Source organism: Triticum aestivum, chromosome 6D (assembly GCF_018294505.1).
Source record: "Triticum aestivum cultivar Chinese Spring chromosome 6D, IWGSC CS RefSeq v2.1, whole genome shotgun sequence".
Lineage (NCBI taxonomy): Eukaryota > Viridiplantae > Streptophyta > Magnoliopsida > Poales > Poaceae > Triticum > Triticum aestivum.
In genome coordinates, this window is record NC_057811.1 from 191,115,144 (window position 1) to 191,259,322 (window position 144,179).

At 46.8% G+C, this 144,179-nt stretch overlaps 1 long non-coding RNA gene across 1 annotated transcript; it reads left to right on the forward strand.

Moving 5' to 3' along the window:
* Positions 1 to 100,282: 100,282 nt before the first annotated feature.
* On the forward strand, positions 100,283 to 102,463 carry LOC123141583 (uncharacterized). The gene is made up of 3 exons (XR_006470356.1): positions 100,283 to 100,491; positions 100,584 to 100,743; positions 102,402 to 102,463. It is a non-coding gene; the product is annotated as an uncharacterized lncRNA (long non-coding RNA).
* Positions 102,464 to 144,179: the final 41,716 nt, after the last annotated feature.

Consider the following 144,179-nt stretch of genomic DNA (forward strand, 5'->3'; position numbering starts at 1 on the left):
CCCTATGCAAGCACGAAAGTCAATAGTTATGCAATGAAATTACATCCTACTTGTGGTGCATTATTCGGTTGTTAGTTGTGCTTAATGCTTGCTTATGAGATCTTTTGTTTCTTGGTTGGATGCTTCTCAATCTTTTGCTAGCCTTCATTTGCACTAAGTATGATCACTACTTGTGCATCCAAAATCCTTTAAACCAGTTTTGCCACATGAGTCCACTATACCTACCTATATGCGGAATTCTTTTGCCGTTCTAAGCAAATTTGTATGTTCCATCTCTAATTTTCAAAATAAATTTCTCTTTTGTGTGTTCGTACGGCTCGCGAGGCGGTGAGTGATACATCTCCAACGTATCTATAATTTATGAAGTATTCATGCCATGTTTACAATAGTTTTATATGATTCCGGTATGATTTGATTAGAACTAACCCGGACTGACGCTGTTTTCAGCAGAACTACCGTGGTGTTGTTTTTGTGCAGAAATAAAAGTTCTCGGAATGCGATGAAAATCAACGGAGAATTTTTCTGGAAAATATACAAAATACTGGAACGAAGAGTTACCGAAAGGGAGGCCCGTGGGCCCCACGAGGGTGGAGGGCGCGCCCACCCCCCTAGGGCATGCCCCTCCGCCTCGTGGATTTCCCGTGGGGCCCCCTGACTTGTTCTTGATGCCAACCTCTCCTATAAATACGCAAACCTCCATAAAATAACCTAGATCGGAAGTTCCGCCACCGCAAGCCTCTGTAGCCACGAGAAATCAATCTAGGCCCTCTCTGGCACCCTGCCGGGGAGGGTCATCATCACCAGAGGCCAGGAAGGAGGATCCAAGAGGGGCCATCATCGCCATGAAGACCAAGGACCAGAGGGAGAACCTGTCCCCATCCAGGGGGAGGCCATGGAGGAGGAAGCACAAGGGGGAGAACCTCTCCTCCTCTCTCTCGGTGGCGCCAGAGTGCCATCGGGAGGGGAATCATCGCCGCGGTGATCGTCTTCATCAACATCACCATCCTCATCTCTTTTCCGCGGTCCACTCTCCCGCACCCCGCTGTAATCCCTACTTGAACATGGTGCTTTATGCCACATATTATGATCCAATGATGTGTGCCATCCTATGATGTTTTGAGTAGATATCCTTTGTCTTTGGGTTGATTGATGATCTAGATTGGTATGAGTTGTATGTTTTATTTTGGTGCTGTCCTATTGTGCCCTCCGTGTCGCACAAGCGTGAGGGATTCCCGCGGTAGGGTGTTGCAATATGTTCATGATTCGCTTATAGTGGGTTGCTTGAGTGACAGAAGCATAAACCTGAGTAAGAGGGTTGTTGCGTATGGGATAAAGGGGACTTGATGATTTAATGCTATGGTTGGGTTTTACCTTAATGATCTTTAGTAGTTGCGGATGCTTGAAAGAGTTCCAATCATAAGTGCATATGATCCAAGAAGAGAAAGTATGTTAGCTTATGCCTCTCCCTCATATGAAATTGCAATGACGACGACCGTCTTGTTAACGATTGCCTAGGATAATTCCGCACACCGACCCATCATTATTCCACACTCGCTATTTATAATATTTAGTAATATATTCTAAATTTATGATAACAGCACCTACTTTTATATTTTAGCTCCCCGATACCATGCAAAGTTATCCTCTTCATACCCACAACGTAGTTTTATTTCTCGTTTCTAGTTGGAAGCAAACGTTCGGTGTACATAGAGTCATATCAGTGGCAGATAGGACTTGAGAGAATATTGATCTTACCTTTAGCTCCTTGTGGGTTCGACACTCCATACTTATCACTTTCACCATTGGGAATTGCTACGATGATTCCCTGCACTTGGGCATTATCAAGCTCTTTTCTGGCGCCGTTGCCGGGGAGCAACAGCGTGGGGTTGATACTTTCGTGTATGCTTGTTTGCTTTCTTCACTAAGTAGTTTTTGTTTTCCCTTTTTAGTTTTTCTTAGTTGTGGGTGAAACATACAATTTTTTTTAAAGAATGAAAATACAGAAAAAAATTACTTGCCTCTCATGCCTAAAAAGTGTTTCAATAAGAGAAGTGATTGGAAGGTTATGCATGGGAGAAGTGAGTGTCGACCTTGAACACTTGTGTTCATGCTCATGGAAAAAATGTAAAAAAATTCATGGAAGATTCTCTGAAAATAATTATCCCCTTGTATATATCCATTGTATTATAAAAATAATGTGCCAAGCTTTGGTTTTAGGATGATTAGATTGCTTGTTACCATGTGCAGTACAAAAACAGAAACTTTGGCTGTAGTGCGTGAATTTATGTTTTTTACTGGAAAGTCAAATGGGTCTGAAACTTTTTGCACATTAGTTCTGTAAAAAATTAATTAATTTTCATATTTGTTAAGAATTTTTTGGAGTTACAGAAGTTTACTAAACTTCCAGATTACTACAGACAGTCCTGTTTTTGACAGATTCTGTTTTCTATGTGTTGTTCGCTTTTTTTGATGAATCTATGGGTAGTATAGGGGGGTATGAACCATGGTGAAGTTGGAATACAGTATATATAGTTCTAATATGAAATTGGAATAAGTTTGCAACAGTACCTAAAGGTAATGATTTGCTTTATTATACTAACAGATCTCACAAAGTTTTTGTTAAAGTTTTGTGTGGATGAAGTGTTCAAAGATCGAGGAGCTATCAATATGAGAAGAATAAAGAGAGGCAAGAGTTGAGTCTTGGGGATGCCCAAGGCACCGCAAGTAAATATTTCAAGGATACTCAAGCATCTAAGCTTGGGGATGCCCCGGTTGGCATCCCATCTTTGTTCTTCAACAATTAACGGTATACCTCGGTTTTTGTTTTGTTCACATGATTTGTGTCCTTTGTGTTTTTGTTTTTGCTTTCAGAACCATGCTAGTATGAGATAGCCCTTCATAGATTTATAGAATGCTTCATGTGCTTCACTTATATCTTTTAAGTATGATCTTATAGAATTTCTCTTTGTGCTTCACTTAAATCTTCTTCACTTATATATTTTGAGCTTGGATATTGGTTAGTCTATATTAACTGTAGAATGCTCCATGAACTTCAATTATATATTTTGGAGTATGAATAATACTATAATCTAAAGTGGGGTTGGAAGAGTGTCAACTTTAGGAATTAGTGATCCCACTATTTTGGAGGGTGTTGAATCTTAGTGTGATATTTATGAAAGTGGATCTGGAAGAGTGTCAACTTTAGTTAGTAATGATTCCACTATTTCGGAAGAGGTTCCAATTGATTATGAGAACAAAGTTGCTATATATGATGATTATTGTGATGACATGTATGCTATAAAGAATAATGTTAACCATGAAATTTGTCATCATGATTTCAATTTTCAATTGGATTATGCCTCACATGACAGTTATTTTGTTGAGTTTGCTCCCACTATTCCGAATGAGAAGAATTTTGCTTATGTGGAGAGTAGAAAATTTTCTATGCTTGTAGATCATGAAAAGAATGCTTTATGTGATGGTTATATTGTTGAATTCATTCATGATGCTACTGAAAATTATTATGAGGGAGGAATATATGCTTGTAGGAGTTGCAATAATATCAAGTTTCCTCTCTATGTGCTTAAGGTTTTGAAGTCATACTTGTTTTGCCTTCCTATGCTAGTTGATACTTGTTCCTACAAATTGTGTGCTCACAAAATCCCTAGGCATAGGAAGTGTGTTAGGTTTAAATGTGCTAGTCATATTCTTCATGATGCTCTCTTTATGTTTCAATTCTTATCTTTTATGTGAGCATCATTGAAATCATCATGCTTAGCTAAAAGGCATTAAAGAAAAGTGCTTGTTGGGAGACAACCCAATATTTAACCTTACTGTTTTTGTGTGTTCATATGATTAATATACTGTAGTAATCATGTTTTATAGCTTTTGTTTCAGTAAATTGCCAAGTAAGACCTTTGGGAAGACTTGGGTGAAAGTTAATGTGATCTTGCTGTAAAAGCCAGAAACTTTGCGCTCACGAGATTAGCTGTAATTTTTTACAGAAGAGTGCTTTTGAGTTGATTCTTTTTGCAGAACATTAATAGGCAAATTCCTCAAGTCCACCAATTTATTTCATAATTTTTGGAGTAGCAGAAGTATGGTTTATGTTCAGATCATTACATACTGTTCTGTTTCTGACAGATTCTGTTTTCATTGCATAGTTTGCTTGTTTTCTAGTTTCTACAGCTTATATTTCTCAATATAAATTGTAGAAATGGTATGGTACAGTAGGAATTGTGTGAGAAAAATTATGAAATTTTCTTTGACATTACCAAAGTGAATGGTTTACTCTTTATCATAGTAACCTATCTCACGAAGTTCCGTTAAGTTTTGCGTGATTGAAGTTTTCAAGCTTTGGGTGAGATATCGATATGAGGAGAATAAGGAGTGGAAAGACCCTAAGTTTGGGGATGCCCAAGGCACCCCAAGGTAATATTCAAGGAAGACTCAAGCGCCTAAGCTTGGGGATGCCCCGGAAGGCATCCCCTCTTTCGTCTTCAAAACTATCGGTATACCTTACCCGGAGCTATATTTTTATTCGTCACATGATATGTGTTTTGCTTGGAGCGTATTCTCAATTGTACTTGCTTTTTTAGTAAAATCATTGGATCTTAAATCTTGAATGAAAAAGAATCCTCCCATGGCTAGTTAATTATTTGACTACTCAGTGTTCTTCACTTATATCTTTTGGAGTAGTTTGTCATTTACTCACATGCTTCACGTATATCCTATGAGTAAATGGTTGAATGAATTGAATATCATAAATCTGAATTTATATATGTTTCAGATGCTTATACCATGGGGAGTAATGACTTCACACAGAATAAGTATAGGTAGTAAACTTATTGAAAGTTAGCAAACGCAGAATTGGTCACTTGAACAATTCATGAAAGAATATTGAAGGAAGAGAGATTTCACATATAAATATACTATCTTGGACATCTTTTGTAATTGTGAGCACTCATTAAAATATGACATGCTAAAAGGTTGATGTTGGACAAGGAAGACAACTTAGTGGGTTATGTTTTCCTATATCCGAAACGTTATATTGTCTTGGATCATCCAACATGTTGAGCTTGCCTTTCCCTCTGATGCTAGCCAAATTCTTTGTACCAAGTAGAAATACTACTTGTGCTTCCAAACATCTCTTAAACCAGTTTTGCCATGAGTGTCCACCATACCTACTATGGATTGAGTAAGATCCTTCAAGTAAGTTGTCATCGGTGCATGCAATAAAAATTGCTCTCTAAATATGTATGATCTATTAGTGCGAAGAAAATAAGCTTTATACGAACTTGTGATAGGGAAGAAATAAAAGCGACGGACTGCAGAATAAAGGTCTTTATCACAAGCGGCAATATAAAGTGACGTTCTTTTGCATTAAGATTTTGTGCATCCAACCATAAAAGCGCATGACAACCTATCCTTCCCTCTGCGAAGGGCCTATCTTTTACTTTTATCTTCTACCCTTATACAAGAGTCATGGTGATCATCACCTTTCCTTTTTACACTTTTTCCTTTGGCAAGCACTTTGTGTTGGAGCGATCCGGATATATATATCCACTTAGATGTAGGTTTTCATAAATTATTATTGTTGACATTACCCTTGTGGTAAAAGGTTGGGAGGCGAAACTATAAGCCCCTATCTTTCTCTGTGTCCGATTAAAACTTTGAACCCATAAATATCACATGAGTGTTAACAATTGTGAAAGATTAAATGATAGTTGAGTATGTGGAGTTTCTGAATCAAAGCTCTTACATAGACCCATCCCGAAAATAAGATGAATTGTAATTGTTTGATGACTAAGAGCACGGTTTGTTAGTTTTCAAGAAAGTTTATGATCTATACTTTCACACGTGAATAGCTTGTTACTTGATCATGAGAAGTTTTATGAGTTGAGCTACTGTTATGATATATAATGATGCTAGAAAAAGTGATTGGAACTACCATTGGTCAAACTTATGCACTTGCTAGCATTCACACTTCATAAATTATTTCTTTTATCATTTACCTACTCGAGGACGAGCAGGAATTAAGCTTGGGGATGCGCATACGTCTCCAACGTATCTATAATTTATGAAGTATTCATGCCATGTTTACAATAGTTTATATGATTTCGGTATGATTTGATTAGAACTAACCCGGACTGACGCTGTTTTCAGCAGAACTACCGTGGTGTTGTTTTTGTGCAGAAATAAAAGTTCTCGGAATGCGATGAAAATCAATAGAGAATTTTTCTAGAAAATATAAAAAATACTGGAATGAAGAGTTACCAGAGGGGAGGCCCGTGGGCCCCATGAGGGTGGAGGGAGCACCCACCCCCTAGGGCGCGCCCCTGTGCCTCCTGGACTTCCCGTGGGGCACCCTGACTTGCTCTCGACGCCAACCTCTCCTATAAATACCCAAACCTCCAGAAAATAACCTAGATCAGAAGTTCTGCCACCGCAAGCCTCTGTAGCCACGAGAAATCAATCTAGGCCCTCTCTGGCACCCTGCCGGGGGGCATCATCACCGGAGGCCATGGAGGAGGATCCCAGAGGGGCCATCATCGCCATGAAGGCCAAGGACCAGAGGGACAACCTCTCCCCATCCAGGGGGGAGGCCATGGAGGAGGAAGCACAAGGGGGAGAACCTCTCCTCCTCTCTCTCGGTGGCGCCGGAGTGCCATCGGGAGGGGAATCATTGCCGCGGTGATCGTCTTCATCAACATCACCATCATCATCATCACCATCATCATCTCTTTTACGCGGTCCACTCTACCGCACCCCGCTGTAATCCCTACTTGAACATGGTGCTTTATGCCACATATTATGATCCAATGATGTGTTGCCATCCTATGATGTTTTGAGTAGATATCCTTTGTCTTTGGGTTGATTGATGATCTAGATTGGTATGAGTTGTATGTTTTATTTTGGTGCTGTCCTATTGTGCCCTCCGTTTCGCGCAAGCGTGAGGGATTCCCACTGTAGGGTGTTGCAATACATTCATGATTCGCTTATAGTGGGTTGCTTGACAGAAGCATAAACCCGAGTAAGGGGGTTGTTGCGTATGGGATAAAGGGGACTTGATGCTTTAATGCTATGGTTGGGTTTTACCTTAATGATCTTTAGTAGTTGCGGATGCTTGCTAGAGTTCCAATCATAAGTGCATATGATCCACAAAGAGAAAGTATGTTAGCTTATGCCTCTCCCTCATATGAAATTGCAATGACGACTACCGGTCTTTTTAATGATTGTCTAGGATAATTCCGCACACCGACCCATCATTATTCCACACTCGCTATTTATAATATTTAGTAATATATTCTAACTTTATGATAACAACACCTACTTTTATATTTTAGCTCTCCGATACCATGCAAAGTTATCCTCTTCATACCCACAACGTAGTTTTATTTCTCGTTTCTAGTTGGAAGCAAACGTTCGGTGTACATAGAGTCGTATCAGTGGCAGATAGGACTTGAGAGAATATCGATCTTACCTTTAGCTCCTTGTGGGTTCGACACTCCATACTTATCACTTCCACCATTAGGAATTGCTACGATGATTCCGTGCACTTGGGGATTATCAGTGAGGGGTGGCTAATATTTTCCATGCTAGATGTGTTATTCTCATGATGAGTGTTTATTCACTTGTCATTGCACGAGAGTAAGGCAAAGGTATTAGGGATGCCCAGTCCCGAAATGAAAAATGAATTTACTTTATGTTGTGAAATAATAAATTCCTTGGAAAGTGTTAGTATGGAGGGCACCCATGGATACGGTTAGCTAGGGAAAGTGAAAGTATGGTGGAAAGAGGAATAAACTTTATTTTCTGTTTGGGAACCGCCTATGATATATCTAGCATGGAATGTGTTGGGAACTACTCGATTGTTCTCGTTCATAGGAAAACCATGCCACCCAAAATGTTTTTATATCTACTTTTTCGCTTTCAGCTCTGGCACCTCTACAAATGCCAACTTCCCTCCGCGACGGGCATTTATTTTACTTTATGCAATTTTTATTTTTACTTGAGTCTCCATCTTCTCTTATAAAGCACCAACTAAGGGGCACTATGATTGTACTTGAGCATTGGGTATAGCTAATATGCGAGTGTGGTTCATGAATGGATAATTGATTGAGCATAATGGGCTAGGGATAACTTGCTTTAGTGTTGATATTTTGAAAGACATGGTTGCTTGTTGATATGCTTGAGTATTGAAACCTTCATTCAAAACTAGACTATTCCTTTGAATCATATAAAAGTCCAAATGTGCATGCTACAAAGAAAAGAATATGTGATGAACATCTTAGGCAGCATTCCACATAAAAAAATCTGTTTTTATCATTTACCTACTCGAGGACGAGCAGGAATTAATCTTGGGGATGCTGATACGTCTCCAACGTAACTATAATTTTTTATTGTTCCATGCTGTTATATTATCATTCTTGGATGTTTTGCAATCATCTTATAGCAACTTTATATCATTTTTTAGGACTAACCTATTGACATAGTGCCCGGTGCCAGTTGCTGTTTTTTGCTTGTTTTTTTACTTCGCAGAAAATCAATACCAAACGAAGTCCAAACGCATCGAAATTTTTTGGATATTTTTTCTGGACGAGAAGACACAAGATGGGCTGAAGAAGTACCATAGGGGTGCCCCGAGGGGCACAACCCACCAGGGTGCGCCTGGGGGCCCAGGCCCGCCCAAGTGGGTTATGCCCACCTCAGTGGCCTCCCGCGCCGCCTCTTTGCTCTATAAATACACCAATATTCCAGAAACCCTAGGAGAGTAGACAAAAATCAATTCCAGCCGCCGCAAGTTCCATAAACCACAGATCCAATCTAGACACCATCACGGAGGGGTTCATCATCCTCATTGGTGCCTCTCCGATGATGCTTGAGTAGTTCATTGTAGACCTAACGGTCCGTAGTTAGTAGCTAGGTGGCTTCCTCTCTCTCTTTTGATTCTCAATACAATGGTCTCTTGTAGATCTATTTGATGTAACTCTTTTTGCGTTGTGTTTGTTGGCATCCGATGAACTTTGAGTTTATGATCAGATCTATGTTTTATCCATGAAAGTTATTTGAGTCTTTTGATCTCTTATATGCATGATTACTTATAGCCTCGTAGTTCTTCTTTGAATCCTTGGTTTAGTTAGGCCAACTAGATCGATTTTTCTTGCCATGGGAAGAGGTGCTTTGTGATGGGTTCAATCTTACGGTGCTTGATCCCAGTGACAGAAGGGGAACCGTCACGTATGTATCATTGCTATTAAGGATAACAAGATGGGGTCTATATCTACATAAACAGATCTTGTCTACATCATGTCATTGTTCTTATTGCATGACTCCATTTATCCATGAACTTAATACACTAGATGCATCACTAGTACATCGAGGTGTTATACAAATTATTTTTAACCCCATTCCGTGACGGCATTTGAAACCATCGCCTAGTGAGTGACTGTGATTGGGGGGTCCTTCCCACATGACCCAGAAACCAGCGGGGATATGCCCTCCTGGCACACATGCTCGGCAAAATGAGGTCGTGTGCGACCGGCGAGTGATCAAATACGGTTATACTTACAGTAGTGCTAAAAAATACAATTATACATGTGAAATCATTTCCGGTCGTAAGTACATCCCACACAGTCAGTCCCGCTAAACATTTACATTCGTATATACATCCCACACAGTCGCTCCAAGGAAAACATTTCCCTTCGCAGGTACATCACAGACAAATTTTCCCGTTAAATCTTTTGTGATAGCGTTGCCATTGCACACGATATTAACAATTTTATCGTTTGCGTTATTGAATGCATCACACACGGTGCATAGAAGAAACTGTGTGGCAAAGTCTATCTATCACACACAGTTTTTATGTGGCAAACGTTTTGTGCAAGGTGGCCTAACGCAAACAGTTTTTAGGAGTGTCAGCGCTCTGGGACCGGGGGTGCCCAGACTTGCCTGCCTGCGGCCCGCGGCATGGCTCCATCAATAGCCCAGTACAGCCCAGCTTCAGCAGCAAGAACTCAAGACCCTCACGAGGGGCCAAGCCTTGCGGGGCGGACGACACCAAGACCTCCTTGGGGGCAGTCTCACTAGGATGGCTCCCGAGGAGCGGATATATCTATGCAAGGGGCACCTCGCGAGGTTCGCGTGACGTGAACCGTGACGACCAAGGCCAGGCGGGCGCCAGCGGGCGCAGTGTACCAGTTTCCTCTTTGGTGCTAAGGAGGCTAGTGCAGGCGCGAGGTCCCGAGGCATCAGGCAAAGGTTTCCATATCGGTGCAACAAGACCAAGACCAGCAGGATGGCATGACGGAGGTCATCGCGGAGCCCACAGCAGCGTCACTACTAGAGCCTTTGGAACGCGAAGACTACTTTTGTCAGGATAGCTTGTACTAGTTGTCCCCCTTCAAGCTTGGCCGTGGTGGGATCCCTTCCCGCCTAAACATTTGGGAAGAGGACCAAGGCCACTATAAATAGGACATAGCCACCACCGTAGCAGGGGACAAATCATTCAGACCATCCTCGCACCCACCAGCTCGTCGAGCTCAAGAACAACTCACCTTCTGAGGCTCTTCATCCACTATACTAGTTCATCCTCAGCCCCTCGAGGCAATCCACCACACACTGGAGTAGGGTATTACACCGCAAGGTGGCCTGAACCAGTATAAACCCCAGCATCTTTTGTTCTTTGGGTTTGTCTAGCTGGGCCGTGGAATCATTGAGCGAGCGAGTTGGGGAGAGAGTGTTCTTCGTGCGCACCCCAGAGTTCGAACCTCTCAAGGGTTTGGCAGAACCCGTAATCCGCCATTTGGCGAGCCAGGTAGGGGTGTGCTGAAACCTCTCTTCCGTTGATCGACGTTCCACTGCTCCACCGCTTCCGTGGCTGACGCTCGTCGAGCCCGTGCTGAACGCCGAGCCGCTCTCAATGCTCGCGTCACTCAGACGGCGCCCGTCGGCGAGCCTCCCCGTTGATCTCCATCACCCGCTGCCAACGCCACCACCGGCCCGGCGGGGAACGAGCAGCAAGCCTCGTAACTGCACCGCTCTGTGCGGCGAGTGGAACGCATCGCCACCCCGTCGCTGACTCCAGCCGGCTCGTTGTCCCACGCTCATCGTGCACCCGCGGAGGCGCAGGCTGCGCTGCTCATGGCGCGCGAGCTCCTGCGTTTTCGCCCCGTCGACGACCTCTATGAAGACTAGCTGGACCGCATCACCGAGCTCGTCAGCGCCTCTGGGGGCTCTCCCGCACCGTCCCTCTCGCTGCCTCGTCCGCCCACTGCAGCGGGCGACATAGCCCATGGAGCACCTCCGCCACCTCCACATCAAGACGTCGCCCTCACACCAAGACGCGTGGCCCCGCGGCGCGACCCACCGCGCAGGGCGCCCACGCGTGAAGAAGGAAGTTGCCAAGAGATCCCGCGGCCGCAAGAAGATGCTCCTGCACTCCTAGCAACACCGCATCAAGATCACGCAACGCCTGCGGTGGCGGCGCGTGGGTACCAACACCAGGCTCCACCTCCACGACGGGCTCCAGTGACCACGGCGGGCTGCCGCGCCTTCACCCCCGAGCTACGCAGCGTTGTCTGGCCTAGCAAGTTCAAGCCCGACCTACCTCCGCGCTATGACGGCACCCCCGACCCTGTTGAGTTCTGGCAGCTCAACGAGCTAAGCATTGAGGCGGCCAACAGCGACGAGAAGGTCATGGCGAACTGGTTTCCCATGGCTCTCAAAGACGGCGCGCGCTCGTGGCTCCTGAACCTGCCCGCGGGATCGATCTCCTCCTGGGGCGAAATGCGAGAGTGCTTCGTCACCAACTTCCAAGGCACTCGCGACCGCCCACCTGCCGCTGGTGACGTGCGGAGATCAAGTAGCAGCCGGGGGAAACCCTGCAGAAGTACATCCAGCATTTCAACAGCGTTCACCTCAAGATTCCCAAGGTGACGGACGAGGCCATTATCTCAGCATTCTCTGATGGCGTTCGTGATGTAAAGATGAAGGAGGAGCTCGGCATACATGAGGACCTATGCACGGCTCTGGAGATGTTCAACATGGCGACCAAGTGCGTGAGAGCTGAGGAGGGACGCCTCTCCCTCCTCAAGCTTCCAGCTACCGACCCGGAAGACAAGAAGACCAAGACCATGGACGTGAAGCGCAAGGGGGCCACCGTGCTCGCGGCGGAACCCGAGATGAAGCGCGACTGCAACCACCCAGAGTCATCCAAGGCCAAGCGCCCGTTCTGCGCCTTCCACAACGTGCACAACCACAATACCCATGACTATCAGGAGCTCAGGGCCATTCGCGACGGGCGCTTCGGTCGACGCCCCGAGCGCAACGACCGAGGCTACGGCCGCGGAGGAGGCAGAAGTGGAGGACGCTGGGACGACCACGGCCCCCGCCAGGAGTGGCGTGACCGACCTCGTGAGGATCGCTGGCAGGACCAACCTCTTGAGGGTGCCTGGAGGGACCAGCCTCATGAGGACCGCCCTCAGGGCTATGCTGGACTCCCTCCGCTGCCGCCACCGCCAAGGAGGAACGACGACCACCACCAGGATGAGGGGGCTGGGGGCTTCTAGGAGCCTTGCACCGTCGCCTGCATCTTGGGTGGCCCTTAGGCCCCAGCCTCCCAGTGCATCTTCAAGCAGTTTGCTCGTGAGGTGAACGCGGCCCTCCCCAGGCTCGAAGCCACGCGCCCACTCAGGTGGTCCAAGTACACCATCACCTTCAGCTCGTCCGATAAGCTCAAATGCGTGGCAAGTACCGGCGCCCTCCCGATGCTTTGCTCGCCCATCATCAGCAATGTCCTTGTCACCAAGACCCTCATCTATGGCGGCGCAGGGCTCAATGTTCTCTATGTCAAGACATTCGATCGCCTCCAAGTGCCATATGATCAGTTATAGCCAACCAAGCCCTTCTCAGGAGTGACCGACGGCTCCACCACCCCGATAGGGCAAATCTGCCTCCCTGTCACCTTCAGCAAGCGCGACAACTACTGCACTTAGCTCATCGACTTCAACGTCGCCCACATACGCCTTCCGTACAACACCGTCCTCGGGTATCCGGCCCTGGCCAAGTTCATGGCGGTGACCCATCCTGGTTACAATGTTCTCAAGATGCCAGGGAGCTGCGGCGTCATCACGGTCGCTTGCGAGGAGAAGGATGTGGTGTGCTCTCTCGAGCACGCTTACCAGGCTGCGGCGGCCGAAGACCCGAACAACGAAGGTGCCACCTACCCTCTTGAGGTTGTCCCCAAGAAGAATAAGCAGTTGTGCTGCCAAGAGAGTCGGGAGAGTGGTGTCTCCAGCGGCACCACCTCAGGACCTGCGCCCACGGCTGGGGCGCCTCCCTCTATCGCATAGGAAGGCGCGCTCGGCGCCCTCGTCAGGCTGGGCTCAGGGGCTCTCTTTTGGAGGGCCTCTGACTTAGCCAACGTCACGAGGGACGCGCTCAGGAACCACGTGGAGGCATGCTCCACCGCATGCTTCCCTCATGAGGGCACAAGGCATGGAGTGCCTGGTGCTCAGGAGTTCATCACCAAGGCGACCGAGGAGCTTCAAGAGGCGAGAACCATATGCGGCGACCGCCGCCCACCACCTGGCGCAGCTCCTTGTCCTGGCGAGGACGACAAGCTGCGCGTCTGCGTCGACATCCCAGGGCTCAACAGGGCCGCATCCCAGGAGCGTTTCTGGCCTTCGTGCATTGGTCGGTGTGAGGGTCCACCTCACAGCTATGTTCGCATGCCATTCGGCCTGCCGAAAGCGGTTGTCACCTTCCAGCGCCACCTGCGGAGCGTTCTGGCGGCTCAGGAGGATAGGCATCACGCAGTCATGGCGGAGATGGCGACGGTTCTTCATGAGCCTCCCGGGCCCCCAAAGCCTCCCGAGGCTCTGGACCCAGGCGGCTCGTGAGGAGCAACTTCTTCAACATGCGTCTTTAGCTGCTTCAACACCCCTCCAGCAACGGTTCCAGGTGACTCTTTCCGATTCATTCAGTTGGGGCGCCCCTCGGGCAGCATTATCCCCAAGTCGCACGGGCCTGTCCCTGCGACGTGTATCCTTTTGTGTCTTTAACTCACTTTGTTGAGGGCGCCCCTCGGGCTACATCATCCCCAGGCCGCGTGGGTCCGTCCCTGCGGCATGTATCGTTCCTGCATTTTTCCAAGCTAGCTTGCCTCCTCCCATGAATTACTTTATGATTGTTATCACCTGCCAGTCCGGCACTTTGATGCCATGAACGTCATGCGCCCTTGTGAACCCACCCACGACCGCCTCATGATTAAGGGACGGCACAACGTCTGTGCTCGAGTCCGTCCTTGCAGCTTAGCTAAATCCAGGATGGTGTCGGTGTCGCTTAGCCATTGAACCTTATCTGGGTGCGGGTGCTTCATCTTGACCAATTGGAGCTTGGAGCATAGTTATTCACTTGCAAGGTTATGGCAACTAGAGAGGCTGAGCTCTGGCTCACGGGCAAGCTCCCGTGTACGTCACCTCCCACGGTACTTGGTGCTTGGTTCTCGCATGAGCTAATCGCGGGCGGATGAGCTAGGGCGCGCGACCCGGTGCCTCGCCACCACGAGAGCCGCGCGCGGGTTGTCTTTCTTTAGGATTTTTCGCATGAGAAGACTGGGCACGGCGTCTAAGCTCGGGTCCATCCCTGAAGCATCGATAAACCCAATGGCTGAGCTCTGTCTGGCGGGCTGGCCCCATTCACGTCACGTCCTGGGGTCATTGGTGTTTGGCCTTCTCATGTGATCACCTCAGGAGATTCATTCGGCGCAAGTTGTCTAACCATCTCTCAGGGCCACCTCAGTTCTCAAGAATCAAAATCAGGCGCAACCCGCCTTGGGGTAGGGCCTTGTGAGTCCTGCGCCGGCTCACGGGTGCCTAGACACACCTCGTCTAGCCCTGCCTTGCAATCCACATGTCAGGGCGGGGCTGTACACGCCCCCGGGGTTCCACTCAGAGGAGGGCCCCACCCACGCACCAGTGGAAGCACCATGCTCCGCGCTCGCAGTCGACACGGTCGAGGAGCGGCTATGCCCGTGCAAGTGCGGAAGCGCTATGCTCCGCGCTAGTGATAAACAACTGAGGGTGGCCCCATGGCAACACCAACCTTAGGGAGCCACCAGGCTCAGTTTCCAGCCTCACCGCAACACTTTCCCCTCGGGAGAGTCGCGCGACGGGGCTGGGCACTGGGGGCTACACTCAGGTCATGCCTGGTGTAAGCCACCCTGCCAGGTCCCCCGGACTTGGTAGTCGCGCCCCCCTCCCGAGCGGGACCTCGGCGAGGAGAGGTATGAAGGTCCGTTCGTACATCAAGGGGGACTCCTGAGCATCGTGACTCAGGAGCCTAACTGGTCACGTAGCCCCTCACCCCTTGGTCTCGTCCTGGTGATCCGGACGACCCAACGGCGGCTGAGGCATGCGCGGGGCTGGGCCCTGCCGACGCAGAACACTAAGGCCTACTCACGCATTCCCTTCCCGATGGCTGTTTGTACGTCAAGGGGGACTCCTGAGCATCACGCCTCAGGAGCCAAACTGGTCACGTAGCCCTTCACCCCTTGGTCTCGTCCTGGTGATCCGGACGACCCAATGGCGACTGAGGTACACACGGGCCGGGCTCTGCCGACGCAGAACACTAAATCAACAGGAAGGAAATCGCGGAATGGTAGCAAATTATTACAAGACATATTGTTCATCCAAATACAAAACACAAGTTTTAACGCCTCCACGAGGCACGTTGCATGTTGCAGGAAAAAAAAGTGGAGGGAAGCGCCGCCAGCAAGCCTTCTCTTCAGCCTTGGGCGCTGCCATCGCCCGCGAGGAGTGCCCCTTCGTCGACAACGTTGCCATCACCCGTGCCGTCCGCCGGGGCCGCAGGGTCGGCGGCACCATCAGCCGGGGGCGCGGGGTCGATTGTGAGGAATTTCTCCAGCAGGGCCTCCACCTGGTCCTTCATGGCTTTGGCAGCAGCCTCGCAGTGCTCCTCGTCCACGGGCTCAAGCAGGGCGTCGAGGTCAACGCTGGGGTCATGAAGATGAAGATGACTGAAGACACGCGTCAGAGCTGAAGCAGAGAGCGTGCGGGCTTCCCCCTCCACCATGGGGTTGATCCCATCAACGACTCCCTCGAATGTCGTGACAAGTTGAGGGAGTAGCTCAGCGGGGCCTTCCTCGTCAGTCACCAACGGCTTCTTCAAGCCCTTCCCGTAGAGCTCCCACAGCGCCTCATGGGACTTCAGCACAAGGGATTTGAAGGCCGCACGATCTTCAACAAGAACCTTCGCCTTGGCTTCCAGCTGGGCCTTCTCCGCCTCCATCGTCTTCTCCAGTTCCTCCAGGCGGCTGCACTCCGCGGCCTGCGCCCGTGCTGACTGCTCTAGCTCGCTGTCATGACCGGTGACCGCATCCTCTCGAGCCTTCATCTTCTCCTCCCACGCCTCGCACTGACGAGCCTCGACTGTGCCCTCGTTGCGCATGGTCTCCAGCTCGGCCTCCGCCAACCGGCAGCGCTCTTGGGCAGCCTCAGCATCGTTCGGCGCCACGTCACGAGCAACAACGGCCAGGCCAGCGGCCCGCTCGCCTTCCTCGGAGGCTGCTATGGCCTGGCTCAATGCCGCCCTAACAGACGCGTCGGAGCGCAGCCACCCCGAGATCAACTCCAGGCGCCCTGCCGCCACGCGACGGTTGGCGCCTTGAAGGTCGTCCCGAAGCTGGGTCAGCATGGAAAGAGCTTCCCCCGGAGCATGAGGCGAGGCGGAAGGATCACGGCCCAGCGGCGTGATGGGAAGAGGAGGAGGCAGCATCGACGCCAAGGCCTGCAGGTTGATCGCATCAGAAGAGGCCGGGGGCTCCTGAGCCTTCGGAGCCTCGGCAGGCAGGCTGGGGGCAGGCGCCTCCGGAGCCGGCTTGGCCATAGAGATCGCCTTCTCCTGAGGTCGGGCCCCTGAATCTTGCGAGGACGACCCGGCCGCTGAGGCGCGGGAACCGTCACCGCTCTTCCGTGCCAGAGGTTGCGCGACCGGGGCAAGCTGCTGGGTCCCGGGGGTCGTGGTCGTCTCCTTCTTCTTCTTCACCGCCGGCTTTGGCCTAACGGTACAAGGGGGAGGCATCATGAAACTACGGCAAGAACAGGGACGAAAGATCAAGACGAAGCACTTACTGGTCCACAATGGCGTACTCCCTCGCCCTCTTCTGGAGCACCAAGCCCGAATCCTTCGTGGGCTGGGGCGTCGGCGCGCGAGCACCAGGGGCCGATGAGGGGACGGCGGCTGGGACTGCAGCAACGCCGGCCGGCAACGAAGCGGAGGCATCGTGTCACACCCTAATTTTCATGCCACAACACTTAATCTAATAAACATGATAAAATGTGGTTTGACAAAAACTCTTGAGTGTTTGGTCCTTGCTTGATTTGATTTTTGTCTGCTGTTAGCAAGTGCTCTAAAAATCAAATAAATCCTCCAACTCTTATACTCCTTCTCCTTGATCCCAAAACCTTGCCCAATGATCATGCCATGTGTATAGGGCATAAAAATAATTTCTTACAAAAATAATTTGGCCAAATAAGTATTTTCAAAAATTAGTTTCCCAAAAACCCCTGAATTGAGATTTGCACTGCAAGTACTTAATTAAGGGCAGTAAAAATCTTTCCAAAAATATATTTAACTCCTATTAGATATAGGACACCCAGAAACCACAAAAATATAATTTTAAAAGTTATTTTCCTATTTTATTTAAAGGCTTTTTCTTAAGACCAGAAATGGTCTTTAATACGTTAAAATTATTTTAAAGCTTCAAAAATATTTGGGAAAAACCTAGGGAAACTCAGTGGACATATATTGTCCATATATAAGAGTTTCAACACATGGTCATGTTTAAATTATTGGTCAAACCCCTCAAAAGCCCTTTCTGGATAGTTCAAGATTTTCAAATATTTACAAAGGAAATATTCCCCAAAAATTCCAAAAAAATTCTAGCATGTCACATATGACATGTTTGATGATCTTGCCAAGTCTCATGTCATGGAGAATAGTATAACCCCATGAAATCCTCTCAAAACCACTTCTGTCCTTTTTCAAGTTTGAACAACTTTGCACTGTCAAACATGTCCAAATGCTCTCAGACTTGGTGCACATGCTCAAATGGTGTAATAATGCATCTAGATAAAATGGCACAATTTGGAGAGAATGTTATCTTGATCAAAGTGCCCCAAAACCCTCTCTGTCCAGAACCAAATTTGAACAACTTTACATTGGCAACTTTCTCCTTTTGATCTCAACTTTTGTGGACATGTTCAGAGCCTCAAATGATGACACTACACTAAGTGGTGCATTAAGGAGAATAGCTTTGCATGACTAAATCTTGAAAAGTCCATTTCTGTTGATTTCTAGGGTTTACAAAAGTTGCACTGGCAACTTTGCCCAAATGAAATCAATCTTGGTGGAACCTCTTATTTTCTCATGCCATTTGACCCTGTCAAGCCTCATGACAAGGGAAGTCCATTTGCTTGCCCAAACCTACATCAAACACCTTCTGGCAGAAATTTCAAATGCATGTTTTGTCCATTTCCACTAATCTCCATGAGCTCAACTTTTTCCCACAGCCTCATCTGGCCCTCCTCTACCTCCTGCATCTTTCCCAGCCCGAGGAGCCATGATTAAGGAGGGTAGAACCCCATTTTTCTTCTCTGGGCAGGAGTATTCTCCCTCTCTCTCAGCCTCTCTCTCCCTCCTTGACATTCCAGAGCATCCAAGGCTCTCCTCAGCTTTTGCCCATACCCCCTGCAGACGCCACACACAAGTGGGCGCGCGGGTGCGCGCAAAAAGCCGCGGATGCCGGCCGTTTGCATGCTCTGGAGCGCGTGGCAGAGCGCCCGAGCGTTGACACCGCGTCCCCCGACCGCCTCGAGCCCCCCCTCACGCCAGTCGAGCTGCCTCGACATCCGCAACACGCCACCGTGCAGGTCCCCTCGTCTCTCCCTCTCTCTCACCTCCTGCGGCGCGTGCCCAGAGCCGCCCGGCTCGGCCATTGCTCGCGCAGCTCCTGTGGCCGCGTGCAGCTCGCCCCGCTCCTCCTCTCTCTTCCTGGTGCCCCACCCAACTCCCACGAACGCCGTAGACAGCCCCTCGCTCGCTCCCCTTGCTGCCCGAGCCGTTTCCACGGCCACGCGTGCGCCACGTCCACGGTGAGCCGCGGGTCGGCTACTTAAGGCCACCCCGAGCCCCCTCTCTACTCCTTTGGCCCTCTCTCCCTCCCGTGCATTCCCTGGACCAACCCACTGCTCTTCCCGTGCTCTCCTTGCACCTCCATGGCCGGAGCAGTGCCGCCGGCCGCCGCTTAAATTCATGGGCCTCGACCCCTCTCTCGTCCCCATGAACACTCCCGCACCCTCTCATCACCACCGCCAACTTCCCCCGTACTCCATCCCCTCCTCCTCGTGCCTTTCTCGCCTTGCCGAACCCCGCCGTCAGCCTCATCTGCCGCGGCCAACGCCCTGCTCAACCCGGTGCCCCTAAGCGACCCTGCCACCCATGGTTGGACGCGGCCGGGTCCCCTGAGCACGTCGGTGGTCAGCTCACCGGAAATGGTGGCCTGTGGCACCGGCAAGCCGCCGTCGACACCGCCCCTGCCCCTGCTCTGTTCGAGCGGGAGGTTGGGGATGAACCCGACAGATGGGTCCCGCGTGTCGGGAACCCTGAGGGCCGGGCCCGCAGGTTAAGTGGACACGGCTTCTTCGGGAGCCGTCTCCCCGAGGCCAAGGCGTATTCTAGGCGGGCGCCTTCGACGTCATCGTTGTCGCCCCGTGCGGTCGCGCTGCTGGGCCAGGCCCAGTGCGCTGCCCTGCTATGTCTCGCCCAGTGCACGCGGTTGCCGCCCAAATCCAGCCCGTTTGGGTAAAAAGCTTTTCCTTTTTCCTTTCTGCACAATTTGTAAAATCCATAAATAATTCAAATTAACTCCAAACTTGATGATTCAAATTTCTAGTAGTTTTTAAATTCATGACCTATCTCATGGTGCTAGTTGCACATTTTTCCAGAAATTTTTCTTTCACAAATAATTATCAAAATACCATTTTTCCATTTCTGTCATAAACTTTAGAAAATCACAAAGGGCTCAGATTTGATCCAAATGCCATGATTCAAATTCCTAGATGCTTCTAAGTTCATAACTTAGTTTATGAACATTTTTATTAATACTTTCTATGCCACACAATATAATGAGCCATTTCTTCATATTTGTCAACTTTGCAAATTCATAGGAAATTCATTTGAACTCCAAATCCAGTGAAACCAACACCTAGATGCTTCTAAAATTATGGTTTGTTCAATGGGTGCCTCTGCTCATTTTTCAAAAATATGTTTCTGTACACTTCTTGCAAATTCATAAACCCCTTAATTCCATCATATCAAAATGTTTAGAAATATTCACTGACCCAATTCCAACGAAACCACTCTGGTTAATTTTCATATAACCAGAGATGTCCTAGAAAAGTCAAATTAAAATTTTTAGAGCACTTTTGTTTCCTGCCTTGTTGTGTTGCTTCTTATGGTTGCTTTCAACGATAGTTGACGAAGTAGACGAAATGCTTGAGATATTTGAAGACCTCCAAGACTTTGTTAAAGCAAGCAAGCAGCCCTTTAACCATGTCCATGAAACCCTTTTTATGCATGTCATATAGCACTTTACTATTGTTGCATCGGAATCGTGATGAGATGGTAACCACTTCGGTGGGTTGCCTTTGTTGCTTCCTTGTTGATACTTGCATTGTGCATGACCCTACCTTCCTACAAGGGTTATGCGGGTGGGAGTAGATAGGATGCTAAAGTAGATGCTACGCAAATGGGACGGGTATATGCATGGTGATGGAGGCAAGTATGCTCCCAAAGACTTTTTGAAAACCCCGTTGGGTGCCACTAATACCCGAGGGAGATGTTAAGCTAGGTAACCACTTGACAAGGAAGTGGTGTACCGGAGAAGGATATGTGAGTGTGGTTTAAAAAAACGGATTGGTTTAGGTTGCAACCGTTATTCCAACCTGACATGCGCAACCACTCTACCCTTATATGGGAAAGGGCATTATTGATTACCTAGGCCGATACTAGCTTGGAGCCCGCATTACTAGTGACGGGAGAGTTGTTGTTGCGCTCTCTCGGGACGGGGTCGTGCCAGGTAGGGCGGCCAAGAACATTTTTATGGGGCACCGGACACACAGTTGGTACCCCGTGCCAATGGTATGTGATAAATATGGGAGCAAGGCTCCACAATTTAAGATGTGAAATGTTGGGCACGGGGGTTACTACCAATCGAGTGGACTCCATGTTAGTGTCGTCTAGGGAAAGATACTGATCGGGTGCTTACCCCGGGTACTTGAGGCACCGCGGGTCGTGGATGACACGGAAGTTCCCCGGATCTTGTGGGTAAAGTGTGCAACCTCTGCAGAGTGTAAAACTATTCAAAGAGCCGTGTCCACGGTCAAGGACAGTTGGGTAACCGCTCTTGGGCTACGTCCACATGTTTACAAACCAATGTATGTGTTTGGATAAGTGGGAAGAACTACTGGTCAAGTCAAAGGACTTGAAATGATTGAGTTGGGTTGATGCCCACTCTATTTATGTTGATATCTGTAACCTGTCCCCATGGTTACTTGAATTCTCCTGATGCACGTCTTACAAGTTGTTGAACATGACATTGCACTCAAAACTAGCTTTCTTCAAAAAAATTCCTATATCATGCATTGTTGTATCTTGAACCAAAACATGGGTTGCTTGCGAGTACATTCAAAGTACTCATTGGCTTGCCACTGGTTATTTAATTGGCCAGGCATGAAATAACAGGATATGAAGAAGAATACTTCGGTGACGAACATGCGAGCTAGGACGCTTCCCAGTCAGAATTCCTGTAGGGTTAAGGAAGATGGCATGGGTCCAAGTTATCGACGAAGATTTCCGCTGCAAAGTTATACTCAAGACTTGACCATAATGGTCATAATTTATGTAACACGGTATGAATGGATGTAAGACTCTTGTTATACAGCTTCTGTGTGTTCAGTGAGCATTGATCTCTAGGATCACTGTACACGCGCATTCGGTGATCACAACTTATGAGTCGGGGTCCCCACAGAGCTGGTATCAGAGCCATCCTGACTGTAGGAAGCCTTAGTTAGCATGGTCGATAGTTAGGGTTAAACTATTTTCAAAACTAGTACTAATTTCCAAAACTATCTATACTTCTCTTCCCCTCTGAGTTTTTCTGAAAGACTAAGATATATTTTCCGTATCGGCCTCTTCCCCTTCAAAACTTTTGGTCGCTAGAACCCTTATGCCCCTGACCACTGGATTCCTTGAAATCATTGTGGATAGTCTAGAAGGAGGATGCCTTCTCAGACATTCACCCACCTCTTCTGAACACAAGATTGGCGACACCACAACAAGACGATACCAACAGAAGGTACATCCTCGAGGAATGAGGACATGAAGACCCAGAAGATGGTGACACCCTTGACACTGCCCCAAGATGATGTGACCTTAACCTATGATGATCAGGGCATAGGAAGTGCAAGATCATGATATACATCGCTAATAGAGCAACCATGTTCTTATCGTTGTTGCATCGGCAACCACCGGTGGATGAGAACCTAGCCATTTGGTCCGCCTCACTATAGTGAGCAGGAAAACGGTTCTCTTCATCCCCCGCTCTTGGTGTCGATGTTGTCATCAACGTAACCGACATGTTGGACCTCTACTATGCCTTGTTAATGTCATTGCATAAAGGATTACCTACTTGGTACCATCGACGCCTTAGAAGACAAAAAGGGATCGTCATGATTAAGAAGACAACAGAAGACCGAGTCAATGCCTGCTACGAGAAGCCACCTTCACCCCACCACTTCAACAGGCGAGAAGTTGTTGAAGAATCTTCAGGCTCAACCCAGATTGTTTCATTGAACAATTACAAGAAACGTAGCGACACCTGAGGAGAATCCAAAGGACTGCACGAGACACGGAGCAAACCACAACTACTGAATCCGAGAACCCCTAGGGTAGGATGAGTCGTGTACCCCCTATGCGTAGTCGAGTCCATATGATGGTTCGAATAGAACCATGATTGTGTGTTGCTTGTTTTTATTTGTTTGTGTTTTGATATAAGTCGCACTTTTGCCCTAGGCAACAAGTACGCGACTATATCACCTTCCTTACGTTATTTCTTTTGTTTGGCCCTTTTTGAACCCTGTTTGTCTGCACTTGCACTATAGAACCCCCTTTAGGCACTCCCCTCCTCTATGCTACTTCCCCCTCTCATCTCTCTCATCAGCTGAAGGCTAGCAAGACAAGATGCGCCAAGGACTCCACCTCAGCGACCAACTAGCACTGAAGACTTTTGCTATAGCCTCCTTGACCAAGTACAACCCCGTAGAGTTATGGTTGCCCCTCAAGATTAGAAACCCATTCCTAGACCCTTCGAGACTTCACAAGATACCCCAGCTCGAATCCTTAACCATGAGCTTAACCTACAGAATCACAAGAGAACAAGTTAAGCTACAGTAAGCCTTGCTTATCACTGGGTTCATTATGGAACTAGTGGGCATAGTGAGCGAGCACATTATCATCCTAGGGTAGCACCAGAACTGACGATGCCATAGGAAAGACCAATTTGGGGATATATGAACAGAGGACTAATGACTTGATGAGTTTATATCAGTGACCTTGAGGAATTATCTGAGACTCTTTGGTGGATTATAAGGCTTTCATATTGGTAGAAGAACTTGGTGGGATCGTGTTAATAAGATAGCATGACTTTCATTACCCCTGAGTAAATTGGATTTAGTAGGACAATTATGATCGCAAGCTGGGATTCTTGAAGGTATAGGGATTTGTCTTAACCAGGGGATATTGATAGGAGATAGTTGACATTACAATTATGACTTGGGGTAAACATGTAGGAATTCTCGTTGGACATGAGATTTGGATTTAAGTAGGTGATTCTAGTTGAGTATAGATGCTGAGTATATCTACATGGTTCGGAGTAAATTGGATTTAGACTGATGATCTCGATCATGATACCATGTTTCTCGGTGGACAATAAACTAGGAGAGTGGATTAATTGTCGAAGTTGATCTAGGATTCTATATAAGCTTGACCTTGGAGTTTATCAAATCACAATAACGGGAATTGGTGGACTGACTATAGTAGAGATAGCCTTTTCAAGTATTTGGGGATTATAGGACATTAGAAGATCATGTGGAACACCATAGACATTGGATTTGTAGAATTAATGAATTATGTAGTTAATGGGCTTTTGGAGTCGATTCATAGGAAAGGAAGCTAGATCTTGGAGTGGCATACGACGTGTTTCCTTAGGATAAAGATGCACTACCTTGGACCCTGGAAGAATAGGATGAGCACTTGGATTGTCATGTTTTATTCCAGCTTGGAAGCTTGTATGCTCTACCCATGGATTGTTAGGGGTAGCCATACATATGAGTTTGGGGATCGTAGACATATATGATTTTGCTAGACCTCCTCTCAGGAGTCATGATAATATGAATAGCATGAGTGATGATTGGAGTTGACCTATAGGATATGATGTTATCGGTGATATGGTGTGATTCGTTTAAAGGACTAGATAGAACAATTGGCATCTCAGAAACTGTGCTCAAGGATAAGATGATAAACGATCACTCGCACCCTAGAATCCTTAAAACCCTTAATCCCTACAAAGCCACAACATGGTCAGATCATGACCACATGCTTTGGCTCTAGGTCAAAAAGACCTTGGCCAATACACAACCATGACCACCACCTGTATGCTAACCCACTTTATGTACCTCGTGAACAAGTCATCACGGAGTACTTGGACAATTTGGGTGTCTTCATTATATGATGACATACTTTTCCACTCAAAGACAGAAGAAGAGCCATTCAGTTGGTTAAGGAACATCTGAAGACCGCCATGTCGAGGAGGAAGAACTAAACCAACCACCATCGTGAAGAAGTAAACTCTTGCGTCAAAGACCATGTGTACCAACGGGTCACTCCTCTCAGAAGAACCAAGCATTTCCATGTCAAGTAGAAGCTCACTCCAAGATTTAACAACCCCCTTTGAGATTGCTACGAGATGAAGAGAAGACAGTTACCAGCTGGAGTTACCACCTGAGTTACCCACTGTGCACAACATTTTTCCACGCGACACACCCCGGAAGTGTTTCCAGCTTCCTAACTAGCCCGATCTCTATGAGGGCATCGACGCCAAGGCCTGCAGGTTGACCGCAGCAGAAGAGGCCGGGGGCTCCTGAGCCTTCGGAGCCTCGGCAGGCAGGCTGGGGGCAGGCGCCTCCGGAGCCGGCTTGGCCATAGAGATCGCCTTCTCCTGAGGTCGGGCCCCTGAATCTTGCGAGGACGACCTAGCCGCTGAGGCGCAGGAACCGTCACCTCTCTTCCGCACCAGAGGTTGCGCGATCGGGGCAGGCTGCCAGGTCCCGGGGGTCGTGGTTGTCTACTTCTTCTTCTTCACCGCAGGCTTTGGCCTAACGGTACAAGGGGGAGGCATCATGAAACTATGGCAAGAACGGGGACGAAAGATCAAGACGAAGCACTTACTGGTCCACAACGGCATACTCCCTCGCCCTCTTCTGGAGCACCAAGCCCGAATCCTTCGTGGGCTGGGGCACCGGCGCGCGAGCCCCAGGGGCCGATGAGGGGACGGCGGCTGGGACCGCAGCAACGCCGGCCGGCAACGAAGCGGAGGCATCGTGTCACACCCTGATTTTCATGCCACAACACTTAATCTAATAAACATGATAAAATGTGGTTTGACAAAAACTCTTGAGTGTTTGGTCCTTGCTTGATTTGATTTTTGTCTGCTGTTAGCAAGTGCTCTAAAAATCAAATAAATCCTCCAACTCTTATACTCCTTCTCCTTGATCCCAAAACCTTGCCCAATGATCATGCCATGTGTATAGGGTATAAAAATAATTTCTTACAAAAATAATTCGGCCAAATAAGTATTTTCAAAAATTAGTTTCCCAAAAACCCCTGAATTGAGATTTGCACTGCAAGTACTTAAATAAGGGCAGTAAAAATATTTCCAAAAATATATTTAACTCCTATTAGATATAGGACACCCAGAAACCACAAAAATATAATTTTAAAAGTTATTTTCCTATTTTATTTACAGGCTTTTTCTTAAGACGAGAAATGGTCTTTAATAGGTTAAAATTATTTTAAAGCTTCAAAAATATTTGGGAAAAACCTAGGGAAACTCAGTGGACATATATTGTCCATATATAAGAGTTTCAACACATGGTCATGTTCAAATTATTGGTCAAACCCCTCAAAAACCCTTTCTGGATATTTCAAGCTTTTGAAATATTTACAAAGGAAATATTCCCCAAAAATTCCAAGAAAATTCTAGCATGTCACATATGACATGTTTGATGATCTTGCCAAGTCTCAAGTCATGGAAAATAGTAGAACCCCATGAAATCCTCTCAAAACCACTTCTGTCCTTTTTCAAGTTTGAACAACTTTTCACTGTCAAACATGTCCAAATGCTCTCAGACTTGGTGCACATGCTCAAATGGTGTAATAATGCATCTAGACAAAATGGCACAATTTGGAGAGAATGTTATCTTGATCAAAGTGCCCCAAAACCCTCTCTGTCCAGAACCAAATTTGAACAACTTTACATTGGCAACTTTCTCCTTTTGATCTCAACTTTTCTGGACATGTTCAGAACCTCAAATGATGACACTACACTAAGTGGTGCATCAAGGAGAATAGCTTTGCATGAGTAAATCTTGAAAAGTCCATTTCTGTTGATTTCTAGGGTTTACAAAAGTTGCAATGGCAACTTTACCCAAATGAACTCAATCTTGGTGGAACCTCTTATTTTCTCATGCCATTTGACCCTGTCAGGCCTCATGATAAGGGAAGTCCATTTGCTTGCCCAAACCTACATCAAACACCTTCTGGCAGAAATTTCAAATGCATGTTTTGTCCATTTCCACTAATCTCCATGAGCTCAACTTTTTCCCACAGCCTCATCTGGCCCTCCTCTACCTCCTACATCTTTCCCTGCCCGAGGAGCCATGATTAAGGGGGGTAGAACCCCATTTTTCTTCTCTGGGCAGCAGCATTCTCCCTCTCTCCCAGCCTCTCTCTCCCACCTTGACATTCCAGAGCATCCAAGGCTCTCCTCAGCTTTTGCCCATACCCCCTGCATACACCAGACACAAGTGGGTGCACGGGTGCGCGCAAAAAGCCGCGGATGCCGGCCGTTTGCATGCTCTGGAGCGCGTGGCAGAGCGCCCGAGCGTTGACACCGCGTCCCCCGACCGCCTCGAGCCCCCCCTCGAGCCAGTCGAGGTGCCTCGACGTCTGCAACACGCCACCGTGCAGGCCCCCTCGTCTCTCCCTCTCTCTCACCTCCTGCGGCGCGTGCCCAGAGCCGCCCGGCTCGGCCAATGCTTGCGCAGCTCCTGTGGCTGCGTGCAGCACGCCCCGCTCCACCTCTCTCTTCCTGGTGCCCCACCCAACTCCCACGAACGACGTAGACAGCCCCTTGCTCGCTCCCCTTGCCGCCCGAGCCGTTTCCACGGCCACCTGTGCGCCGCGTCCACGGTGAGCCGCGGGTCGGCTACTTAAGGCCACCCCGAGCCCCCTCTCTACTCCTTTGGCCTTCTCTCCTCCCGTGCAATCCCTGGACCAACCCACTGCTCTTCCCGTGCTCTCCTTGCACCTCCATGGCCGGAGCAGTGCCGCCGGCCGCCGCTTAAATTCATGGGCCTCGACCCCTCTCTCGTCCCCATGAACACTCCCGCACCCTCTCATCACCACCGCCAACTCCCCCCGTACTCCATCCCCTCCTCCTCCTGCCTTCCTCTTCTTGCCGAACCCTGCCGTCAGCCTCGTCTGCCGCGGCCGACGCCCTGCTCAACCCGGTGCCCCTGGGCGACCGTGCCACCCATGGTTGGACGCGGCCGGGTCCCCTGAGCACGTCGGTGGTCAGCTTACCGGAAACGGTGGCCTGTGGCACTGGCAAGCCGCCGTCGACACCGCCCCTGCCCCTGCTCTGTTCGAGCGGGAGGTTGGGGATGAACCCGACAGATGGGTCCCGCGTGTCGGGGACCCTGAGGGCCGGGCCCGCAGGTTAAGTGGACATGGCCTCTTCGGGAGCCGTCTCCCCGAGGCCAAGGCGTACTCCAGGCGGGCGCCTTCTACGTCATCGCTGTCGCCCCGTGCGGCCGTGCGGCTGGGCCAGGCCCAGTGCGTTGCCCCGCTATGTCTCGCCCAGTGCACGCGGTTGCCGCCGAGATCCAGCCCGTTTGGGTAAAAAGCTTTTCCTTTTTCCTTTCTGCACAATTTGTAAAATCCATAAATAATTCAAATTAACTCCAAACTTGATGATTCAAATTTCTAGTAGTTTTTAAATTCATGACCTATCTCATGGTGCTAGTTACACATTTTTCCAGAAATTTTTCTTTCACAAATAATTATCAAAATACCATTTTTCCATTTATGTCATAAACTTTGGAAAATCACAGAGGGCTCAGATTTGATCCAAATGCCATGATTCAAATTCCTAGATGCTTCTAAGTTCATAACTTAGTTTATCAACATTTTTATTAATACTTTCTATGCCACACAATATAATGAGCCATTTCTTCATATTTGTCAACTTTGCAAATTCATAGGAAATTCATTTGAACTCCAAATCCAGTGAAACCAACACCTAGGTGCTTCTAAAATTTTGGTTTGTGAAATGGGTGCCTCTGCTCATTTTTCAAAAATATGTTTCTGTACACTTCTTGCAAATCCATAAACCCCTTAATTCCATCATATCAAAATGTTTAGAAATATTCACTGACCCAATTCCAACGAAACCACTCTGGTTAATTTTCATATAACCAGAGATGTCCTAGAAAAGTCAAATTGATATTTTTAGAGCACTTTTATTTCCTGCCTTGTTGTGTTGCTTCTTATGGTTGCTTTCAACGATAGTTGACGAAGTAGACGAAATGCTTGGAGTTGGACCAGAGATATTTGAATACCTCGAAGACTTTGTTAAAGCAGGCAAGCAGCCCTTTGAACATGTCCATGAAACCCTTTTTATGCATGTCATATAGCACTTTACTATTGTTGCATCGGAATCATGATGAGATGGTAACCACTTCGGTGGGTTGCCTTTGTTGCTTCCTTGTTGATACTTGCATTGTGCATGACCCTACCTTCCTACGAGGGTTATGCGGGTGGGAGTAGATAGGATGCTAAAGTAGATGCTACGCAAATGGGACGGGTATATGCATGGTGATGGAGGCAAGTATGCTCCCAAAGACTTTTTGAAAACCCTGTCGGGTGCCACTAATACCCGAGGGAGATGTTGAGCTAGGTAACCACTTGACAAGGAAGTGGTGTACCGGAGAAGGATATGTGAGTGTGGTTTCAAAAAAAACGGATTGGTTTAGGTTGCGACCGTTATTCCAACCTTACATGCGCAACCACTCTACCCTTATATGGGAAAGGGCATTATTGATTACCTAGGCCGATACTAGCTTGGAGCCCGCATTACTAGTGATGGGAGAGTTGTTGTTGCGCTCTCTCGGGACGGGGTCGTGCCAGGTAGGGCGGCCAAGAACATTTTTATGGGGCACCGCACACACCGTTGGTACCCCGTGCCAGTGGTATGTGATAAATATGGGAGCGAGGCTGCACAATTTAAGATGTGAAATGTTGGGCATGGGTGTTACTACCAATCAAGTGGACTCCATGTTAGTGTCGTCTATGGAAAGATAGTGATCGGGTGCTTACCCCGGGTACTTGAGGTACCGCGGGTCATGGATGACACGGAAGTTCCCCGGATCTTGTGGGTAAAGTGTGCAACCTCTGCAGAGTGTAAAACTATTCGAATAGCCGTGCCCACGGTCAAGGACAGTTGGGTAACGCTCTTGGGCTACGTCCACATGTTTACAAACCAGTGTATGTGTTTGGATAAGTGGGAAGAACTACTTGGGTCAAGTCAAAGGACTTGACATGATTGAGTTGGGTTGATGCCCACTCTATTTATGTTGATATCTGTAACCTGTCCCCATGGTTACTTGAATTCTCCTGATGCACGTCTTATAAGTTGTTGAACATGACATTGCACTCAAAACTAGCTTTCTGCAAAAATTTACCTATATCATGCATTGTTGTATCTTGAACCAAAACATGGGTTGCTTGCGAGTACATTCAAAGTACTCATTGGCTTGCCACTGGTTATTTTATTGGCCAGGCATGAAATAACAGGATATGAAGAAGAATACTTCGGTGACGAACATGCAAGCTAGGACGCTTCCAAGTCAGAATGCTTGTAGGGTTAAGGCAGATGGCATGGGTCCAAGTTATCGACGAAGATTTCCGCTGCAAAGTTATACTCAAGACTTGACCATAATGGTCATAATTTATGTAAGACGGTATGAATGGATGTAAGACTCTTGTTATACAGCTTCTGTGTGTTCAGTGAGCATTGATCTCTGGGATCACTGTACACATGCATTCGGTGATCACGACTTATGAGTCGGGGTCCCCACACATCGCCTCAGGAGATCGACGCCGACCCGCTCTTCTTCGAGACCCCGGCCTGCGGCTTCTTCGGAGGGGTGCCCCTGGAACTCGTCATGACCCCTGCGGGGTTCGGCGACTCCTCACCGGATGCTCGCCGGCCACGTCGTCGTCCGGGAATATGCGGAGGAGGTCTGCCACGCGCGGAGGAGAAGTCTCCCCCGCCACCTCTCGGTTCACCTTTGAGCCAGACCTCTCCTCCTCGTCGGACTCGCCGGAGGACAACACCACCGGGGCCCCGCTGGGCACCGGTGGGACGAGCCCGCGCTCGTTGAAGACGGGCATGGCGGCGGCAACCTCCGGTCCGTTTGGGCGGTGGTACAACAGAAGATGGGTATCTGGCGGGTACCCCTGGTCCTCCCCGACCACGAGATGGAGGGCCTTGTCCAACTCCTCGTCGGACAAGGCGTCCGGGTGCAGGTGGAGGTCGCCTCCCTCTTTCATGAGCGTCCACGAGGGGCGCGAGCACGCCTGGAGCGGAGCCAAGCACTGCGACATGAATTCCTTGACGATCATGGGCCCCATCAGCCTCTCCGCCTTCGGGGCGTCTAGCTTCATGTCAGCCGCCATCTTCTCCAGCACCTGCTTCGCCCGGGGGTCAGCGAGCTTCGCGCTAAGGCATCCCCGTTGGCAGCGCCAGCCAAGGGTAGGAGCTCTTGGCGTCCATGAGGGCCCACTTTTCCTGAAGCCCTCGACTTTCTTCCCAGCTCTTGAGATTGCATTGGTCCCGTTGGCCGTGACGAAGTTGGCGCACCCTGAGCACTGGCCCTCCTTGTTCCGGAGGTAGAAGAAATGGCGAGCAGCACCACAGACGGCATCACCCCCACAAATGCCTCACAGTAGCAGGCAAAGATCGACAGGAGGAGGACGGAGTTGGGATGAAGATGGAGGGCATAGAGGTTATAATGGCTAAGGACAGCATAGAAGAAATCAGAGAAAGGGGGGACCAGCCCCGTGAAGACGTTGTGCCAGAAGAAGGGATAAAAAGTACTGCCCGAGGCCACCGGTTTGGCGGAGCCGACCCAAAGCGCAGTCTCTTCCTCCTCATTGATGTCGCCCGCCGTCACCAGGAGCATGGCGGCAAGGTTCTTCTCCAAGACCGTGGGCGCGCTCAAGGCAGGCTCGTATCAGGAGGGCGAGCGCGCGGCCTTCACCTTGTCGGACGCCATCGGCTGCAAGCTTGGGGAGGAGTTCTGGTGGATCTGGAGTCTCTTGGGGCGAGAAGAAGGGGATCTGGAGCAAGCCGAAGGGAGGCAATGAAGCCTCTGTAGCATGAGCCAGCCTTTTGTCAGGCGAGAACGGTTGCCGAGGCAGCGTGGGGAAGCGGAGGCGCCCACGTCTGCACTTGCCCTTTGGCTTCGCCTCAAAGCCAAGCTCGAGCACGCCTTGGGCCCGGGGGCTACTGTCGGTGTTCTGGGACAGGGGGTGCCCAGACTTTCCTGCCTGCGGCCCGTGGCGTGGCTCCATCAACGGCCCAGCTTCAGAAGTAAGAACTCAAGACCCTCATGAGGGGCCAAGCCTCGCGGGGCGGACGACACCAGGACCTCCTTGGGGGCAGTCTCACTAGGCTATCTCCCGAGGAGCGGAGATATCTATGCAAGGGGCACCTCGCGAGGTTCGCATGACGTGAGCCATGACACCAAGGCTAGGCGGGCGCCAGCGAGCGCAGTGTACCAGTTTCCTCTTTGGTGCTAAGGAGGCAAGCGCAGGCGCGGGGTCCCGAGGCATCATGCAAAGGTTTCCATATCGGTATAACAAGACCAAGACCAGCAGGACGGCAGGACGGAGGTCATCACGGAGCCCACAACAGCATCACTACCAGAGCCTTTGGCAGGCGAAGACTACTTTTGTCAGGATAGCTTGTACTAGTTTTCCCCCTTCAAACTTGGTCGTTGTGGTATCCCTTCCCGCCTAAACATTTGGGAAGAGGACCAAGGCCACTATAAATAGGACCCAGCTACCACCGTAGCAGGGGACGGATCATTCAGACCATCCTCGCACCCACCAGCTCGTCGAGCTCAAGAACACCTCACCTCATGAGGTTGTTCATCCACTATACTAGTTCATCCTCAGCCCATCTAGGCAATCCACCACACACTTGAGTAGGGTATTACACCGCAAGGTGGCCCGAACCAATATAAACCCCGCGTCTCTTGTTCTTTGGGTTCATCTAGCTAGCCCGTCGAATCGTTGAGCGAGCGAGCTGGGGAGTAAGTGTTCTTCGTGCACACCCCAGAGTTCGAACCTCTCAAGGGTTTGCTGGAACCCGTAATCAGACAAGGAGGATGTCGTGTGTGATTGTTCATTGATCCAACACAGTTTATTCCTAGAAAGTGTGTGCGTTGCCTGAGGTCATCACCGACGGTGTTTTCTCAATAACCATTTCCAATAGAAAAAACCCAATTAGCGGGATAATTGTCCATTAGCAGGCTAATTGCCCTATTATTAATAATCCATTTATTAATCTAATTGACATTCATATTAAGCACATAATATATTTCATTTCCATATTAAGGAAGAAGGATTTCATAATTGAAATAAATCAGAGTACAACATCATATAGCTTCAGCACTCAGCTACCCCATTACACAACTGCACCAGTACCAAGTTTCACATGCAACGTCTAGAACCTCTCGAAATTAGCATCATAGATGATACATAGACAGATGCATCTCATCTAGAAAACTGCTAAAGCGGAAGGCGAATATTGAGCCTTAATTGATGTTGAAGGTCTTTGCAACTTTAGCCAGTGCCTGTGGAAGATTGGCCGTCCATCCTTCGTCCTCCTCAAGAACACTTCAATATTGAACCGTGGGTGTTGTATGAAAACCTTCCTCGCCTCCTGACCATAGAGGTGGTTTGAGAGGTAATCATCAGTGAACTGCTTTGGAAAGGCCTGAAAACAAGGATGTGCATAAATATCTTCTCTATATTGGAAATGGGGCAAAGGAATAAAAAAAGGCAAGGTATAATAGTTAGTACCATCTAGTAGTGAACTGATGTCTTATTCATTGTGCAGACAAAGATCTTGTTGTTTTTTGTCGCTAATTTCTTTATCCTAACAATCTTTCTGAGTTTCTTGACTTGATTGATATTCATGGACAACTCATTTCCCGATATGCAAAAAGGATTGAATAGTGGGTCAAAACCTCTGACGGCAGGACCTACATGTGCAAGACCAAATTTTTAAAAACCTAAATATTAGAATGGTTCCTGCAAGTGCATAATAATGTGCTATTAGACAAAGGACCATGCACGTGGTAACCTCGATTGTAATCCTCAGTGCTTCCCATTGTTTCCCTGCAACACATATAAGGTACTTAGTCATCAGGTTAAGTGAGGGTTTGCATGCTATTTGTAAAATATGTTGATGAAAAATAAGCACATTGCAGATTCATCAGATTAATTCAAGCCACATGGAAAACGCATTTATCCAAACCAAGCATGATTAAGAAATAGGAAATATAGCACTTGTATAAGTTTCTCATGTATTAAGTGCAGCCAAATTCGATTTATTCCTCACATGCACAACAATACAAAATTCTACCCACGACAATTGGACATCGTAGTGTAGAATTGAACCAAGCAGTTAGCTAAACACCACAACAAATGAACCAAACATTAACTGAGAACCACATTGCACAATATAACATACTCCTAATAGAAGATCAGGCAGTTAACCAAACCAAGCATACTTAACAACTTGGAAATATAGCGATTGTTTTTGTTTCTCATGTATTTAGTATAGCCAAATTTGATTTACTTCTCACATGGTATACAGTAACAGAATGCACCCACAACTATTGAACATCGCATTGTAGAATTGAACCAAACAGTTAACTAAACACCACAACAGATGAACCAAATGTTAACTGAGCACCACATTGCACAATGTATAACATACTAGAAGATCAGACAGTTAACCAAACCAAGCATGCTTGACAACTTGGAAATATAGCAATTGTATTCGGATCACATGTATTTTGTAAAGATAAATTCGATTTATTTCTCACATGGAAGACAATACAAAATTGTAGCCTGAAGAATTTAACATCACATTTGCAGAATTGAACCAAATACTTAACTAAAGACAACAACTAATTAACCAAACAGTTAATAAGTGAGCACCACACTACATGACATGTAGAACATATACACTAGATCAATAGATTGCATGGTAAAATTAGATAGCACAATTCACTAGAATTTGTTAAGGAAAGGCAGGAGCAGCACACGCAACGGGTAAACCGAGCATGCTTAACCAGTGTAGCTAGCAAATGGCAAGGTGCTCCTCCAAGATCTGGGGGTCGACACGAACGGAAGCCATTGCGACCTCACCCGCGCGTGCAACCGCGATTTGCTTCTCCGCTTCTAAATGCTCCTTGAGCTCCTGGCTATACTGCATGCACCATGGCTTAGGGCGGCGCTTATTTGGTGGAGGGTCGGTGATTTGGGTGGAAGGTGCCGCGCCGGCGGTCGGGGCATGTGGGATGTGGAAGGAGGAGGAGTATGGGAGTCAGGTGTGGATTACCTGCCAGGATAGACGAGGACGAGCAGAGTGAAGGAGGGTCGCCGGTGAGGAGGCGGCGCTGCAAGGAATGAGCGAAGGTTTCAACATGGAAAGGAAGGCAGAAACATGGGAAATGTGGCTTTTGGTGAGGGGGAGGGGGCGGGGAGGTAGATATTTCCGCAGAAGCCGAAAATTTTGAATCTGTTCAGCGAAAAAACTGCCGCGCAATGTGTCATCAGGCACGGTCCCTTATTCAGAACTATGTACGATATGTGAAAATCACAAACGATTCTGATAGCTTAACCCGTGTGTGATGAGTTTGAACGTAAAAAAATTTGGTTCGGATTTCCCTGGTTACAGTGGTCATCCACGTCATTGCATAATTTGGGTACACAAAGGAGACTACAGCACACCCACACTTCTTAATCGAGCAAGTTCAACAATTAAACAGAGCTAGCTAACCTAAACATTACTCTAAAAAATTAAAGACCGGCGCTCTTAATTAAACAAAACAAAGAGTACTACTACGGCTAGTGCTCTTCGATCTCTACCGCCTCCTCCATGTCCAGCTCGCGCCCGACGGTCTCCTGGGGAAGGGGCTCCATGGCATCCATCACTCCATACTAGGCAAGCATCTCGCCACCCTCGTCTGCCGTCTCTTTGGAAAAGGCCGCCACGAGCTGGGCGTGGGCGGCCACGATCTGGGCCTGTACGGGCTCCGTCGTGGCAAGGTATGCGGCGGAGGAATGGGCGGCTTCTCGAACACTCTCGGCGATTGCCAACTCTTCGTCCGTGGGTTGCCGACCGTTGTCGGAGAAGCTTCGTTCGATTTGTGCGGTGACCACCACGAGCTAGGCGTGGGCGTCCTCGACATGGTCGTGGGCGGCCTCCATCTCGGCTAAGGCCGCCACTACGGAACGGACAACTGCTGTGCCGCTCTTGCCAATTGCTATTCCCGAGGCATATGTTGCTTCCACCACGTGACAAGCAACAACGGCCGTTTGAGCTGCCTTGCCCGTCCGGTCGCAGATTGCGGCTGCGCCCTTGCACCTTGTTAGCACACGCATGGTGGCTGTGGCCGCGCTCTCGCCGGAGTGGGCCGCCGAAGTTGCCCTCACAACGCGGGTCCACGTCAACATCTTTCACCAGCGACGATTGAACAGTGAAATGATATATGGGGAGCGAGCTAGCATGCTTGATACGCCGGCTGTGGACTGTAGCTCATGCACCTTCTCGTGTAAGCCATAGGCGTATTATACACCAACGGTGCTCCAAGATATTTTGTACTTCATCTCACATGGTTGGTGATAATAAACTATGTGGGATCTACTTGATTTTTCATCTTCATTCGAATTACATAATGGGGTCACAGTGGCAATGGAGGGCGTTTGAATTGCTAGAACTTTTATCTGCAGTGAACATGCAACTATATGTGTGTCGTAAAATAATTGGAATTATTCAGGTTTCGTTTGGACATTTTATACATTAAATTGGTTTTCTAGCCATTTCTGGTGCACAATTCAGAATTAAACTACATGCACATGCTCCGGTGCACGAACATGGGTTGTAAAATCATATATGTGTCCATAGGTTTATGCTTAAGTCCCATGCAACCAATGGGGATGAATTTCAAACACCACGACACCGTGGCTCTCCGGCAAACGAGGTACTTGCGTTTGTAATTCTAGTAAATCCAAAACCCGTCTGAAATTCATGAACCATGGCATGCTATCATGGAATGGCATCAACATGCTGGGGTAAAAATTATTTTCCCATTTGGGGCAGGTTACGGTATAAGCTTCTCGCAAACCAGTGCTTCTAACAAGAAGCCTCATTGATATAGACCGAACCTCGATGGCGAGATCCGATCTGTTGTCGCGGCCCGACTTTCACGACAGTCCACCTTTAGTAGCAGCAACCTCTCGCACGCGCACGCCATGTACACGAAGTAGAGGGTTTGAACCTTGTGGACCAGTACGAGAAAACCAATCTCGACGAAGGTAATCACGTGCAAAACAATTTCTACGAAAAGAAATCGCAACACAGTGGTTTTCTAAAGATCCCTCCAAAACTTGTTACAGGTGTCTATCCTGAAAAACACATCATGTCTATTTCATAAAAAATAACCTCAATTTTACAAAGGACTAAATAGGCTTTATATAATAGCCGTACCCTGACTTGATCCAAAGACCTCACGGACGCACACCATAAGTAGCTTGGAAAGCAAGCATTTGCTACATATTGAAAATAGAAGATAACTTTTATGTATATGCTAAACAGACTTGATCTATCTAAGAAAACAAAAACTGCTAGTTCTGATGTGGCTTCTTCCCTGTCTGTGGTGTACCCCAGCCGATGTCCTTTAAGCTGAATAATTCCCAAATAAATAGAATCCTCATGTTTATCTTTTCCGTGCAGGGAAGAAAAATAAACGTAAATATTCTTCTTGTTTTAATTCTGGCGTAGTAAATAATTCTGCCAAGGAAACAATCACGATGGCTCGTGGACTCCTTCATGCCATCTTCTAATCATGGCTTACCAAAATAATTAGGATGCTCTTTTCCTTGGTTTCCTCCACATGCACGTCTAATCCTGTGGCATTTAATCTCAAACTGAACGCCCTTCTTTTCCTCATCTATGCACATGGTCTCCAACACATCAGTTTGCATGACCATACCATTTACCAGTGCATGTTCATCTTCGTGACTTGGCCGTATGTAATCAGGTGTACATGTAGTGTATTTTTGAACATTACCGGCTTCATGCGAAACATCAAAGACCTCGGAATTCATATTACACACGGTCGCATCATCCTCTCTCCCTTGAACGGATTGAATGGTGGTCATAGAAATTTCAGTTGCTTCGACCATATTCTTTTTGCAGCTTCCTCTTCTTTTATCTTCTTCTGATGTTCTCTTCTCCAAGCAATAAAATCATCCTGACCCATGGGCACAAGGTCGTACTTCTTACCCTTCTTGATGGTATATACGTGTGTTTGACAATCATAAGCAACATCGTGCTCTTTGTACCGTGGCTTGCCCAACAATAAGTGACATGAAACCATCGGTACCGGAATCACGTCACACAAAACCGTGCAAAGAAAATTTCCCAACAAAAACAGTACCTTTGTTTGGTGTGTGACACTGAGCTCTTCATGACCCCAACAAAACAAGTATGGTTGTGCTCGTGGTGTCATTGGTAGATCTAGCTTCTCCGCCATCTCGATGCTTGCAGCGTTGATCAAACTCATGTGGTCGATTGTCATGGCGCATGATCTCTCTTGTACCACAACACGAGTATGAAAAAATCCATCCCATCGACCTTCCTCCTCCAATTGAAATCCATAGCTTAGCTTCCATGACAATCTAGTCATCTCTTGCACAGTGTCGTGAACAACCTTGCTCTGATACCACCTGATATAGACCGAACCTCGATGGCAAGATCCGATCTGTTGTTGTGGCCCGACCTTTCATGGCACTCCACCACCAATAGCAGCAACCTCTCGCCCGCGCACGCGATGTACACGAAGTAGAGGGTTTGAACCTTGCGGCCCAGTATGATAAAACCAATCTCGACGAAGGTACTCACGTGCAAAACAATTTCCACGAAGAGAAATCGCAGCATAGAGGTTTTCTAAAGATCTCTCCAAAACATGATACGGGTGTCTACCCTCAAAAACACATTGTGTCTATTTCATCAAAAGTAACCTCAATTTTACAAAGGACTAGATAGGATTTATATAATAGCCGCACCCTGACTTGGTCCAAAGACCTCACGCACGCACACCATAAGTAGCTTGGAAAGCAAGCATTTGTTACATATCTATTTATATATAAAAAGTACTTTACGGGTTAACCAGAAAAAAGAGAATTAGCTAGAAATTACCACAAAAATTAGGAACATCTAGCCATTCATTTGATCGACTAACAATTTACATCGTTCGATCTAACTAAGGGAAAATTAATTACCCACCTTTGCCATTACGTATCCTACTGGTAGTTATTTTCCTTTGCCATATATTTTGTGTAGGCCCATGATATTAAAGACTCAAAGCAAAACGTTTCAAAAAGAAAAAAAAATACTCATCCTGAAAAAAAACTCAAAGCTAAAGCTCAAAGGAAAAAAATAGACCAAATAATGAACACACGATCAGGTCCTCCCTCATCGCTTGATGTTTCTGTTGGGGAACGTAGCAGAAATTCAAAATTTTCTACGCATCACCAAGATCAATCTATGGAGTTTACTAGCAACGAGAGGGAAGGAGTGCATCTACATACCCTTGTAGATCGTGAGCGGAAGCGTTCAAGAGAACGGGGTTGATGGAGTCGTACTCGTCGTGATCCAAATCACCGATGATCCTAGCACCGAACGGACGGCACCTCCGCGTTCAACACACGTACGGAGCAGCGACGTCTCCTCCTTCTTGATCCAGCAAGGGGGAGGAGAGGTTGATGGAGGTCCAGCAGCACGACGGCGTGGTGGTGGAAGTAGCGGGATTCCAACAGGGCTTCGCCAAGCGCTGCGGGAGGAGGGAGATGTGTCACGGGAGGGAGAGGGAGGCGCCAGGGCTTAGGTTTTGCTGCCCTCTCTTCCCCCCACTATATATAGGGCCAAGGGAGAGGGGGGCGCAGCCTTGGCCCTTCCTCCAAGGAAGGGTGCGGCCAGGGAGGAGTCCATCCTCCCCAAGGCACCTAGGTGGTGCCTTCCCACTTTAGGACTCTCCCTTTATCTTATCTCTTGGCGCATGGGCCTCTTGGGGCTGGTTCCCTTGACCCATATAGGCCAAGGCGCACACCCCACAGCCCATGTGCCCCCCGGGGCTGGTGGACCCCTTGGTGGACCCCCGGAACCCTTTCGACACTCCCGGTACAATACCGATAATGCGCGAAACTTTTCCGGCGACCAAAACAAGACTTCCCATATATAAATCTTTACCTCCGGACCATTCCGGAACTCCTCGTGACGTCCGGGATCTCATCCGGGACTCCGAACAACTTTCGGGTTACCGCATACTAATATCTCTACAAACCTAGTGTCACCGAACCTTAAGTGTGTAGACCCTAGGGGTTCGGGAGACACGCAGACATGACCGAGACGACTCTCCGGTCAATAACCAACAGCGGGATCTGGATACCCATGTTGGCTCCCACATGCTCCTCGATGATCTCATCGGATGAACCACGATGTCGAGGATTCGATCAATCCCGTATACAATTCCCTTTGTCTACCGGTATAGTACTTGCCCGAGATTCGATCATCGGTATCCCGATACCTTGTTCAATCTCGTTACCGGCAAGTCTCTTTACTCGTTCCGTAACACATCATCCCGTGATCAACTCCTTGGTCACATTGTGCACATTATGATGATGTCCTACCGAGTGGGCCCAGAGATACCTCTCCGTTTACACGGAGTGACAAATCCCAGTCTCGATTCGTGCCAACCCAACAGACACTTTCAGAGATACCTGTAATGCACCTTTATAGCCACCCAGTTACGTTGTGATGTTTGGTACACCCAAAGCATTCCTACGGTATCCGGGAGTTGCACAATCTCATGGTCTAAGGAAATGATACTTGACATTAGAAAAGCTCTTAGCAAACGAACTACACGATCTTGTGCTAGGCTTAGGATTGGGTCTTGTCCATCACATCATTCTCCTAATGATGTGATCCCGTTATCAACGACATCCAATGTCCATGGTCAGGAAACCGTAACCATCTATTGATCAACTAGCTAGTCAACTAGAGGCTTACTAGGGACATGGTGTTGCCTATGTATCCACACATGTATCTGAGTTTCCTATCAATACAATTCTAGCATGGATAATAAACGATTATCATGAACAAGGAAATATAATAATAACCAATTTATTATTGCCTCTAGGGCATATTTCCAACAGTCTCCCACTTGCACTAGAGTCAATAATCTAGTTCACATCACCATGTGATTAACACTCACAGGTCACATCACCATGTGACCAACATCCAAAGAGTTTACTAGAGTCAACAATCTAGTTCACATCACTATGTGATTAACACTCAATGAGTTCTGGTTTGATCATGTTATGCTTGTGAGAGAGGTTATCAGTCAACGGGTCTGAACCTTTCAGATCCGTGTGTGCTTTACGAATATCTATGTCATCTTGTGGATGCTACCACGCGCTACTTGGAGCCATTTCAAATAACTGCTCTACTATACGAATCCGGTTTACTACTCAGAGTCATCCGGATTAGTGTCAAAGTTCGCATCGACGTAACCCTTTACGACGAACTCCTTTTCACCTCCATAATCGAGAAAATTCCTTAGTCCACTAGATACTAAGGATAAGTTCGACCGCTGTCATGTGATCCATTCCCGGATCACTATTGTACCCCTTGACCAACTCATGGCAAGGCACACTTCATGTGCGGTACACAGCATAGCATACTATAGAGCCTACATCTAAAGCATAGGGGACGACCTTCGTCCTTTCTCTCTCTTCTGCTGTGGTCAGGTCTTGAGTCTTACTCAATACTCACACCTTGTAACACAGCCAAGAACTCCTTCTTTGCTGATCTATTTTGAACTCTTTCAAAATCATGTCACGGTATGTATTAATTTGAAAGTATTATCAGGCGTCTTGATCTATCTCTATAGATCTTGATGCCCAATATGTAAGCAGCTTTATCCAGGTCTTCCTTTGAAAAACTCCTTTCAAACAACCCTTTATGCTTTCCAGAAATTCTACATCATTTCGGATCAACAATATGTCATTCACATATACTTATCAGAAATGTTGTAGCGCTCCCACTCACTTTATTGTAAATACAAGTTTCTAACAAACTTTGTATAAACCCAAAAACTTTGATCACTCCATCAAAGCGTATATTCTGACTCCGAGATGCTTGCTCTAGTCCATGGAAGGATCGTTGGAGCTAGCATACCTTTTAGCATTCTTAGGATCGACATAACCTTTCTGATTGTATCACATACAACCTTTCCTTACGAAAACTGGTAAGGAAACTTGTTTTGACATCCATCTGCCAGATATCATAAATGTAGCTAATGCTAACATGATTCCGACGGACTAAAGCATCGCTACGGATGAGAAAATCTCATCGTAGTCAACTCCTTGAACTTGTGAAAATTCTCTTTGCCACAAGTCGAGCTTCATAGACGGTAACATTACCGTCCATGTCTGTCTTCTTCTTAAAGATCCATTTATCTCAATGGCTTGCCGATCATCGGGCAAGTTCACCAAAGTCCATGCTTTGTTCTGATACATGGATCCTATCTCGGATTTCATGGCTTCTAACCATTTGTCGGAATATGGGCCCACCATCGCTTCTCCATAGCTCGTAGGTTCATTGTTGTCTAGCAACATGACTTCCAAGACAGGATCACGTACCACTCTGAAGTAGCACGCATCCTCGTTGTCCTACGAGGTTTGGTAGTGACTTGATCCGAAGTTTCATGATCACTATCATAAGCTTCCACTTCAATTGGTGTAGGTGCCACAGGAACAACTTCGTGTGCCCTGCTACACACTAGTTGAAGTCATGGTTCAATAACCTCATCAAGTCTCCACCATCCTCCCACTCAATTCTTTTGAGAGAAACCTTTCCTCGAGAAAGGACCCGTTTCTAGAAGCAATTACTTTTGCTTCCAGATCTGAAATAGGAGGTATACCCAACTGTTTTGGGTATTCTTATGAAGATGCATTTATCCGCTTTGGGTTCGAGCTTATCAGCCTGAAACTTTTTCACATAAGCATCGCAGCCCCAAACTTTTAATAAACGACAACTTAGGTTTCTCTAAACGGTGTCGTCTCAACGGAATTGCGTGGTGCCCTTTTTAAAGTGAATCCGGTTTGTCTCTAATGCCTAACCCATAAACGATAGTGGTAATTCGATAAGAGACATCATGGTATGCACCATATCCAATAGGGTGCAGTCATGATGTTCGGACACACCATCACACTGTGGTGTTCCAGGCGGTATTAATTGTGAAACACTTTCCAATATGTCTTAATTGTGTGCCAAATTCGTAACTCAGATATCTCTATGATCATATCATAGACATTTTATCCTCTTGTCACGACGATCTTCAACTTCACTCTAAAATTACTTGAACCTTTCAATAATTCAGACTTGTGTTTCATCAAGTAAATATTCTCAGCATCTACTCAAATCATCTGTGAAGTAAGAACATATCGATATCCACTGCGTGCCTCAGCACTCATTGGACTGCACACATCAAATGTATTACTTCCAACAAGTTGCTCTCTTGTTCCATCTTACTGAAAACGAGGCCTTTCAGTCATCTTGCCCATGTGGTATGATTTGCATGTCTCATGTGATTCAAAATCAAGTGAGTCCAAACGATCCATTTGCATGGAGTTTCTTCATGCATATATACCAATAGACATGGTTCGCATGTCTCAATCTTTTCAAAAACGAGTGAGTCCAAAGATCCATCTACATGGATCTTCTTCATGCGTTCTATACCAATATGACTCAAGTGGCAGTGCCACAAGTATGCGGTACTATCATTACTATCTTATATCTTTTGGCACGAACATGTGTATCACTGCGATCGAGATTCATTTTAGGTGCAAGACCATTGAAGGTATTATTCAAATAAACAGAGTAACCATTATTCTCCTTAAAAGAATAACCGTATTGCGATAAACATAATCCAATCATGTTTATGCTCAACGCAAACACCAAATAACAATTATTTAGGTTTAACACCAATCTCGATGGTAGAGGGAGCATGCGACGCTTGATCACATCAACCTTGGAAACACTTCCAACACATATCGTCACCTCACCTTTAGCTAGTCTCCGTTTATTCCGCAGCTTTTATTTTGAGTTACTAACACTTAGCAACCGAACCGGTATCTAATACCCTGGTGCTGCTAGTTGTACTAGTAAAGTACACATTCATATAATGTATATCCAATATACATCTGTCGACCTTGCCTGCCTTCTCATCTACCAAGTATCTAGGGTAGTTCTGCTTTAGTGACCGTTCCCCTCATTACAGAAGCACTTAGTCTCGGGTTTGGGTTCAACCTTGGGATTCTTCACTAGAGCAGCAAATGATTTGCTGTTTCATATAGTATCCCTTTTGCCCTTGCCCTTCTAGAAACTAGTGGTTTTACTAACCATCAACAATTGATGCTCCTTCTTGATTTCTACTTTCGCGGTGTCAAACATCGCGAGTTACTCACGGATCATCATGTCTATCCCTGATATGTTATAGTTCATCACGAAGCTCTAATAGCTTGGTGGCAGTGACTATGGAGAACCATCACTGTCTCATCTGGAAGATTAACTCCCACTCGATTCAAGCGATTGTGGTACTCAGACAATCTGAGCACATGCTCAACGATTGAGCTTTTCTCCCTTAGTTTGTAGGCTTAAGGAACTTGTCAGAGGTCTCATACCTCTTGACATGGGCACTAGTCTGAAAATCCAATTTCAGCCTTCGGAACATCTCATATGTTCTGCGACGTTTCAAAAACGTCTTTGTCGCCACAATTTTAAACCGTTAGCATCACACACTGAACTATCACGTAGTCATCAAAACGTGTATGTCAGATGTTTCGCAACATCTACAGACAACGCTGAGGTTCAGCACACCGAGCGGTGCATTAAGGACATAAGCCTTCTGTGCAGCAATGAGGACAATCCTCAGTTTACGGACCCAGTCCGCATAATTGCTACTATCAACTTTGAACTAAATTTTCTCTAGGAACATATCTTAAATAGTAGAACTAAAGCGCAAGCTATGACATAATTTGCAAAGACCTTTTGACTATGTTCATGATAATTAAGTTCATTTGATTATTCAATGAATTCCCACTCAGATAGACATCCCTCTAGTCATCTAAGTGATACATGATCCGAGTCAAACTAGGCTGTGTCCGATCATCACGTGAGACGGACTAGTCATCATCGGTGAACATCTCCATGTTGATCGCATCTACTATACGACGCATGTTCGACCTTTCGATCCCTTGTGTTCCGAGGCCATGTCTGTACATGCTAGGCTCGTCAAGTCAACCTAAGTGTTTCGCATGTGTTCCGAGGCCATGTCTGTACATACTAGGCTCGTCAACACCCGTTGTATTCGAACGTTAGAATCTATCACACCCGATCATCACGTGGTGCTTCGAAACAACGAACCTTCGCAACGGTGCACAGTTAGGGGGAACACGTCTCTTGAAATTTTAGTGAGGGATCATCTTATTTATGCTACCGTCGTTCTAAGCAAATAAGATGTAAACATGACAAACATCACATGCAAATCATAAAGTGACGTGATATGGCCAATATCATCTTCCGCCTTTGATCTCCATCGTCGAGGCGCGGCATGATCACCTTCGTCACCGGCATGACACCATCATCTCCATCATCGTGTCTTCATGAAGTTGTCTCGCCAACTATTACTTCTACTACTATGGCTAACGTTTAGCAATAAAGTAAAGTAATTACATGGCGTTTTCATTGACACGCAGGTCATACAATAAATCAAGACAACTCCTATGGCTCCTGCCGGTTGTCATACTCATCGACATGCAAGTCGTAATTCCTATTACAAGAACATGATCAATCTCATACATCACACATATCATTCATCACATCCTTTTGGCCATATCACATCACATAGCATACCCTGCAAAAACAAGTTAGACGTCCTCTAATTGTTGTTGCATGTTTTACGTGGCTGCTATGGGATTCTAGCAAGAACGTTTCTTACCTACGCAAAAGACACAACGTGATATGCCAATTTCTATTTACCCTTCATAAGGACCCTTTTCATCGAATCCGATCCGACTAAAGTGGGAGAGACAGACACCCGCTAGCCACCTTATGCAACTAGTGCATGTCAGTCGGTGGAACCTGTCTCACGTAAGAGTACGTGTAAGGTCGGTCCGGGACGCTTCATCCCACGATGCCGCCGAATCAAGATAAGACTAGTAACGGCAAGTAAATTGACAAAATCGACGCCCACAACTACTTTGTGTTCTACTCGTGCATTGAAACTATGCATAGACCTAGCTCACGATGCCACTGTTGGGGAACGTAGCAGAAATTCAAAATTTTCTACGCATCACCAAGATCAATCTATGGAGTTTACTAGCAACGAGAGGGAAGGAGTGCATCCACATACCCTTGTAGATCGCGAGCGAAAGCATTCAAGAGAACGGGGTTGATGGAGTCGTACTCGTCGTGATCCAAATCACCGATGATCCTAGTGCCGAACGAACGGCACCTCCGCGTTCAACACACGTACGGAGCAGCGACGTCTCCTCCTTCTTGATCCAGCAAGGGGGGAGGAGAGGTTGATGGAGATCCAGCAGCACGACGGCGTGGTGGTGGAAGTAGCGGGATTCCAACAGGGCTTCGCCAAGCGCTGCGGGAGGAGGGAGATGTGTCACGGGAGGGGGAGGGAGGCGCCAGGGCTTAGGTTTTGCTGCCCTCTCTTCCCCCCACTATATATAGGGCCAAGGGAGAGGGGGGGCGCAGCCTTGGCCCTTCCTCCAAGGAAGGGTGCGGCCAGGGAGGAGTCCATCCTCCCCAAGGCACCTAGGTGGTGCCTTCCCCCTTTAGGACTCTCCCTTTATCTTATCTCTTGGCGCATGGGCCTCTTGGGGCTGGTTCCCTTGGCCCATATAGGCCAAGGCGCACACCCCACAGCCCGTGTGGGCCCCCCCGGGGCTGGTGGACCCCCGGAACCCTTTCGGCACTCCCGGTACAATACCGATAATGCGCGTAACTTTTCCGGCGACCAAAACAAGACTTCCCATATATAAATCTTTACCTCCGGACCATTCCGGAACTCCTTGTGACGTCCGGGATCTCATCCGGAACTCCGAACAACTTTTGGGTTACCGCATACTAATATCTCTACAACCCTAGCGTCACCGAACCTTAAGTGTGTAGACCCTACGGGTTCGGGAGACACGCAGACATGAGCGAGACGACTCTCCGGTCAATAACCAACAGCGGGATCTGGATACCCATGTTGGCTCCCACATGCTCCTCGATGATCTCATCGGATGAACCACGATGTCGAGGATTCAATCAATCCCGTATACAATTCCCTTTGTCTACCGGTATAGTACTTGCCCGAGATTCGATCGTCGGTATCCCGATACCTTGTTCAATCTCGTTACCGGCAAGTCTCTTTACTCGTTCCGTAACACATCATCCCGTGATCAACTCCTTGGTCACATTGTGCACATTATGATGATGTCCTACCGAGTGGGCCCAGAGATACCTCTCCGTTTACACGGAGTGACAAATCCCAGTCTCGATTCGTGCCAACCCAACAGACACTTTCGGAGATACCTGTAATGCACCTTTATAGCCACCCAGTTACGTTGTGACGTTTGGTGCACCCAAAGCATTCCTGCGGTATCCGGGAGTTGCACAATCTCATGGTCTAAGGAAATGATACTTGACATTAGAAAAGCTCTTAGCAAACGAACTACACGATCTTGTGCTAGGCTTAGGATTGGGTCTTGTCCATCACATCATTCTCCTAATGATGTGATCCCGTTATCAACGACGAAACCGTAACCATCTATTGATCAACGAGCTAGTCAACTAGAGGCTTACTAGGGACATGGTGTTGTCTATGTATCCACACATGTATCTGAGTTTCCTATCAATACAATTCTAGCATGGATAATAAACGATTATCATGAACAAGGAAATATAATAATAACCAATTTATTATTGCCTCTAGGGCATATTTCCAATAGTTTCCTTCCTTCCCAGCAAGGTTCCCATCCCATCCTTTCAACTAGCCGCCACCACAACCTTTGGCCTTGCCCTCCAGCAGATCGTCGACGCGCACATGCCTCCGTCTTCTTCCCTTCTTTATTCCTTCGTCCGCGGAGTGCAAGCAGTAATCGGTGATCTGGTCCTGCAGATGGCTTCCATCGAAACCATGCTTCAGAAATAGCACCGGCAGCCACGTTCAAGCGCGTACTCAGCGATCTGTCATGAGAGATAGTAGATGCAGTCAAGTTGCGGCGATGTTAGGCTGGACTCACAAGATTGCGCTGTCATGAGAGATAGTAGATGCATTCAAGTTGGCGGCGATGTTAGGCTGGACTCACAAGATTGCCGAAGGGCAGTGCTTGCACCAGCGGATGCACAAATTGCTATCCATACAAAGGAGCCCATCAATTTCTAGGTATCCTTGCTTTCTGGCACTTAATCTCACCAAGTATCTTTTCTATTTTTTTTGGCATTTGTTCAATCGAGTTCCTAATAGGTGGAGCACACAGACTAGGACCTTCGCCTGAAGGTTGTCCGTGGATGCTGCCACGCTCTCCATTGTTTATTGTGCAGTTTCTGTTAAAAAAATTCTAACCATATCTTGGTATCTTCGCCTGCCATTCTTACTAATATTTAGTCTAATTAGGTTTTCTTTGCTACTGGTGATGATTTTGCAGTAACTGATCCATGCATTACTTTGTGTTCTTTGTTGTTAGTTTGAAATAGTTGATCTGTAGCAGATTGAAAACAATTGATTTCCTATGAGATGCTGAACTGAGGGTTCCTTTTATGAAAAGTGTGCCTTATTGTGCAATTACAACTGGAGATATATATAACACGGTACACCTCCGTTTTAGAGTATCTACCTATTATATATAAAAAGTACCCCCTCAGTCCCATAATATAAAATGTATTTTGACATTATATTAGTGTTAAAAAATGTCTTATTATGAGACGGAGGGAGACTTGACAGGGTAATCAGAATAAAGGTAATTAGCTTAGAAAATCTCACAATAATTAGAAATATGTGACCTTTAATTCAGTGTGCCTATTTCCAATCAACAAGCTACAACCATTAGATGTTCGTAAACCAGATGGGAACTTTAAATCTCACAATCCCATCAAGTCTGAAACCCATGAGCTATCAAACCATCCCACGATTGATGTAAAAAAAACATCCCACGATTGATGTAAGAAACATCCCACGATCAATCCAGAAAAAAAATCCCACGATCAGTTAAAAAAACATCCCACAATTATAATCTCACGGCCCCAATAGGTTGAGCGACTAGACCATCCCACAATTTATGATCTCATGACCCCAACAGGTTGAGCGATTAGACCATCCCACAATAGAAACCTCATGATCCCAACAGGTTTGACCATCCATGAGCCATCAGACCATCCCACAATAAAAAGAACAGGCACAAAAAAGTTCAGAGATGCAATATCTCCAAACTCTCACAGTAATGTACAGAGATTTGATTGCCCAAACCAGAGCAATTACGCCTCAAGGGTTAATTGTCCTCTAGACTAGATGATATACCTTGTACATCATCTTCCTCCCGCGAACGACACTTCAAAGTCAACTCCTCCAACCAGTGGCACTTTGGCATTGTCTTCCTCCAGTGGACACTAGCTGGCTCCATCGAGCAATCAGACCATCTCAAGTAAGTACCAATAACAACAACAACAACAACAACAACAACAACAAAGCCTTTAATCCCAAACAAGTTGGGGTAGGCTAGAGGTGAAACCTATAAGATCTCGCAACCAACTCATGGCTCTGGCACATGGATAGCAAGCTTCCACGCACCCCTGTCCATAGTTAGCTCTTTGGTGATACTCCAATCCTTCAGGTCTCTCTTAACGGACTCCTCCCATGTCAAATTCGGTCTACCCCGCCCTCTCTTGACATTCTCCGCACGCTTTAGCCGTCCGCTATGCACTGGAGCTTCTGGAGGCCTGCGCTGAATATGCCCAAACCATCTCAGACGATGTTGGACAAGCTTCTCATCAATTGGTGCTACCCCAACTCTATCTCGTATATCATCATTCCGGACTCGATCCTTCCTCGTGTGGCCACACATCCATCTCAACATACGCATCTCCGCCACACCTAACTGTTGAACATGTCGCCTTTTAGTCGGCCAACACTCCGCGCCATACAACATTGCGGGTCGAACCGCCGTCCTGTAGAACTTGCCTTTTAGCTTTTGTGGCACTCTCTTGTCACAGAGAATGCCAGAAGCTTGGCGCCACTTCATCCATCCGGCTTTGATTCAATGGTTCACATCTTCATCAATACCCCCATCCTCCTGCAACATTGACCCCAAATACCGAAAGGTGTCCTTCCGAGGTACCACCTGGCCATCAAGGCTAACCTCCTCCTCCTCACACCTAGTAGTACTGAAACCGCACATCATGTACTCGGTTTTAGTTCTACTAAGCCTAAACCCTTTCGATTCCAAGGTTTGTCTCCATAACTCTAACTTCCTATTTACCCCGTCCGACTATCGTCAAATAGCACCACATCATCCGCAAAGAGCATACACCATGGGATATCTCCTTGTATATCCCTTGTGACCTCATCCATCACCAATGCAAAAAGATAAGGGCTCAAAGCTGACCCCTGATGCAGTCCTATCTTAATCGGGAAGTCATCGGTGTCGACATCACTTGTTCGAACACTTGTCACAACATTATCGTACATGTCCTTGATGAGGGTAATGTACTTTGCTGGGACTTTGTGTTTCTCCAAGGCCCACCACATGACATTCCGCGGTATCTTATCATAGGCCTTCTCCAAGTCAATGAACACCATATGCAAGTCCTTCTTTTGCTCCCTATATCTCTCCATAAGTTGTCGTACCAAGAAAATGGCTTCCATGGTCGACCTCCCAGGCATGAAACCAAACTGATTTTTGGTCACGCTTGTCATTCTTCTTAAGCGGTGCTCAATGACTCTCTCCCATAGCTTCATTGTACGGCTCATCAGCTTAATTCCACGATAATTAGTACAACTCTGAACATCCCCTTGTTCTTGAAGATTGGTACTAATATACTCCGTCTCCATTCTTCTGGCATCTTGTTTGCCCGAAAAATGAGGTTGAAAAGCTTGGTTAGCCATACTATCGCTATGTCCCCGAGACCTTTCCACACCTCAATGGGGATACAATCAGGGCCCATCGCCTTGCCTCCTTTCATCCTTTTTAAAGCCTCCTTCACCTCAGACTCCTGGATGCGCCGCACAAAACGCATGCTGGTCTCATCAAAGGAGTCGTCCAGTTCAATGGTAGAACTCTCATTCTCCCCATTGAACAGCTTGTCGAAGTACTCCCGCCATCTATGCTTAATCTCCTCGTCCTTCACCAAGAGTTGGCCTGCTCCGTCCTTGATGCATTTGACTTGGCCAATATCCCTCGTCTTCCTCTCCTCGGATCTTAGCCATCTTATAGATGTCCCTTTCACCTTCCTTCGTGCCTAACCGTTGGTAGAGGTCCTCATATGCCCGACCCCTTGCTTCACCAACAGCTCGCTTTGCGGCCTTCTTCGCCATCTTGTACTTCTCTATGTTGTCTGCACTCCTATCCAGGTATAGGCGTCTGAAGCAATCTTTCTTCTCTTTAATCGCCTTCTGGACGTCATCATTCCACCACCAGGTATCCTTATCTTTGCTTCTCCTTCCCCTGGACACTCCAAACTCCTCCGAGGCCACCTTTCGAATGCAAGCCGCCATCTTCATCCACACATTGTCCGCATCCCCTCCTTCCTCCCAAGGGCCCTCCTTAATGACCCTCTCCTTGAACACCTGAGCTACCTCCCCCTTGAGCTTCCACCACTTCGTTCTAGCGACTTTGGCACACTTATCCCGCTGGACACGAATCCGAAAGCGGAAGTCAGCAACCACAAGCTTATGCTGGGGTACAACACTCTCTCCAGGTATCACCTTACAGCCTAGGCACGCACGCCTATCTTCTCTTCTCGAGAGGATGAAATCAATCTGGCTAGAGTGTTGGCCACTACTAAAAGTCACTAGATGTGATTCTCTCTTTCTAAAGAGGGTGTTAGCTACAATCATATTGTAGGCTAGAGCAAAGCTTAAGACATCTTCTCCTTCTTGATTCTTGATGCCATAGCCAAAGCCCCCATGCGCCCCTTCAAAACCTGTGTTAGATGTACCCACGTGGCCATTGAGGTCTCCTCCTATGAAGAGCTTCTCATCAATCGGTACACTCCTAACCATGTCTTCCAGGCCTTCCCAGAACTCCCTCTTGGTGTTCTGATTGTGGCCTACTTGCGGGGCATACGCGCTGATAACATTGAGAACCAAGTCCTCAACTACCAGCTTGACCAGGATAATCCGGTCCCCACGTCTCTTGATGTCTACCACTCCATACTTGAGGCTCTTGTTGATCAAGATGCCTACGCCATTTCTGTTTGCAGTCGTCCCCGTGTACCACAGCTTGAAGCCGGTATCCTCCACCTCCTTCGCCTTCTGTCCTCTCAATTTGGTTTCTTGGACGCAAAGGATATCAACACCTCTCCTCACCGCTGCATCAACTAGGTCCCGAAGCTTCCCTGTCAGAGACCCTACGTTCCAGCTACCTAAGCAAATCCTCCTAGGCTCGGCTAGCTTCCTTACCCTTCGCACTCGTCGAGTCAAATGCGAAGACCCTTGCTCATTTTCCACTACACCCGGGCGCCGATGTAGCGCGCCACTAAGGATGCGACGACCCGATCCTCGCTCACTTGCCACCGTATCCGGATCAAGATACGGCGCGCCACTTGGGGGGTGACGGCCCGACCCTTGCCCATTTTCCACCACACCCGGGTTCCGATGTGGCGCGTCGCTGAGAGGGTTACGCCCCAACGAAAACCTTTTGGGTTTCATCTCCATCAGAGTGGCTGAGTTTTTACGTTGGCTCGCCAAGCCTATCACAACCCTCCTCCTTTACCCGGGCTTGGGACCGGCTATGTTGAGACAACATAGGCAGAGTTACCTCAAGTAAGTACCAACTGCACGAAATTAATCAGGCCTATTAAGGATCAATAATACTTCAATTATACTCTAGGAAGTGCTCATCTAACAACATCTGACATGTTAGATCGGAATGTTAATTATATTGAAATAGAAAAACTATCATGTGTATTCTAGATTAAGTAATGCAATTCTATAGGTGTGGGTTCATGTCTTAATGGTGATGCCATTTTTTTTAGAAAAGGAGGATGACCCCCGGCCTCTGCATCAGGGAGATGCATGCGGCCATTTTATTGATTATTCTCGAGGACCTTACAAAGTATTACAGTAATATGCCTGAATCCGCCATCTTGGCAACATATGCCGCTACTCCTATCCATATGATGAAGGGGTGCAAGCTGGGCCACATACCCAGGCCTCTCACCTAAGCCTAACATCTAAAGGTGGAAGCCCCGACCGAGCCACATACCGGGTCCGGGGCACAATCCAGTCCGACGCACTAGCATGTGTCGTCGCCACCATCTTCCACTTGTCCATCTTCAGAGCAGATTGAGGTACCAACCTTGGCAGGTTCCTCCGCCATCGACGCCACCATGACGCCAAATGACGACCACCACCTATGCCAGTCCATCTCCAAGCCGAAGGAGCGCTACCACAAGATGAAGACCGGCGGTAGAATAGATGAAACGTTGCACACATTGCCGCCGCCAAACACCTCACACGCACCGCAAAGCGCCCACCGTGATTCCGGGAACCCGAGGCGACGCCTTCAAGAAGGAGCACGATGAGGGTACGACGCCGTCGCCCACAAGGGGAACTAGAGCTTTCGCCCAAAAGAAGAGCACAGTGAAAGATGGGAGCGGACCTCGACAAGGCCTCCAAGAAGGGAACCGACGCCCAGCAAAGGCGCCGCCATTGTCGTGGCCTCCGCCGACGGCCAAGGGTTTCCCCCCCATCCCATCCACTCGGCTAAAGACCTGGCCAGAGGAGCGCACGCAGCTGAAGAAGGCGTTCGACTTCATCGAAGCAGGCACGCCGGGTGACGGGGCACCCCGACCCACTGTAGTAGACGTCCACCGAGACCTCGCCGCCCGCACGGCCGAAGTCGCAGACCACCAACACCCACGGCCGTCGCCCGCCAAAGAGGCAACGCCGTCCACACCGCCCGAGGCCGCCGCCCCGGCATCCACCCACCGCACACATCCCGTCAAAACATGGAGAACGACCCGCACCGCCGCCATCAGGGAGCACCACACCGCGAACACCCAAGCCGGGCAAGACGAGGCAAGGCCACGCTGGCCAGATCCGGTGGATCCGGCGAACCCCGGCCCACCAGCCGCCAGATCGGAGATGGCCCCGATCCCAGGGCCGAGGCGGCCGGATCTGACTGGCGGAGCCGTCCCCGGCGACCAGGCGCGGGGCGACAACGCCGGCGGCAGCCGCCGCAGAGGGCCGACCTCGGCGGCCACCAGGGAGCAGGGGAAGCGGGCGGCGGCGCCCGATGCGGGGTGGAGGGCCCTCCAGAGGTCGAGGCGGGCGCGCGGGGAAGCCCCCGCCGCCGCCTACTGCCGCGCGGGCAAGCCCGACGACGGCTGCTGGCGGCGGCGGGGGAGGAGGAGAAGGGGGGGGACCGGCGGCGCCTAGGGTTTGGCCCCCGAGTCGCCCGAGAGCGGACGACGCGGGGGGATGAGGACCTAATGGTGATGCCATGGATGTTGGTTCCCGTGTATTCACGTTAAGATAATATACTCTAGAAGACTAGAACCACACTGCAGGTATAACAGACAAAAATGGGATTGCTTGTTGCGATATAGAGAAACACATATGGTGCGTCAGATGGTTTTCATATTTGACCAACCTCAAATTCGATAGTGGGTTTCTGTCTTAATGCCACAGCTCCATTCTAAAACAAAAGATCAAATCAATAGTCAAAAAATATATTCATTCATAATATGGTTTCATATATCTATTCCGGTTAAAAAAAATCTTAATTTACTTTGTGATCACATAATCACTAGAGGCCATTGCAAAATAAAATTGTGTATTTATAAAGCTGTCATGTCGTTATATACTTACTTTACTAATCAACATTTTGTTCTTATATTTTTAGGGCCTCAAGGAGTATGGCACCCAAACCACTGAATTCATTGACTACACGAAACGAGACATGGACCATCAAAGTCAAAGTCTCAAAGTCTTACGACTTTAGGACACAATTAACTTATCAACAAATGAACTCATTAGCACTGATAAGATTTTGTGAGATAAAAAGGTCCAAGTATTACATATATAATGTCTCTTCAGTTTTCCTTTTCCGAAGCTTGCTAATGTTCTCTTTGTGTAGGGCAATGCAATCCATGCTTCTATTGGGAACAAACTGTCAATAAATTTAAAGCAAAAAATAAAGAGGACTCCATCTGCATAATTAAGACCTTGAAAGTTTGAGAGTATGAAAACTACCGAACATTGAAGAACAATATCAAAATCAGTTTTCCTTTTTGATACAACAGGCATGGAAGTGGATAAAGAAAAATCAAAGTTTTTGGACTAACACTTCGAATTTTGCTTATAGTGATACCTTGGAGAGTAGGGTGAGTACTGATAAACAGTGCTCAGGTATGACCAGACTCCAATACCAAAGAACAAGCATTGATCAATTAGATTTATGAACATGATTTGATTAGTACAATGGAACCAATAGAGCGGGTACAAAAAAAGGGACGAGCATTCGTCGAACTTCAAACATCCGTGAGATTGGATTTGTTAATCTAAAATGTGGAAAAGATGGTGTGGCTATCAGTGTATGTATGTGTGAATTAAGCATGGCAGTGGGAAGCATCTTTAGTATCAAATGTGGCCATCGGGATCCTTGTCAGTAGTTAATGATGATAATTAGTGCTGGCAGGCATGGGTGACATGGACAACCTAATGGGAGACCTGTTATCAGGTAAACCGATACAAAAGGAGCAACTCAAGATGCTGAACTTGGTTCATTGTTCAGGGATGGTTACCACTAATAAATACTAAAATGTGCTTCATGAAATGTGGAATTATTTGATCCAGCAGATAAAAGAGATCAAAAACATCTTTCCGGTTCATATTTACGCCTTTCCTCGATATGCCATCCGATTTGGACCATTCTTTATAGCACTGTGATGAACTGATGATAGGTCTCTATGCTTTATAATGTTGTGATGATAGGTCTCTATACTGTTATGATAGAGCTAAAGGAAATTACTCTGAACAGAACATCCACCAATCCAATGGAACCAATATATTACCAGGATATATTCTTGTCATCTCTTTTTTATCATTCTAGCTACCACACATCTGTGATACATGACAAGTATGATGGAAATCTGAGATTAGATTAGCATGTACGTACACTTCCCTGACCAAAATTCAGTTAATTTCGAGAGACTGAAATTCAATGTTGATTTGCCATATACAAACACAATGGTTGCTTACAAAAGGAAAGGAGCAATTGCAGAGTCGCGAAAAAGAAAAAATCTAAAAGATAAAGATGGTAATATGACAGAGTCGCTAAAAGAAAAAATGGGGACCTGCAGTTCGAATTGAAGAATGTTGCCGCAGTAGAGGATGTGAATGGTGTGTTGAGCTGCCTCGCGCAGAAATAGCGGCGATGCGTTTGGTTTGCGCGCTTGGGGAAGAAAATGTCTCAAGCTCCCTCATACTGAAGCTGGATCCAAGAGGCTGCGGGCCTGCAGGAGACGAAATCCGTGACAAAATCACTGCACAGACGCCATCATAAATCCAGCCCCATTTACCAGCCTAGGAGGCGGAGGAGGCGTACGAGGGGCCAAACCAGCCGCCGTCGATGGTCACCTTGTGGCAGCACCAGCTCCAGTGGTGGCTTGAGGTGAGGAGGAGCAACCTCAATACAGCGGATCAAGAGAGCAAGCTGATGAGAGCTATCCAGCAAAACCAATTTTTGTGTGAGAAGAGAAAATAAGGAAATGAGAAAGGGAATGAGTGGAGAAAAGAAGAACGGAGAAGCCGAGAAGACTACAGAATAGGGAAAGTGAAGAATCATACTGGTGGGACCCATGAAGCTAATGACGTTCTGTACATGCATACACTGAGAGCAAACTATGTGACGTGAAAATGTAAGCCACCCTTTGTACTACTGACTGCACGTGTATGAAGGCAACGACCAACCAACAAAATTTCTTCTGGATAAGTATATAGAAATAGATAAACTAAATCTTTTAACTATACAAAAAACACTAAATATAAAATGTGATAATCTTGCACAGTGTGAGCAAATTAACCTACGATTACACGAAAATAATGAAAAATGTTAAATTTATGATTACAAAAAAATAAGAACATGATAAAAATGTCAGAAAAATACAAATGTAATTTGACGAATGCAACTGATTATGAAACTATAGTATGGCATGCATAATTAGTAAGTAAACCATCAACGGACAACACATATATATACACATTAGTAAAAACCCAAATATGCCAAAGACAGAACTATGTTGGGAAAGGTCTTATAGTTAAAAATGTCATTACATTTTGTTTCAATTTTTATTGGACAAATCAAATAATATGTTCTCACGGGCTTGGCTAATGCGCGCGCGAGCGTTGCAGCGCTCGAATTCCGACCGTGGGTGGCTGTTCCTGACTAAGAAAGTTCATCAGGGCGCATTAATTCAAGATTAAGAAAATGAGCCCCCACCCAGTTAAAATCGGGGGGCATTAATTGTGAGATGGAAAGTCAGGGGATCGTAGAATATTAGGTGCATGGACTGATGGAATATTACGTGCATGCATCGATCGTGAAATCAGTAGGTGGGTCCACTATGTGAATACATGGAAACTACTCGAGGTTGATTTGGAAAGGGATTCAACATGATTTGGGTGGCACCAAGTGGATCGCGCGTTGGAACGCGTGGTCGCGAAAGAGTCTTCTCGTATTCTCATACTTAACTTAATGAGATCCTAGCCCATACATCGAGCGGGCCACTGGCCTAATTTAAAAGAAAAGATAACTCCTACGTATATGTTAAACCGACTTGATCTATCTAAGAAAACAAAAACTGCTAGTTTTCATGTGGCTTCTTCCCTGTCTGTGGTGGACCCGAGCCGACGTCCTTTAAGCTGAATAATTCCCAAATAAATTGAATCCTCATGTTTATCTTTTCCTTGCGGGGTAGAAAAACAAACGTAAATAATCTTTTTGTATTAATTCTGGCGTAGTAAATAATTCTGCCATGGAAACAATCAAGATGGCTCGTGGACTCCTTCATGCCATCTTCTAATCGTGGCTTACCAAACTAATTAGGATGCTCTTTTCCTTGGTTTCCTCCACATGCACGTCTAATCCGGTGGCATTTAATCTCAAACTGAACGCCCTTATTTTCCTCATCTATGCACGTGGTCTCCAACACATCAGTTTGCATGACCATACCATTTACTAGTGCATGTTCATCTTTGTGACTTGCCGTACGTAATCAGGTGTACATGCAGTGTATTTTTGAACATTAGCGGCTTCAGGCCAAACATCAAAGACCTCGGAATTTATATTACTCAGGGTCACATCAATCATGGTTCCATTAGGGAAACGTGTCACCTTTGTGGACAAAACGATATTCGCCGCCTCTTCTTCCATTCAATTTTTTTCCTGGTGTCAACATAGAACAACAGGAGTGTCGTGTTAAATTTTGGATTTTTTCGAGAATCGTTTGGACATTTTTATACGTTAACTGAGTTTTCTAGTCATTTATGTGCATAATTCAAAATTGAACTACATGCACATGCTCCAGTCCATAAAAACGGGTTGCAAAATCAAATGAGATTGAATGTCAAACACCTTGACACCGTCGCTCAGCCGCTAACATTGAGATACATGGTTTTAAAATTCTAGTAAATCGAAAACTCATCTGAAATTCATGAAACTTGACATAATATCATGGAACGGCATCGACATGCCATGGTAAATATATTGTCCCATTTGGGGCAGGTTTGGGTATAAGCTTCTCGCAAACCAGAGCTTCTCTCACAACAAGCCTAATGGTTTCGGTAGGAAAAGTGCCACCTTGGGGGACGTAACGATATTTGTTGCCTTTTCTTACTTTCATTTTTTTTTCTCGTGTCAACATAGAACAACAAGAGTGTTGTGTCAATTATTGAGATTTTTCGGGGTTTGCTTGGACACTTTTATACATCAACTGAGTTTTCTATGCATTCATGTGCATAATTCAAATTTGAACTAGATGCACATGCTCCAGTGCATATAAATTGGTTCAAAATTGGAATGTGTGCACTTGGTTACATGCTTAAGTCCCATGGAAGAAATGAGAATGAATGTCAAACACCTTGCCACCATCGCTCGGCCGCTAGCATTGAGATACATAGTTTTTAAATTCCAGTAAATCGAAAACGCGTCTGAAATTTGTGAAACTTGACATGCTAGCATGGAACGACATCAATATGAAGTGGTAAAAATATTATCCCATTTGGGGCAGGTTGGGGTATATAAGCTTCTCACAAACTAGAGCTTCTGACAACAAGCCTAATAGTTACGGTAGGGAACGTTTCACCTTTCTGGACGAAACGATATCCGTTGTCTCTTCTTGATTTCTATTTTTTTCTAGTGTCAACATAGAACAACATGAGTGTTGTGTTAATTTTAGGAATTTTTCGGGGTTCATATGGACATTTTTATACATTAACTGATTTTTCTATGCATTTATGTGCATAATTAAAATTTGAACTACAGGTATGCTCCAGTGCATGTAAATTGTTTGAAAAATTAAATATGTGTCCTTGGTTGCATGCTTAGGTCCCATGCAAGAAATGGGAATGAATGTCAAACACCTTTCCACCATCGCTCGGCAGCAAACATTGAGATACATGGTTTTTGAATTCTAGTAAATCCAAAACTCGTCTGAATTTGATGAAACTTGACATGCTATCATGGAGCGACATCAGCATGCTGTGGTAAAAAAATTGTCCCATTTGGGGCAGGTTTGGGTATAAGGTTCTCGCAAACCCAAACTTCTCACAACAAGCCTGATGGTTTCGAGGGGGGACATGCCACCCTTGGGGACGAAACGATATCCATTGCCTCTTCTTGCTTTCTAAATTTCTCTAGTGTCAACATAGAAGCGACAGGAGTGTTGTGTCAAATTTTGGGATTTTTCGGGGTTCGCTTGGACATTTTTGTACATTAACTCGGTTTTCTAGGCATTTTATGTGCATAATTTAAATTTGAACTACAGGCACATGCTCCAGTGCAGAAAAATGGGTTGACATATGAAATGTGTGTCCTTGGGTGCATGCTTAGGTCCCATGCAAGAAATGGGAATGAATTTCAAACATCAGGGCACTGTTGATTGCCGGCAAAACGTTGAGATACTTTGTTTTTAAATTCTAGTAAATTCAAAACTCGTCTGAAATTCATGAAACTTGGCATGCTATCATGGAATGGCACCAGACATGTTGTGGTATTTTTCGTGTCCATTTTGAGAGAAGGCACACTTGAATAACAGCCAACAAAGGCATTTTGAAAAGATAGCTGCCACTTTAACATCTCAAATGTTTGTGTAATTCAAATCGTGTGCGTTCTATTAACTATTCATGTGACGTCACGTGTCTTTGTTTTAATGACTATAGGAGGTGCCATGCGGACAGCTGCTTGACTGAACGGGAGGCGTGCGAGTGCAGTTCGGTGTGCAGGCTGACCGAGAGGCGTGCAAGCTGTCCTCCAATGCGCGGGCTCACCGGGAAGCATGTGAGCTGTATGCTGTGCAGGCTCACTGGGAAGTGAGCCCTTTGATTTCCATGGCCGCCCGCCTTGCTCGCATCCTCTCCATTAATGGCGCCCGAGCCACTGTTTAATATGGGCAGCCTTACTGTTTGCCTCCCATTCCCCTCCCTCCTGCACACCTCCACCAACGCCATGGTGCAGAAGGATCATCTGCCACTAGTCTTCAAGTTTGGTGAAGTCGACTCCGAGCCGAAGGAGATAGAAAACAAGGAGGCATGGGGCCTCATGGACATGGCCCTGAACGAGCTGGCTGCGGCGGTTGCTGCCCCCACTCCCGTCCCAGCTCCCATCCCCGCACCCGCGCCAGCGACCATCCCTGTAGCATTGACGGGCTGGTCGCCGAGCTGGAAGCCGCGGGCGTTAGCGAGGTCTCCGTGGACCTGCGCGAGCTCGTGTACATGCCAGCGCCAGCGCCCATGCCCATACGCGCCCCTCCATAGACCATGACGCTGGTCTCTGTGTGTTCGGCTGCACCCGCCGCGCCCATGCCCGTGTGCGCCCCCCTCAGCGGCATGGAACGCCGCCGTCGACCGCTACCTCTCAGCGCCGCCAGTTGACGTCCTCCCGCGCCCCGCCCGTCGATCGCGCGACGACATGATGTTTGATTACCAAGTGAAAAACATTCTGTGCTGCCTTGAAGACTTCAACAACGGCTTCCCCGAGGACGACAACGACGGCGTGGCACGCCACCTCCGCCGCTGCCGGAAATAGTTTTTTTGGGGGTTTAATAATGTATCTCGATCATATGAATATAAATTCGCAGTGTCACTGAATGAAAGATATGGTTTGAACGAACTTGCGTTTTTCTCTCTTAATGTACAGACTTATCAGACGATTTTCGTTTGAAAAAAAACGTCAATGTTTTTAAATGTAAAACACTCATCGCAAATGTTTTAGGTAGAACACCCGTATGCAAACCGACAGCTTCCCTAGGAAGCCAAGGGAAAATGTGCCGAGGAGGATTTATGCAGCTCTTGATCGCAAACGTTTTAGATAGAACACATGTATGCAAAGTGAGAGCTATGGTCTTCCCCCTTAAGTCAAGGGAAAATTCGCAGCGCAGGATTTGTGCATCTCTTCAATGCAAACGGTTGTTTTGGATGACCCGTGTGCAACCACGTACATACAATTTGGTAAGATTTGCATCTGTCATATTGGGTATATTGCCATTTGTCAAACTAAAAAGATTGACATTTGTTGATCTAGTAACATTGCCATTTGCCAACCTTATAACAATGCGACTTGTCAAAATATGCAACTAAAAATCACTAGCACTATCTAATTTTTGCAACTAAAATTCAGTAATTAAGCATAGATTTCATTCATAGATTAAGCAGTCGTTCTTAATTTATACAAACAGTTCAACTCGACAGCTGAACCGATGAAACTTTTTCCCAATTGTTGACAACCACGTACTGGAATAGCTAGTTCAACTGGGCTTTTGCCTCACAGTGTTCAGTTAAGAAAAAACTATATATACTAGCTAATTTTAAGTACGTTGTATAGTTCCACCATATCTATAGTTAGATGAACTGAACAAAATAGCCCCTAAATACTACTACTACGGTGGGGCTTTGTACTACTTTCAGCAGCCTCTCCTCTGCCGAGCGCGCTCAGTAAGAGGCAGACGAGGAGGAGCCTATCGACGAGCTAGACAACTGCAATACCGTGCATGCCGCCGCTGCACCTTTAGCGACGCTCACCTCGAACGCCCTCTACCGCTCCAGATGACCCCTCTCAAAGCGGTGATTCTCCTCGCAGATCTCCTGATTCCTCGCCTCTGAGGTGGCGTTTCCCGCGACCACAACGGCGGTAAGGCTCTTTGTGTGCTCGACGAGGCGCTCCTCCTCCTCCTGCACGAACTCGGTGTAGCGGCAAGGTAGCTGACGCACGTGCGGGCCTCCACCTCCGCCTCTGTCCTTCCGGCGGTGGTGACAGAGCTGGTGATGACCCCAGCGGTCGACGGTGGGCTGGCGGCCATGGTAGCCGACTATGGGGTGGCGGCCACGGCCACCACCTCCCGCCTTCGGGTGGCGGTGGCGGAGCGGGTGATGGCCACGGTGGGCGGCAGTGGGGTAGGGGCCACCACAGCCACCTCCCGCCTTAGGGCCGCGACGGCAGAGCTGGCGATGGCCCTGGCTTTCGATGGTGGTGTGGTGGCAACGGTGGCCGGCAACAGCGGCCGACGGGTAGCGGCGGCGGAGCGTGTGGTGGGTGTTCTGCGCATACCCAACAGGGACGCCACGTGCACTACACTATGCCGGGGACTGCACCGCCGCGGCGGCGTAGCCTCCTAGCTGGAGCTGTGCTCTAGTGACAGCGGAGTGGCTGAGCGACGATGATAGACCGGTGCCATTGGCGATTGTGGGATAAGTAGAGGAGATAAGCTATAGGGAGGGAGGGGAAAATGCGACGCACGACTCGCCGGCCGTGAGGGTTTATATAGCAGGCCGGTAAGCATTGGGATTTTGGGGGATTTCACCGAGTCGGGCGGGAAGCTTGCGTGGGAACCTGCGAGGTTGCGCGGGAATGGGCTCACCGACGATTTATTGGCGCCACTTCGAGCTTCCGTTTGGCCAAAAGAACGCCCCCGCGTGCTGCGCAAGCTTGCGCTGTAAGCCGTCTGCGGCAGCAGGGTGACAAGACATGCAAGAGGAGGACGAAAGGTCACGTACACATACGGTTAATAAAAAATGTTTGCGATTTAATTACCTACTATACCCGCATCCTGGTTTATAAGTAGGATTTAACTAACAAAATAGGAATGCATGTCGCCAAAGATTATATAGTTGGATTCGTATTTGAACATAGTTTCCAATTACATAATTTTTATAAGATGCATTAACGTTTTGTTGGTTAAATTTATGGGCAAAGTATGGAATATAATATAAAGGGGACTAATAGACCAAGACAGAGGTAGTAGCACACGGCCGCTCTCTACGCAGCGACGCAACTATCGGTCGGCTTGTAGGCAACCATTTCCTGCGTGTTCAACAGCTCTATGCGTGTGGTTGCTTGCGGTTGAGGCAGCTGCGACGCGCTCTGCTCGCGCCCCTACGAGCGCGCTCTGTGTCCTCGTCCCTCCACGCGGGCTACCGGTGTTTGTGGCCGGCGCACGATCGCGCACGTCCGTGTGCATGCGGTTGTGCCAGGCGCGGCGCGACGATGTAGTTACCCGCTGCAAAAACTGCCATGCGGACTTGCCGAGAATCCAGGCCGCCCGGCCCCCATTTATTCCTGCGACCATTTACCTTCATCTCTCGCGCCACACGACACAATAAGCACATCCACAATGACACATACAGAGAGAACATCCAGTGGTTCCAATGGCGTTCTCCGTGGCTCCAATGGCACTCCTAGCGGCCGACGATGACAACGGCGGGTAGTTCGCCATGCATCACGTAGTGGACACCCATGTGAGGGGGGAGGCCCTCTCGGTGGTGTACATGAACAATCCGGTCTCGGTGGAGAGCTCCATCCAAACTATGGAGCAGTTGCTTGCCGAGGACAAGTACCAAGTGGCCGGCTTCGACCTCGAGTACACCATCGGTCGTGCCGGGCACGATCAGAAGGTTGTCGTCACCCAGTTGTGCGTGCGACATGACATTCTCGTCTACCACTACCACCTAGCCACAAGGCCTTGCGAGCGTTTCTCTGGGTTTATCAACAGCTCCGGCTACAGTTTCGCTATGGTGGAAACCACCAACGATCTAAAAGCGCTCAAGGTTTCGGGATTGAAATGCCAGAATCTTGTCAACATCCAGGACCACTACAAGGTCTGGGGCAGCGACAACAACAAACATAACTCCAGGGTTGACTCCGCCTCGGCCATCATCGACCTCTACTACATGAAGATGAAGGATGAGAGCAAGAAGGACAAGAACGCCTGGCACAGTGTCTGGCATGAGAGACTGGATGAACAACGCGTCAAGTACGCGGCGAAGGACACGTACACAAGCTACGAGATGTACAGGCAGATCGTTGACATGAGGAAGTGTCTTCTTCCTACCCCAGGCGAGGGATTGAGCCACAGAGCAGTGATAGGAACGTCACAAGAAGTAGATGACCAGACGATCATTTCTCCTAGTTTAGAATGCATGCAATTGTTTATTGAGGTGTGTGCGAATGATCTGTATAGTCACTTATGTAATTGGATGTTTACTTCAGTTATATATATATACATGTTATTTTTCTGTAGACACAGCAAATCACACGGCTTATTAGCAGCAATCGTCTGTGTTATTATTCCTCTTTGCACACATTTCTGATTACGGACCTGTTTGCCGCTTATCACACACATCTTGTTCAGTTGAACCATTTCCATTGTGTTGCCTAATCACACACATTTTATCCTAGTGAACTGTATGCCATATATCGCACACACCCTCATCTGGCTGCCCATTTCCGTTGTTCTGCATCATCGCAAACAGTTCTTCTGGATTAACCATTTGCCACTCATCGCACACGCAGATCTAATATGAACCATGTTTGATGTCGCCGCCGTCGCAAACGTTTTGCATCTTTTTGATGGTTTTATTACATCACCGTTTGTGATTGATACATCGCACACAGTTTCATCGAAGGGTCTCTGATTTGACTGTCGCGTTTGGACCATCCTGCAGTAGTGCATGATGGATAGCGGTCGATGTGTGGAGTAATAGTAGTAGATGCAGGCAGGAGTCGGTCTACTAATCTTGGACGTGATGCCTATATAATGATCATTGCCTAGATATCGTCATGATTATTTGAAGTTCATCAATTGCCCAACACCATATGCTATTTTTCTCGAGAGGCGCCACTAGTGAAATCTACGGCCCCTGGGTCTCTTCTTTATTATATTTGCCTTCGAGATCTATTTTTATTTGCTTTTATTTTTAGATCTATTAATCCAAAAATACAAAAATACCTTGCTGCAATTTATTATTATTTATTTTATCTCGCGTTCCCGCGAGATCTATTTATCCAATCTACTACAATTTTACCTATCATTTTAACCGTGAGGGATTAACAACCCCTCTCTTACATCGGGTTGCAAGTATTTGTTCTTTGTGTACAGGAGCTGTTTACGTGGTGTTGCGTGGTTCTCCTACTGGTTCGATAACCTTGGTCTCATCACTGAGGGAAATACCTACCGTAGTTGTGCTGCATCATCCCTTCCTCTTTGGGGAAATACCGACGTAGTTCAAGCCGCATCAGCTACATGAAGAGATCGTTGTGATACTAAATGAGCTTGAGATGCACTTCCCGCCCGTGTTCTTTCATGTCATGGTGCATCTATGTGTCCATATTGTGGACGACATAATAGACATGGGGCCATCATTCCTCCACAACATTATGTCATTCGAGAGGTTGAATGGGGTCACCAAAGGATTCATTCGTAATATGTCCTGTCCGGATGGAAGCATCGTCTAGGGCTATCTGACACAAGAGTGCATCTCTTTCTGCGAGAATTATCTATATGGTGGAGACCGGCCTGGTGTTGTTTGCCCATTACGAAGCACCTTGGGAGGCTCGAAGGAGAAGGTCACTCCAACGGTCGCAGCTAACTGCATGTGGCCTACTCGGATCGATGCAACGAATTTGACCGATCAAACTTAGTAGTACTACAACACCTCGATGAGGTAGATCCTTTCGTGACACTACACAAACAAACCATCACAAAGAAGTATCATGACTGGGGGCTATGCAAAACAGACGCTGAAGTTACTAGAGAGCACAACTCAACTTTCCTGCATTGATGCAAAGAGCATATTCTTGCTAATCCCCCGGAAGAGGGTTCTAAGGACGGATTGCTCATATATGCCTTAGCACATGGCCCCTCGGCCAACCTCGCGACCTATCAGGCATACGATATCAATGGATACACATTCTACATGGAGGCGAAAGATATGAAAAGTGATTTCAGAACTCAGGGGTGACGATGGAATGCATGACCGGTAGCGACAATAGCGCAACTAAGAGATTCTACGGAAGGGTCGAGGAGATCTTGGAGCTTGACTACTCTGGACTGCACAGCGTGACAATGTTCCGTGTCAGATGGGCTAAGAATGTCGAAAGATAAAACTGATATTTCACTACCATGACTATACATGACGCAAAGAGCACTAGCGTGAATGCCATCGCAAAAAATGAGCCATGGGTACACGCTAAGCACGTGACACAATGATTGTTCATAACCGACCCGAGCAATCGCAGTCGTGTTGTCGTGAGGAGAGGCAAAAGGAACATCACTGGAATAGATGGAGTCACCAACGGGGAAGACTACGACCAGTACGGCAACCCGATGAGGGAAGATGACGATGACGATGAAGTATACGTCAAAAGAAGAATCAATACTACATTACCTAAGAAAGATCGTACTCCATGGAAAAGGAAAAGTTATAATGAGGGGCCCAATTATTCGTCAACGAACAAGAAGGGAAAGAAGCTCACTCAAAAATGAAAACATCGATGCTGAGAAACCGTTATCGGTCAAATGATGTAATATATATGTTCCTATTTTGTGTACACACTTAACCGTTATGCATGGGTCAAATGATGTAATATATATATTCCTATTTTGTATACACACTTAACCATCAAATGATGCAATATATATCGACTTAGTTGTATACACTGTATCACCTACCCTTCGTTCCTACTCCCAGAAAAAAAGGAAAAGAAGAAAAGGAAAAGAAAAGAATATAGAAGAAACAAACAGGAAAAGAAAAGAAAAGCAGTAGCTCTAGTTGAAGAAAAGCGCTATAGCTACTGGTGATAGCAGTAGCGCATTTCTAGAAACGCGCTATAAGTACGTTAGATAGGAGTACGCTTTTTCCTAAAACGCGCTGTAGCTACCTTAGCTATAGTGCGTTTTTTAGAAACACGCTACTACTATGTTGACATAACCCCCGTGTAGGCTTCCCTCCTCTGCTTCCTCCCCCAAATCCCGACTCTCACTTCTCCCCCTCGTCACCGCTGCAGCCCGTGCCTCGCCGCGCCCCTGCTTCGAGTGTCGCAGTTGTCCTGCCCTTGCCCTTGCCGGAGTCTCTGCCTCCTCCTCCTCGACCTCGCCGGAGCCCTGCCCTCGCCCTCGTCAGAGTCGCTATCTCGCCCGACCCTACCTCGCCTCCGACATGCCTCGGTGCCGCCGTCTCCCTCGACCCCATCTCTCTCTGCCCTCTGTAGGCCCTCTCCCCTTCCCTCTTCTCTGCTCTCTACTCTCTCTCTCTGTTAGTATGAACCTAGATATTTAGTGCTAATTAGTATGAATTAGTATGGACCCTAGGCTATCTTTTAGTGCTAGTTAGTTAATTAGAATTAGTATGAACCCGAGTTAATTATGTAGTACGAACCCTAGTTTAAAAAAACCTAGGACAGATTAGTGGCTATTTTTTAGTGGCGCTTAGTATGAACCCTAGGTTTCAAACTATTGCTATTTTTGTTAAAGCAATTGTTGCTATTTAAAAAAACAAAATTAGTATGAACCCTATGGTTAATTAGTTCTTATGGGCCCTAGTTAAAAAAACAAAATTAGTATAGGTTAAATGAATTCTATGTATTTTAGGTGTTTTAGGTGTAGTTAATAGAATTCTAGGTATTTAATTTTTTTTATTGTAACATCCCAAAATTCTAAATTTTGGAATTTTATATTAAATAAATAGTTTTGATTGATTGTGGTGTGGTTGCTTGTGTGAAACTGAGTGAAATTTGAAACTTTTTGAAAGTTAAAAGAGAGGGAATAAAAGGACTTTCCCAAACTTTCATTTTTGCATTTCTAATCTCCATGAATTCAAATTCATTTCATCATAAAACCCTAGAGAGAAGATGACATGACTTCTTCCATTTAAAAAATGAAAAGGGTTTTGAAAAGATTTGAATGTCATTTGGAGAACTTATCAAACTCAGAAACTTTATGCAACTCAATGATTTTCATGAGAGAAGATAAAATGACTTCTTCAAAAACATATGAAATATGAGTTGGGAGTTTCAAAGAATCAAATTTGAGGTCCCTTTGAAATTATTTCCAAATTGGAGTTATTTGGCTTTCATTCAAATTAGGGTAAAATGATTCCCTACATTAGAAAAACGGAGAGAAATGATTTTGAAATAATTTTGGTATTTTAAATGATTTTTATTGCTGTACTAGCACTGTTTGTTTTATTTAAATTCCTGTGGATTTTATTTGACACTAGAAAAATGTTCACGTTGTAGAAAATCTTTTTCTGAAAATTTTGATATATAATATGCTTATAATATATTTTGTTTTATTTCTCTTTGTTTTGTTTCTTTGTCTGTCTGTATTTAAAAAAAACTTCTTCTCGGACCGACTGGGCCGAAGCCCAGCCGGCCCAGCGCCTCGCGCCTCGCCCGTCGTCCCCGACCGGGACTCCTCCCGATGTCCGGCGCCGCCACGACCCCGACGCCCCTCGCCCAAGCTTCGCCCGGCACCCTCCTCTTATAAATCCGCTACCCCCGACCCCCCCTCTCTCCTCTTCGCCTCGCGCTGCCATCGTCGTCCTCGATCTCGCGCCGCCACCTCCGCCGGACGCCGCGGCGCCACCACCTCCGCCGGACGCCGCGGCGCCACCACTGCCGCCGAGCCGTCGCCGCCGCCCCGCGCAGCCGCCACCCGCACCGCTAGCTGCTACTGTCGTCGCTGCAGAGCGCCGCCGCCGTCGGCTCGCGGCGGAGCCGCCGCCCCGCCCCGTCGGATTTCGCCGCCACCTCGCCGAACCTCGCCGTTGACCTCGCCACCGTCGAACCGGTATAAACCGTTCGGTTTTTTTGGTTTTCTCGGTTTAGTTCGGTTTTGTTTTTAGATCGATTAATTTAGTAGGTTTCGTTTATTTAGCGAGCGTTCGCTCGTTAGCTTCTGGTAGAGAACGTTTTCGTTCTATAGGGTTCTGTAGAGAACGTTCGTTCGATAGGATTTGTCTTTTTATTTTAGTTTTCAGCGAGGGACCTATCCGTGAATATTTTATTTATAGATTAGTCCCTGATCTTCAAACCTTCGCTACTTTTTACTCGTTTATCCAAATCCAACGAAACCAACGCCCACTTCTTTGTTATGATCCCCTCTATCCATTAAAACATCTTAAACATGTTTTTGAAAGTTTAAAATTTGATTTCAAAAAGATTTGAATTCAAACTTCTTTTGTTCATAACTCGAGTTTTATAACTCCGTTTGAGTTGATTTTTTTTGCAAATTGAAGCTCTTGACCTAAACTTTCTGATAAGGCAAAATCCACCCAATTTTGGTACTGTTAGTAATTGTTTTCTGTTGCAAGATTTAATTGCTTGTTTTCGAAGTTTTTCGAGTTCTTTTCTTTGATTCTTTTGCATGAGTTCTTATGTATGCAATTGCTTGCTCACGATAGATTGAACGGAGTGTGACGAGTAGAACTATCAGGAGTTATGAGTGTGAGTCATCTTCATCAACAGTACAAGGCAAGTTCACACTTTGATCATACCCCTTTATTACCCACTTTTATGCATTAATTTCAAACCTCAAACACTGCATGGTTAGGACTTGATAACATTTGGGTCTTGCATTCAAACCCAGGGTGTTACTATGTTTTGCTTATACTGCTATGCTATGCTCGTAGACGTGGTTTGGTTTGTGAGATTCATGAAAGATGTGAGAGTTATTCATAACTAAGGGTTAACTTAAGGTGGCTACTTTAATACACATCTGGGTGGATTGGTTGGGGCACCCTGGAGCACCCAGTGGTTTGCCCGGGCGCCTGGAGAACCCAGTGCTTGCCCAAGGGAATCCCGGAGTACCCATGTGATCACCCTATGGAATGCCACCCAGGCTCAAAGGGATCATAAGATTATTCATGCTAGAAACTTCCGTGTGCAGACACAAGCCATTATGGGATCTGGTATAGTTGAGTAAGTTGTGGGAATCCTTTCCATGATGGGCTAGCAGATGTAGGGGATTGTAGGTGTACCGGCCTATTTATCGGTTAAGGGGACCCCTTCGGAAAGATTGTGTCTCTGTCATCCATTTCTCAAACACCATGTAGTGCGAGAAATCCAACGGAGGAGATCGAGTCTTGTGGGGAAAAGTGCGCAAACCTTTGCAGAGTGTACAAACTAATCATGATTAGCCGTGTCCCCGATTATGGACATCTTGAGTATCTGGTACTTGAATTATTGGTTTGATCTCATCACTTTACTTAATAAGTTTGTTGGGTTATAATTATAATTTTGGGATTGAGTTCGAGGAACCTTCTCAATAATTTTCAACCAACTTGGTAGTTAAATAAAAGATACTCCTTTGTCGTAGGGAAAAATTAGCTTTATGCAAAAATTTAAACTTAGAGCCTCCACCAGCCAAATATGCATATAGAGATTATCATGATTCATCATTATTCTATGGTGTGAATTTGCCAGTACATTCAATGTACTAACCTACATGGCTGCAACGTCTCATGTTGCAGGATTCTTACGACGAGTAAGTGATACGTTAGGGTTACGATTTCTACACTCAACTTTGCCGTTGGTGTTGATGAGAATCCACAACCTTATTGTTACTTCCGCTATATGGATTGAGGTAATAGTAGTTACGTTACCTTATACATGTGATTTACCTCTGTTATAAATCCTCGAGTACTGTGTGTGTCAGCATACCGATCCAGGGATGACACTTAAGCATAGAGACTTGACCGTCTGAGGTCGGGTCGCTACATTTATTTAAAGCAATTGTTGCTATTTAAATATAAAATAGAATTGATTAACCCTAGGTGAATTAGTATGAACCCTAGGACAGATTAGGTAGTATGAACCTAGTTAATTAGTATGAACCCTAGGATTTCAAATTAGGAAAGAAATTTAGCTAGGTTTCAAATTAGGACAAAATTTTTGGTAGGCTGAATTTAGTTTCAAATATTTTGAAGAAAAAGGACTTCTTGCATTTTCTTCAAGTTCTATATTTTTCTTGCTGTTATATGCCAATTTGAAGTGGACATCTAATATGTGGACATGTCATTTGGACATGTGATGTTTGGAATTTGGACATGTGATATTTTGGACACGTGATGTTTGGAAAATGATGGTTATGTGTAGGGTAAATGATCCTAGTGGCCTATGTTTCGCCGGAATGTTGACTCATTTCCATTCCAGTGAATTTCAGGCGCTCGATATGTCCACTTTCTAGCAAAGGCCATGCCGAAATTTCACGTGAATTTTGGCATGACTTGTGCTAGAAAGTAGGCATATCGAGTGTCGGGAATTGCTGGGAAACAACATTCCGGCAAACCATAGACCTTTTTTATGTCGTTAATCATTTTTATTATAGTTTAAGAATTAAACAAGGAGACTTAATCGTAGGAAACATGTTGAACAACAAAGAAATCGGGCCTTCTGACCATGATGCAGACGAGATGGATTATGAGGGTGAACAACAGTACCTCAACTTTTTGTCTGCTAAGCACAGTCAAGATTTGCAGGGTGGCCTCGATGATGGTATTGAGGCCGACATCGACACCGACGGCGCCAGCACCGATGGCGCCGCCGAGACCGGCGGGGAAGATGCCGGCGGAGAAGGTACTAGCGGGGAAGGTATCGACGTCGAAGCCGCTAACGTACAGAAGAAGCAGAAGAAGCAAATCATACGAGAACCTAACAAACTCGGCATCGGGCGACTAGTGGTCACAAAGATGGCCCTGGCAAGTTTGAGCCATTAGAGCCGGAAGAACCTCGCTAGAGCTACGGAAACCAAGTCGGATGCATCCTACGGGAATGCGCGAGCATCAACGATGATGACTTAAGGGGTAAAGAACATTTGAAGCAGTAGCTCCTGACGAAGCTGCACAAGAGATTCAAGTTCCCCGACCGGGATGACAACATAGAACACCCGTGGGATGATCCGAAGATGAAAAAGATTAACAATCACGCCATGGGCATGTTCAACAATGATTTGGCTTCCTGGAAAGGGAGGGTGAAACGAGCTATTGGGGCTGAGGAACCCCTGTCCAAGATTCTGGAGGAAAATCTGACACTTACAGAACAGGAGTTCCAAAAGTTCAAGGACATTTGCGCTACCGAGGCAGCCAAGGCTAAGGCTACGAAATTCAAGAGCCTTCAGCAAAGGAACATGGGGAACATGAAGCTGCAGGTCTCCCAAACCTGTTTGTGAAGTTCAGCAACCCCTTGGAGCGTGACTTCATCAGGGCCCACTACAAGTGGGACAAGGAAAAGAAGGTTTTTTACACGGACCCGATCACGAGGAAATTGATCAGAATACTGGTAATTATTCTTTTACCACCTTAAATTTAGTTTCTGATCAAGTCAACTACACATTCGTAAATAGTTCATGTTCCTTCTGCAGGACAAGCAACACAAGCTTGCAGCCGAAAGCCAGTCTTCATCGATGAGGCCCAAGTGGGACACCCCTCTCAACCGGGCCATGAACGAACTTAAGGGACTCCCTTTGGACCAGCGGCCGCAATATGGACGTGTGTCTCTGGCGCCATGTGGAAGGTCTTTTACAACAAGGGCCTAGAGGACTAGAAGCGGAAAAATAAGTCCAGTCGGGCGGAAATCGACGAGAAGGTGAAGCTTGCGTTCGAGAGAAAAGCAGCTAAGGACGTAAAAAAAGCAGCCGAGAAGAAAAATGAGTTGCTACAGCAGGCAGTCGCTGCAGCTGTAGATGCCTGTAGAAATGATTTCGCCACTAACTTGATCCCGACTATCATAAACTGGACGAAGGAAAATCCATACAAGATGGTAGATGATTTCCCCATGCCCAGCTTCGTCGGGAGAAACTCGGTGAACAACACAACCGCACCATCACCTGCTCACGCAACCGCGCCTGCTCGCGCACCCGCACCCTCTCATAGTGGCCCGTCCTCGGTCTCTGGCGCGCTAGGCGGGCCTTCGTGTTTGGCTGAGCTCGACGCCCTCACGGTAATTACATGTCGCACCAACATACATGTGGAATATTCGGTTTTCGTTGCCTTTCGGATGTTTTACGGCCCAGACATGTCTTTGTAGGCCGACGAAACACCATGCACCGTACTCTACTTGATCAAAGGACAGAAGGTGGACATGGGAAAGGCGGTGATAACGAAGCCCTTGGAACTCACGTTCCATGGCCAGCCGATGCCCAGTGGTCACTTCTGGATTACCTTGTCGAGTGTGAAATCGGGGCACGAGGATTTGCCTCCTCTAGTACGGCTAGGGGGAGAGGACGACGAGACCCCACCGCAGCTTGGAAACTGCAAGGGTTGGGTGCTGCTATGGCCGAAGAATCTTCTTTGTCTGGAGCTGGCCGAGAGCACACCAATAACCACACATCAACAAGCAGGTATGAACACCACCACCCTGCCTACGCAATTACCAGCGCTTGTAGTGCCGGGTGAGAGCGGCGGACAACGCGAGGAAGGCGGTCCAATAGTGGATGATGTAATCCCCCCCCCCCCCGTAGAACAAAGAATGGATGATGAGATGGACGAGGATGACTTCCTCAATACAAGCGCCTATGACAATGACTTAGAAATGATGCGTCAGCCATATGACGACTCGGGCTATTAGCATGTTGATGAGGAGATGGATGATCTGCCCTGGCAGGAACGTTCTAGCAGTGTTGATTGCAAGAAGTCTCTCTTCATGCAATCCTCACAAGACACGCCTGAAGATGCCGCATCAACACAGGCTCAACTAGCCAAGGGCCGTACAGTGCTTAGCCCGACAACACTGGGGCAGGGGTTAAGGAAGGGTCTGGAAGATCAGCCCAAGAAAAAGGAGAGGAGGAGGCCGGTGAAGAAAGGCCCTGCTGCCTACAAACAAGCAGGCGCACTATCGGCGTCCTGGGAACAGGGGTCCCCAGACTTGCCTGCCTGCGGCCCATGGCATGGCTCTGCGAGCGGGCCCGTACGGCCCATCTTCACCAACAATCTTTCAAGACCCTCGTGAGGGGCCAAGCCTCGCGAGGCGGATGACACAAGACCTCCTCGGGAGCAGCCTCACCAGGCTGGCTCGCGAGGGGCGGAGAGATCAAGGCAAGGCAAACCCCGCGAGGTTCTCGTGACATGAGCCATGACGATCGAGACCAGGCGGGCGCCAGCGCGCACAGTGTCCTCGTTTCCTCTTTGGTGCTAAGGAGGCAAGCGTAGGCGAGGAGTACCGAGGCGTCAAGCAAAGGTTTCCCTATCGGTGCAATGAGACCAAGACCAGCAGGACGACAGGACGGAGGTCACCGTGGAGCCCAAAACGGCGTCACCACCAGAGCCTTTAGCAGGCGAAGACCACTTTTGCCAAGATAAGCTGTACTAGTTGCCCCCTTTCAAATTGGCCGTTGTGGGATCCCTTCCCGCTCAATATTTGGGGAGAGGACCAGGGCCTCTATAAATAGGACTAGCCACCACAGTAGGCGGGGATCGAATCCTCACCCACACAAGTTCTCCAGCCACAAGAACACCCCGCCTCAGGAGGCTGTTCTTCCCCTTGTACTGTTCATCCTCAGCCCAAGAGGCAATCCACCACCACACTAGAGTAGGGTATTACACCACAACGGTGGCCCCAACCAGTATAAATCTTGTGTCCCTTGTGTTGCAAGTTCATTGAGTTAGCCTAGAGATTGCGAAGCATGTGAGGGCATGATCTGTGAGGGAGAGAACTTCGCGCGCACCCCAGAGTTCGAACCTTAAGGGTTTTGCCAGAACCCGAGATCCGACATTTGGCGTGCTAGGTAGGGGTGCGCCGGAGCCTCTTCCCCGCCAGTTGTTCCACCAACGCTCCGCGGTTCCGATGTCCGGCGACCCAAGGGCCGACGCTGACCGCTAGGCAGCCTGGCCAGCCCGGGCAGCGCCGCCAGCCCAAGAAAGCCTCAACCCCGCGCTCCAGGCGGCACGAGTGCCACCTAACGCTGCTGGGTACGGGCGGCGCGGCCAGGCGCCGTCCGCCCTTACTCCACGACAGGCGCGGGCTGCTGCAAGGGAAGCAAGCCACGCCGCGGCAACGGCGCCACACACCCGGCGGGAGCAGGCGAATGTGCGGGCTGCACTCACGGTGGCGCGGGAGCTGCTGCGGTGCCAACTGATGGAGACCGACCGGGATGCGTTGCTGGAACGCGTCGCCGAGCTACTAGACGCAGCGGCCACGGGAGCGCCGCCCTTCTGCTACCAGCTCACGCCTCAGGCAGCGGCCGGATCCCACGGCAGGCCTCGCCGCGCCCGCGTGCTCCCGAGTATGCACGGGGGCCTCGTCGACATCAACGCAATCCCCGGTGAAGGGCGCCCTGTTGCGCCCGCACCACCCCAGATGGGCGCGGGCACGAGCGTTGCTGCACACGGCCCCATCGGAGCACTGCCCTACCATCCTCAGGACGGCGTGACGAGTCGGACGACATGGAATGTGGGGCACTTCGGCGAGGTCTTCGGGGCAGTAGCCTCGGAGGCCTACGTGCCCCGCATGATGGACCAGGAGTACACGCCGGAGGACGACCCCGGCTCGTTCCTCAGACCAGGTTGGGAGGAGGAGGCTTTAGGAGCCGAGGCCTTCCAGGGGCCGCCAGAGAGCCCCACCAACCGCGCCATCGACAACAAATACTGGGTACCACTAATCTCTCAGGGGCAAGCTTATGCTAACCATGAGTCGCAAGTGAATCAGGTCACAGCACCAGGCGATGGTTCCGGCACGGCGATATCCGCCTCACCAGGAGAGACCCACTGGGGGCTGCGCGGGAGGAGCCAGGAGCAAGGCCCCTCCCCGCGTCGCACGGAGGAAGGCGTTACCCGGAGGTAGGCCCTCTGCCGGGGAGGCACCAGCGAGCCCTCCCCCGGCAGAGGACCCGTTGTCGCCGAGGGCACCGCGGGCGTCCCCTTTGCCCCCTTTGGTGCCGTCCTGGTTTCCGGTCGTCCCAACAGAGGTAGACGGTGGCGCAAGGCGGGGCCCTCGTCTGGCGATATGAAGTAAGGCTCACGCCTGTGAAGGTCTCCGCTCGTGACACTCTCACATAATAATGAGTGGGGTTGTACACGCCCCGGAGCCTCGGGAGTGCCGCCCTCGGGCCTCGGGAGTGCCACCCTCGGGCCTCGGGGGCTCCCTCCCACGTCCTAGTGGCAGCACTTAGCTCCACGCTGGTGAGAAGACTCGATGACAGGAAGACTAGACTAGGCGCTGGACGCGGCCATTTGCTTTCGATCTCTTTTCTGCAGCCTTGCCTTCTGGATTTGGATTTAAGTTGAAGTTGAATTTTCATTGATGCGTGCGGGGGTGCCTTTTCTCGTTTAAGCGATTTCTTGCTATCTGGTTCTTGCCTTAATTTGGAGTTCGCGCCTGTCGCTTCCCCCTCACGAGCTCCTCGCGAGCGGGGCTAGGCACGGCGCACACGCGCCACGCGCATGACACGCCACGGCTAGCACTTGCCCATCACGTGGCCCCCTCGGGCGTGTTGACAGGCTTCTCAGGAGCTTCCCGGAATGCGCAACCTCCCGAACCGGTGCGGGGCTCATACAGGCTAAGCTAAATCGCGACAACAACAAATTTACCCCAGGATACGTGAGTTCATGAAGACACATGTTCTACTCGGCCTAAAAAGATAGAGGCAGTAATATATTTACATGAGGGGCTTCCCCTCCCAAAACGCTCTTACAACCTCTAGGGCCACGCCCGAGCCTCTGTGTGCAGGACGAACAGCTGGGAAGCGCGGGAGTTAGTCGGACATGTCGCTTGCCGCATCACCTTCGGACGCGTCGCTGGCATCGTCGCCACCTCCGTCGGCATCGCCATCACCTTCGACGGCTCCACCATCACCGACGTCGACCACGTCGCCCTCGTCTGCCGCGACCACCACCGCGTCATCTTCGGAAGCGAAGGCCCTGACCAGCGCGTCCACATTGTCCTCCACCCACCGCGCCAGGTCGCCTCGGATGGCCTCCGGAACTGGAGTGATGGCGGTGTCAAAGTCGAAGTCCTAGTAGATGTTCTAGAGATGGCTGAAGACGCGGGATAACGCGCGCCCGAGCAAGCTGCGACTCCTTTCCTCGACAAGCTGGCGAGCCCTCTCAGAATGGTTCTCCATGCGCGTCACCACCTTGGTGAAGAAGCGAAGGTGATTGGCGTAGTCGTCCGCATGGCGATGAGGGGCATCCTCGTCACAGATGTGGCCCAGCGCAGTGTTGGCCCTGTTCCTGAGGCCCTGGAGCATGGGGGCATGCACGCGCTCCAATGTCCACCGCTGAAGCGCTTCCTCCCTGTTCTGCCGCGCAATGGCCTCGACGTCGATAGCCCGCAGCTGAAGAGGGAGCAGTTCGGCGCTGGCGGAAGCTAGTTCAGCCTGCACCGAGACCAGGGCGGCTGTGGCGGCCTCCTCTCGCCACTCAGCCTCAGCCAGCTTAGACTTGAGGGCGGCAGTTGCTACCTCTTGAGCACTGTGTTGGTTTTCCCTTGAAGAGGAAAGGGTGATGCAGTAAAGTAGCGTAAGTATTTCCCTCGGTTTTTGAGAACCAAGGTATCAATCCAGTAGGAGACCACGCTCGAGTCCCATGCACCTACACAAACAAATAAGAACCTCGCAACCAACGCGATAAAGGGGTTGTCAATCCCTTCACGGTCACTTACGAGAGTGAGATCTGATAGATATGATAAGATAATATTTTTGGTATTTTTATGATAAAAGAAATAAAGATGCAAAGTAAAATAAATGGCAATAAAAATAGCTAAGTGTTGGAAGAATAATATGATGGAAAATAGACCCGGGGGCCATAGGTTTCACTAGCGGCTTCTCTCAAGAGCATAAGTATTACGGTGGGTGAACGAATTACTGTCGAGCAATTGATAGAACTGAGCATAGTTATGAGAATATCTAGGTATGATCATGTATATAGGCATCACGTCCGCGACAAGTAGACCGAAACGATTCTGCATCTACTACTATTACTCCACACATCAACCGCTATCCAGCATGCATATAGAGTATTAAGTTCATAAGAACAGAGTAATGCTTTAAGCAAGATGACATGATGTAGAGGGATAAACTCATGCAATATGATATAAAACCCATCTTTTTATCCTCGATGGCAACAATACAATACGTGCCTTGCTGCCCCTACTCTCACTGGGAAAGGACACCACAAGATTGAACCCAAAGCTAAGCACTTCTCCCATTGCAAGAAAGATCAATCTAGTAGGCCAAACCAAACTGATAATTCGAAGAGACTTGCAAAGATAACCAATCATACATAAAAGAATTCCGAGGAGATTCAAATATTGTTCATAGATAAACTTGATCATAAACCCACAATTCATCGGTCCCGACAAACACACCGCAAAAGAAGAGTTACATCAAATAGATCTCCAAGAGAATCGAGGAGAACTTTGTATTCAGCTCCAAAGAGAGAGAAGAAGCCATCTAGCTAATAACTATGGACCCGAAGGTCTGAGCTAAACCACTCACACATCATCGGAGAGGCTATGGTGTTGATGTAGAAGCCCTCCGTGATCAATGCCCCCTCCGGCAGGACGCCGGAAAAGGCCGCAAGATGGGCTCTCATGGGTACAGAAGGTTGCGGCGGTGGAATTAGGTTTTCGTGGATGCCTCTGATGGTTTGGGGGTACGTAGGTATATATATAGGAGGAAGAAGTAGGTCGGTGGAGCCATGAGGGGCCCACGAGGGTGGAGGGCGCGCCCCCTACCTCGTGGCTTCCTCGTCTGTTGCTTGACGTCCACTCCAAGTCCTCTGGATCACGTTTGTTCCGAAAATCATGTTCCCGAAGGTTTCATTCCGTTTGGACTCCGTTTGATATTCTTTTTCTGCGAAACACTGAAATAGGCAAAAAACAACAACTTGGGCTGGGCCTCCAGTTAATAGGTTATTCCCAAAAATAATATAAAAGTGTATAATAAATCCCAATAAACATCGAAAACAGAATATAATATAGCATGGAACAATAAAACATTATAGATACGTTGGAGACGTATCAAGCATCCCCAAGCTTAATTCCTGCTCGTCCTCGAGTAGGTAAATGATAAAAACGGAATTTTTGATGTGGAATGCTACTTGGCATAATTTTCAATGTAACCCTCTTAATTGTGGTATGAATGTTCAGATCCGAAAGATTCAAGATAAAAGTTTAATATTGACATAAAAGTAATAATACTTCAAGCATACTAGCTAAGCAATTATGTCTTCTCAAAATAACATGGCCAAAGAAAGTTCATCCCTACAAAATCATATAGTTTGGTCATGCTCCATTTTCGTCACACAAGAATGCTCTCATCATGCACAACCCCGATGACAAGCCAAGCAATTGTTCCATACTTTAGTAATCTCAAACTTTTTTCAACTTTCACGCAATACATGAGCGTTAGCCATGGATATAGCACTATGGGTGGAATAGAATATAATGATGGGGGTTATGTGGAGAACACAAAAAGGGAGAAAGTCTTACATCAATGCGGCTAATCAATGGGCTATGGAGATGCCCATCAATTGATGTTCATGTGAGGAGTAGGGATTGCCATGCAACGGATGCACTAGAGCTATAAATGTATGAAAGCTCAACAAAAGAAACTAAGTGGGTGTGCATCCAACTTGCTTGCTCACGAAGACCTAGGGCATTTGAGGAAGCCCATTGTTGGAATATACAAGACAAGTTCTATAAATAAAAATTCCCACTAGTATATGAAAGTGACAAAACAAGAGACTATCTATCATAAGGATCATGGTGCTACTTTGAAGCACAAGTATGGAAAAAAAGATAGTAGCATTGCCCCTTTTTATTTTCTTTTTTTTGGCCTTTCTTTTTTTTCTTTTGGCCTTTTTTTGGGACAATGCTCTATGAATGATGATCATCACACTTCTATTTATTTACAACTCAATGATTACAACTCGGTACTAGAACAAAGTATGACTCAATATGAATGCCTCCGGCGGTGTACCGGGAAGGGCAATGAATCAAGACTGACATGTATGAAATAATATGCATGGTGGCTTTACCACAAATACGATGTCAACTACATGATCATGCAAGGCAATATGACAATGATGAACATGTCATGATAAACGGAACGGTGGAAAGTTGCATGGCAATATATCTCGGAATGGCTATGGAAATGCCATACTAGGTAGGTATGGTGGCTGTTTTGTGGAAGATATAAGGAGGTTTATGTGTGATAGAGCGTATAGTATCACGGGGTTTGGATGCACCAGCGAAGTTTGCACCAACTCTCAAGGTGAGAAAGGGCAATGCACGGTACCGAAGAGGCTAGCAATGATGGAAGGGTAAGAGTGCGTATAATCCATGGACTCAACATTAGTCATAAAGAACTCACATACTTATTACAAAAATCTACAAGTCATCAAAAACCAAGCACTACGCGCATGCTCCTGGGGGGATAGATTGGTAGGAAAAGACCATCGCTCGTCCCTGACCGCCACTCATAAGGAGGACAATCAAAGAACACCTCATGTTTCAAATTTGTTACACAACGTTTACCATACGTGCATGCTATGGGATTTGCAAACTTCAACACAAGTATTTCTCAAATTCACAACTACTCAACTAGCACAACTTTAATATCACTACCTCCATATCTCAAAACAATTATCAAGCATGAAACTTTTCTTAGTATTCAACGCACTCATAAGAAAGTTTTTACTAATCTTGAATACCTAGCATATTAGGATTAATTTCACAATTAAAGCAAGTTACCATGCTGTTTTGTAGGACTCTCTAAATGATATAAGTGAAGCATGAGAGAACAATAGTTTCTATAAAACAAATCCACCACCGTGCTCTAAAAGATATAAGTGAAGCACTAGAGCACAAACTATATAGCTCAAAAGATATAAGTGAAGCACATAGAGTATTCTAATAAATTCTGAATCATGTGTGTCTCTCTCAAAAGGTGTGTACAGAAAGGATGATTGTGGTAAACTAAAAAACAAAGACTCAAATAATACAAGACGCTCCAAGCAAAACACATATCATGTGGTGAATAAAAATATAGCTCCAAGTAAAGTTACCGATGGACGAAGACGAAAGAGGGGATGCCTTCCGGGGCATCCCCAAGCTTTGGCTTTTTGGTGTCCTTAGATTACCTTGGGGTGCCATGGGCATCCCCAAGATTAGTCTCTTGCCACTCCTTGTTCCATAATCCATCAAATCTTTACCCAAAACTTGAAAACTTCACAACACAAAACTCAACAGAAAATCTCGTGAGCTCCGTTAGCGAAAGAAAACAAAACACCACTTCAAGGTACTGTATTGAACTCATTCTTTATTTATATTGGTGTTAGAATTACTGTATTCCAACTTCTCTATGGTTTATAAACTATTTTACTAGCCATAGATTCATCAAAATAAGCAAACAACACACGAAAAACAGAATCTGTCAAAAACAGAACAGTCTGTAGTAATCTGTAACTAACGCAAACTTCTGGAATTCTAAAAATTCTACAAAAATAGTACGACCTAGATAATTTGTTTATTGATCGGCTGCAATTGGAATCAATATTTTATCACGTTCTGGTGATTTTTAACAATTGTTTTCGTGAACAGAAAGTTTCTGGAATTTTCAGCAAGATCAAATAACTATAATCCAAGAAGATCCTATAGGTTTAACTTGGCACAAACACTAAATAAAACATAAAAACAAATCTAACCAGAGGATAGATCAAAGATTTATTCCTAAACAGAAGCAAAAAGCAAAAAAACTAAAAATAAAATTGGGTTGCCTCCCAACAAGCGCTATCGTTTAACGCCCCTAGCTAGGCATAAAAACACGGATAGATCTAAGTTTTGCCATCTTTAGTAGGCAATCCATAAGTGGCTCTCATAATAGATTCATATGGCAATTTAATTTTCTTTCTAGGGAAGTGTTCCATGACTTTCCTTAACGGAAATTGGAATCTAATATTCCCTTCCTTCATATCAATGATTGCACCAATCGTTCTAAGGAAAGGTCTACCAAGAATAATAGGACATGAAGGATTGCAATCTATATCAAGAACAATGAAATCTAAGGGCACATAGTTCCTATTTGCAACAATAAGAACATCATTAATTCTTCCCATAGGTTTCTTGATAGTGGAATCCGCAAGGTGTAAGTTTAAAGAGCAATCATCAAATTCGCGGAAACCTAATAAATCACATAAAGTTTTTGGAATTGTGGAAACAGTAGCACCCAAATCACACAAAGCATAGCATTCATGATTTTTAATTTTAATTTTAATAGTAGGTTCCCACTCATCATAAAGTTTTCTAGGGATAGAAACTTCCAACTCAAGTTTTTCTTCATAAGATTGCATCAAAGCATCAACGATATATTTAGTAAAAGCTTTATTTTGGCTATAAGCATGAGGAGAATTTAGCACGGATTGCAACAAGGAAATACAATCTATCAAAGATCAATTATCATAATTAAATTCCTTGAAATCCAAAATAGTGGGTTCATTGATATCTAAAGTTCTGACCTCTTCTATCCCACTTTTATCAAAAATACCATAAGATTGAACATTCTCCAAATATGTGGGATCTAAAGTTGAAACTCTTCCAAACCCACTTTCAATATTATTGCAAACACTATTATCAATCTCATATTCATCATGGGGTTTAAATAAATTTTCAAGATCATAAGAAGAATCACCCCAATCATGATCATTGCAACAAGTAGTGGACTTATCAAAACTAGCATCCCCAACCTTAGGGTTTTGCATATTATTAGCACAATTGACATCAAGAGAATTTATAGTAAAATCATTGCAATCATGCTTTTTATTCAAGGAGCTATCGTGAAACTCTTCATAAATTTCTTCATCACAATTTTCAGATTCACGAATTTCAAGCAAAACTTCATAAAGATAATCTAGTGCACAAAACTCACTAGCAATTGGTTCATCATAATTGGATCTTTTAAAAATATTAGCAAGCAGATGAGGATCCATAGATCTTAGGTTCTCTGTTTAGCAATAAATACACAACTATTGCAACCAAACGAGCAAACGAGCCAAGTAAGACATCAAGGCAAACGAAAAGACGAACAGAAGAAGGGCGAAGAAAAGGCAAAGGTGAAGTGGGGGAGAGGAAAACGAGAGGCAAATGGCAAATAATGTAATGCGAGGGATAAGAGTTTGTGATGGGTACTTGGTATGTCTTGACCTGTGCGTAGACTCCCCGGCAACGGCGCCAGAAATCCTTCTTGCTACCTCTTGAGCACTGCGTTGGTTTTCCCTTGAAGAGGAAAGGGTGACGCAGTAAAGTAGCGTAAGTATTTCCCTCAGTTTTTGAGAACCAAGGTATCAATCCAGTAGGAGACCACGCTCGAGTCCCACGCACCTACACAAATAAATAAGAACCTCGCAACCAACGCGATAAAGGGGTTGTCAATCCCTTCACGGTCACTTACGAGAGTGAGAGCTGATAGATATGATAAGATAATATTTTTGGTATTTTTATGATAAAGAGAAATAAAGATGCAAAGTAAAATAAATGGCAATAAAAATAGCTAAGTGTTGGAAGAATAATATGATGGAAAATAGACCCGGGGGCCATAGGTTTCACTAGTGGCTTCTCTAAAGAGCATAAGTATTACGGTGGGTGAATGAATTACTGTCGAGCAATTGATAGAATTGAGCATAGTTATGGGAATATCTAGGTATGATCATGTATATAGGCATCACGTCCGCGACAAGTAGACCGAAACGATTCTGCATCTACTACTATTACTCCACACATCGACCGCTATCCAGCATGCATCTAGAGTATTAAGTTCATAAGAACAGAGTAATGCTTTAAGCAAGATGACATTATGTAGAGGGATAAACTCATGCAATATGATATAAACCCCATCTTTTTATCCTCGATGGCAGCAATACAATACGTGCCTTGCTGCCCCTGCTATCACTGGGAAAGGACACCGCAAGATTGAACCCAAAGCTAAGCACTTCTCCCATTGCAAGAAAGATCAATCTAGTAGGCCAAACCAAACTGATAATTCGAAGAGACTTGCAAAGATAACCAATCATACATAAAAGAATTCAGAGGAGATTCAAATATTGTTCATAGATAAACTTGATCATAAACCCACAATTCGTCGGTCCCGACAAACACACCGCAAAAGAAGAGTTACATCAAATAGATCTCCGAGAGAATCGAGGAGAACTTTGTATTGAGATCCAAAGAGAGAGAAGAAGCCATCTAGATAATAACTATGGACCCAAAGGTCTGAGGTAAACTACTCACACATCATCGGAGAGGCTATGGTGTTGATGTAGAAGCCCTCCGTGATCAATGCCCCCTCCGGCAGGACGCTGGAAAAGGCCCCAAGATGGGATCTCACGGGTACAGAAGGTTGCGGTGGTGGAATTAGGTTTTCTTGGATGCCTCTGATGGTTTGGGGGTACGTAGGTATATATAGGAGGAAGAAGTAGGTCGGTGGAGCCACGAGGGGCCCACGAGGGTGGAGGGCGCGCCCAGGGGGTAGGCGCGCCCCCTACCTCGTGGCTTCCTCGTCTGTTGCTTGACGTCCACTCCAAGTCCTTTGGATCATGTTTGTTCCGAAAATCACGTTCCCGAAGGTTTCATTCCGTTTGGACTCCGTTTGATATTCTTTTTCTGCCAAACACTGAAATAGGCAAAAAAACAGCAATTTGGGCTAGGCCTCCGGTTAATAGGTTAGTCCCAAAAATAATATAAAAGCGTATAATAAAGCCCAATAAACATCCAAGACAGAATATAATATAGCATGGAACAATCAAAAATTATAGATACGTTGGAGACGTATCAGCAGTCATGCCTGCAGCCTCGTCTTCAACGCGCTTCAGCTTCAGGTCATACCTACCCCCAAGATCCGCGCGAGCCTCGGCCACCTGACGATCGACCTCCTCCTGGGCCCTGGCCTCGCGCGCGCCAACAGCGTCCTCCGCTTGGGTAACCTGACGCTCCCTCGTCTCCAGCCGCTCAAGCTCAAGGCTACGCTCCACGGCTTCCAGCGCCAACGCCTCCTCACGCTTCCGGATCTCTTCCTCTTCGGCAGGCGTCCCCCTCAACGACACGAGGACAGCTCTGCGCGCCTCCACTTGCTGCTCCAAGGAGGCGCTCCAGGCTTGGAGCTCCCACGCGCACTTCTCCGCGGCCTCGCGACGGCGGTCGGCTTCCCGGGCCCCTTCCTGAGCTCGGGAGCAGGCCTCTCGTGAGTCTGCGAGGGAAGCCTCAGCCTTCGCGTTATCAAGCTCACGCTTGTGGCGCCCGAGGTTTATAGCCACCTTCAGCTTATGCCGCTCCTCCGTCAACCGAAGATCCTTGTCCATGAGGCGCGCATCCACATTCACGAGCTCTTCACCAAGCCAGTTCATCGCGCTCAGCGCCTCCTGAAAGAGCTCGTGGCAGACGACGCCCCCCTTGTGCCGACTTGAGCACGCTGCTGACTCCGTCCTCCGCCGCGGGGGCCGCAGAGGAGGCCCGAAGCGGCTCGCCCTCTCTCAGCAGGGGCTGGGGGCTGGCACCCACCTGGTTGCTGGCCAGGCCTCACGAGAGGCCCGAGCAAACGGAGACCCGCCACCTAAAGAGGACCCCAGGACCAAAGCCAACCAGCCATAGTCCACGATCAGGGAAGGGGCCCTTGGCACACTGGTCACACCCCAAACAAGGCCGCCGAGAGAAGGCAGCATAGGCATGAGCTCAAGGCGCCCGGCAGGCGGGCTGGCTACTCGGGCTGATCCCGATCCGGGGGCAGCGTGCGGGCTCGCAGCGCTTGAACCTGGCGAAGGAAGCAAAGCGAGGTGAGGTTGCTTCTCAGGAGATCCCGCGGCCCTGGCGGAAGGGATCCTGAAGAGCCATCGTCAGGAAGAGAAGCAGCACTCAAAGAATCACAAAGATAAGGTACTTACACGTCAATGGCGATATATTTCCTCCTCTTCAACGGCCCGAAGGCACCACTGCTGCCGTTTGGAGATTTCTTCCTCTTGCGGAGCTCCTCGAAGTCCACACGGAGCCGGCTGAAGCGGTGAACATGGAGGCCATCTCGGGGCGCAACTGGGGAAGCGCCCCAGGAGGCCTCAGGAGCGCCAAGCTGTGGAGAACTGTCGGGCTCCGCCTCGCGACGGCCTACTGATGCCTCGGGAGCTTCGACTTCAGGAGTAGCGGGCTGCGTCGCCCCTTCAGCTGCCGCCCCGGCGTGGGAATCACGGGTTCCCGAGGATGACGGCTCAGGAGCCTCAGGCAGCATTGACGCATCCGCACCAGCGCCCCCGGCCTCCGACGGTGCTTGCCCCCCCAGCGTCCACTCTTGGGGCAAGATCGGGGCCGGTGGCAAGGAGAGGGACCACGATGATGGGGTTCTCACGGGGCCCCACAACGCCGACTGGACGCAGCCCCCACTCATCGAAGGAGGGCATGTGCTCCACGAATTGCACCTTGTTCAAGCAGCGGTACAGGAGACAACTGTTCCCTGGCAAGTCGTCAGGCAACGGGACGCCTGTCAGGACCTCGAGCACCGTCCGCCGCGCCTCAAGGGGGCTCCTGGACTCCTGAAGTCTCATGTGGTCGTTGCTGCTGAGCAAGGCCCACATCGGTCGAGAGTGTCGCTGGAGTGGAGCGACTCGGCGCTGGACGAACTCCTGCACCACCATAGGCGCAGTCACGCCGCGGTCCTTCAGCCTCTTCAACCTGAGCCAAACGGGGACAAGGCAAGGATCGGCGAGCCTCTGGTGGCACCAACTGGAGTTGGGAATGGCGGGCGCCAACGGAGAAGAGAGCAGGGGGCTGCGCACTCCGACATCAACAAATACCACCACGTCCGAAACTCGCTCGTAGATGGCGGAAGCTCAAAGTCAATTCCCGCTTCGGCCGTCGCCGCCACTGCATGGAAGCTCAGGCAACCCGAGGTGTGTCGCGGATCAGTCAGGTGCAATGAGAAGAAGTGGCGGAGGAGTGCCACGGAAGAAGCAATGCCCATGATGGCCTCGCAAACAAAGGCAAAGATGGTGAGAAGGGTCACGGATTGAGGATCGAGGTGCAGCATGTGGATCTGGTAATGGGCGAGCACTGCATTGAAGAAGGCAGAAAAAGGGGGAACCAGGCCGGCCCAGAGGGTGTAGATGAAGAATGGGACCTCGGTGGCCGTCCTGTCGACACGAGCTCGAGATGCAGGCCAGGCCACCATTTCCCCCCACTCATTGAAGCTAGAGGCGAGCATGGGGCGCACCTTGTCCATGGCTTCTTGGTTGAGCACCAGCGACCTGCCAACGGCGAGCTCAATAGCCAGATGCAGTTCGGCGGAGGACGCGGGCTCCTTCCCTTTCTCCATCTGATCCAGCGCCACGGCGATGGCAGAGGTGAGCTCAGATCTGATTGGGAGAAGGAGGTGAGCTTCGGGGGAGCAGAAGAATTGGGGGAGCGCGCCGCAACAAGGGGAAGGAAACCGTGTAGACTGCGGTGGCCGCCTAGCCAGGCGGGTATCAAGGTAGCGTGGGGAAGTGGAGACGCCCACGTCCAATCAGCCGCCACGCGTCGACCAAGGCCGCAGGCTGTTGGGGGCCCGCGGCGCTCCGCACTTGCCCTTTGGCTTCGCCTCAAAGCCAAGTCCGAGCGCGCCTTGGGCCCGGGGGCTACTGTCGGCATCCTGGGAACAGGGGTCCCTAGACTTGCCTGCCTGCGACCCATGGCGTGGCTCTACGAGCGGGCCCGTATGGACCATCATCACCAACAAGCTTTCAAGACCCTCACGAGGGGCCAAGGCTCGCGAGGCGGACGACACAAGACCTCCTCGGGAGTGGCCTCACCAGGCTGGCTCGCGAGGGGCGGAGAGATCAAGGCAAGGCAAACCTCGCGAGGTTCTCGTGACGTGAGCCATGACGATCGAGACCAGGCGGGCGCCAGCGCGCACAGTGTCCTTGTTTCCTCTTTGGTGCTAAGGAGGCAAGCACAGGCGAGGAGTACCGAGGCGTCAAGCAAAGGTTTCCCTATCGATGCAACGAGACCAAGACCAGCAAGACGGCAGGACAGAGGTCACCGTGGAGCCCAAGATGGCGTCACCACCAGAGCCTTTAGCAGGCGAAGACCACTTTTGCCAGGATAAGTTGTACTAGCTGTCCCCTTTCAAATTGGCCATTGTGGGATGCCGTCCCGCTCAATATTTTGGGAGAGGACCAGGGCCTCTATAAATAGGACTAGCCACCACAGTAGGAGGGGATCGAATCCTCACCCACACAAGTTCTCCAGGCACAAGAACACCCCGCCTCAGGAGGCTGTTCTTCCCCTTGTACTGTTCATCCTCAGCCCAAGAGGCAATCCACCACCACCACACTGGAGTAGGGTATTACACCAGAACGGTGGCCCGAACCAGTATAAATCTTGTGTCCCTTGTGTTGCGAGTTTATTGAGTTACCCTAGAGATCGCGAAGCGTGTGAGGCGTGATCTGTGAGGGAGAGATCTTCGCGCGCACCCCAAAGTTCGAACCTTAAGGGTTTTGCCGAAACCCGAGATCCGACACGCACATAGCAGCCAGATGGCGGATTTTGAAGAGTGTGTACCCGTCAAAGGTGCGGCCATGTTCCATGTCACGGGCGAGCCGATGCTACTGCCGAAATCACTAGAGGCAATATCAGGGGATATCAGGAGACTGCACGACCATGTGTTGTCGGCTGAGAAAAGCCTACTAGCCTCAAAGGATCCAGGATATCCGACATACGCGGCTCGTGTTCCTGAGGGGAAGTGCTACGTCGACACATGGCCTGCGGAGGTGTTCTTCCTGCGGTTTGAGCATATCTTCGAGATGTTTCTGACAAGGCGGCTCGATTTTACAATCATCCACCTTTTTGTGCTACATATGGGTTCCGTCATGAAGAGAGAACAAGTCTCGCAAATCTGTGTGGTGGATCCATACTACATGCACGAGTCCTTCTTGAGTCTCGGCGACTTGGAGCGTAAAACTGCTAGGGAGTACCTCGAAAACTTCATGATATAGGATAAGGACTAGTTAATTGTCCTCCTGCCTTATCATCCAATGTAAGTTGGTGCCGGAAAACCCTTTCGTACATTTCAATCATTCCTTCTCGCTCATATGGAAAATAATTTGAGGTGTTTTTTTCCTCCAACAACGGGCGCACATGCTTATCGTTCTTTACCCGCGAGTCTCCCACGCCGTGTATTTCGACCCTACCAGAAACTACGATAAGAAGGACTACACCCACGTAATGAATATTCTAGATTATGCTCTCCAAGGCTTCGGCTTGAGGAGTGGCCACCTGTAGATCAGAAACAAAGGAACTGCAAGACGGGTTTCTCGCATAAAACTAACTTCTGCTGCATCCATGTCCCAAAACCAAGCAGGAACGATGGATTCTACCTCCTCCATCTCATGATGGAGTTCAGAAGGGGTCACCAAAAGCTTTGCATGACAACCAGAAACGATGATCATACGGGAACGTGGGTAGAATCTCAAGGAGAAGCGGATTGTAAACTTAGAGATGACTTCTTTCACATCTAGAGGGACATTGTGACGATCATCATGAAAGAAGTCATCGAAGAGAAGGGGATGTTCCACCATGGCCCTATATCGTGAGCTAGCGTCCGAACTCGCATAGGCATGCAATGTCAGGACCTCACGCCATTCAAGAAGCTAGGGTGCATCCTCGATGGTACGGAAGGATGGAAGTTCTAGTGATTTACGATGCTGCCGATGATGATATGTGTCGGTTGAACTTGTATACTGCTTTCTATAGCTATGAAAATTTGTGATGTCCACAGTCCCTGCCAAACTTGTGCAATGCTACTTTATTAGTTTGTGTACTATGACCTGCATACCTCTAGTTAATTAGTTTGCGTACGATGAAACTATGTTGATTATTTATGTTTACTATATGTTGCATCTAGTTGCTAACCCTTTCTTTTTCGTGTTGCTCAAGCATATTTTGTTGCATATGATTGTACATTTTGCCGTGTAGAGGTGGACGACCACGAAGTATCATCATCTTCAAGCTCGAAATGGGCACTCTCTAATGTCGCACCGTCTTGGGATTCCTTCAAAAGAAGCAAGAACATCAAACACTTGGAAAAACAAATGTGGTTAGTGTTAGTGCACAACCAAGCATTCAAGCTGGGATTCACCCAACAAGTGTTGTCATCAAGCATAGCATATGGTGTGACAATGGATTGTGACATGGGATATAAGCATATGAATTGAGCACAATCAAGGACATCATGGAAAAAAGCATGCAAGTGTGAGGTAGAGATGGTAATATGGGTGTCAAGTGGACAAGCATCTACCTCAAGTTCATAGCAAACATGCATAAAGCACTCAACTAATGGTCTATGGTATGCATATGAACCATTCACAACACCAAAGAAAATGAAGTGTCTAAACACATGTGGCAAGAAAATCCAAGCATAATGTGCATAGGGTGTACAGAAAATCACGTGGCACTCAACACAATATAAAGAGCAATTGTTCAACATGTGTGAGGCAATCAAGGTGAGCATGTAGCAATCAGTGGGATATGGCATATGTGAAGAAATGACATTATTGCAAACAAGCATGTGATAGGAGTAAGTAATACACAAGTTGGATGCAACACACAAGGTATATATGTCATGAGGCATGGAACGGTGAAAATTACAAGTCGACACAAGATCACTAACATGTGCGCAATCAAGTGGTCCAAGATGGCCAATAATTCTCATGGTGCAAGCAACACAAGTAGTATGATCCGCAATATCCATGCTCAAGACCTTGAAGGCATGACCTTGTGCATCCTTCACAATGCCGAAGTAGAAGCAATTGCGATGTAGAATCGTCGTGGTAGAAGGTGGTTCACTCTCAAGAGCTCGGATTGTGAACTCACGTGACGTGGAAGTTGACACGAAGTCCAAGTTTCCTACACATACACACAACAAAGCAAAGAACATATGTTCATGGTAGATAAACACATCTTATCCATTATGATGGTTCTCATCTCTTGCACATAACCATTAGTAGCAAACACTACTAGGGAAATTCCTAGCAGTAGCGCTGGTTTTTGGGCTAGCAGTAGCACGGGAGACCGCGCTACTGCTATGGCGTACAGCTAAATGGTAGCAGTAGTGTTGGTTTACCCGCGCTACTGCTATACCTACTTAGCAGCAGCGCTGTTTCAAGAACGCGCTACTTGTAGTTACTAGCAGCACCGCTCTACCCGCGCTACTACTATTATTACGTATTCTATTTCTTTTTTATTTTATGTTGTATTCATACACCATTATACAAGTTTTCAAATAGTAGCAATTTAGAGATTGTTATTACATCATAATGAGTTATTACACAATAGGGTGAAAGAACCGCGGATTAGTTTCAAGTGGATGCATCCAAAGTGACCAAGCATCCGCTTGAAACTAATCCGCGGTTCTTTCACCCAATGATATAATAAATCATCATCATCATCATCATCATAATATCATTAACAACTTATCATCATAATACATCATTGTCATATAACAACTCCTCGTCATCGTCATTTTCGTCAATGAGATATCATATAACAACTTGGTCACTAGTAATAATCACAACTCCTCCTCCTCCTCATCATCTCTAACACATTATAGCACATAATAACAACTTCTCATCATCAACATAGTCATAATGAACAATAACTAATTGTTCTTAATACCTAGGACCTACTCCTCTCTCCTAGGTAAAATACCATAAAACAGATAAACTGGTCCATATCCATAATGGAGAATGGAGATAAACCTATCTCTAACTTGTGTCTTGCGCACATTCATGTTGTCTCCAGTTAGTTGTGTGTGCGCATTCATCACTTCGCTCCATTCTTTGATTTTCAGGCTTCCACCATTTGAAGAAATCGAGTATGTAGTGTGGTAAGCCTTCGAAGGAGTTGGTCGTAACCTAACCATGTGCATATCACCTTTGGTAAACAGCTTGTAAGGCACAACCTCCTTCGGGAACCTCTGTTGAAAAACATAATAGAAACATATATAGTTAGCAATGTAGTTTACTTCAGAAGAATGTATGCAATGGAGTTACCATCATTAACAAAATCTTACCAAGTTCTTGGCAATGAAGTTACCATATGCAATTGTTGGACTAGTGGCACGCATCTAGTAAAATTTGGGAGGATAGAGTGACTTGTTTTAAAGGCCTCAACATCATCTATGAATGATACAAGATAACCTTTCTCCTAACAATTAAGCTCGAAGTCATAGTTGTAGTATGTCCTGTCTACACGCTTCCGAGTATTTTTTGAAGATAAGAAATAAGATTGACAATTATAAATAAATAAGTTTAGTACCGATGAACACCAAATATTTTTAAATTAACAATATAAATTACTTAACTTAACAAATTAGTTTGACAAACTCACATTTAGGCAAAACTGGAGCCATATCCACATCCACCTAGATGTCGATAGTATCATCATCATCATCATCATCATCATCTTCGGGACGAATATCAAATGTTATTTGCATACCCTCGTCAAATCCATATACCTTGCAGAGAGCTTTCTAATTAGAGCAACCGAAATGGAAGTGATTGACCGCATTGTGGAGCTTAACTAGAAACACGTAACCATGTTTAGTTCTTAAGTGAGCCCTCCTCATCTCCATATTCTCAAAGTCTTTGAAACCGAGCTTCTGTAATACATATGGTCTTGCATGGCTAATTGAATTTAAAAAAATCCAGAAATTACACGTTGAACAAAAGAAGGACAAGTGATGTATTAATTACGATGAAATGCTTGTCATTGCATACCGTACAAACATGAAAGGTCTCATCCAGCTTCATGGTGAAAAACCTATCATTTTGCAGGTGAGGAAACCTGTCGCACAAACCCCGGTCATGGTAGCAGTAATCGCACTCAGGGATCCTATCGTCATCAGACATCTCCTATGTTCATAATTCAAATATTTAATTTCTGAATTTCAATATATGTACTACGAAAACTAAATTCGATCATTAATATTCATCACGGGTTGACTTTCAGTCTGTCGAGAATTTTGTTGAAAACTCTCATCTCACGTGGTGTATATGGTGGGCACTCCCTCTATGATATATTCGACCATCGGTGATGGTCGCTCCTCCCTTCGTCCCCGAGTGCATTACCCAAAATGTCTAGGACACGGGAACGAAGGAGAAGCGACCCCACGACAACAGTTGGGATTCTTCCTCTCTGACATTTGCGACCGTCGGTGATGGTAGCTACTCTTGTCATCCCAAAGTGCATTGCACCAAAATGTCTAGCACCTTGGACTGAAGAAGAAGCTACCCACACGACAACAGTCGGGATTCTTCGTCCCCTCATATATGGTGGAGATTCTCCCTCAGTGATTCCTCTCTGACATTTGCGACCGTCGGCGATGGTCGTTCTTCTCTTCCTTCCCATGCATTACCGAAAGGTCTATCACGAGAAAGAAGAGGAAGAACGACCCCCATGACAACAGTCGACATTCTTCTTCTCTCATATATGATGGAGTCCCGACAAACTTAAAGTCAACCTGAAATTTCGTTTAATTATCTTGGTAGAAAATCCAGGCCACTCGATATTTCCTACATATTCTAGCACAAGTCATGCAAAAATTCATGGGAAAATCCGGCATGACCTTTGCTAAAAAGGACATATATCGAGCTCCTGAAATTTGCCGGAATGGAAATTAATCAACACTCCGGCAAAACATAGGCCACTCTGAGGTGTTCCCTGCAAAGATAGGCCACTTGGGCAAGGACTAGTAGTACGCAACACTACATATCACATGTCTAAATCTCCATCATATTTGAAAGACCGACGTTGAAAAGTTTCTATTCCATGGAAATTTTCAAAGCTACTCATCTAGCTACTACTCTACTACATCTACCAAAACTTCTACATCATCATTGACATGGGTATTTTCCTGGTCTCGCCTCGAGGTCGGAGAGGTTCGATGACGGGGACGACGGCGGGGATGATGCAGGGGCACCTTGATTTCTGCAAAAACAAAATATAAACAAAAACATTATTATCCTCATCTTAGGACTTAGTGAAACCCTATAAGCTATCAACTAAACATTAATATGCTGATTCAAAAGACCTATATTTACTAAAAATTTGTAATATCTAAAATACCCTAGTTCTAACCCGAACAGTTATCCATCCATCCATCTATCTATCCAAAGCATTACTAAAGAAACCCTAGTTTAATCCATCTGGCTATCCATCTATCTATCCAAGAATAAAAAACATAATTTCATCCACCCATTTATCTATAATATTTCTACTAGTAGTAGGTTCATGTATATGAACACCTAGGGTTACATATATCTACATTCTATTGTACTAAAAAAACATATATATTTAGTGCTCTAATGATGAAATGGGCTCATATATATGAACACCTAGGGTTAATATATATGAACAAAATTACTAAAAAAATCTGAACATATTGCATTTGCTAATTCATCCAACACATTCAGAGATACCTAGATTTAGGTGTGAATTGAGAGGAGAAGGAGGTACTCACACGGTAGGTAGCCCGGGGCCGAGAAGGGGATGGAGAGGACAGGTGCGGGGGAGGGCGGCGGCGCATGGGGGAGGGCGGCAATGTGCTACTTCTTGAGCTTGCGTTGGATTTTCCCTTGAAGAGGAAAGGGTGTTACATCAAAGTAGAGATACGTATTTCCCTCAGTTTGAGAACCAAGGTATCAATCCAGTAGGAGAGAACGCACAAATCACCAATACCTGCACAAACAATCAAACAACTTGCACCCAACGTGATAAAGGGGTTGTCAATCCCTTCATGGTTACTTGCAAAAGTGAGATCTGATAGAGATAGATGAAACTAAACAAAAGGTAAAGTAAATATTTTTGGTATTTTTGGTTTATAGATCGAAAAGTAAAAGATTGCAAAATAGTAGATCAGAAACTTATATGATGGAAAATAGACCCGGGGGCCATAGATTTCACTAGAGGCTTCTCTCAAGATAGCAAATAATACGGTGGGTAAACAAATTACTGTCAAGCAATTGATAGAAAAGCACAAAGTTATGACGATATCTAAGGCAATGATTATGAAATATAGGCATCACGTCCGTGTCAAGTAGACCGAAATGATTCTGCATCTACTACTATTACTCCACACATCAACCGACTCCTGCCTGCATCTAGAGTATTAAGTTCATGAAGAACAGAGTAACAAATTAAGTAAGATGACATGATGTGGAGGAGTAAACTCAAGCAATATGATGTAAGCTCCACTCTTTTTATCCTCGATGGCAACAATACAATACATGCCTTTCTGCCCCTACTGTCACTGGGAAAGGACACTGCAAGATTGAACCCAAAGCTATGCACTTCTCCCATTGCAATAAAAACCAATCTAGTTGGCCAAACCAAACCGATAGTTCGAAGAGAATTACAAAGATACCAAATCATGCATAAAAGAATTCAGAGAAGATTCAAATAATATTCATAGATAAGTTGATCATAAATCCACAATTCATCGGATCTCGACAAACACACCACAAAAGAAGATTACATCGGATAGATCTCCAAGATCATCGAGGAGAACATGGTATTGAGAATCAAAGAGAGATAAGAAGCCATCTAGTTGCTAGCTATGGAGCCGTAGGTCTGAGGTAATCTACTCACGCTTCATCAGAAGGGCAATAGAGTTGATGTAGAAGCCCTCCATGATCAAATCCCCCTCCGGCAGGATGCCAGAAAAGACCCCTAGATGGGATCTCATGGGTACAGAAGGTTGCGACGCTAGAAAAGTGTTTTTGTGGATACTTTTGGTGGTTTGGGAATATATGTGAATATATAGGCGAAGGAATTAGGCCAGGGGGTCACGGCGGGGGGGGGGGCACAAGGCAGGGGGCGCGCCCTACCCCCTTGTGGCCGCCTCGTGGCTCCTCCGACTTGATCTCCAAGTCTCTAGGGTGTCTTCTGGTCCAAGAAAAATCATCGCAAAGGTTTTATTCCGTTTGGTATTCCTTTTCTGCGAAACTCAAAAACAAGGAAAAAACAGAAACTGGTACTAGGCTCTAGGCTAATAGGTTAGTCCCGAAAATAATATAAAATAGCATACTAATGCATATATAACATCCAAAACAGATAATATAATAGCATGGAACAATAAAAAATTATAGATACGTTGGAGACGTACCAAGCATCCCCAAGCTTCACTCTTGCTCGTCTTCGAGTAGGTAAATGATAAAAACAGAATTTTTTATGTGGAATGCTACCTAACATATTTATCCAAGTAATTTTTATTTATTGTGGCATGAATGTTCAGATCCATAAGATTCAAAACAAAAGTTTAATATTGACATAAAAAAAATACTTCAAGCAAACAAGGCAATTGTGTGTTCTCAAAATAACATGGCCAAAGAAAGCTTATCCCTACAAAATCATATAGTGTGGCTATGATCCATCTTCATCACACAAAATATTCAAATCATTCACAACCCTGATGACAAGCCAAGCAATTGTTTCATACTTTTGATGTTCTTAAACCTTTTCAACTTTCACGCAATACATGAGCGTGAGCCATGGACATAACACTATAGGTGGAATAGAATATGGAAGACAAAAAGCAGGAGATAGTCTCACATCAACTAGGCGTATTAACGGGCTATGTAGATTCCCATCAATAAATATCAATGTGAGTCAGTAGGGATTGCCATGCAACGGATGCACTAGAGTTATAAGTTTAGGAAAGATCAAAGGAAAACTAAGTGGGTGTGCATCCAACTTTCTTGCTCATGAAGACCTAGGGCAATTTGAGGAAGCCCATCGTTGGAAGATACAAGCCAGGTTCTATAATGAAAAATTCCCACTAGTATATGAAAGTGACAACATAGGAGACTCTCTATCATGAAGATCATGGTGCTACTTTGAAGCACAAGTGTGAAAAAAAGGATAGTAACATTGCCCCTTCTCTCTTTTTCTCTCATTTTTTTAATTGGTTTTGCTTCTTTGGCCTCCCCTTTTTTTCTCCTCACATGGGACAATGCTCTAATAATGAAGATCATCACACTTTTATTTATTTACAACTCAAGAATTACAACTCGATACTTAGAACAAAATACGACTCCATATGAATGCCTCCGGTGGTGTACCAAGATGTGCAATGAATAAAGAGTGACATGTATGAAAGAATTGTGAATGGTGGCTTTGCCACAAATATGATGTCAACTACATGATCATGCAAAGCAATATGACAATGATGGAACGTGTCATAATAAACGGAACGGTGGAAAGTTGCATGGCAATATATCTTAGACTGGCTATGGAAATGCCATAATAGGTAGGTATGGTGGCTGTTTTGAGGAAGGTATATGGTGGGTGTTTCGTACTGGCGAATGTTGTGCGGTACTAGAGAGGCTAGCAATGGTGGAAGGGTGAGAGTGCGTATAATCCATGGACTCAACATTAGTCATAATGAACTCACATACTTATTGCAAAAATCTATTACTTTGAAACGAAGTACTGCGCACATGCTCCTAGGGGGATATATTGGTAGGAAAAGACCATCGCTCGTTCCCTACCGCCACTCATAAGGAAGACAATCAAAAAATACCTCATGCTCCAACTTCGTTACATAACGGTTCACCATACCACTACTAGGGAAAAGTCTAGCAGTAGCGCGGGTTTTTTGGCCTATCAGTAGCGCGGGGTGCCGCGCTACTGATACGGCGCTACAGCTAAAGGTTAGCACTAGCATTTGTTAACACACGCTACTGCTATATCTACTTAGTAGTAGTGCGTCCTGCAAGAGGCGCTACTAGTAATTACTAGTAGCATGTCTGACTGCCCGCGCTACTACTATTATTCCGTATTCTATTTCTTTTTTATTTTATGTCATATTCATACACCTTTATACAAGTTTTCAAACATTAGCAATTTAGAGATTGTTTTTACATTACAATGAGTTATTAAATCACTAGGTGAAAGAACCGCGGATTAGTTTCAAATGGATGGATCCTAAGTGACCAAGTCATGGATTATCATGATAATCCATGACTTGATCACTTAGGATCCATCCACTTAAAACTAGTCTGTGGTTCTTTCACCCAATGATGTAATAACTTATCAGCATCATCATCATCATATTAATGTAAAAACTCTTGCATCATGTCATCACCAACAACACTAGCTAATAATCATCATAGTCATTACCACCAACACTATTTAATCATCATAGTCGTAGTGTAGCTATCTAATCACAACCAACACTAGCTAATAATAATCATCATAGTCATTACCACCAACACTAGCTATTTAATCATCATAGCCATAGTGTAGCACATCATCATCTTCTGTTGCTCTCTCTCATTCTAGCTAGCTAATCACTCCTGTTGCTCTCTCTCAGGTAAAATAGCATAGAACATGTGTAGCACTCCTGATTCGTCATATTGGAGCATGCAGATGAACCTGTCTCCTAATTGTGGGCTGCGCTTCTGATTGCTGCCCCCTAGTACTTCTCTTCGATCCTTCATAATTTCGCTCCAGTCTTTGACTATTAAGACTTGCTCGCTTTTAGAAATCCTGAATGCACTCATGTGCAATGTAGGATGTCTTGGCCGTAAGCTAACCATTGCCATGCGACCTTTAGTCTCGATCCAATGAGGCACAACTATAATCGGGAGTCCCTGTTGAAGAACATCGTAGTAACATACTTAGCAATGAAGTTTAGCTTAAAAAATAATGTATGCAAAAGATGCACTGAGGACAAATAGTAAAAATGTTACCATCTTTCCTAAATAGACAAGACCGTAGTTCAATACAAACACTATTGATCGCACGTTTTGAGTACTAAGATTATCAAGTCTAAAATAGTTTGTCTTGACAGTATCAAGATCCTCAAGCCATGAAACATAATGACTTATCTCCTCACAGTTTAGTTCAGCCCCGGGACATTGGTAGGTCATGTCTACCAAGCGCCGGCTATGTTTGCTTGAATGGAAATAAGCTGTCAATAGAAATTAGTTGTCAACTATTTTTGAATAAACAATATCAAAGACATAAATATGGTTGAGAAACTCACAAAATGATAGAGCTGGAGGTGTCTACAGATCGACCCAGATGTCGATAGTATCTTCAACTAGGCAAGTGGCCCGCTCGATGCGCGGGCTAGGATCTCATTAAGTTAAGTGTGAGAATATATTATTTGATTTGTCCAATAAAAATTGAAACAAAATGTAATGACATTTTTAACTATAAGACCTTTCCCAACATAGTTCTGTCTTTGGCATATTTGGGTTTTTACTAATGTATATATACATGGGTTGTCCGTTGATGGTTTACTTACTAATTATGCATGCCATACTATAGTTTCATAACGAATTGCATTCGTCAAATTACATTTGTATTTTTCTGACATTTTTATCATGTTCTTATTTTTTTTTGTAATCATAAATTTAACATTTTTCATTATTTTCGTATAATCGTAGGTTAATTTGCTCACACTGTGCAAGATTATCACATTTTATATTTAGTGTTTTTTGTATAGTTAAAAGATTTAGTTTATCTATTTCTATATACTTATCCATAAGAAATTTTGTTGGTAGGTCGTTGCCTTCATACACGTGCAGTCAGTAGTACAAAGGGTGGCTTACATTTTCACGTCACATAGTTTGCTCTCACTGTATGCATGTAAAAAACGTCATTAGCTTCATGGGTCCCACCAGTATGATTCTTCACTTTCCCCATTCTGTAGTCTTCTCAGCTTCTCCGTTCTTCTTTTCTCCACTCATTCCTTTTCTCATTTCCTTATTTTCTCTTCTCACACAAAAATTGGTTTTGCTGGATAGCTCTCATCAGCTTGCTCTCTTGATCCGCTGTATTGAGGTTGCTCCTCCTCACCTCAAGCCACCACTGGAGCTAGTGCTGCCACAGGGTGACCATCAACGGCGGCTGGTTTGGCCCCTCGTACGCCTCCTCCGTCTCCTAGGCTGGTAAATGGGGCAGGATTTATGATGGCGTTTCTGTAGTGATTTTGTCACGGATTTCGTCTCCTGCAGGCCCGCAGCCTCTTGGATCCACCTTCAGTATGAGGGAGCTTGAGACATTTTCTTCCCCGAGCGTGCAAAACCAAACACATCGCCACTATTTCTGCGGGAGGCAGCTCAACACATCATTCACATCCTCTACTACGGCAACATTCTTCAATTCAAACTGCAGGTCCCCATTTTTTTCTTTTAGCGACTCTGTCATATTACCATCTTTATCTTTTAGAATTTTTCCTTTTCGCGACTCTGCAATTGCTCCTTTCCTTTTCTAAGCAAACATTGTGTTTGTATATGGCAAATCAACATTGAATTTCAGTCTCTTGAAATTAACTGAATTTTGGTCAGGGAAGTGTACGTACATGCTAATCTAATCTCAGATTTCCATCATACTTGTCATGTATCAAAGATGTGTGGTGTAACATCCCAAATTTTCAATTTAGAATGTTATATATTAGATCATCATTGCATAGCATATTTTATTGCATTTGGCAAATCCTCGATAAATCCTAAGCAACTCAAGGACCCTCGGAGAGAGTTGGGGATTTTTTCAATTTTTCATATTTGATTTTTATCAAATAATAAAACGAGGATTTTGGTTTTAATTATTTTCTCTCCGGAAAAATATTTCACATTAAAATAAATGAGAGGAGAAAATATGAATTCTCCAAAACAATTGAAATACTGGAGGAAAAATATTAAAATCATATATTGGATTTTATTCGGATTTTATTTGCAATTTTAATTGCATTAAAAAATTGCACGTTTTCAAAACTGCATTTTGGTGTCAAAAAAATGTTCACCCTGTTCTAATTATTTTAATAAGACGGGGAAAATTTGTTTTATCATTTTTGGATTTTTATTTATTTTTCTGCGTTTTTTTTGATTCGGCAGAATATTTTAAAAAAAACCCACCGCCCCTGACCGGGCCGAGGCCCAGCCGAGCCGGCCGGCCCATCCCGCGCCGTCTCCCTCGCGCGCACGCCTGCGCCGCCGCCGAGTCCGAGGCGAGCACGCCATTGCCGCCGCCTTGCACCCTCCTCCAAGCAACCCCCCTCTCTTATATACCCGCTGCCGCCGCCCTCCCTCACCCCGAGCCCCGTCCCAAGCCGCCCCGCCGGAGCCCGCAGCGCCGCCGCCCGCAGCTCGCCGCCCGCTCGCCGCAACGCCGCCGCCGACGCCGCCCCTCGCCGCCCCGAGCCGCCGCCCGAGCCCCGCCACCCCGCCGCCCTCGCCGACCCCGCCGGAGCCCCAAGCCGCCCCGCCGGAGCCCGTCCCGACGAGGTACCGAGCCGCCGCCGCCCTTGCCGGTTTTCTAAAAAAAACGTTCGTTTTTTTTCTAAACCCTAGATCGGTTTATTTTTTTCGGTTTTATTATTTTGTGAACGTTCACTGACCCGTTCGGTTTAACGAACGTGTTCGTCGGATTTTCGCTGTTAACGAACGTTCGTTCGTTTAACCGTTCGTCAGTTTTCTTTTTCGTCGGATTTTTCCACGATTTTTTCCAGATCCCGATTCCTGATCGGATCTTCGTTTTCGTTTAACTTTTCGCTCGTTTATCGGAATCAGGCGATTCAAGCGCCTAGAGTTTCGTCTCAAAATTCTCTTCCGTTTAACCTACTCAAACAAGTTTTTGCTACTGTAAAATTTGACCTAGATCCAGATTAGTAAACAAAGCTTGTTTCTTTCGCCGTTTGACTTTCGTTGCTTCGTTCGATTTGATTCTTTTTGCAAACCGGAGTTCATAAGTTGAACTTTCTGGTTGTATCTTTTATTCAAGTTTTACCTATGCATTAGATGAGTACTTATTGTTTGCTTGTTTCTTTGCGATAGAGTACCCGGAGTGCGCCGCTTGTTACTTCGAATCTCTAGGTTTCGCGGATCATCAGCAAGGCAAGTAACACTTTGATCATACTTTTCCATACCCAGATTTTATTGCATTAGTTCAATCCTCAAACATTGCATGGTTAGGATCTAATTAAATTGTGGGTATTGGGAAGTAGTTGTGGTAGTACCTATTACCGGTTTTATTTATCAAACCCTTGGGAATTACTTCTACGTTGCTTATATTGCCATGCTATGCTCGTAGACGTGGATTGGGTTTGAGAGATATTCATGACAGATGTGAGATTGTTAATAATGGTTTACTTAAGGTGGCAACTAAAACTCACATCTGGGTGGATTGAGGCACCTGGGGAACCCAGTGCTGCTTGTATTTTTGGATATCCCGGGGTACCCGTGTGATCATCCTATGGACCGCCACCCAGGCTAAAAGGGATCATGAGATTTTTCATGCTAGAAAATTCCGTGTGCAGCCACAAGCTATTATGGGCTCTAGCATAGTTGATTAAGGTGTGTGAGCTCTTGAAGAGGTAGACTAGCAGATGTAGGGGATGTAGGTGGTACGGTCTACCCGGAGTAGAGAGTTAACGCTTCTGAAAGACTGTGTCTCGGTCATCCGTTTCTGAAACATCATGCAGTGCGAGAATCAAGCGGAGGCGATCGAGTCTTGTGGGGAAAAGTGCACAAACCTCTGCAGAGTGTACAAACTAATCATGGTTAGCCGTGTCCCTGGTTATGGACAACTTGAGTATCTAGTATCTGGATTATCATGTGAATCTCATCACCATGTTACTTTAATTAATTTTGTTGGGTTAATGAAGATACTTAATTGGGATTGAGTTGGAGGTACCTTCTCAATGTTTAACAACCACCATGATAGTTAAACATAACTTATTCCTTTGTAGTAGGGAAAAATTGGCTTTTCGCAAAACTGTAACCATAGAGCTTTCCACCAGCCATATATGCATGTAGTATAGCATTATTATGTTCATTTTTCTCTATGTGTTATATTGCCAGCATATTCCATGTGCTGACCCGTTTTCGGGCTGCAACGTTTCATGTTGTAGACTTTTCAGACGACGAGTAAGGTGCCTTAGGTCGTGGTCTTATACCCAGTGATGCCGTTGGAGTTGATGGACTCACTTATCTTCGAAGCCTTCCGCTGTTATCGTTTTTAGATGGCCTTAAGCCATATTTATCATACTTATTCTCTTTTGAGATATTCATTGTAATAAGTGTGTGATTGCTACTCTTTTATAAATCCTCCATTTGTACTGTGCGTGTCAGCATTACTGGTCCAGGGATGACACTGGTGCACAGCAGCACAGACTGTTTGAGGTCTGGTCGCTACAAAGGTGGTATCAGAGCACACGCTGACTATAGGACACGACCACTAAGCTTAAACCCTAGAACACTTCTCTCTTCTCATTTCTGACCCCTCTCCACTTTCTACTCTTTTAGGAATGGCGGATGCATGGAGCAAGTTCATGCAACCAGATGAAGATACGCCTTTTGGACGTCACTTGAAGGAAGTCACTAAGTACTTGAACATAGGAATACCAAGCATCACCGGAACCTACAACGCCACCTTACCTGAAGAGGAGAGCTGGAAGATTCAAGTTCAAGTCCCAGGAAGGACGTTTGCGCCAGTTACTGAACCTATAAGATTGGCTTTTGAAGCACCAACCTGGAGTTTAGGGAAGAGCATGGCAGCCCACATCGCTATGGGACGCATTGGAGAAGTCTACCACAGGGAGCTTAAGGATACTATTTATCAGATTTGTGGACGCCGAGACGAGCAATGGGAGATGATCAGCACCAAGAAGGATGGATCAATTGCAGCTTTCATCCAGGAGCAAAACCAACACATTCGTCGCCAGGAGAACCAGATGTGCTCAGACAAGATAGATCTGAAGAAGGCGTTGACGAAGATCAAGGAGCTGGAGGAAGAACTCAAGGCTACACGCGAGGATTATCTGGAGGAAATCATCGCACTAGTAGGGAAGAATGACGACCTGGAGAAGAAGATTGGAGTATTCATGGGAAATCCAGTGTCAAAAGCAGAAGATGACGAATGCGCTTGCCCGGATAACTACATCATCATTGACGACACAGACTCGGACCCCAGTGAAGATGACTTTGTTGATGAAGCAGGAGCAGATATCATGGAGTCTTCAACTGAGCAAAATTTCTAGTAGACCACCATATCAGTAGTAGTTTTCCCCCATTTAATAGTATAGTTCAAGCACTTTGTAACGCTAGTTAGATCGATTGTATGCCTTGTTTGAATTGATTGAGTGATATTGATTGTATTTGTCTCATGAGCATATGGGTAGTGTTTCCTCTCTAGACCTCATTCTATTCTTAACTCTCATCTTTTCTAACCCATCAGATGCCTCCGAGACGCGACACCGGATTTGTTTTCCCACCAGAGATCACTCAGTTGATTCAGCAACAGAATGCCCTGATGCAAGTGTTGGTACAGAACCAAGGCAACAACAACAACAACAACCCACCACCTCCACCTGTTGATCACTTAGCCCGTTTCTTGAGGCTAAATCCGCCGGTGTTTTCCAGCAGCACCGAGCCGATTGTTGCAGATGATTGGCTCCGCAAAGTTGGAAGGGAGTTGGCCACTGCAGGATGCACAGATGCGGAAAGAGTGCGTTTTGCCGCACATCAGCTTGATGGACCCGCAGCATCATGGTGGGAGAATTACACAGCCACACACCCTATTGACACTGTCACATGGGACCAGTTTCAGCAAGCTTTCCGTACAGCCCATGTTTCAGCAGGAGCTATGGCTATGAAGAAGCGTGAGTTTCGCAACCTACGCCAAGGAGGACGCACCGTAGGCCAGTATGTGGAGGATTTCAGTAAGTTAGCACGTTATGCACCAGATGACGTTGCTACAGATGCAGCCAAGCAGGAGAAGTTTTTGGAAGGACTGAATGATGAGCTGAGCATGCAGCTAATGGTAGCAACCTTCAACAACTACCAGGAGTTGGTAGATAGAGCACTCATGATTGAAGGGAAGCAGCAGCAGATTGAAAACCGTAAGAGGAAGTATGGACAAGGGAAGTACAATTCTGGAGCTCAGCAGAAGCCACGTTTTGCCCCGAAACCAGGAGGGCAGTTTCAACATACCCATGGAGGAAGTAGTTCGCACAACCATAATGGCTCCAAGAATGGTAATGGGAATGGAGGAAGCAACGGACAGAACCGCACCAACCCATCTACCCCAGCCAAGAGGGATCTAAGCCACATAAATTGTTTCAAGTTCCAGAAGACTGGACACTATGCAAATGATTGTCCTGAAGCCCAGAATGGAAATGGCAATGGAAGCTCTGGGAAGAAGCCGAACCCTTTCAATAAAGGACATGTGAACCACGTGAGCGTGGAAGAGGTTGAAGCACAGCCTGATGCAGTAATAGGTAAGTTTATGGTTAAGTCATTTACTGCACTCGTTCTTTTTGATACTGGCGCATCGCATTCATACATATCAAGGGGATTTGTGGATAAGTATAAACTGCCAACCCAAGCCCTTAGGTCACCCATGTTAGTAACCTCGCCAGGAGCAGAGTATATGGCTAGTTTATGGTGTGAACGGTTACCGTTAAGGATTGGTAACTACCTGTTTCCCTCAGACCTAATAATATTGGAATCGCAAGGATTGGATGTGATATTAGGCATGGATTGGTTATCAAAGTATGGAGGGAACATTGATTGTGCCAGTAAGTCGATTATGCTTACCACCCCGGAAGGAAGAAGGATCAAGTATGTATCCCGGCATGTGCCAAAGAGGACTCAAGTGAATTCCTTATCAGGAGTTGTACAGGAGGAGGTACCAGTGGTGAAGGATTACCCGGATGTATTTCCAGAAGAGTTGCCAGGCATGCCACCAGATAGAGACATTGAGTTCTTGATTGAACTTTTGCCAGGCACAGGGCCAATATCTAAGAGACCGTACAGGATGCCCGCAAAAGATTTGGAGGAAATTAAGAAGCAGATTAAGGAGTTATTGGATAAAGGCTATATTCGCCCAAGTTCGTCACCTTGGGGATCACCAGTACTTCTAGTGGAGAAGAAAGATGGATCGTTGAGGATGGTTGTTGATTACCGTGGATTGAATGAAGTGACCATCAAAAACAAGTACCCACTGCCGATGATCAATGATTTGTTTGACCGCTTACAAGGAGCTAAAGTATTTTCCAAGATCGATCTACGATCAGGATACCATCAGTTAAAGATTCGAGAGCAGGATATACCTAAGACGGCCTTTACCACCAGATATGGGCTATATGAGTATACCGTTATGTCATTTGGTCTGACTAACGCACCTGCCTATTTCATGAACCTGATGAACAAAGTGTTTATGGAGTTTTTGGATAAGTTCGTCGTGGTGTTCATAGACGATATTTTAGTCTTTTCCAAGAATGAAGAAGAGCATAAGGAGCATTTGCGTTTGGTACTTGAGAAGCTCAGAGAACATCAGTTATACGCCAAGTTCAGCAAATGTGAATTTTGGCTGAAGGAAGTTGGATTCCTCGGACATGTTATATCTGGAGAAGGAATAGCAGTAGACCCCGCCAAAGTTGACACGGTAACAAGTTGGGAATCACCCACGTCAGTTGGAGAGATCCGGAGTTTCCTTGGACTTGCAGGATACTACCGGAGGTTTATTGAGAATTTCTCAAAGATTGCAAAACCCATGACTGAGCTATTAAAGAAGGACACCAAGTTCAATTGGACTGAGGAATGTGAAGCTAGTTTCCAAGAATTGAAGAAACGATTGGTTACATCACCAGTGTTGATTCTGCCAGATCAACGCAAGGATTATGAAGTTTATTGCGACGCTTCTCGTCGAGGACTTGGAGCAGTGCTTATGCAGGAAGGAAGAGTTGTGTCATATGCTTCACGACAACTTAAACCCCATGAGAAGAATTATGCCACGCATGATTTGGAATTAGCAGCCGTAGTGCATGCGTTGAAGACATGGAGACATTTTCTCATCGGAAACCATTGTGAGGTGTACACGGATCACAAGAGTTTGAAGTACATTTTCACGCAGAAGGAGTTAAATCTCAGACAGAGGAGATGGTTGGAGCTTATTAAGGACTATGATATGAGATTGCATTATCACCCAGGGAAGGCTAACGTAGTAGCAGATGCGTTGAGCCGCAAGAGCCATGTCAACACCCTCATGACAGGAGAGTTACCTCAGGAGTTAGCCGAGGACCTTCGCGAGCTATGTTTGGAGATAGTCCCAAGAGGCTATTTAGCGACATTGGAGATTCAGTCTACCTTGATGGAAAAGATCAGAGAAGCTCAGAAGACAGACAAGGAGATTGATGAGATAAAGGAAAAGATGAGCAAAGGAAAAGCCAAGGGATTTCGTGAGGATGAGCACGATACCTTATGGTTTGAGGACCGCGTTTACGTGCCCAATGATCCGGAGATCAGGAAGTTGATTTTGCAAGAGGCCCATGATTCACCGTATTCGATTCACCCAGGAAATACCAAGATGTATTTGGATTTGAAGGATACTTTCTGGTGGACCGGAATGAAGAAGGATATTGCGGAGTATGTAGCAGTTTGTGATGTATGTCAGAGAGTGAAGGCAGAACATCAGAAGCCAGCAGGATTGCTACAACCATTGCCAATACCCGAATGGAAGTGGGATAAAATAGGCATGGATTTTATCACGGGATTGCCCAGGACTCGTTCAGGCTATGACTCAATATGGGTTGTAGTCGACCGTTTGACGAAAGTAGCTCATTTCATTCCAGTGAAGACCACTTACACCAGTGCTAAGTTGGCAAAGATATACATGACCAGGATCGTATGTTTGCATGGAGTTCCGAGGACCATTGTATCAGACAGAGGAACCCAGTTTACCTCGAAGTTTTGGAAGCAGTTACATGAAACATTGGGAACCAGGCTAGAATTTAGTACAGCCTTTCACCCACAGACAGATGGACAGACCGAGAGAGTCAATCAGATTTTGGAAGACATGTTGAGAGCTTGTGCACTAGATTATGGATCTAGTTGGGACGACAATTTGCCATATGCAGAGTTTTCTTACAACAACAGTTATCAAACCAGTTTGAAGATGGCCCCTTTCGAAGCTTTGTACGGAAGGAGGTGTAGAACACCGTTGTTATGGGACGAAGTTGGAGACCGTCAGTTGTTTGGACCAGATTTGATTAAGGAGTCTGAACAGAAAGTGAGGTTGATTCACGATAGGCTCAAGGTAGCCCAGTCCAGGCAGAAGAGTTTATCTGCGAGTATCGCCACTTCAAGGAGTGAAGCGCTTTGGAGTTAAGGGAAAGCTAGCGTCCCGTTTTATTGGACCATACAGAGTTTTGGAACGTATGGGAGAAGTTGCCTACAAGCTGGAATTGCCTGAAGGATTGTCAGGAGTTCATGATGTATTTCACGTTTCCCAGTTGAAGAAGTGCCACGCAGAGATGGCTGAGATACCACTGAGAGATACAGTGCCACTGGAAGCGATTCAGCTGGAAAGCGATTTGACCTATGAGGAGAAACCCGTAAAGATTCTTGAATATGCCAGCCGAGTTACCCGCAGTAAGGTTATCAAGTTTTGCAAAGTCCAGTGGAGTCACCATACGGAAGATGAAGCCACCTGGGAGCGAGAGGAAGATCTACGGAAGGACCACTCTCACCTATTTTCTAGCCAACCCGAATCTCGAGGGCGAGATTCATCTTAAGGGGGGTAGGTTTGTAACATCCCAAATTTTCAATTTGGAATGTTATACATTAGATCATCATTGCATAGCATATTTTATTGCATTTGGCAAATCCTCGATAAATCCTAAGCAACTCAAGGACCCTCGGAGAGAGTTGGGGATTTTTTCGATTTTTCATATTTGATTTTTATCAAATAATAAAACGAGGATTTTGGTTTTAATTATTTTCTCTCCGGAAAAATATTTCACATTAAAATAAATGAGAGGAGAAAATATGACTTCTCCAAAACAATTGAAATACTGGAGGAAAAATATTAAAATCATATATTGGATTTTATTCGGATTTTATTTGCAATTTTAATTGCATTAAAAAAATTGCACGTTTTCAAAACTGCATTTTTGTGTCAAAAAAATGTTCACCCTGTTCTAATTATTTTAATTAGACGGGGAAAATTTGTATTATCATTTTTGGATTTTTATTTATTTTTATGCAATTTTTTTGATTCGGCGGAGCCCGCAGTGCCGCCGCCCGCTCGCCGCAACGCCGCCGCCGACGCCGCTCCTCGCCGCCCCGAGCCGCCGCCCGAGCCCCGCCACCCCGCCGCCCTCGCCGACCCCGCCGGAGCCCCAAGCCGCCCCGCCGGAGCCCGTCCCGACGAGGTACCGAGCCGCCGCCGCCCTTGCCGGTTTTCTAAAAAAAATCGTTCGTTTTTTTTTCTAGACCCTAGATCGGTTTATTTTTTTCGGTTTTATTATTTAGTGAACGTTCACCAACCCGTTCGTTTTATCGAACGTGTTCGTCGGATTTTCGCTGTTAACGAACGTTCGTTCGTTTAACCGTTCGTCAGTTTTCTTTTTCGTCGGATTTTTCCGCGATTTTTTCCAGATCCCGATTCCTGATCGGATCTTCGTTTTCGTTTAACTTTTCGCTCGTTTATCGGAATCAGGCGATTCAAGCGCCTAGAGTTTCGTCTCGAAATTCTCTTCCTGTTTAACCTACTCAAACAAGTTTTTGCTACTGTAAAATTGGACCTAGATCCAGATTAGTAAACGAAGCTTGTTTCTTTCGCCGTTTGACTTTCGTTGCTTCGTTCGATTTGATTCTTTTTGCAAACCGGAGTTCTTAAGTTGAACTTTCTGGTTGTATCTTTTATTCGAGTTTTACCTTTGCATTAGATGAGTACTTATTGTTTGCTTGTTTGTTTGCGATAGAGTACCCGGAGTGCGCCGCTTGTTACTTCGAATCTCTAGGTTTCGCGGATCATCAGCAAGGCAAGTAACACTGTGATCATACTTTTCCATACCCAGATTTTATTGCATTAGTTCAATCCTCAAACATTGCATGGTTAGGATCTAATTAAATTGTGGGTATTGGAAAGTAGTTGTGGTAGTACCTATTACCGGTTTTATTTATCAAACCCTTGGGAGTTACTTCTACGTTGCTTATATTGCCATGCTATGCTCGTAGACGTGGATTGGGTTTGAGAGATATTCATGACAGATGTGAGATTGTTAATAATGGTTTACTTAAGGTGGCAACTAAAACTCACATCTGGGTGGATTGAGGCACCTGGGGAACCCAGTGCTGCCTGTATTTTTGGATATCCCGGGGTACCCGTGTGATCATCCTATGGACCGCCACCCAGGCTAAAAGGGATCATGAGATTTTTCATGCTAGAAACTTCCATGTGTAGCCACAAGCTATTATGGGCTCTAACATAGTTGATTAAGTTGTGTGAGCTCTTGAAGAGGTAGACTAGCAGATGTAGGGGATGTAGGTGGTACGGTCTACCCGGAGTAGAGAGTTAACGCTTCTGAAAGACTGTGTCTCGGTCATCCGTTTCTGAAACATCATGCAGTGCGAGAATCAAGCGGAGGCGATCAAGTCTTGTGGGGAAAAGTGCACAAACCTCTGCAGAGTGTACAAACTAATCATGGTTAGCCGTGTCCCCGGTTATGGACAACTTGAGTATCTAGTATCTGGATTATCATGTGAATCTCATCACCATGTTACTTTAATTAATTTTGTTGGGTTAATGAAGATACTTAATTGGGATTGAGTTGGAGGTACCTTCTCAATGTTTAACAACCACCATGATAGTTAAACATAACTTATTCCTTTGTAGTAGGGAAAAATTGGCTTTTCGCAAAACTGTAACCATAGAGCTTTCCACCAGCCATATATGCATGTAGTATAGCATTATTATGTTCATTTTTCTCTATGTGTTATATTGCCAGCATATTCCATGTGCTGACCCGTTTTCGGGCTGCAACGTTTCATGTTGTAGACTTTTCAGACGACGAGTAAGGTGCCTTAGGTCGTGATCTTATACTCAGTGATGCCGTTGGAGTTGATGGACTCACTTATCTTCGAAGCCTTCCGCTGTTATCGTTTTTAGATGGCCTTAAGCCATATTTATCATACTTATTCTCTTTTGAGATATTCATTGTAATAAGTGTGTGATTGCTACTCTGTTATAAATCCTCCATTTGTACTGTGCGTGTCAGCATTACTGATGCAGGGATGACACTTGTGCACAGCAGCACCGACTGTTTGAGGTCTGGTCGCTACATGTGGTAGCTAGAATGATAAAAAAGAGATGACAAGAATATATCCCGGTAATATATCAGTTCCATTGAATTGGTGGATGTTTTGTTCAGAGTAATTTCCTTTAGCTCTATCATAACAGTATAGAGACCTATCATCACAACATTATAAAGCATAGAGACCTATCATCAGTTCATCACAGTGCTATAAAGAATGGTCCAAACCGGATGCCATACCGAGGAAAGGCGTAAATATGAACCGGAAAGATGTTTTTTATCTCTTTTATCAGCTGGAATCAAATAATTCCACATTTCATGAAGCACATTTTAGTATTTATTAGTGGTAACCATCACTGAACAATGAACCAAGTTCAGCATCTTGAGTTGCTCCTTTTGTATCGGTTTACCTGATAACAGGTCTCCCATTAGGTTGTCCATGTCAACCATGCCTGCCAGCACTAATTATCATCATTAACTACTGACAAGGATCCCGATGACCACATTTGATACTGAAGATGCTTCCCACTGCCATGCTTAATTCACACATACATACACTAATAGCCACACCATCTTTTCCACATTTTAGATTAACAAATCCAATCTCACGGATGTTTGAAGTTCGAAGAATGCTCGTCCCTTTTTTTGTACCCGCTCTATTGGTTCCATTGTACTAATCAAATCATGTTTATAAATCTAATTGATCAATGCTTGTTCTTTGGTATTGGAGTCTGGTCATACCTGAGCACTGTTTATCAGTATTCACCCTACTCTCCAAGGTATCACTATAAGCAAAATTTGAAGTGTTAGTCCAAAAACTTTGATTTTTCTTTATCCACTTCCATCCCTGTTGTATCAAAAAGGAAAACTGATTTTGATATTGTTCTTCAATGGTCGGCAGTATTCATACTCTCAAACTTTCAAGGTCTTAATTATGTAGATGGAGTCCTCTTTTTTTTGCTTTAAATTTATTAACGGTTTGTTCCCAATAGAAGCATGGATTGCATTGCCCTACACAGAGAGAACATTAGCTAGCTTCAGAAAAGGAAAACTGAAGAGACATTATATATGTAATACTTGGACCTTTTTATCTCACAAAATCTTAACAGTGCTAATGAGTTCATTAGTTGATAAGTTAATTGTGTCCTAAAGTCGTAAGACTTTGAGACTTTGACTTTGATGGTCCATGTCTCGCTTCGTGTAGTCAATGAATTCAGTGGTTTGGGTGCCATATTCCTTGAGGCCCTAAAAATATAAGAACAAAATGTTGATTAGTAAAGTAAGTATATAACGACATGACAACTTTATAAATACAAAATTTTATTTTGCAATGGCCTCTAGTGATTATGTGATCACAAAGTAAATTTAAGATTTTTTTAACTGGAATAGATATATGAAACCATATTATGAATGAATATATTTTTTGACTATTGATTTGATCTTTTGTTTCAGAATGGAGCTGTGGCATTAAGACAGAAACCCAATATCGAATTTGAGGTTGGTCGAATATGAAAACCATCTGATGCACCATATGTGTTTCTCTATATCGCAGCAAGCAATCCCATTTTTGTCTGTTATAACTGCAGTGTGGTTCTAGTCTTCTAGAGTATATTATCTTAACGTGAATACACGGGAACCAACATCCATGGCATCACCATTAAGACATGAACCCACACCTATAAAATTGCATTACTTAATCTAGAATACACATGATAGTTTTTCTATTTCAATATAATTAACCTTCCGATCTAACATGTCAGATGTTGTTAGATGAGCACTTCCTAAAGTATAATTGAAGTATTATTGATCCTTAATAGGCCTGATTAATTTCGTGCAGTTGGTACTTACTTGAGGTGGTCTGATTGCTCGATGGAGCCAGCCGGTGTCCGCTGGAGGAAGACAATGCCGAAGTGCCACTGGTTGGAGGAAGTTGACTTTGAAGTGTCGTTCGCGGGAGGAAGATGATGTACAAGGTATATCATCTAGTCTAGAGGACAATTAACCCTTGAGGCGTAATTGCTCTGGTTTGGGCAATCAAATCTCTGTACATTACTGTGAGAATTTGGAGAGATTGCATCTCTGAACTTTTTTTTGTGCCTGTTCTTTTTATTGTGGGATGGTCTGATTGCTCATGGATGGTCAAACCTGTTGGGATCATGAGGTTTCTATTGTGGGATGGTCTAGTCGCTCAACCTGTTGGGGTCATGAGATCGTAAATTGTGGGATGGTCTAGTCGCTCAACCTATTGGAGCCGTGAGATTATAATTGTGGGATGTTTTTTTAACTGATCGTGGGATTTTTTTCTGGATTGATCATGGGACTTTTTTCTGGATTGATCGTGGGATGTTTTTTACATCAATCGTGGGATGTTTTTTTACATAAATCGTGGGATGGTTTGATAGCTCATGGGTTCCAGACTTGATGGGATTGTGAGATTTAAAGTTCCCATCTGGTTTACGAACATCTAACGGTTGTAGCTTGTTGATTGGAAATAGGCACACCGAATTGAAGGTCGCATATTTCTAATTATTGTGAGATTTTCTAAGCTAATTACCTTTATTCTAATTACCCTGTCAAGTACTCCCTCCGTCTCATAATAAGACATTTTTAACACTAATATAATGTAAAAAAACATTTTATATTATGGGACTGAGGGGGTACTTTTTATATATAATAGGTAGATACTCTAAAACGGAGGTGTTCCGTGTTATATATATCTCCAGTTGTAATTGCATAATAAGGCATACTTTTCATAAAAGGAACCCTCAGTTCAGCATCTCATAGGAAATCAATTGTTTTCAATCTGCTTCAGATCAACTATTTCAAACTAACAACAGAGAACACAAACTAATGCATGGATCAGTTACTGCAAAATCATCACCAGTAGCAAAAAAAACCTAATTAGACTAAATATTAGTAAGAATGGCAGGCGAAGATACCAAGATATGGTTAGAAATTTTCTAATAGAAACTGCACAATGAACAATGGAGAGTGTGGCATGGCAGCATCCACGGACAACCTTCAGGCGAAGGTCCTAGTCTGTGCGCTCCACCTATTAGGAAATCGATTGAACAAATGCCAAAAAAATAGAAAAGATACTTGGTGAGATTAAGTGCCAGAAAGCAAGGATACCTAGAAATTGATGGGCTCCTTTGTATGGATAGCAATTTGTGCATCCGCTGGTGCAAGCACTGCCCTGCGGCAATCTTGTGAGTCCAGCCTAACATCGCCGCCAACTTGACTTCATCTTCTATCTCTCATGAAAGCGCAATCTTGTGAGTCCAGCCTAACATCGCCGCCAACTTGACTGCATCTACTATCTCTCATGACAGATCGCTGAGTACGCGCTTGAACGTGGCTGCGTGTGCTATTTCTGAAGCATGGTTTCGCTGGCAGCCATCCGCAGGACCAGATCACCGATTACTGCTCGCACTCCGCGGACGAAGGAAGAAAGAAGGGAAGAAGACAGAGGCATGTGCGGGTCGATGATTTGCTGGAGGGCAAGGCCAAAGGTTGTGGCGGCGGCTAGTTGAAAGGATGGGATGGGAGCCTTGCTGGGAAGGAAGGAAACATCAAGCGATGAGGGAAGACCTGATCGTGTGTTCATTATTTAGTCTATTTTTTCCTTTGAGCTTTAGCTTTGAGTTTTTTTTCAGGATGAGTATTTTTTTTCTTTTTGAAACGTTTTGCTTTGATTCTTCAATATCATGGGCCTACACATAATATATGGCAAAGGAAAATAACTACGAGTAGGATATGTAATGCCAAAGGTGGGTAATTAATTTTCCCTTAGTTAGATCGAACGATGTAAATTGTTAGTCGATCAAATAAATGGCTAGATGTTCCTAATTTTTGTGGTAATTTTTAGCTAATTCTGTTTTTTCTGGTTAACCCATAAATTACTTTTTATATATAAATAGATATCATCTTCCGGACGAATATCAAAGGCGATAAGCATATCAGGCTCAAATGCATAAGCTTTGCATAGTGCTCTCCAATTTTTGCATTCAAAGTAGGTCACTAGTACAGCAGCTGCTAAACAAACGGTTTTTAACCCCTTTCCGCGATGACCTTTGGAACCGTCGCCAAGTGAGTGTGGGCGATAGGGGGGTCCTTCCAGCGCGACCCATGAACCGTCAGGGATATGCCTTCCTGGCACACAGGCTCGGCAAAATGATGTTGTGTGCGACCGGCGAGCGCTCAAATACGGAAATACGTACAATAGAGCTAAAAAATACAATTATATGACAAAATTGTTTCCGGTCGCAAGTACATCCCACACAGTCAGTCCCCGCTAAACGTTTCCGTTCATATGTACATCCCACACAGTCGCTCCAAGGAAAACGTTTCCGTTCACACATACATCACACACAATTTTTGCCGTTAAATCGTTTGTGATAGCGTTGCCATTGCACACGATATTAATAATTTTATCGTTTGCCTTATTGAATGCATTACAGACGGTGCGTAGAAGAAACTGTGTGGCAAAGGCCGTCCATCACACACAGTTTTTATGTGGTAAACGTTTGCACCAGGTGGCCTAACACAAACAGTTTTCAAGAGGATGTTGTGTGTGATTGTTCATTAATCTAACACGGTTTATTCCTAGAAACTGTGTGCGTTATTGAATGCATCGCACATGGTGTTTTCTCAATAACCGTTTGCAATAGAAAAACCCAATTAGCAGGCTAATTATCCAATTATTCCTAATCTATATATTAATCTAATTGACATTTCATATTAAGCACACAATATATTTCATTTTCATAATTGAAATACATTAGAGTACAACATCATATAGCTTCAGCACTCAGCTGCCCCATTACACAACTACACCAGGACCAAGTTTCACATGCAACATCTATAACCTTTCGAAATTAGACGGTACATAGACAGATGTATCTCATCTGGAAAACTGCTGAAGCAGAAGACGAATATGGAGCCTTCATTGATGTTGAAGGTCTTTGTAACTTTAGCCCAGTGCCTGTGGATGATTGACCGTCCATCCTTCGTCCTCTTCAGGAACACTTCAATATTGAACCGTGGGTGTTGTATGATACCTTCCTCGCCTCCTGACCATACAAGTGGTTTGAGAGGTAATCATCAGTGAACTGCTTTGGAAAGGCCTAAAAACAAGGATGTGCATAATTATCTTCTCTATATTGGAAATGGGTCAAAGTAATAAAAAAGCAAGGTATAATAGTTAGTACCATCCTTTAGTGAACTGATGTCTTCCTCATTGTGCAGACAAAGATCTTGTTGTTTTTTTGCTAATTTCTTTATCCTAACAATCTTTCTGAGTTTCTTGAATTGACTGATATTCATGGACAACTCATTTCCCCATATGCAAAAAGGGTCGAACAGTGGGTCAAAACCTCTGACAGCAGGACCTACATGTGCAAGACCAAATTGTTAAAAACCTAAATATTAGAATGGTTCATGCAATTGCACAATAATGTGCTATTAGACAACGGACCATGCACATGCTAACCTCGATTGTAAACCTCAGTGCTTCCCATTGTTTCCCTGCAACACATATAAGGTAGTTAGTCATCAGGTTAAGTAAGGGTTCGCATGTTATCAGTAAAATATGTTGATGAAAAATAAGCACATTGCAGATTCATTAGATTAATTCAAGCCACATGGACAGCCCATTTATCCAAACCAAGCATGATTAAAAACTAGGAAATATAGCACTTGTATATGTTTCTCATGTATTAAGTGTAGCCAAATTCGATTTATTCCTCACATCCACAACAATACAAAATTCTACCCACGACAATTGGACATCGCAGTGTAGAATTGAACCAAGCAGTTAGCTAAACACCACAACAAATGAACCAAACATTAACTGAGCACCACATTGCACAATATAACATACTCCTAATAGAAGATCAGACAGTTAACCAAACCAAGCATGATTAACAACTTGGAAATATAGCAATTGTAGTTGTTTCTCATGTATTTAGTAGAACTAAATTCGATTTATTTCTCACATGGTATACAATAACAGAATGCAGTCACAACAATTGAACATCGCATTGCAGAATTGAACCAAGAAGTTAACTAAACACCACAACAAATGAACCAAACGTTAACTGAGCACCACATTTCACAATATAACATACTCGTAATAGAAGATCAGACAGCTAACCAAACCAAGCATGCTTAACAACTTGGAAATATTGCACCCTTAAGAATTGAACATCACATTTGCAGAATTGAACCAAGCAGTTAACTGAACACTATAGCAGAAGATTGCATGGTAAAAGTAGATAGCACAATTCACTAGAATTTGTTAAGGAAAGGCAGTAGCTAGCAAACGATGGCCTTGAGAAAATGCCATGAACTGTCATTTAAAGCAGCCAACCGCGTTGCAGCATTGGCGCGCGAGGCGTCAATGGTGGCCTCGATGGCAGGGTGCTCCTCCAAGATCTGGGGGTCGGCACGAATGGCAGCCATCGAGACCTCATCCGCGCGTGCGGCCGCGATTTGCTTCTCCACTGCCAAATGCTCCTTGAGATCCTGGCTATACTGCGTGCACCAGGGCTTAGGGCGGCGCGTATTTGGTGGAGGGGTCAGTGATTTGGGTGGAAGGTGTCGTGCTCACGCCAACGATCGGGGAATGTGGGATGTGGAAGGAGGAGGAGGATGGGGGTCAGGTGTGGATTACCTGCCTGGATAGGCGAGGATGAGCAGCGTGAAGGAGGGTCGCCGGCGAGGAGGCGGCGCTGCAGGCAAGGAGTGAAGGTTTCAACTTGGAAAGGAAGGCGGAAACATGGGAAATGTGGCTGTTGGTAAGGGGGAGGGGGCGGGAGGTAGATATTTCCGCGGAAGCCGAAAATTTGGAATCGCTTCAGCACAAAAACTGGCACGCAAAGTGTCATCAGACACAGTCCCTTATTCAGGACTGTGTACGATATGTGAACATCACAAACAATTCAGATAGCTTAACCCGTGTGTGTTGAGTTTGAACGTAAAAAATTTTGGTTCGAATTTCCCTGGTTACAGTGGTCATCCACGTCATTGCATAATTTGGGTACACAAAGGAGACTAACTTCTTAATCGAGCAAGTTCAGCAATTAAACAGAGCTAGCTGACCTAAACATTAGTCTAGCACATTAAAGACCGACGCTCTTAATTAAACAAAACAAAGAGTACTACTACGGCCGGTGCTCATCGATCTCCGCCGCCGCCTCCATGTCCAGCTCGCGCCCGACGGTCTCCTGGGGAAGGGGCTCCATGGCATCAATTGCACCATACTCGGCAACCATCTCGCCATCCGTGTCTGCCATATCTTTGGCATAGGCCGCCATGAGCTGGGCTCTGGCGGGCTCCGTCGTGGCAAGGTATGCCGCGCAGGAACGGACGACTGCTCGAACTCTCTCGGCGATTGCCATCTCTTCGGCCGTGGGTTGCCGACCATTGTCGGAGAAGCTTCGTTCGATTTGTGCGGTGATCTCCACGAGCTGGGCGTGAACGGCCTAGACATGGTAGTGGGTAGCCTCCATCAAGGCTAAGGCCGCCGCTGCGGAACGGAGAGCTATTGTGCCGCTCTCGCCAGTTGCTATCCCCGAGGCAGATGCTGCTGCCGCCGCCTGAGAAGCAACAGCGGCCTTTTGGGTTGCCTTGGCCGCCCGGACGCAGACTGTGGTCGCCCTCACAAAGCTTGTTAGCACGCGCGTGGCGGCTGCGACCGCGTTCTCGCCGGAGTGGGCCACCAAAGTTGCCCTCACGACGTGGGTCCACGTCCCCATCTTTCACCGGCTACGAATGAACAGTGAAATGATATTTGGGGAGTGAGCTAGTTTGCTTGACACGCCGGCTGTGGACTATAGCCGACGCACCTTCTCGCGTAAGCCATAGGCGTAGTATACACCGACGGTGCTCCAAGATATTTTGTGCTGCATCTCACACGGTTGGTGATAATAAACTGTGTGCGATCTACTTGATTTATCGTCTTGATTTGAATTACGTAATGGGGTCACAGCTACAAAGGATGGTGTTTGAATAGTTAGAACTTTTATCTGTAGTGGACATGCAACTATAGGTGTGTTGTCAAAAAAATTGGAATTATTTAGGGTTCGTTTGGACGTTTATATACATTAACTTGGTTTTGTAGGCATTGCAGGTGCATAATTCTAATTTGAACTACATGCACATGCTCCAGTTCATATAAATGGGTTGAAAAATCAAATATGTGTCCTTGGTTGCATGCTTATGTCCCATGCAAGAAATGGGAATGAATTTCAAACACCCTGCCACCGTCAGTCGGCCGCAAACATTGAGATACCTGGTTTTTAAATTCTAGTAAATGCAAAACTCGTTTGAAATTCATGAAACTTGGCACGCTATCATGGAGAAGCATGACATTGCCGTGGTAAAAATTTTGTCCCATTTGGGGCAGGTTTGGGTATAAGCTTCTCACGAACCAGAGCTTCTCACAACAAGCGTGACGGTTTCGGTAGGGAACGTGCCAACCTTGGGGATGAAACGATATCCGTTGCCTCTTATTGCTTTCAAATTTTTTTGAGTGTCAACAGAACAACAGGAGTGTTGTGTTAAATTTTGGAATTTTTGGGGTTCGTTTGGACATTTTTGTACATTAACTGGGTTTCCCAGGCATTTTACGCGCATAATTCAAATTTGAACTACATGCACATTCTCCAGTGCATATAAACTGGTTGAAAAATCAAATATGTGTCCTTGGTTGCATGCTTAGGTCCCATGCAAGAAATGGGAATGAATTTCAAACACCCTGCCACCGTCACTCGGCCGTAAACATTGAGATACCTGGTTTTTAAATTCTAGTAAATCCAAAACTCGTCTGAAATTCATGAGACTTGGCATGCTATCATGGAGCGGCATCAACATGCCTTGGTAAACATTTTGTCCCATTTGGGGCAGGTTTGGGTATAAGCTTCTCACAAACCAGAGCATCTCACAACAAGCGTGATGGTTTCGGTAGGGAACGTGCCACCTTTGGGGACGAAACGATATCCGTTGCCTCTTATTGCTTTCAAATTTTTTCGAGTGTCAACATGGAACAACAAGAGTGTTGTGTTCAATTTTGGAATTTTTCGGGGTTTGTTTGGACATTTTTATACATTAACTGGGTTTTCCAGGCATTTTATGCGCATAATTAAAATTTGAACTACATGCACATTCTCCAGTGCATATAAACTGGTTGAAAAATCAAATATGTGTCCTTGGTTGCTTGCTTAGGTCCCATGCAAGAAATGGGAGTGAATTTCAAACACCCTGCCGCCGTCACTCGGCCGCAAACATTGAGACACATGGCTTTTAAATTCTAGTAAATCCAAAACTCGTGTGAAATTCATGAAACTTGGCATGCTATCATGGAGCAGCATCAACATGCCGTCGTAAATTTTTTGTCCCATTTGGGGTAGGTTTTTGTACAAGCTTCTCACAAACCAGAGCTTCTCACAACACGCGTGATGGTTTCGGTAGGGGACGTGCCACCTTTGGGGACGAAACGATACCTGTTGCCTCTTATTGCTTTCAAAAAATTTCGAGTGTCAACATAGAACAACAGGAGTGTTGTGTTCAATTTTGAATTTTTCGGGGTTCGTTTGGTCATTTTAATACAATAACTGGGTTTCCCAGGCATTTTATGCGCATAATTCAAATTTGAACTACATGCACATTCTCCAGTGCATATAAACTGGTTGAAAAATCAAATATGTGTCCTTGGTTGCATGCTTAGGTCCCATGCAAGAAATGGGAATGAATTTCAAACACCATGCCACCATCACTCGGCCGCAAACATTGAGACACTCTGCTTTTAAATTCTAGTAAATCCAAAAATCGTCGGAAATTCATGAAACTTGGCACGCTATCATGGAGCGGCATCAACATGCCGTGGTAAAAAATTTGTCCCATTTGTGGCAGGTTTGGGTATAAGCTTCTCACAAAACAGAACTTCACACAAGAAGCGTGATGGTTTCGGCTGGGAACGTGCCACCTTTGGGGACGAAACAATATCCGTTGCCTCTTATTGCTTTCAAAAAAATTCGAGTGTCAACATAGAACAACAGGAGTGTTCTGATCAATTTTGGAATTTTCCGGGGTTCGTTTGGACATTTTTATACATTAACTGGGTTTTCCAGGCATTTTATATGCATAATTCAAATTTGAACTACATGCACATTCTCCAGTGCATATAAACTGGTTGAAAAATCAAATATGTGTCCTTGGTTGCATGCTTAGGTCCCATGCAAGAAATGGGAATGAATTTCAAACACCCCGCCACCATCACTCGGCCGCAAACATTGAGATACATGGATTTTAAATTCTAGTAAATCCAAAACTCGTCTGAAATTCATGAAACTTGGCATGCTATCATGGAGCAACATCAACATGCCATGGTAAAAAATTTGTCCCATTTGGGGCATGTTTGGGTATAAGCTTCTCACAAACCTTAGCTTCTCACAACAAGCGTGATGGTTTCGGTAGGGAACGTGCCACCTTTGGGGACGAAACGATATCCGTTGCCTCTTATTGCTTTCAAAAATTTCCTAGTGTCAACATAGAACAACAGGAGTGTTGTGTTTACTTTTTGAATTTTTCGGGGTTCGTTTGGAAATTTTTATACATTAACTGGGTTTTCTAGGAATTTCATGTGCATAATTCAAATTCGAACTACATGCACAAGCTCCAGTGCATATAAATTGGTTGAAAAATCAAATCTGTGACATTCGGGGCATGCTTATGTCCCTGCAAGAAATGGGAATGAATTTCAAACACCAGGGCACTGTTGATTGCCGGCAAAACGTTGAGATACTTTATTTTTATATTCTAGTAAATCCAAAACTGGTCTGAAATTCAATAAACTTGGCATGCTATCATGGAGCAGCTCAACATGTGTGGTAAAATTTTTGTACCATTTGGGGCAGGTTTGGGTATAAGCTTCTCACAAACCTTAGCTTCTCACCACAAGCGTGATGGTTTCGGTAGGGAACGTGCCACCTTTGGGGACGAAACGATATCCGTTGCCTCTTATTGCTTTCAAAAAATTTCTAGTCTCAACATAGAACAACAGGAGTGTTGTGTTTACTTTTGGAATTTTTCGGGGTTCGTTTGGACATTTTTATACATTAATTGGGTTTTCTAGGCATTTCATGTGCATAATTAAAATTTGAACTACATGCACAAGCTCCAATGCATATAAATTGGTTGAAAAATCAAATCTGTGTCCTTCGGGCTTGCTTAGGTCCCATGCGACAAATGGGAATGAATTTCAAACACCAGGGCACTGTTGATTGCCGGTAAAACGTTGAGATACTTTGTTTTTAAATTCTAGTAAATTCAAAACTCGTCTGAAATTCATGAAACTTGGCATGCTAGGAATGGAACCCGACATGCTATGGTATTTTTCGTGTCCATTTTGAGAGAAGGCGCACTCGAATAACAACCAACAAAGACATTTTGAAACAAATAGCTGCCACTATGACATCTCAAATATTTTGTATAATTTAAATTGTGTGCGTTGTGTTAACCATTCACGTTACGCCACGCCTCACTCTTTTAATGGCTAGGAGGTGCCGTGCGGACAAGTGCTTGAGTGCTTGACTAAACGGAAGGCGTGCGAGCTGTACTCCAATGCGGAGGCTCAATGGGAAGCGTGCGAGCTGTACGCCCCGCAGGCTCACCGGGAAGCGAGCCCTTTGACTTCCATTGATACGGACATGGCATCATCAATTGTTAATTCTATCGAAGCTAAGACAGTTAAGCAGAGAGGTCATAAAAATGGTACGGAAACTAATGTCATGCAAGCAGTCAGATTTCATCGACGGAAGGATGGTCATGTACGTGAACTTTGTGGGCCGAGAATCAATTTGGCAATTCGATCATGATGCAGTGCATGCTGGAAGATCCAACACATACACGTTCATGCATGATGGAAAGAGACGCATGCTGAAACCAATGGCAGACAGCGCAATCACCATAGATATGCAAATTCCGGAGAGGAAGGCTCCACATAAATTAGACCCGAAACCAAGGACGGTTTCGTTTAAAGGGAGGGAGGATGATACGGACATGGCATCATCAATTGTTAATTCTATCGAAGCTGAGCCAGTTAAGCAGAGAGGTCATAAAAATGTTACGGAAACTAATGCCATGCAAGCGCTCAGATTTCATCGAGGAAAGGATGGTCATGTACGTGAACTTTGTGGGCCGAGAATCAATTTGGCAATTAGCAGACCAGAGACCAATTATATGACGCATGCATTGGAACCAGGAGATGTCATTGGCACGTTAGTGCAGAGGCCTATACGCATGGAGTCTAAAGGTGTACAATTATGTTTGATCAAAGAGAAGAGAAAAGAAAAGTCACGTACGCATAAAATGGCAAGAGATCAAATTGCTTTTCAGAATAAAAAGGAATCAGAACAGCACCATGCGTCTTACAAGAAAATACAGGAGATTAAGGCGGAGCCAGCGCTGGCTTCGGTGGAGCCTAATTTTCGTACCCCTCCATATCAAGTTGCGATAGGTAGAATCCTGGTGCAGATTTGTTAGATTCTTATCCTTTTGTTTGAGTCAACGAACTAGCTAGCTAGCACGTACGTGAATCCTTTTTCTTTTCTTGTTAGGATTTGTTTTTCCTAGTTAGCACATGACGTGAGGGAGTTGGAGTCTAAGCATCTAGGTTTAAAGTTGACGTACTATTTTTTGGCATATAAAAAGCCAGGCTACGGCCTTGTAATCAGATTAGTTTTGAGTTTTATTCCGAGTATGAGATATACAGAAAAACGTTCGAGTTACGGGCGACCATATCTTGTGTATTATCTGTGATTTTCCCATCGTGGAAATTTACTAGCGACGGAGGGTTGATCATTACATCGACGCCTACGTGCTGATCCGAGGGGGTCATTATTTCCGTTTGTGTATTTTTGTACATAGGTGAAAATTGTTCTTGGAGGTTACGAGGAGGAACAGGGAGACGAGGTGTTGATCGAGTATCGCCGTGAAAGATCGGGCCATCTACACGCACGAATTAGCATCTTGCTAGTCCGTGCCTCATCATCCATGGCCGCCCACCTTGCTCGCATCCTCTACATTAATGGCGCCCAAGCCGTAGTTTAATTCGGTTTTTTAATATAAAACACTCATCACAAACGTTTTAGTTAGAACACTAGTATGCAAACCGACAGCTTCTCCAGGAAACCCAGGGAAAATGTGCCGAGCAGGATTTGTGTAGCTCTTGATCGCAAACATTTTAGATAGAACACCCGTATGCAAAGTAAGAGCTATGGTCTTCCCCCTTAAGTCAAGGGAAAATCCGCAGCGCAGGATTTGTGCATCCCTTCAACGCAAACGGTTGTTTGGATGACCCGTGTGCAATCACGTACAAACAATTTGGTAAGATTTGCATCTGTAATATTGGGTATGTTGCCATTTGTCAAACTGGAAAGATTTACATTTGTTGATCTAGTAACATTGCCATTTCTCAATCCTTGTAACACTGCGATTTGTCAAAATATGCAGCTAGAAATCGCTAGCACTATCTAATTTTTGCAACTAAAATTCAGTAATTAAGCATAGATTTCATTCATAGGTTAAGCAGTCATTCTTAATTTATACAAATAGTTCAACTCGACAGCTAGACCGACCAAACTTTTCCCCAATTGTTGCCAACCACGTACTGAAATAGCTAGTTCAACTATATATACTAGCTAATTTTAAGTACGTTGTACAGTTCGACCACACATCTATAATCAGATGAACTGAACAAAATAGCCCCTAAATACTACTACTACCATGGGGGGCCTTTGTGCTACTTCCGGCAGCCTCTCCTCTGCCGAGCGCGCTCAGTAAGAGGCAGAGGAGGAGGAGGAGCCTACCGACGAGCTGGAGAAATGCAATACGATGTCTGCCGCTGCTGCATGTTCAGCGACGCTCGCCAACTCGAACGCCCATTGCCGCTCCAGACGATCCCTCTCGAAGCGGCCGAACTGCTTGTAGATCTCCTGATTCCTCGCCTCTGCGTTGGCGTGTGCTGCGGCCACGGCTGTGGTAAGGCTCTTTGCGTGCTAAACGAGGCACTCCTCCTCCTCCCACAGGAACTCGATGTAGCGCACAAGGTCGCTGACGCACGTGCGGGCCTCGACCTCTGCCTCCCTCCTTCGGGCGGCGGTGGCGGAGCGGGTGATGATCCCAGCGGTCGACGGTGGGCTGGCGGCCACCGCGGTCGACGATGGGGTGGCAGCCACGACCACCACCTCCGGCCTTCGGGCCGTGGTGGCGGAGCGGGTGATGGCCACGGTGGCCGGTAGTTGGGTGGTGGCCACGACGGCCACCTCCCACCTTCGGGATGCTGCGACGGAGCGGGAGATGGCCCTGGCTTTCGACGGTGGTATGGCGGCAACGGCGGCCGGCAACAGCTGCCGACAGGCAGCGGCAGCAGAGCGTGTGGTGGGTGTTCCGCGCAAACCCAACAGGGACGCGCACTACACTACGCTGGGGACTGCGCTGCCGCCGCGGTGTAGCCTCCCAGCTGGAGCTCTCCTCTGATAACGTGTCAGGACCCCGATCCTAAGTCACACCGATCTAGCATGTAACACATGATATCACTTTGCGGCCTCATGCATGGTATTCCCACGGGTGCCACCTTACCTGGCCCGGGACCGTTTGCGCCTTTTGGCTCACGTATATGATAGTGTCGCTAGCATCCATATGACAGAGAACCCAGACCGACATGACTAGTCATAAACCCAAAGTGGCACTAACTTACAGGGACAGGCATACATGACCCAGCAACGAACTTGTCTGTCGGATTTCGGGTTCCGGCAAAACCCTTGAGGTTCGAACACTGGGGTGTGCACGAAGATCTCTCTCTCCCTAGATCGCACTCGCAACAATCACAAGGCCTAGCTCGACGAACCCAAAGAACGAGAGACACAAGAGTTTATACTGGTTCGGGCCACCGATGTGGTGTAATACCCTACTCCAGTGTGGTGTGGTGGATTGCCTCTTGGGCTGAGGATGAACAGTTACAAGGGAAGAACAACCTCTTGAGGAGAGGTGTTCTTGTGCTTGGTGAACTTGTGTGTGGCTATGGATGGAATGGCTCCGATCCAAGATGAGATGCCTCCTATGGTGTTGGCTAGTCCTATTTATAGAGGCCCTGGTCCTCTCCCCAAATATTGAGCGGGAAGGGATCCAACAACAGCCAAATTCGAAGGGAGACAACTAGTACAATTTATCCTGACTAAAGGTGGTCTTCGCCTGCCAGAGGCTCTGGTGGTGACACCGTCTCGGGCTCCACGGTGACCTCCGTCCTGCCGTCCTGCTGGTCTTGGTCTCGCTGCACCAATATGGAAACCTTTGCCTAATGCCTCGGGACTCCTCGCCTGCGCTTGCCTCTTTAGCACCAAAGAGGAAATGAGGACACTGCGCGCGCTGGTGCTCGCCTGAATCCAGTCGTCATGGCTTGCGTCATAGGAATCTCGCGAGGTGTCCCTTGCCTTGGTCTCTCCGCCCCTCGCGAGCCGACCTGGTGAGGCTGCCCCCGAGGAGGTCTTGTGTCATCCGCCTCGCGAGGCTTGGCCCCTTGCGAGGGTCTTGAGTGTTTGCTGGTGAGGATGGGCCATACAGGCCGATGGTGGAGCCACGCTGTGGGCCGCAGGCAGGCAAGTCTGGGGACCCCTGTTCCCAGGACGCGGACAGTAGCCCCCGGGCCCAAGGCGTGCTCGGACTTGGCTTCGAGGTGAAGCCAAAGGGCAAATGCGGAACGCCGCGGGGCCCAACAGCCTGCGGCCCTCTTGACGCGTGGCGATTGATTGGACGTGGGCGTCTCCACTTCCCCACGCTGCCTCGGCAACTGCCCGTCTGACAAAAGGTTGGCGCTGGCAATGCTTGCCTTCATTGCTTTCCTTCGTCTTGCTCCGGATCCCCTTTCTCGCCCCTTGCTTCCGAAGTCTCCAGATCTGCATCAATTCCCTTCCGAGCCAGCGACCAATGGCGCCCCGGAAGGTCAAGGCTCCTTCATCGCCTGCCTGGTACGAGACAGCTCTAGACGCGCCCAATGTCTCGGAGAAGAACCTCGCCGTCACTCGTCTGCTGACGGTGGGGGAGAACAACGAGAAGGGGAAGACCGAGCTCCGGGCCGGCTCCGCCGAGCCGGAGGCTTCGAGGAGCACCTTCTACCCCTTCTTCACAAGCAGCGTCGTTGCAGGGCTGGTTCCCCCCTTCTCCGACTTCTTCTACACTGTCCTCAGCCATTACAAGCTGCAGGCCCTTCATCTCCATCCCAACTTTGATCTCCTCCTGTCAATCTTCGCCTTCTACTACGAGGCGTATGTCGGGGTGATGCCATCTGTGGCTCTACTGTGCCACTTATTCTTCCTCCAGATACGGCCACACCTCAGGGTGCGCCAACTTCGTCGCAGCCGGCAAGGCCAACGCGATCTCGAAGGCCGGAAAGAAGGCCGATGTCTTCAGGAGCAAGTGGGTCATGATGGATGCCAAGTGCGTCCACCCACAGTTGATGCTACCGACGGAGATGCCCCAGTCCGACGAGGGGTGGCTCTGCGCGAAGCTTACTGACGACTGGGTGAAGCCATTGCCGGAGAAGATGACCGCCGACCTGAAGCCGGGCAACGCGAAGGCGGCGAAGTTGACGGGGGCCATGCTCTTGAGGGAATTCCTGATGCTGCGTGTGGCTCCGCTCCAAGCGCGTTCACGCCCCTTGTGGACACTCAGGGGCGAGGAAGATAAGCTTCGCTTGAGTCTGGAGGCCTTGTATGGAGAAGAGCTGGTTGTGGCTCTCCGCCTCCTGGTCGGTGATGACCAGGAATATCCGCTGAGTGCCTTCGTTCCCTTGTCCCTTCGCAAGAACGAGGCACAGGTCGCGGCCGCCATGCCCACCTTCGGTGAGCGCGGGCTAGTGCCGCCGGCGCCTCCTGGGGTCCCGACGGCGACGGCGCCGGTGGTCGTGTCTTCTGGCGATTCCCGCAGGGAGGGGGAAGAGGAGGAGGACGAGGAGCTCGGAGGCGACCCCCGAGGGGATGGGGGAGACCACTCCCTTGCGCAAGGCCGACATCCTCTGCACCTTGCTTGATGACGATGACGAGGCTGATGTCCCCCCAGAGAAAGGGGAGCCACCCGTGGCTGGGGGCTCTTCGAGGTCCAAGGCCAGCCCCAGAGGAAGCCACCGGCCGAGGTTCTGACGAGGGGCAGGTCAGCACTGATCTCCCACGATGATGCTTCTGCTCCGACACCGCCCGGAGCTGCTTCCGGGCCATCTGCTGCCCCTTCTTCCGCTCCTCGAGCCCGCGCACCTGCCCCTCAGGCTGCAAGGCTCTCAGGCTCCAAACTTAAGAAGCGGAGGGACTATGCCGCGGTAGACCAGTAAGTGTTCTTGTCCTGCCTTGTTCTAGCTTCTGCTGCTCGTCCTTGACGCATCTCCGTTGTGCAATTAGGCCGACGCCCGCGGTGAAGAAGAGGAAGGAGGACGAGGTGGTACTACTCGAGACCAGATCGCCTCCTGCGGCCACATCCCTCTCCATGGGTAAGGGCAGCGACGGCGCTCATGCTTCTCCAGCCCGATCATCCTCGCGAGGCTTGGGGGAGCACCCCCGAGAGGAGTCAGCCCCCGTGGCCCTGATGGCTCCAGAGGTGTCAGCGACCGGCTTGGTCGCCGAGGTCCCCGGAGCTCAGGAGCTTCCGGCCTCCCAGGCCATGGTGACGACGTCGCCTCCTCCCACTCCTGCCGCACTGCTATCTCCAGGTCCTTCCGCCTCCCCTAACGTCTTGAAGCACGCTCTTTCCGCGATGACCCTGCAGCGAGAAGATCTTCAGGGCGCCGACCCCCACATGGTAGCCGGGCGCTTGGAGCTGGTCTCTGGCTGGCTTCACTCAGACGTGTCCATTCGGGCGGCGTTGAGCCAGGCGGCAGCGACCTCCGAGAAGGACAAGCAGGTCGCTGCTCAAGCTCCAGCCGCTCGCGAGGTGGCGCTGAAAGATGTCGGGGCCGCCCGGCTGGAGAAGAAGGTGGAAGCGGAGAAGGCCAAAATTGATGCCAAGGCGAAGGTCCTGGTCGAGGACCGCGCGGCCTTCGAGCTCCTCGAGGAGAGGTCTCGCAAGGCGCTACGGTCGCTCTATGAGAAGGGCTTGGAGGAGCCACTGGCTACCGCCAACAAGGGCCCCGTCCAGCTGCTTCCTTATCTGGTTGAGGCGCTTGAGCAAGTCGTGAGCGGTATCGGCCCCTTGGCAGAGGCGGAAGCCCGCGTTCTTTCCTCGGCGGCACTGACGTGCGTCTTCAGCCACCTTCATCTTCGCGATCCCACCGCCCATCTTGACGAGCTGCTGGAGACCGTGGACGTGCCGAGCGCAGCGTAGCTGCTGCTGAAGCCGTGAAGGGTCAAGTGGAAGCCTTGCTGAAGAAGTTCTGCGCCTTCGATCCCGCGCCCTCGACTGGCGGTGCTGCTGATCCTGCGACTCTGGCGGGTGGTGCAGGTGAGGGCAACGCCTTTGAAGAAGAAGCATCCCTTGCGGGCGACGGCGGCGACGTCCGGGGGTGACGAGATGACTTGCTGGTGACTCCTTTTAGTTTCTGCAAAATGCACCATGCCTCATGGAGGCGTTTAAACTTGCGTTTGGTATTGGGAGAACAATATGTCTTGTAATATTTGCTTGAGATTTTGCGATTTCCTTCCCATTTGCTTTACGTTCTACGTCGGCAGGGCCCGACCCCGCGCATACCTCAGCCGCCGTTGGGTCGTCCGGATCACCAGGACGAGACCAAGGGGTGAGGGGCTACGTGGCGAGTTAGGCTCCCGAGTCGCGATTCTCAGGAGTCCCCCTTGACGTGAAAACATCTTATGGAAAGGAAATGCAGGAATAGGTCTAGTGTTCTACGTCAGCAGGGCCCGACCCCACGCATACCTCAACCGCTGTTGGGTCGTCCGGATCACCAGGACGAGACCAAGGAGTGAGGGGCTACGTGGCCAGATAGGCTCCTAAGTCGCGATGCTCAAGAGTCCCCGTTGACGCTCAAACGACCTTCGTACCTTTTCCCTCTTCGAGGCTCGGCTCGGGAGGGGCGCGCGACGACCAGGTCCGGGGGACCTGGCAGGGTGGTGTACGCTTGGGCGTGACCCGAGCGCAGCCCCCGTGCCCAGCCCCCTCGCGCGACTCTCCTGAGGGGAGGTGCTGTGATGAGGCCAGACACTGAGCTCAAGGGATCCCTGAGGTTGATACGACCATGAGGCCGCCGTCAGTTGTTTATCACCAGCGCGGAGCATAGTGCTTCCGCACTTGCACGGGCATAACCGCTCCTCGGTAGTGTCGACTGCCAGTGCGGAGCATGGTGCTTCCACTGGTGCGTGGGTGAGGGCTCCCTCTGAGTGGAGCCCCCGGGGCGTGTACAGCCCCGCCCTTACACGTGGCTTGCACAACAGGGCTAGACTAGGTGTGTCTGGGCACTCGTGAGCCAGCGCGGGACTCATGAGGCCCTACCTCAAGGCGGGTTGCGCCTGGTCTTGGTTCTTGTTAGCTGCGGCGGTCCTGCGAGATGGTTATGTAATCCTGCGCCGAATGGATCTCCTGAGGTTATCACATGAGAAGGCCAAGCACCAACGACCCCAGGAGGTGACGTGAACGGGACCGGCCCGCCAGACAGAGCTCACCCGTTGGATTTATCGACGCTGCAGGGATGGGCCCGAGCACAGACGCCGTGCCTGGCCTTCTTATGTGAAGGGTCATGAAGAAAGACAATCGGCGCGTGGCTCCCGTGGTGGGTGACAATCAAGCAGGTCATAACCATAGATAGATCATGCATGGAAAGCGAACTAGGTTAGGTAAATGCAAGAACAATACATGCCGCTGGGTCGGACCCGAGCGGCCTGGGGATGATGCAGCCCAAGGGGCGCCCCAGCAGAGTAAGCTACAGACGTAAAAGGATACATGCCGCAGGGACAGGCCCACGCGGCCTGAGAATGATGCAGCCCCGGGGGCGCTCCCAGCTAAATAAACTTGTAAAATGTCACCTGGTTCCGTTGTCTAAGGGATGTTGGGGTAGCTGAAGATGCGTAGCGAAGGGGTTGCTCCTCATGAGCCACCGGGGCCCCGAGCCTCGGGAGGCTCTGGGGGTCCAGGAGGCTCCTCGAGAACCGTCTCCATGTCTGCCAGGACTGCGTGATGCCGGGCCTCCTGAGCCGCCGGGATGCTCTGCAGGTTGCATTGGAAGGCGGCTGCCATGCTCGGCAGGCCGAATGGCATGCGAACATAGCTGTGAGGTGGGCCGTCGCAATGTCCCACGTATGAAGGCCAGAAGAGCTCCTGAGATGCGGCCCTGTTGAGCCCTGGGATGTCGACGCAGACGCGCAGCCCGCCATCCTCGCCTGGATGGGGAGCTATGCCAGGTGGGCGGCGGTCGCCGCGCATGGCTCTTGCATCCTGCAGCTCCTGAGTGGCCTTGGTGATGAACTCCTGAGCACTGGGCGCTCCTCGCCAGTGTCCTTCTGAGGGAAACGTGCCGCAAAGCACGCCTCCATGTGGTGCCTGAGCGCCTCCCTCGTGATGTTGGCCAGGTCTGAGGCCTTCCAGAAGAGAGCCCCGAGCCTTGCCCGAGGAGGGCACCGGGCGCACCTTCCTATGCAAGGGAGGGAGGCGCCCCAGGTGCGGGTGCCGATCCTGATGTTGCACCGCCAGAGACGCCGCTCCCCTGAGGCCCTGTGCGGAGTAGCTGCTTCTTCTTCTTGGGGACGGCCTCAGGAGGGTACTGCGCTCCATTGTTGTCGGGGTCTTCGATCGCCGTGGCTTGGAAGGCGCGCTCGAGGGAGCACACTGCATCTCTTTCTTTGCAGGGGACGGTGATGATCCCGCCACTTCCTGGCATCTTGAGGACGTTGTAGCCGTGGTGGGTCACCGCCATGAACATGGCTAGGGCCGGATACCCGAGGATGGCATTGTACGGCAGACGGATGTGGGCAACGTCAAAGTCGATGAGCTCGATGCGGTAGTTTTCACGCTATCCAAAGGTGACAGGGAGGCGGACCTGTCCTATCGGGGTGCTGGAGTCGTCGGTCACACCTGAGAAGGGCTTGGTAGGCTGAAGCTGATCGTATGGCGCACTTGGACCACCTGAGCGGGCGCGTGGCCTCAAGCCTGGGAAGGGCTGCGTTCACCTCGCGAGCAAACTGCTTGAAGATACGCTGAGAGGCTAGGGCCTGAGCTCCGCCCAAGATGCAAGCGATGGCACGCAGTTCCTGGAAGCCCCCAGGCGCCTCGTCATGATGGTGTTCGTCATTCCTTCTTGGTGGTGGCGGCAGCGGAGGAAGACCAGCATTGCCCTGAGGGCGGTCCTCACGAGGCTGGTCCCTCCAGGCGCCGTCACGAGGCTGCCTACCAGCGGTCGTCGCGAGGCCGGTCACACCACTCCTGGCGGGGGCCGCGATCGTCCCAGCGTCCTCCGCCTCGTCCACCTCCTCGGCCGTAGCCCCGGTCGTTGCGCTCGGGGCATCGACCGAGGCGTCCATCTCGAATGGCCCTGAGGTCTTGACAGTCGTTGGTGTTGTGGCTGTGTACGTTATGGAAGGCGCAGAACGACCGGCTGCTCTTGGACGACTCGGGATGGTCCCGGCCGCGCTTCGTATCTGGCTCGGCCGCGAGCACGGCTACTCCCTTGCGCTTCACGTCCTTGGCCTTGGCTTTCTTCTCCTCCAGGTCGGTAGCCGGGAGCTCGAGGAGGGAAAGGCGCCCCTCCTCAGCTCTTGCGCACTTGGTCGCCAGGTTGAACAACTCCAAAGCCGTGCATAGCTCCTCGTGGATGGCGAGCTCCTCCTTCATCTTGACGTCACAGACGCCATCGGAAAACGCAGAAATGATGGCCTCGTCCGTCACCTTGGGAATCTTGAGGCGAACACTGTTGAAGCGCTGGATGTACTTCTGCAGGGTCTCTCCTAGCTGCTGCTTGATGCGGCGCAGGTTACCCGCGGCCGGAGGGCGGTCGCGAGTGCCTTCGAATTTGGCGACGAAGCGGTCGTGCATCTCGTCGCAGGAGGAGATCGAGCCCGGGGGCAGGTTCAGGAGCCACGAGCGAGCGCCATCCCTGAGAGCCATGGGGAACTAGTTCGCCATGACTTTTTCGTCGCCGTTGGCCGCCTCGATGCTCAGCTCGTAGAGCTGCAAGAACTCCGCGGGGTCGGGGGTGCCGTCGTAGCGAGGAGGCAGGTCTGGCTTGAACTTGCCCGGCCAGGCGACGCTACGCAGCTCAGGAGTGAAGGCGCGACAGCCTGCGGTGGCCACCGGGGCCCTTTGCTGATGCGCAGCCTGCCCTTCATGCCCGCGCACCGCCGCTGCAGGCAGCACGCGGTCTTGTCGCAGTGGCGCTGGGAGCGCGGGCGCATTCACTTGCGGCTGGGGAACTTATTGGCAGCTTCCTTCTCTCACGCGGGCGCCCGACGCGGTGGGTCGCGCTTGGGGGCCGCGTGCCTCGGCGCCAGAACGCCGTCTTGGTGAAGAGGTGGTGAAGGCGCTCCGTGAGCCACGTCGCCCGCAGCTGGCGGAGGGCGAAGCAGCGAGAGGGACGACGCGGGGGAGCCCCCTGCGGCGCTGACGAGCTCGGTGATGCGGTCCAGCCAGTCCTCGTAGAGGTCATCGACTGGGCGGTAGCGCAGGAGCTCGCGTGCCAAGAGCAGCGCGGCCTGCACGTCCGTGGGAGCGCGGCGAGCGTGAGATGACGAGCCGGCTGGGGTTAGCAACGGAGTGGCGGTGCGGCTGTCCCGCTGCACCAAGGGGTGCAGCGAGGATGCTTGCTGCTTGTTTCACGTTGGGCCGGTGGCGGCGTTGGCGGCGTGCGACGGGGAACGACGGGGAGGCCCGCTGACAGGGGTGATCTGAGCGAGCAGGCGGCGAGGGCGGCCCGGCGCTCAGCGCGGGCTCGACGAGCATCCGCCATGGATGCAACGAAGCGATGGGACGCGGATTGGTGGGAGGAAAGCTTCGGCGCACCCCTACCTGGCGCGCCAAATGTCGGATTTCGGGTTCCGGCAACACCCTTGAGGTTCGAACACTGGGTTGCGCACGAAGATCTCTCTCTCCCTAGATTGCACTCGCAACAATCACAATGCCTAGCTCGACGAACCCAAAGAACGAGAGACACAAGAGTTTATACTGGTTTGGGCCACCGATGTGGTGTAATACCCTACTGTGTGGTGTGGTGGATTGCCTCTTGGGCTGAGGATGAACAATTACAAGGGAAGAACAGCCTCTTGAGGAGAGGTGTTCTTGTGCGTGGTGAACTTGTGTGTGGCTATGGATGGAATTTCTCCGATCCAAGATGAGATGCCTCCTATGGTGGTGGCTAGTCTTATTTATAGAGGCCCTGGTCCTTTCCCCAAATATTGAGCGGGAAGGGATCCAACAACGGCCAACTTCTAAGGGACACGACTAGTACAAGTTATCCTGACTAAAGGTGGTCTTCGCCTGCCAAAGGCTCTGGTGGTGATGCCGTCTTGGGCTCCACGGTGACCTTCGTCCTACCGTCCTACTGGTCTTGGTCTCATTGCACCGATATGGAAACCTTTGCCTGATGCCTCGGGACTCCTCGCCTACGCTTGCCTCTTTAGCACCAAAGAGGAAACGAGGACACTGCGCGCGCCGGCGCCCGCCTGACTACAGTCGGCATGGCTTGCGTCATAGGAATCTCGTGAGGTGTCCCTTGCCTTGATCTCTCCGCTCCTCGCGAGCCGGCCTGGTGAGGGTGCCTCCAAGGAGGTCTTTTGTCATCCGCCTCGCGAGGCTTGGCCCCTCGCAAGGGTCTTGACTGTTTGCTGGCGAGGATGGGCCGTACAGGGCTGCTGGTGGAGCCACGCTGTGGGCCGCAGGCAGGCATGTCTGGGGACCCCCGTTCCTAGGACGCCGACAGTGTCGGTCATCAGCGACTGAATCCGGGCTGTAGCAGCTGGGCTAACAGGACTCCGGAGAATCCGGGCTGTAGCAGGCTAATAGGACTCCGATAGACACCGTGTGACATTTCCCCGAAGGGACAGACACAGGAACGAAGAAGGACACATGCCGGCCAGCCTAAGTGTTCCGGAGCAGTAGCAAGCTACCATGGCTCAGTGGAAGCTCTAGGAGACATTTCGCCATAAGAGAGGCTACCTAGAATAAATAACTAGATAGTCGGATGCCACACATACAAATCATTTCAAAATCATACACACAATATACTCGATATGTGCAAATACAATAGGGCATCACAACACAACTCTATGACTCAAAGTATTTATTCATAAGGCTCCGAAGAGTCAGATATTACAAACATGGGTCTGATGCCCCAGCATTCAAGTCATACAAGCAATAAGCACATGCGGAAGCTTAACTTGTCTGAGTACAGACAACTACAAATGAAAAAGGCTGAGAAGCCTGACTATCTACAAGACCCTCCCAAGGGTACAAGATCGTAGCTGAGGTAATAAGCTAAACGTCGAAGTCCACGTGGAACTACTAGTGAGACTGAAGTCTCTCTACAAAACGTAAGTTAAGCAAACATCAGTACAAATGTACCCAGCAAGACTTACATCAGAACTAGCTACAAACGTGAGTACAAATTAACCAACTAGCTCAGGGATATCCAACACGGATTCTTGGAGAAGGGGTGGTTTACAAGAAACTAACTTGATCACAAACTCAACATAGCGGCTAGGGATTAATCTGGCAATACTTCCGAGAAGATAGCCGAAAAATTATGAGCCACCGATATGTTACTAAGCTCGGGAACAATCTTGCTTTTCAGTGCAAGAGGATATGATCGAAAGAGTAAGGAATAAACATAATCCAAACTCATTGATCGTAGAGTGCACTAGGGAAAATGGACTAGGTAACACGATCAATCTTAGAATGATGATTTAATAACCAACACGTTAGGAAGGAGAATATTGTCCTTTAACTACCAAGCAACGTGGTTGCTAGGAGTATTGATTTCACACATCGCAATTCACTTGTCGGTATTCCGGTTACAATAACACGGAGACAGAGGAATGAACGATGATGGCGAGAAGTATCATTGCGGCAAGAATTCTTAAGAGGTGGTGCAATTCCTATGATATTCTTGACAAAAGAGGTAATACTCCAGGGTAGAACAAAACAAAAGCTGGATTGGCATTTTGATCTGCGGGATACAACTACTTGACCCAATCCTAGAAATGGATGAGGTACTGGAGTTTGTTTCTCCTAGTTATTCCAGAATAGAATGGCTTGACGGACCAAAAGAATATGAGGTATTGATGAGCATGAATGCATGACATGCTCCTGACTATCAAATGATAGACGGAGGTCAGAATACAACTAAGGAGAACAACTCAAAGGCACATATAAGACGCATGGATTAGCATGTCGAACAAGCTCAACATATTTCTTCTGGATAACCCATGTAGAAAGGTAGAACTGGCAGATTCGCAATGTAGAATGGAGAACTCATCAAGAGCACTCTGGTTGTGATCTTTTGGTTCAAACGAACTTTTGCCATAAGCAGTTCATGGTATCTGGAAGAAGGAAATACCACAGACCTCGAAGACTATCGCAAATGTTACTAATATCCTAAAGGAACTAGCAAACACCATCAACATGCGGTAAATAGGGTGAATCTTGGGTTCAAAAACCCAGGAATAGAATGCCTACTAAATAAATGGCATCACGAGATGCTTTCGAGAATGGTGGCCAGAATCATCACACTGGGAATATAAGCATTGCTAGATTGCTGGGTGGTTCTCTAGGATACCTAGGGTCATAATAATAGCTTCAACATATACGTCGAGGCAATGGAGTACCTCAAGACACCGATTAGTGTTCTTAATCTGGCCCAAAGGAACATCAGGAATGGAAAGAAGGGAGTTGCAAATGCATTAGACTATTTAGAAAGCTTGGATGACTCGGACAACATAACGACTATAAATGCTCAAAATATTTGAGGCATCCGGCAAAATGGTGGCATAACCACTTAACATCACAATATCAAGGTTCTGAGATCAACTGTCATCACACGGAAGTAGTAGAAACTGAACTGAGACTTGAATCCATCAATCCTATGAGTCTACGGATTAGTAACACGTGAACCTGATGTAAGTGCATCTAGTGCCCCTTAGTGATTTTGGTGTATTGAAGACTTATAGGTTAAGGGACAAATGTGTTTATGAGTGTACACATGTCTATAAGTCTATGATGAGTTTGATATTTACAGAGAAAGTCGACCCCTAAAAATGAAGTTCTTCGACTGAAGACTTTGAATTTCTGAAGACTTTGAAAGTGAAGAAATTGGTGTAACCTTGAAGACTTGGTATTCATTTGGGGAACATGAAGCGTGAAGTCTTTTGTTTTCGTAGTTTCATTTTCTCTTTCTTGAGTCATAGGAAACACCGTATTGTTAAAGGGGGTCGAGGAAATACTAAGGAAAAATTTCCATGTGATGCTCAACTCAAAATCCTACACCTACCAATCCCTTCGAGTGAAGCCATTGGAAATCTCATACAGTTCAGTCATATTCTTCAGTGACAGAGACGAAGTTCTTCTGGTCTCTGAGGAATTTGTTCTGACTGAGGAGTTAGGAATTCGCCAGTGCGGATTGCCTACACAGTGAGGAACATGATAGCCCTGAGGAATTTGATACTCAAATTTTCGACCGTTGTTGTGCTATGCGCCAGCTGTCCCAAAATATCTACCCACCTAACGGTCATATCATTGAAGGACATTTATGTCTTATCATGATAGGCTACTCCCTAGGCTATAAATAGCCGCCCCCTACAACCACTAGCTGGTTGGCTGCTCCGAGAGAAACTGAAACTTGTCATTTGAGAGCATCCCATCCTCCAAGGACTTTGAGCGAAAATCATCAAGTGAGGAAAACCCAAAACCCAAACCCAAACACCTACAAACCCAAAGTGATTGAGCATCACTGAAGAGATTGATCCTGCGTGGATCTGACGCTTGTTACCTTTGAAGACTGTGCTTCTTCCAGACGGTTAGGTGTCATGGTCTAGAGCATCCAAGAGGAAATTGTGGATCGCCGAGTGACCGAGTTTGTGAAGGTTTGGAAGTCACCTGAAGACTTACCACGAGTGATTGGGCGAGGTCTGTGTGACCTTAGCTCAAGGAGAATACGGTGAGGACTGTGTGTCCGGGACTGTGTGTCCTCAGGTTTGAATACCTAGCCGCTCCAACCAGATGTACAACTGAGACAACAGTTGGAACTGGTCTACCAAATCATTGTCTTCACCAAGCTTTCTGGTTCTATTTCCTCAACTCTTTCATTTCCTCATTACCGTGTTGTGTGCTTGTCATATCTATGTTTGAAGACTTTGACTGAAGACTTTCTCAATTTCCTCAGTTCAATTTCTTCAGTCTGTTTGTCTTCATCCTGTGTTATCCTGTGTTTACGCTTCCTGTACTCTGTGCTTGTCTTCATTTCATCATGATGACTATGCTTGTGTTCTGCTATGCATACTTTTGAGTACTTATTCCACTGCAAGTAGTTCTTCGCTAAGGAATTTCCTCACCCACAAATTCCTTAGTGAAGAATTCATAAAAATCGCCTATTCACCCCCCCTCTAGTCGATATAACGCACTTTTAATTGGTATCAGAGCAAGGTACTCCCTTGTTCTATGTGATTTTTGTTTAACCGCCTGGAGTTTTAGTTATGTCGACCTTTGCTATGATCAAGGTCTCTGCTGGGTGTCCTACCTTCGATGGGACGGACTACCCCTACTGGGAGAATAAGATGCGAATGCATCTTGAGGCAATTGATAATGATCTCTGGTATGTTGTGGAAAATGGTGTTCCCTCTGTCTCACCCTCACTGAACGCTACCGATGTGAAGAGATTCAAGCAACTTGATTCTCAAGAGAGGAATATCATATGTGGCCATCTGAGCAAAGGACAGTATGGAAGAGTGAGTGCTTTGCAAACTGCTAAGCTTATCTGGGATAGGCTGTCCAAAGTAAATGAAGGAGTCTCAACTCAGCGTGACTCTCGAGTTGATGTTCTTCGCAATCTCTTCAACCGCTTCAAAAGACTCGACAATGAAAATGTTCAAAAAACCTTCGATTGCCTCACTGACATCTCAAATGAGCTTCAAGCGCTTGGTGCCACTGACATCACCGACCATGAGGTGGTGAAGAAATTGTTGAGATCGCTTGATTCCTCATTTGACACTCTGGCATTGATGATACAAGAACGTGCTGATTACAAGTCACTTGATCCCGCTGATATCCTCGAGAGGCTAAATACTCATGAGTTCTAGCTTGCTGAAAAGAGAGATCTTTATGGTTCGAGCTATGGCAGATCACGTGCACTGAAGGCCAAGGCAGTTTATGAGTCTGAAGATGAAGACTCTGACAGCAGCCTTGGTGATCCTGAAGAACTGAGCCATGATCTAGCACTGCTCATGAAGAAATTCCAGAAGTTCTCAAGACGTGGCCGCTTTGGAAGACCCTCAAGGAGCAATGATTCCTCACCCAGTGACTACAAGAAGAGGCTTTGTCACAAATGCAAGAAACCCGGACACTACATTCAAGATTGTCCTCAGTGGGAAAATGAATCAAAGAATAAGAAATACAAGGATTACAGTTCTGATGATGCGAAGAAAAATAAGAAATCCTCAAAATCTTCATCATCGAAATCCTCAAAGTCTTCATCTCACAAGAAGAGCAGCTCCAAGAAGGCTCGGGCATTCATTGGCAAGGAAATGGACTCTGAGGCTGAATCTGAAGAACATGAGGAAGAGGAGGCATCTGAGGATTCCGAATCTGGTGTGGCAAGCCTAGCCCTCGCTACTGCATTCGTCAGCAAGTCTATTTTCAACACTGAAGAAAATGACCTCACCAACAAGGCTGATGAAGGCAATGATGACTACGCTCCCACCTATTACTTCATGGCAAAGGGTGCCAAGGTACTCAAATATACCTCCTCTGAATCAAGTGAAAATTAATCTGATGAAAACCTTAAGCCCAGCTATTCTAAACTTGCTAAGATTGCTGTGAAACAACAAAGGGCCCTTGAAAAGGTTCAAAACATGCTAGACAAAAGTGATGATATGTTGGGTGAAGAAATGGATCGCACTAAAACCTTGACTAAAAATCTTCAGAGACTTCAGACTAGGTTTGACAACCTTCAAGGTCATCATAACACTCTCTTGTCTGATCACGAGAAGCTTTCTTATGAATTTCTTCAAAGAAAGCAAGATCTTGAGAATCTAAGAGTGAGTTATGAAGATCTTCAGAAGGAGCGCGATTCATTACTTGCTCGACAAATCAGCGCTGCTCAGGAAGAATTTGTTCCTCCATGTTTGAAATGCATTGAACGTGAATCTACTAATTCTTCACCTGAATGTTCAAATGCTTCTAATGCTACAAATTCTTCAATTGTCTCTGCTATCACTAATTCCTCATCTGAGGACATTGCTAGTATCACTGACAATGCAGGGCTGAAGGAATTGTACATGACAGGCATGTACAAAAGCCTCAAAGGGCATTAGACTCTTTGTGATGTGCTTAAAAAGCAGATCCTCAACAGGAACCCTAGGAAAGAGGGTATTGCCTTTGAGAGGAAACTCAATGCTAATGGTACATATTGGAAGCCTGAGCAGTACCCCAAAACCTCATGGGTTGCTGCAAAGGGACCTCCAGTTGATCCATCTAATTTATCTGGCTTTACATGTGAATCTTCTCATTCTTCTGATGAGTCATTTGACTCCAACTATCAACTGTTCAAAAATCAGAATGGTGAAGTATTTGCTAGATATGTTGGCACTAACTACAGGAACGGTTTTCCTATGAAGAAAATATGGGTTCCCAAAAGGTGCCTTGAAAGTCTTCATGTGAATGTCCTCATGACACCACCTGTGAAGAATAGGAACCCCAGATCAAATTCTTCATATGGACAAAATTATTCATATGGATCCAAGTCCTCATACGGACCAAATTCCTCACATGGATCAAATTCCTCAAAAGGATCAAAGTCCTCATATGAACATCATCGTGCTAACAACTCTGTTTCGCAGGGAAGAGCCAAGGGCTCTGAATATGAGCATTATTCTTCTAATCATTATGTTCATAAGTCGTCGAAGAATTTCTCTGCTTATTCATATGCTTACCCTAACTTCTCTTATGTGAAACGAAATGGATTGGCTTCTATGCCACCTTTCTCGTATGGAGCCCGCAGAGTGATGAACTCTTTGCCACCTCTTCAGATGTGGGTGGTGAAGAAAAAGAACTAATCTTTTATGCAGGGTCAGGTCTCCAGACGTACTTAAACGTCTGAAGAATTTGCTGGAGACCTGAAAAGTGCCTGAAAGGATGCAGGCTAATCATGAAGAAATGAACTTTCATTTCACACGTCCTCATACTGTTTTAACTGTTGCACTGTGTGATGAAATTCGTCTGATGAATTGTGATGTCATATTCTTCACTGATGAAGTATATGAAGTTCGTAAGCTGCACTAATTCATCTGCAGGATGATCAACCCAAAGCCACTGAGTGGGTCCTCGATAGTGGATGTACAAATCATATGACTGGTGACAAGAATCTATTGATGGATGCTCCCTTATCACCATCGCATCTGAAGCATATCATCTTCCCTGACAAAGGCAAAAGTCAGGTATTGGGTCTAGGTAAGGTTGCGATCACAAAGGATCGACACATGGACCATGTCATGCTTGTCGAGTCCTTAGGATACAATCTTATGTCTGTCTCAATGCTTTGTGATCTTGATATGGTTGTTGTGTTTGGCAAGTATCGTTGTGTTGTGGTTATGGAAGCTGACAATTCCAAAGTCTTCAAAGGCTTTCGGAGAGGAGACTTGTATATTGTTGATTTCTCTACAGGACCGCAACCAGCCGTGTGCCTACTTGCAAAAGCTTTAGAAGGTTGGCTATGGCATCGAAGACTTGGTCATGCAGGCATGAGGAATTTGCACACGCTTGCGAAGAAGAAGCATGTCATTGGCATTGAGAATGTCAAATTCCTCAAGGATCACTTATGTGGAGCTTGTGAAGCTGGAAAGATGACCAAGGCTAAGCATCCAGCGAAGACTATCATGACCACTACTCGACCATTCGAATTGCTTCCCATGGACCTCTTTGGTCCTAACCATTACTCAGCTGTCACAAATGACGCATCTCTCTATGGGCTTGTTATTGTTGATGATTACTCTTGTTACACATGGGTACACATTGTTACTTACAAACATGAAGTGCAGGAAGTCTTCAAACGATTTTCCTCGAGGGCTTCAACCAACTTTGGTGTGAAGATCAAGCACATCAGAAGTGACAATGGAACTGAGTTCAAGAATTCTGGTCTTGATGACTATCTTGATGAACTTCGTATTACTCACGAGTTATCTGCTCCTTATACTCCTCAACAGAATGGCGTCGTGGAGCGCAAGAACAGAACTCTTGTTGAGATGGCTCGCACTATGCTTGATGAGTACAAGACGCCTCGTCACTTCTGCATTAAGGCAATCTATACTGCGTGCCGCATCATCAACAGGGTATATCTTCACAAATTCTTCAAGAAGACTGCCTATGAACTCCTCACTGACAAGAAACCCAATGTGAGTTATTTCAAAGTCTTCGGTGCTTAATGTTGGATTAGAGATCCTCATCACAATGCTAAATTTGCACCGAAAGCACATGAAGGTTTTATGCTTGGTTACGGAAAGGACTCGCACACCTACAGAGTCTTCAACAACGTTCTTCACAAGGTTGTTGAAACTGTAGATGTGCGGTTCGATGAAACTAATGGCTCGCAAAGAGAGCACCTACCCTCTGTGATAGATGAACCAGCACCTGAGGAAACTATCAAGTTCAAGGCTACTGAGGATGTCATTCCTACCGAAGAATCTGCTGAAGAATTCATTCCAGAACATGAAGAACGTCGAGCTAATGCACCTGAAGAAAATGCTGAAGAAAATGGTGCTGAAGAAAATGCTGATCAAATTCCTCGACGACAACCTACTCATCCTCGCGTTGCAAAAGAAGTGCAAGTTGAAAAGATCATCGATGACATTGAAGCACCAGGTCCTCTCACACGCTCAAAAGCTTCACATTTATCTAACTTTTGTGGGCACTATGCTTTTGTCTCTATCACAGAGCCCACTAAGGTAGATGAAGCATTTCTGGAGCCTGAGTGGATTCAGGCCATGGAAGAAGAATTACATCAGTTCGAGCTCAACAACGTTTGGGAACTGGTCAATCGTCCAGATCCTCGCAAACACAATATCATTGGCACCAAGTGGATCTACCGCAACAAGCAAGATGAAAATGGCCTTGTGGTGAGGAATAAGGCACGGCTAGTAGCTCAAGGCTACACACAGGTTGAAGGAATTGATTTCGATGAAACTTTTGCACCTGTTGCTAGACTTGAAGCTATTCGCATATTACTTGCTTATGCTAACCATCATGATATCACTTTATATCAAATGGATGTGAAAAGTGCATTCCTCAATGGTAAGCTTGAGGAAGAAGTATATGTTGCTCAACCCCCAGGTTTTGA